Consider the following 142,731-nt stretch of genomic DNA (forward strand, 5'->3'; position numbering starts at 1 on the left):
CATGGGTAACACTATCCAAACATAAGGTGTGATGGATACACAGACGGACATGGGTAACACTATCCAAACATAAGGTGTGATGGATACACAGATGGACATGGGTAACACTATCCAAACATAAGGTGTGATGGATACACAGACATAAGTAACACTACCTAAACATAAGGTGTGATGGATACACAGATGGACATGGGTAACACTATCCAAACATAAGGTTGTTATTTATTTATGTGTTTATAATAGAGTAATCGGCATTACTATGTGCACTGGCCCAAAGAGAATTACTCTTGAGAGATAATATTTGGAGGTCATTTGGTTTCGAACCCGGGACCCCTCATGCTAAGATATGGCATCTTAATCGCCAGCCCAGATGTTCCAGCGCTCATACTACCATGGCCACCTCCACAGACAGACATGAGTAACACTACCAAAACATAAGGTGTGATGAATACACAGACAGACATGGGTAACACTATCCAAACATAAGGTGTGATGGATACACAGACAGACATGGGTAAAACTATCCAAACATAAGGTGTGATGGATACACAGACAGACATGGGTAACACTATCCAAACATAAGGTGTGATGGATACACAGATGGACATGGGTAACACTATCCAAACATAAGGTGTGTATGGATACACAGACAGACATGGGTAACACTATCCAAACATAAGGTGTTATGGATACACAGACAGACATGGGTAACACTATCCAAACATAAGGTGTGATGAATACACAGACGGACATGGGTAACACAAACCAAACATAAGGTGTGATGGATACACAGATGGACATGGGTAACACTACCCAAACATATGTTGTAATGGATACACAGACAGACATGGGTAGCACTATGCCTTCCCATTGTGGAACATTTTAAGTCGTTCACATGACTGCATTTCCATTTTAATTTAACAATCTTATTTAAATTTTGTTAAAGTTTCCAGGACACATAAAAGAAATACAAATATTCATGTTTGTTTTTATTTCTAAAAACTTTCAGCTAACTTAACAAATGTATTTCTACAATGAATGTAACAGTAGAATGACATACTGTATATACTTGTTTACAATTAAAGCTCAACTGTAAAAAAAAAACACTACCATGATCTGCTTTAGCATACAGCACCAGCGACCAGGTCTATATTGTTTGTTCTACTGATTAATCCTGATAAACTGGATATACCCAAATCTCCCAGCACATCATGCAATTGCTGATCTGAGTCAACGCAGTTTGCAGTTTTATTGAGATAATACAACAATACATATTCTCTCACATGAACAGTCCAGAAACAAGTTAGACACTTAAAATTTTTTTTTTAAGCAAATGTCTTGTAACATAACACCAAGTAAATATTTTGCTTAGTTTCACATGTACTATAACAACCTGCTTAACTCAAGGGTTGGGGTCAGCAAAATCTTACTATATGTTGTAAACATATATTGTGCAATTAACTGAATGAAGTTCAAATTCTGAACTCTTTGGTTTTACTCTCCATTGTTGAATGTTAAAACACTGCGTGAAGCTACTGACTGAACTGGTAGGTATCCTGTTGTGCTACTGATAAACATTCCAGCAGGTCAAACTGGGCATTTTGAGATGAAAGGTCTCCAAGGACAACTTCAGAATGTCAGTTGTACTTGCATCCTATGCTAGTGACTACTGCATGAAACTCATTAGCCTCTGTAGTGGGAGAAAACTTTCCATTTCCGGTCATGAGCTTCAAGAATGGTGGGACTCTGCTCAAGCAATCCACCACCATCCACAGAAAAAATGTTTCATACTTCGAGCTTGTATGGTTTGAACCAGGCATGCAGATTCAACATTCCTGGGTTCAGATGGAAAATCTGGATTTGCAGTTTTTAACCAGACGCAGAGAAGGTGAGATCTTTGAGAAAGTCTTGCGAGGAGCAATCAGGATAAGTTAGTGTTCCAATTCCATTGTTTTCTGCATGAGTTTGGAAATCAGAGTGGTTGGGAGCAAAGTGTAAGCAGGTTCAGAGTCTGTGTTCAGAATGAGAACATGCATATGCAGCTGTTTCAGCAGGTCAGGAGAAGGCTGGGCTCTCCTTGAAATCTCTGCAGCCAGGTTCAGGAGATAGTTGATCCATGTTAGTCCTCCTTGATGGGAGTAATCAGGATAAGTTGGCCATGTAGATTCTTTCCCTTTCTGCAAGATTTTGGAAACTGCAAAAATAAGGGAAAAGGCACATTTAAGACCATTCCAATTTGGTGAAAGGACTTCTGCTTAGTTGCCCAAGCTTTCAGCTATGTGGCTGAAAAGATGAGTCAGGTGAATGCCATTAAACCTAATCTCAATATCTTTAATGAGTTGACCCCAGTCAGGGCAGTGAGTCCACTTTGAATTTGAGCCGGCCTAAGGTGTGGTGGACTTGAATGTAGATCTGTCAATAAGGTCACCATTTGAGAAAATTGCAAATGAAAAGAAAGGGCTTGGTTCTCTTTTGCCTAATTATTTATTTATTATAATCAAGAAGATGGCAAGAATGAGAGCAGATAACATCTCCTGCCACAATCGATTCACTATGGCCTTCATCTTCAAGGGGTTGATATGTGTGGATCACTCTTGAAAGGGCTAAAGCCAACTCAATGGAAAGGAGGACAAGAAGTGGGCAATATGTCCAATTGTGTTGGCATATGTGCAGATAATGACTTTTGGCAATTTCTCATCACTTGGGTATCAGCAAAAATTATCAGAAAGAGATGCTGGATCAAAAGCAATGTTTTCCCTGCGTATTTTGTCTTGGGTTATTGGGTCTGCATAAGGTTTGTCTCTTTGGTGACCTGTTTTCTTACATCCTCTGACTGAGGAATAAGAGGCTGATTGATAGGCTGTCACCTAAAGACAGCAGTGCAATTGTATTTCACCTTCATAGATGCAGTTACAAATGTATCTCTTCCTGTGAGTTAAGGATTAACCATTTCAGTATTTGTCCCAAAAACCTTATATCATACTGCATTCTACCATCTGCAAACTAGTTTTTCAAATAAGGTAAGATTCTTTACTTTTTACTTTTCTTTGACATTTACAAATTATATTTATGGCATTTTGGTTACTAAAGTCTACAAGTACCTGATGTTCCTCCATTATTCTTATTAATTTATTTATTATTTGATTATACAGAACTTTGGAGTCATCAATTTTCCCACCAATTTCTTTAGTTTTCTCAAAAGCAAATGGGATATTCCGTCTTCTTTTGCACAGCATGGCTACCCTTAACAATGACCAGGATTAATTAGGGTATGCTAAAAGCCGATATCTGTATGTTGATATTTCCATTTAGAGCAAAAAGATTTTGCTTTCCAGCAGTCTTGCACCATTTACAAATTGCATTTAATGTACTATCAGGTTTCACTTTTGCAAACCACAAAAACTGCTTTTCATACTCAGGTCTCCAAGTTCCTGTTTTCATATTTCTACTGCTCTTTTTATATGTGACTTTCGCTATGGTTGAGACTAAATATACATTCTGAGTTCTAGTTTTCTTCATTTGTGCTCTCATTCATCTATTTTCTACCTTTTACTAGCACCACAAGTCCTATTCCAGACAAACAAAAAAAATTTGGTGATTCATGTTTAACAAAGTACTTTTTAAAAATTGTCTAATGATACTGTATGTGTGTGTGTGTGATTTGGATTTTTAACATAGCTTTAACAATTTTTCAGTCATATCGCTACGATGTCTGCAGTGTGACAGTTTATAGTGATGTCTAGCACTGGGGCATCATGATGCAGACACACAGCATTATGTTCGACCCAGTCACATTATCCTGACACCAGGCCAACCAGTCCTAACACTAACCTCTTAATGCTGAGTGCCTAGCGAGGCGGCTGTAAGTACCATTTGTATAAGTCTTTGGTATGACTTGGCCTAGGTTCGAACCCACAACCTCCTGCATCCAAGGTGGATGCTCTAACTATTAAGCCACTGGAATGGTCTCATGCAGATTTGATTTGGAATCTCGGGTCTCTGTGGACCCCAAGTACTGGGTTGCCATATTGAATGGTCTTGGCTATATTCAGATTTCTGAATACTGAGACCAAAATCAAGCACAGAGCCTACTGCTATCAGCTGAGAACTGGTTACTGCATGACAAAGGGCTTCTGGTCAAAGTACAAAGAGAAAGTTTTCAATGCTACCAGGCTTGCAGTAGTTTGCAGACAGTTGGGACTTGAGTGTAAAAGATGAGTGGGGGTATTCTGTAAAAATCTGAGTCAAAGTTTGATGGTAGTCATCACTGCACAAAGAGATCAAATGAGTGGGAGTACATCTACTACCTTGCAAATACATGTCCTTCATATGCAAACAAAACTTCTAGTGGACTGAAAGGATGTGATGGAACATACACATATTAAAAATATGACACACATACGATGAAATGGATAAAAGCTAAGAAAAATTTACAACATATTTACGTGTACTATACATTTTCATCTATAACATATGAAACTAACATGTGGTTTGTTTACCCGTTGATGCAACTGTTGCACACTGAATGCATAATCTAAGCCAGTTTTACATATTTACTTCTCTTGCAACTTATTTGATTCAACAAAAAAATGTTAGGGTACTAAATTATCCTAATGCATGGATGTCAATGACAACATCCAGAAAAGTCTTGTTACTATGCCAGAATTTTTAACTCTAACCAATGAAAGCTGTAGAAATAATTTCTTAATTCAGGACTTTCTGAGCACTGATTATGGAGACAGATACTGTAGCTCACTTTTAAATTAACTATGGAATCCATAGAGTCAGACATGTCAATAGTGGCCACCCATGGGAAAAGGCCCAACTGACCTGTGTGCACAGGTGAGTTCTCTATGCATCTTCATCTATCAAACCTGGCACTGAATACCCATACTATTATAGTTATTATTAATAATATTATTATATGTATTATTATATGACTATTCAACAAAATCATTAAATACATGTCCCAAATACAAGATTACGGTATCCTGCTGACTGTCCATCATATATATCTAATCATCAAGGACTCTAAAAAAACACTATCTAAGTTTGTTCTGGTTTACAAAGACAAATTACTAATTTCACTTTTGACAGATTACGTATGATCATGAAACAGCAGCTGACTCTTAGTTTCGCCATCTTGTAATTATTAGTCATATAAACATCTATTCACATTTCAAACAATATCTGGACTACTGACGGCTCACTCATGTGCGAGGCATGTGATGAATTGGGAATGAAAAGAATCCTTACTGAACCAAACTCTGCCTGCCTTTTACAGACAAGTTTTCAAATACTAAATGACCCCTGACCCAAGGAAAAGGGATGTAACTAGTATCTATCCTCAAAGATCAATTTCGTTCATCAGAGATAGCTTTCATTCACAGGCAATTGATGATGATATCGAACCATACATGTCACACTGGCACAAAAGGCAACTCCCATTTCTGCTGGAACAACACAACTGATTTTTCTCCCATCGAGCAAATGAATAGAATTGACATACTGACACTTTACAGTCAGTTTAAAACTAGCAACACCTGGTGGCATCAAGGGGAGGTAATGGGCTAGGATTATTACATCTTGTCTATTTGATGTAGATGGAAAAAATGTTTTTTGTCTTTTTGGATGGCTGGATTCTGCAGATAGCAAGCTTAAAAAAAACCCTCATTGATACAATCATTGTTCAAATGGAGTAGAAATGAAAAGATTTTGAAGATGGCCACCATGATGGCAAATCAGCACCTTTATCAACTGTGATCAACTAGAAATTGCAAAAAGTCTTAAAGTATAAAGTACAAGTCAATATGACCTCCATCCGTAAGGAGGAGCAATAATAAGACTTTCAAGTTGGACCCTATGGTGGCCACATTGGAGGTCTGAGGGAACCATTTTCATTTAGGACTAACTAGTCCTCAAAAGAAGTCATTTAGTGAACACTGCATGTGAAATCAACTATCCATTCAGAAAAAGCAATGTCAAAATTTTCAAGATGCAGTAGCAGCCATATTGGATGTTAGATCAGCACCATTTTTATTTAGGACCATCCTCCAAGGGGTCAATAACATTCTGTAATAAAACACAACAGTTCTCCACTTGGACTAACTCTTTGCTTTTCTCTTTCTGGTTTGAGTTAGTGTCCCTCCACTATTAGCACCAGTCTGAGAAGACATAGGCTGATCTGTATCTGAAAGTAGAAATATAATGAAAAGATTTTTAAAATCATCAAAACGCTGAAATATTTCTGCCAAGCAATTATGATAAAAGGTTACTTTATGGGTGTGAACACATTCACCAGCAGGATATCATTTGTTATCACTGCCAGATTTCAGAAACTTACCATTTGTTATCATTTCATGATGAAAATATACCAACGTATGTATCAAAATTTAAAACATCAATATGTAAAGAAAACAATTTGTTTTAGGAACAGAATCAGTGAAAGCACTTTTTAAATATAATTCTTTCTTGATTTTAACTGCCATGGTTGCATTATCTTATCATAAAATCTGTTTGAAACAGTAAGTGAACCCACCATGAGGTAATAATTGCAGACATCACTGTGTCTAGTTAGTACCTCTTTGTTTGACATTTTTTTTTATTCATTGGGAACATAAATTATGGAAAATGTATGATTATATTAAGAAATTGTTGTAATAAAACTAGATCATGTAAGTGGTCATATTAAGAAAATCCCTATTTCTAAAAGTAGATGCACCCACATGGCATGCGTGGCACCCTTTTAAGGAGAAAAGGGTTAAAGACACGAGGAAGGAGGTGGGGGTGGGTGGTGGGTGGGAGGAAAGTGAGAATGTACTTAATTTACTTTCTATATAGTCCAAACTATGCTAAGTGTTTAATGTTGACCAGTTGAATTAAAATCTGACAGGTGCTGAGGTCTTGTAAAAAAGTGCCTTCCAGCATATCCATTTATTGTTTTCTGGAACAGTCTTCAAAGAAAACAAACAATAAACAATCAAACAGGTCAATTTTGTTTAAATCTGCTGAGAAAATAATAAAGCTACAGAAGTTAGCTTTCTAACCATAATTAACTGAAAAATTTTTCCATTAGAATTTCTTATAACAGTGACTTGACTAATGCAGACGATTATTGGTGTATTTGTAAACATTTTTAAAGGTGAAAGCAGTCATGTCAGATTCAATTCTGATACACTTTACACTTTGCATCTGTTAAAAGTTAGATGAAGTGAAGAAAGATCAAGTGATGAATGGACCATTCTGTACAAAGGATTTGGCCCTTTTTAGTCAAAGAGTTGGCCAGGACATTGAGCCAGCTGGGAATATGCATGATCTGTATGGTCACATTTACCTGGAAGTATCGGCGTAAAAACTTCCAAACCAGAATGAAAAGGTTGGGTTATCTGGTCCACCACATTTGAGAAGGAAGACCACCACTACAGAATTATCTGTCAGGACATGAACTTCTCTGTCATGGAGTCAGTCCAACCTTGATTATAACCATTTTTTCCAGAAGGTTCACATGAAGAGTCAAGTCTTGAATGATTGTAAATTAATCCTTTTGATGGAAAGTCTGATTGATCTAGCTGTCTCCATCCGGAACTTCAGCTCTGCATTGTATTTGTTGAACTGGTTGAAGTCACTGGTCAGCCTGAATTTTTAATTGGCCTTTTACAGTAGACAGAGCCTGGAATAAATCCCTGAGAGTTTAGTTTCTGAACACTCTCCACCACCCACTTGTTGAGTAATGACCTCTATCCTGAATAATTTTTGCTTTCACATATTTGATGGATTGTCCATAGAAAAGTGATAATAAGTGTAGATAGGCATCTTGTCTCATCAAAGCTAAGCTGGAAGAGGCATCCAAAGTGTCAGTCATAAAAAGGTGTGTAACCCTGTTAATGACCTTGTCAGTCCTAGCCATTCACTACATCCATGGGTAGGTTCAGAAGGTAGCAAGGTTACTTTCCTAATGTTAACGTGATCAGAGAACGTATTGTTCAACATATTTAATTTGCATTGCTTGTTTTTTTTTTTTTTAAATTTCATGATGTGCTGTGGGTTATGAAATATACTTTGGAGCTGATCATGCTCAAAGTAAGTTCATTGTGTAACTGACCAAAATCATTGATCTGTAAACAACTAATACACAGCAAATATTTTCTCTGAGTATGGGTTTTGTGCTGTAATCATTGGAACACTTTCTGTACATCAGTACTATATGATGTATGCCCCCTTTTTATGAACTGTGTAAGATCTGCTTTTCTTTCTTTTAGTTATAATGCATTCAGGCAGAAACATGAACACGCTTTCACAGTTCACATCACTGACTCTGAAGCCCATCACAGAGTGAGTATCCTTGAAAATTCTAATTAATGAACCACAGATTTAATTTCAGCTATGAATGTCAACTGAAGCTTTTAGTCAGTTCTGATACTGTGATCGTTAACCTTACAGACTGCAGTCCTGGAAGTACACATGACAACCCTTTTTAATGTTAGATGGATCATAAACCCCTCAGTATGTGTTATTACTCACAATCTTGATTAACAATCTTCATTTAATTATAGTGGAGATTTTATTGGGAAGTACCCTGTCATTATTTATAAGTAAGAAGGCATGTGATGGACATAAATTCATTACTGCATTTCAAGATATGGGAGCACATAATGGACATTATTTTCATTCTTGAATTTTACAAGTGTGTAAAGGACATAATGAACCCTTTTACATATGGAGATTGCTTTAGTATCACAGTTACATTTGTTTAATTAAGCGTAGTAACCTTTATACTTTGTAATAGTTGTATTTTCACTTCTTACAGCTTCTTACTTTTTGAAGAGATAGTTCATGTTCAAGAATAAAACAGTATTTAAACATAATACGACATCTTGAGTCTTGAATACTGGATATCTCAAGGGTTGTACTGAAATGTAATTCCTTCCGAGGAAAGGCAGTATAGGTCTAATATCAGCAGCAACATTAATAGATGTAAACATATTTATCTTGGTCTGAGTCAAGGACACTGTATTTACCATGTTCTTTATTATAATTTTGGTAACAGACCTTCTAATTTTAATTAAGATTTTATCTTATAAACATTTGGAACCTTCCAGAATGAAATTTTTCATTAGGTAATAGTTTTTTTTTAAAAGAAAATGCTAATTGTGACTTAGGTCAGGTAGAGGATAATGAAATCTTGTTTACTGGAAAAATTATTTATTTCTGCAATTACATCTGAAGCAAAAATAAGTTTTATTGTTGTGTTCAGTATTTCTTTGGGCTGGAATTATTTACTGAAGTTATTCTTCTCTGGAAATACAAAGTGCTCAAAAATAATATTCTTGGGAAATATAGCCTTGGATTTATAATGAAATTCAAATAAGGCTCTATTTTTTTTTATTATACTTTATGATTCAGCAAAAGACTATTGGCACATCACCATGGCACAGACCACTACAAGCATATCAACACTTTCAATGTTAGATTTATGTTGGAATACCACTCAAGTTTATTCAGAAATTTAATCTGTAGGACTTCTGTTAGTAATTCTACATTATTTGTTATTTAATTCACAACACTAAGTTATTTGTACAGTTTCACTTTGTATTCTAGGAAAATAAATTATTTGTTGAATTTTACAAAACTTGTTGGTTTTTACTCTTTTCTACTGCTTAGTTTATGACCATTGATTTGAGATAGTATTCAAAAGAGAAAAAAGTTCCAGACCATGTTGTATTCTTCATGAATATTTTGTTTACTTACAGACTTTGAAACAAATGCATGAAACAAGCTGTATAATTTAACCAACTACATCTTTTCTAATTACATTGTCTCAATGCCCTGCAAATCTTCACTGGCAAGTTTTGGTTCACTAATCATGCAAGATTATCCTGAATACATTTATTTTGTTTGTAACATAAATGGGGGGGGGGGGTCTTTTGACAAACTGAAGTGGTAGACTAGTTTAAAAGAGAAAATGAAAAACTAATTTAGATACGAAATGTTATGTGCCAACCTTTGTAATATCAAAACCCTTATTTAGTAAAGCATTTAACATTTAGTACATTTCACTATTGAAAAATGTCTGAATTTTACAAGTTTCATCTTTTCCTTATGAAAGCAGCAATAAGATCAAGCTGACCTTTCACATAATCACATTTCATAAATATATCTTGCATATAATACATATTTTTGCAAGAAGATTTCCCATATAGCTTAATCAAGCATACAAATAAGAACAATGTAAATTACATTGGTTTTAGTAACATCAAACTTTCAAAAATTGGCAAGATTTAATACTTAAAAAGATTCCTATAGTTAAGACTATAATGCTTGATAGAATACAATAATTTATCAATTATTTTTTACTTCCCTTGCAAACATGCTGCATTTACTACACTCAAGAATATATAAATATACAAAAATATGACCTAGAGCATCCAATTATTTTCTAAACCCCATGGGCATTTCACAATAAGCCATATAGGGGAATATGTGCAACCATGCATGGAAGACCTTAATTACCTTTCCTGGATAAAGCACGTGGCCAGGGACTCTTACAATCTGATGCTGGACATTTTGGGACCTCCTGTCCACTGAAAAACTTGTTGGCACAGTGAAAGTGTAGTCTAACTGGACAGCTGTCACAAGACTGACCCTGAGGCAGGAGAGAAAAATTTGGAATGAAGTTTATGTACATTCTACCATTTACAGGTCCTAGATTGTAGGCATGCACAGTGCTTTTATTACTATTCTGTTTTTGTATTGCAAATCATCTGATAGGGACACTGGAATGTTAAGTATATATATCTTCACACACCATGTTGGCCCTCCGCCCCCCCTTAGCTCAATAGTTGCTGTATTGCTTGTGCAGAAAATACAATGATTGGCACAACACTATTAACTTGGTTTGACAATGTAAAATTAAAAAATTCTGCAAGGGCTTTCAAAGTAAAATTTACTGATTTTCAAAGACCTAATACAAAAAGTCATGAGATGGTAAAAAAAACCTGTCTTTTTAAAAACTTTTCTCAGACTTCTGAAATGCAAAATTATGGATCAAACATAAATCCATTCTTCCCTAACTACACACCAACTAAAAGTATTTAGTTTGGCATCTAAAGTTTACTCTTCCAATAAATTCTACCTATCTGCATGAATGCAAATGTTTCTGAACATGGAACAAGTAATATGTGATCTTAGAATATTTCAAGCATTAGAGATTCAGGCTGGAACTAAGAAATGTTTCACGCAAAAACAGGTGTTTCTTTACTCAGGTTAAGCAACTTGATATCCTCCATGGTTGTGAACTTGCCCAGAGCTGACAGATTTTATGGTATAATAATTTGGGGCTGGTTGACACTTATCATCATTGGGAGTACAGGTATATGATGAACTGACTGAATTCATTTTTTGCCAAAAAACCCCACCAGAAATGCAGTCAGAATTCTTCAATTATAGAAGAAATCACTGAAACATTGTCAAGAAACCTTCAACACTGACATACAAGGATATAATGCAGTCTTCAGTCAAAAGAATGGCAATACGAACAAAAAGAAATCAAGAAGTGCAACCAGAATTCTTTAGATGTATTTATGTTTATAGAAAAAATGGAAACATTATCATGAAAGTATTTTCTATCGGCAAGCAAAGATATAATGCAACTCAATTTAACTAAACCACACCTGACCAGCATGAAGCTTGCCAGACACAAAAACACACTGAGTGTAAATATATTAAATTTCCAGACTAAATAATTCTGGAAAATTTATATTTTTCATTAGGACACAAGTTATTCTGAGAAAGGAATGTGATTATTTTTAAATGGACAGATATTTAGGTCGTTGACAATGATTTTCTAAGATCTGAAAGGCTGTGAGATTGCCATCTTAAAATTAAAACACCTTTTAGGCTTTATAATGACTTCTGTTTTCAAATCATAAATCTGATGCAGAGTACCTTAATCCTGAAATCTCATGATCTACTGATCAGTATAACCAATTCTTTAAGCGTTTAAAAATTATGCATGTACAATAAATATTTATTGAGCTTGTTCCAAGAAATGAATTTTTTTATCATTGTTGGGAGGCACTGTGATGGTTCAGTGGTTAGAATGCAGGCCTAGTGATATGAAGGACATGGCCTTGGAACCTACATTGGATCAAGCATAGACTGACTGCTCTGGTGTGTCCCTAGTCATATCACTTAATTGCCACAGCAAAATATAACCATCATGTGCTGTTGTGCCACAAAACACCAAACAAAACAGATAATCTTTATTAAAAAATGGATTATGCCAATGATAATCTGCACATGTAATAAGTTGGGATGAAATGATTCAATAATGCATCAATACTTTTGCTGTACCGATACACATTTTGATACAAAAGGTGGAGAATTGATTCTGGGTTATTCAGCTTGACATGTTAAACTAAATTTGACTGGCACATTATGTCCCAGATTGATCCACTCATCAAAGAAGTTCTACAAATGCGTATTTAAAATATGGGCTACCTAGAAAACCACAAATGGCTGATTCCCAGCATGGTTCATCTTCAGATGCTGATTTCATTAGGCAAATACTGATAGTGATGATGACAATAATTTTTAAAGTTACGAGGTATATCAGATTATTGGAGCTGGAAAAGTGTTAATAGACATAACCAGTGTGTGATTTTGAGCCTGAAAATGGTGTTAAATATAAGTCCAATGTATATGCTGGAAGGACAAAAACAGACATCATGCCGATCAATCCCCCTTCCAATGGCATTTCAAAATTAAATTAAAAAAAGGCAGAATACCAAGCCTAATTAAAATACAGACAATTTAAAAGTAGAATGCAGTTTTCATTTCTTTTCTCAAACAATTTAGTCCTGTGGGATCATGTGCTACAAAACTATCCCTATCAAGGTAAGATAAACTGAATAAATAAGAATGAAAAAATTAAATCAAGAAGTAATGTTATTTATTGGATCAAAAAGAAAAAAGCTTGATGAAGCAGAGTTTGACATGAAAGGACTTCAAACTGTTACATTTAGGCTCTTACAAAATGCAACAAGAAAAGAGTAAAGATGACACACTTTGTAAAATTTAACAAATAATATATTTCCCTAGAAAAACAAGGTAAAAATGAGAAAAAGAACTTATGGTTCTACGAATAAAATCCAAAAATAAAAAAATAGAAGTCCCAGTAATAAAATGTTATAATGAAACTGAGTTCGAATCCAGAAGAAATACAAAATGGAAGGCGATGACGTATGCTGTGGTCAGTGTCATACTGATGTGTCAACAGGTCTTTGTTGAATTACAGACAATAATATTCCAGTGTTTGAATCCTTTGTAAATTTTGATAACTGTTCTTGTCCAAGAATTAATTTAGAGACAAGTATTTCCAGGGAAAAATAATCTCTTATAATCCAAATAATTTGAAGAAAACAAATTAATTAGCCCAAAAAAATGGTTAAAACATAAAACACTTGGACTTCTCCAGTGTTAAGGCATAGAATGACTATTCTTTCTCAATACATCAATAATAAATCTAGCTATGGCGCAAAACAGATGCCCAGATGTGGGTCAATCCATTGGAAAAACCTGAGTTTGAAACAATTGCTACAAGTTATTTGTCACATACTCCAAGTATGGCCTTGACTAAAACCAATGATTTTTACTCTGGGAAAGAATTTTTTTAAAAATTGTTTACTTCAACTCTTACTGATTCTGAATCAAGGTCAGAAACTAGGTCTGCATTAGACACAAAGTTTCTGTTATTAGGTGTTTATGAAAACAGTCAGGGCAAACTGAATTTCTGGAAAATATCAAATCCAGTATATCAGGTTACATTACAATAGCATGTATTGGAATATTAAAAAAATAAACCAACAAACAAACAATTAAATTAAATCAAATATAAATTAAATCAAATATACATAACACTTCACCCCATTAAGAAAAAGAAAGATTTATATAATAAAGCTTTCTTTTTACCATAGATTAGTTATATATGAGGTTTTTATAAAGAAAAAAACGTTAAGAACTCTTATGAATTACACAAAGTGTACATGAATTAATACATTTCTATACACGGGAAAGTGCATCTGCTATTAAATTATCTTTTCCCTTGATGTGCCTGATGTCGATAATATTATATTCCTGTAACAACAAACTCTACCTTAACAGCCTTTGGTTTTTGTTTTTCATCTAGTCTATGAAAGTAAGAGGGTTGTGATCACTAAACACAATAATCAGAGAAGGGGCTAAACTAATGTAAACTTCAAAATGTTGTAATGCCAGTATCAAAGCCAAACATCCCTTCTTGATTGTTGAGTAATTTCTTTGGTGCTTATTTAATTTCTTAGAAGAATAGCACACTGGATGATCAACACCATTTTTATCTTCTTGAATTAATACCGCTCCAACCCCAACATCACTTGCATCAATAGACAGTTTAAATGAGTGACTGAAATTTGAAGCTTAAGAACTGGTGAACTCTCAAATATGGCTTTTAACTTATCAAAAGTCCCCTGATATTTTTCAGTCCAAAGGAACTTGTTTTTCTTGCTCAACAAATATGTCATGGGTTCAGCAATTATGCAAAAACTGGAACAAAATTTCCAATAGTATCCAGCCATTCCTAAAAATCGCATCAGTAGCTTTTTACTGACAGGTAAAGGAAATTCAAAGATAGCTTTGAGCTTAGCATCTATAGGTTTAACTTGTCCACGTCCCACAATATGTCCTGGAAATGTTACACAAGCACAGCAGAACTCACTTTTGGATAACTTAATTGTCAAACCTGCATCAGTGAGTCTGCAAATAAATTCCGAATTGTTGCTGAATGTTCTTTCCAGGTATCATTGTAGATGATGACATCATCAATTTAAACACAGTGTATTATCTACAAATGGCTTCATGTGAGTCATTTGACTCATCAAGGCAAAAAATAGTGTGTCATAATCCAAACCTATGAGTCTTATTCAAGCAGATGATCAGTTTTCAGTAGTTAAAAAAAATAATTATATTGTTTAAATACACAACAAAAATATTAGTTATAGAATGTGACTAAAACCGATAAGGCAATTCCCTTGCCAGAAGCATCTGAACATTCTATATTTGTTAAAAATCTTGTTGATGGATTCATGTCATCAGAAATAATCTGAGCATATATATGACAAGGCGTTTATTTTTGGCTATGTCAGTGCTTTCATCTGCCATTGCTGATGACGAATTCTGCAGGTCAAATATAAGACTGTCCTCAACAATGTTTGATAGGACACACTTAAGTTGCTGTTGTGGGGTTTAACGCCATTTTTCAGCACACGATAGGCTATGCATGGCAGCCAGTATTAATGGTTGAGGAAGAACCCGGGAAAACCCCAGGAAGAACCACCGACCCACGAGAAGCTACTGGAAGCTCTCTCACATACTCACATTGGCCAAATCTTAGACTCGAACCCACGCAAACAGAGGTGATATGGCAGTGATCCATAACGGAGAGTGCTTCAGACCACTTGGCCACTTGGGGCCCCACACACTTAAGTACCATGTTCACTGCTGTCTTGTTTGAAAGAATGTTTTTCTAAAACTGCATTAAAATCTGCCTGGTGTTGTGGACCTTCATTCAGCAGTTTGTGTTCTGGCAACCCAGCATGCCTTGCCAGTGTACTGTTCTGAAAGTTATTGCTTTTTGCCCATTAGTCATGGAGGATTTCTTTAGCCTCTGTACATATATAGCAAAACATAAAGGCATCTTCATTCTCACATTCATTCAACTGAACTTCTTTTTGAAAATGTTGCCAGCTGTGTTTTCAACCATTGATGCACAAATTAAATTTTATCTTAGTAGTAACCATTATAATGAAGGCTCCACTGGTTCGATAACAATAATATTATCATTGGTTGGTCATAAACGTGGTCCAAAAGAAAATTTTACTTGTTCAGATCTATTTAAATCTTTTTTGCCTTGGGTGCCATTTTCAGTCAAATGCTGGCAATATATTGGAACAATGCAAGGCATACAAACTGAACTAATGGAAAGTGTTGCTTTGTAGTGTGACAAATGTTCGCATAAAATATGTTTCTCATAAGAATCACTTTAAAATCACGTGTTTATTTTCCGCCACGTTCTTGGGTGTGGTGATTATACTGTTCTAACATCCTGTTACTACAAATGATGTGACAGTTATATGTCACATAAGGTCAGCTCCTGGCTCCACACTCTGTTGTAACCCTATGTATTATGATAACAGTGTAAGAAACTGATGTGCACGTGTTTTTCCTGTTTGGGATAGTTGTAATCTAGCCTTGAAAGTAGTTAGACCAAACCTTAATTTTGTTTTAAAATGCAAAACATAATATTGGGGTGTGTCAATTTATGTACCGCCGACAATTTTTAGACTCACACTTTTTTTTGTTAATCAGCAAAACATAACATTGGGGTGCATCAATTTATGTACCAACAATGATTTTTGTGCATCAAATTGGAAAAGTTTGCATATTTGACGCATGGCGCACAGGTAGACAAAACAATATAAGCATCACATTTATCAAGACCAGAGGTAATCATATTCATTAAATGTTGAAAATTACTTGGTGAACCTTTCATCCCAAATGGCATCACTTTATACTGATATGGTCTATCTGGTGTCCAAATGCCAAAATTTCCGTTGCTCTTTCTGTCAGTGGAATTTGTCAAAATCCTTTCATAAGGTCAAATTTGGTGACATACTTGACATTTCTGATTTTATCAGTGCAGTCATTGATTCTTGGTAATGGGAATGAATCTGTTTTAGTCACACTTTTCACCTTCCTATAATCAGTGCACATATGGAAAGTTTTATCGGGTTTACAAACAAGTATACATGGTGAACTCCAGTCACTTTTACCGGGCTCTATGAAATTATTCTCCAGCAAATACTGAATTTCTTCTTTCAAGTATTCCTGTTTGAGAGGGTTCATCCTGTATGGGTGTTGTTTCACAGGTGTGGAATTAACAATTTCAACATCATGGAAAATTTTGTTTGTTTTGGTAGGAACATCTGGAAACAAGTGCTCATATTCAAATAATAACTGTTTAAGTTCATTCCTTTCTTGCTGTTGCAAATGTGAAAGTTTCTGGTCCTGATCATTCATAATTTCTGAATTCCAAAGATATGTCACTCCAAAATCAGTTGAGTCTGATGGTATTCCTTCTCTTAAATCTTCACTAAGTGGGACAGGTACAACTAAATTAATTGAATGTTTAACCTGGATATCTCTCTCAATATACTGGTACTCCTTTAATTTATTTAGATCCCATGAGTACTCTTATTATAATTTACCTCACTCATTTTCTTTTTAACTTTGTAAGGACCGTAATACCTAATGTGAAGAAAATTTTGAAGAATGAGCAAGAGAGACTGAACTCTATTACCAGACTCAAAAGTTCTCTCCATTAAAGTTCTGTCAAACCATAATTTCACTTCTGACTTGTACTGCTGAGTGCCAAATTCAAGCATAACTAGCTGGAAAATTCCCGACATGAAATTTGACCCTTGCTCAGATTGGACAGCTTTGGGAAGGCCAAACTGAGTAAAAAAATCCTTTATCAAAGCTTTTCCTATTATTTTAGATTTAATATTCCTTAAAGGAAGTGCCTCTGGAAAACTTGTTGATGCATACATTATGGTCAACAAGTACTGGTTACCTGACTTGGTCTTAGATAAGGGATCAACACAGTCTACAATTATTTTGCTAAATGGTTCATCAAATGCAGGAATAGGTTGCAGATGAGCCTTAAGTATCTTCTGATTGGGTTTTCCTACCATTTGACAAATATGACAAGATCAGCAGTATTTGCAAACATCACTTTTAATTTTTGGCCAATAGAAGTGAGTCAAGATCTTGAGATAAGTCTTATTAATCCCTAAATGACAAGCCAAAGGAGTTTCATGGGCCAGACTAAGAATTTCCTGTCTGTATGATTTTGGAACTACAAGTTGATAGTTCACTGACCATTTGTCACCAGCAGGTACCTCAGGAGGTCTCCATTTTCTAATAAGAATTCCATTTTTAATGAAATAATAGACAGGTACTTCAGTGGCTTCCGTTTCACTAATGGCCCTTTGAAAACAAACAGGAGATCTCTGGATCATTTTCCTCTTCAACGACAAGTGATTGTCCTTTGTCAAACTGATTAGAATAAAGAGAATGAATAGTTAAAAGAGGATCACTGTGATCAATACCTTTTGAATGATCCAAACAAGGAGTGAAAGTGACCTCATCAAAAGCCTGACCAATACATGTGTCAGCTAAAGGAATACTTTCCTAATCAACATCATTCTCAAGAGCTTTCCTTACCAGAGCTCTAGTAACTGCACAAGCTTGGTATAAATCAGAGAATTCTTTTTCAATAGGATCGACTTTCTGATCCAAACAAAGCTTGTCAGTTACAAGTGGATTATCCACAACCTTATCTCCAGCTAGGTCGTTGCCTAGTAATAAATGAATGCACTCATCGGGTAAAACAGACACTATTCTGACTATCATGGGTCCTGAGACTAAGTCTGATGACAAATTTACACAATGGAGAAGAACATTAACAAAGATTCACTCTCTACTTCCTGAATTGGAACATTCTAATTCGAAGAATACTACACAGAAAAAGGCAAAGTACCAGACAATATAAGACTCTGAGAAGCTCTTGTGTCCCTTAAAATTTTAATAGGGATAGGATTGGCCGAATCACCCAAAAATGATATAGAACCCTTCGAAATGAATGGTTCATAATTCTCCATAATAAAATCAGACTGGCTTATTTTAGACCCCACAAATGTATTACTTTCAATGAATGACTGTGACCTTGACCTCTTAGAAATAAGAGCATTTGGAATAGGTATGTCTTGATTCTGATGCTTATTTTTCAATTTGTAGCAATCAGAAATAACGTGTCCTTTCTTCTTGCAATAGGTACACGTAGGAAGAGACATGGATTTTTTTTAATCAAACTTATCAGAAGCTTGATTTTTAAGCATTGTGCCAGATTGAGATTTAGAAGGGCTTGTATTAGGCTGAAATACTTTTCTGTCAGAAGACTTGAACTTTATGAGCTAAAGAATACTTGTCAGCAGCCTGCATTAAATGGCCTAAAACACAGAATAAATCTCTGATAAATAACATGTCTGTTTGAAAGTATTTTTGTTATCTTGTCAACAACAAGAAAGGCATATAAATAGATGCCAAGTTTATGTCTGTATACTGGAAATACAACCAGTATGTCAACACACATACAAGGGCACCAACTACCACTGACAACTTCTAATGATGGAAAGACCATCAAGTAAATCAATAATAGACCATACTATAGGCTGTGTATCATGAATAATACTTTTATGCAGCACATGTGTGCTGTTTCACCCCTAGTAATAAGTCAGGCAATGCTTTTAATCCATATAGCCAGACACATTCACTTTTAATAATTTTCCTGTCATAAATGTATAACATATGGCATACAGCTAGGAATGTACATGCATTTACAACTGCTATTTAATTTTACCTTAAGACACAGCTTTTTACACATATTGCATCGCGTTGCTATTGCTGGGAACATATCAAAGATGTACTGCTCCAATTCTAGAATAGCCCTGGTGGCAAGGGATACCTGCCCATTCATCTGCAACAGACACATGTTCAAAGATTTCTTGACACATAAGCAAATCATTCCACACATGTAACATAAAGATGAATGATGAATACATATTGCCTTGCTCAGTTAAATAAGAAATAAAATGCACAGAACTTGCAATTGTGTCTGACAATAAATGATGAAGTGATCAACAAGAAAAGAATTTTAATGGGCTGTAACAGGAATATTAGCTCTAAATATTTACACTTAATCATCCATATATAAACAGTTCTTCTACATTCAGCTAACAGTAGGACAATTAATCAGACAGTTCTCTACTGCCAAGCAATAGTCAGAAACAATCCCTAAAAATTGATGCATACCAGAAAATAAAATCCTACAAAATAAAGTTCATATACAACCAACACAATTTTCACAAATAACATCACAATGAAAATGATTCCCTATATCAAAATATCCATCATGACCTATAATCCTAATCTTCATGACCTATAATCCTAATCTTTATGAGGATCATCTGCTTACTTGTATCAGAAGCTTTAAACTTCTAGGTAAAAAGTGAAGTATCTGACATATGAATGGGGAACAATACTATTTGTTTGCCATATTTCACTGGGTACCTAAAATTATCACTCAACAGTGTTTTGTGAATAAAAGTGAGCTGTACCTTGCTCATATTTCCAGCGTAATAAATCATTGGTAAATATTTCAAGTGGTACCAATGTTTAGACAATTAATCTATGTTAGGATATTAGCAACTTACAAAGTCCCCAAGACATATTTCACTTTAAAGTGCAGTGCTAATTACATTGAAAAGTCTCTTTCCTCATTTTATTCTTTTTAACTGTCGAATAGTGAAATCATTTAAGATATTCTTGAGAAAACTCCAACATATCATACTAGATCTGTATTTTTAAATCATGCATGCCCCAATGCAGATCAAACGATTTAAGTTCAAGCCCCACAAAGGGACTGGCAACTAGTGGCTGACAAGAACTGGAAAAAATCCAAGATAAGACCATTTCTTCGTTTTAACAGCTACATATTAAAGCCATCTCTGATATTCTTGAAAAAATCAATGACCCCAAATTTGGTAAAAAAACAAACATTTTCTTATGTTTTGAGTTAACATGTCCACAAGATACCAGCCTTTGACCGTAACCTGACAGAGTTGATAAAATGGGTAGAAAATATCCCAGAACTTGTATCAGACAATGTCAAGATATAATGACATGCCACAATTTTCAAGATGGACACTATGGTGGCCACATTGGACAGCCGAACAGCATCATTTATATTTAGGACCAACTCTGTGTGTGTGTGTGAGATATAGATAGTGAGAGTTTTGTGGTAGTAGTTTAGGAAATGTATCAATAACATGTGATTTTTCAGAATTTTTACATTATAATTATCTTAATTTTAATTTTTACATTATAATTATCTTGTGAGTGTGTGTTTCAATTTCATGTGATTTAGTAGGTTTGAAGTTGTTTCCTTCTAAATTACTTCAACATTGCACAGTTTACATTTTTCCTCGCTAGTTTATTTTAAAAACTGCTGATAGCAATGTGCTATGGCTATCCACAATTAGCATGGTCAACTGAAAGGTTTGTTTGATGGTGTAACTACTTCCTAGGGAATCATATGAATATTTAATTCAATTGTTCAGTTCTTCAGTTTGAGTGATGATAGCAAAAATTTGCAGCTGGATGATGGATGAACAACTTATGGATCACCAAGTTCTTTTGGTCTTCAACAGTAAAAAATATATAAACTATGAGGAATGTAAAAAGGACAGTGCAACTGACTGACAAGCAAAAGGAACAGACTGATTTAATTGACAATATATATTTACCACTTTAATCCATTTGTTGGACTCCAGCTTTTTCAGCAGTTCTTGTGCATCATTCCTGGTCATCTTTTTGTCCAGTGTTTCCACCAGATTGATTGCATCTGTAGAGCCCGCAGAACCTGTATCTGAATCTACGATACTTTCCACCTGATAACAAAAAAAACCAAGTTTACTTCACTCTAGATCAAAGTTAGATTTCTGACTTGAAGGATCTGAGGACACTTTCTACAATAAACCGTTAAGTCAATGTAATCGTGTAAAAGAAATGTACGCTGTGTGCAGACTATAGTGACTTAAATAGTCTAAAATTATGTTGCCTTGTAAAAAATTGTATTTTCATCAAACTTAACATTTTCTGACTGGGGAAAGAATGATCACTGTTAATGCGGTCTTTAAAACTTGTGGTCTGTAGCCATGCCAAAATCCATATGTTTCAAATCTGAGATTTACAATTGTGGTATTCAAAAGTATATTATTTTCTAGGTGCCAGCTCTGACCTCATAAATGTTCCAGTCCCAAACTAAAACTTTGCATTCAGCAAGAACTCTGCTTTAAGAAACAGATGGTCCCTATAAAAGGCAAAACCAAGGAACATAAATAACACAGGACACAAGGGAAGTAAAAGATGTTATATATTACAAATAGGCTGTAAACAGAGTGCCAAAAATGCTACAACCCCAAAAAGATATTCTTTCTGACCCAATAACTCCATCCAAGTATAAAATTCAATAGCAGGAATGTACAAAGTGATATATCCATGTAAGAAAATTTGAAATATAAGCAGTGCGGCAAAGAATTGGAACAGTGAATAGAGTTCAATTTTGGCCATGTTTAGCTGTTATATATATATTAGTGACTTATTGATTTTTTGTTGTTGTTGTAGGGTTTAACGCCATTTTTCAGCACACGATAGGCTATACATGGCGGCCAGTATTAATGGTGGAGGAAGAACCCGAGAAATCCACGGAAAGAACCACCGACCCTCGAGAAGCTACTAGCAAGCTTTCTCACATACCCACATTGGCCGAATCCGAGACTCGAACCTACGCAGACAGAGGTGAGATGGCAGTGATCCGTAACGGAGAGCGCTTTAGACCACTCGGCCACTCGGGGCCCCAGTGACTTATTGATGAAAAACTGTAAAGTGGAATAGTCATATAATAATATAATATTCTAGAATTCGCAGTGAACTGGATTAAAAAGTTTATTAACACATAGATGAGATGAAAGTCAACTTTCACTTAAAGGTGCCCTACATATTGAAACTATGGCAAAACCCAGGGACTCAATAAGGATTTGGTTTGATTTAGTGTTTAACGGAAGACAAAAAGGTTATTCATTGTTAAGTCAGCTGCAGTAAAGTACCTTGATCAAGGAAACACAAGTGGTCAACCTGTGCTGATACAAGGAAGGATTTGAACCTGGGTTACAAGTCTTGGTTCAAAACTCATGCTCCATATATTGCTTACAAGCTCTGCATGACAGACAGACAATGACTGGATGGATACAAAACAAATGCCTCAATCTTGTTTTCTAAAGGGGAGGAGGACAAATAAAAAACAGCATAGTTTGTGAAGACAACTTGTCATCAGGACAAAACTATATTTTTAAACAATGCTTGATAATAAATGATATTTCAGTTATATTCTGCCTAAACATTTTTTGGACAATCTACCTCACAGTGTACTCACCCTAAAAAAATGTATATGGTGGCATTTTTACATACATTTCAAATTTAATTAAATCCTTAATTTATAAAGGTGACATCTTTATCATGGGCTTTTATGATTTGAACACTGTAATTTATTATTCTAAAAATTACTGACAAATATAAAAGAAACAGCTCATTATGAATATAGCAAGTATGTTAATTCATCAAAATCTTCAAGAATTTTTATATAATTAATAATGTTAAGAATAAAAAAAATTGCATGCATTTTTTTTCAATCAATGACCTGTCTAATGCAAAAATGTCAAATAAAGCTACAACTTACAACAAACTTACCAGTTTCTTGAAGAAATCCAATTCATTGGTTGTGAAGTCCGAGGCAAGGAGTGTTATACTACTTTCAGAAATATTCACCTGAAAAATAATAATAAAATTTCAGTGATGTATTTTATACATAGGACTGCTGTTTTTTTCTCTCACAATTTCTAATCTCGTGTCTCACAAAGTTCGAGTCTGGTACATTGCCCTTTTTTATCAACAAATGCTGATATACTTAAGGGAAAAATAAAACAAAACTATCCACAATTTTTCTTTGGCAAATATCCATTTTGCAAATACACAGAAATAAGAGCTAAATTAAAACCTTCACTCCTGTGCTTGACATTCAATTTAAACAGTAACTAAAATATTCCATGTTAAGATGCCCATTAAAATTTAGTGCAATCTTGCTAATGACTGATAATGCAAATTATTTTCAAGGTTGAGAAGTTAAAAAAGATTTCAATTTCTAAAAGAACTAGACTGCAGAAATACATAATTAGCATTTAATAAATTAATTATTAGTCTGAAAATAAAAATATTTCAGATCCAAGTATTAAGAGTACTGAATAATGGTGAAATTTTAACATATGAACAGAGAAAGATATAGTTCATGTATCTGATTGCAAAATGTCTTTTTCTGCAAAATCATTTGTGCTTATGTCCAGTAGGAACACATGTAACTCAACAAGAATCATTCATTTGTGTGACCATTCAGCAGAATATTCATGAAGGCATATTCCTTTCATAAACTAGATATTGGTATGAATGCATAATGTCTTAAGAATTTATTCTGTGAGCAGATAGCCATACTTTTCTAGCCAAGTGGACTTAACCCTAATTTGTATTCTCTTCAAAGGTTACATGGAAAAATCTTTCTTGTTGACCCATACCATCATACACCCAAATCTTCATTTTCAATCTCACATAAAGATGACTGCCACATGCTCAGTCAATGTCCACAGGTGAGAAGTGTTTCTAAAAATATCTGCCAAAATAGAACCCTGTCCAGAGAATATTTCTTAAAAGCAATGCTGATATTGTGGCACCCTCTTTTGACAGTTCTGGTAAATCACTTGTTTATCGCCCTACATTTTCTAATCTCACTAAACGAGATTCTTATGTTGCTTGATGTGATATTTGCTGGATGATGGTCTTGTAAAAAGTTTTACCTGTGACACAAAAACTATAGGAAGCTAAAGCCCTGTGTCTATGACAGCAAAAATTGGGAAGGACAGGTCACTTGCTTGCAATGGATGTACCCACATCCCACTGGGATTAAGAAGGATTATAGGAAAGGGTGATGCTAATAAGATCCCCTTTCTTAAGCCTGGTGCATGAATGCCAACTTCCCACCCTGAAAAGGGTTTATTAGTAGCCTGACTAGGGAAGAGGTTGTCTTGACCCAATCTCTATCCCAGTACCAAAGGGGTTCTAATGATTGGTGACCAGTACTCAGAGACCGGTGTCTGACCAATTACCAGTCAGGTGACTCTGAACAAATTGATACCTCTTCCCAATGTACATAACATCACTGCTATCCCTTTCCAGAGAGGTTCATTGTGCTTGTCTGCTGTCACTGGACTGTGGACTTGGAAAAGGTCCTGCTCTTCTCTCATTCAGGGTTGGGGGTAGGTACACTTCACATTCCACCTTAGTACTTCCTTCACTGAGGTGGACCCTGACAGGCACTGACTGGGTTGAAATGACTGTCATGGGTCCAAAGGTCTTATATTTCTTTGCAGAGAACAATGCTATCCTCCTGGGATTGAGAAGTGCTCTTTTCTGTTGAAGAGCTAATCATCTGGGTTCTTCAGGGTTCAGAGAACAATTCCATATCCTCCTGTGATCTAAATGTGCTATTCTCATGGGATCAAGGAGATATCTTCTGAGTTACCAGGTGAGACATGGATGAAAAATGCCCTCTCTTTTTCCCCTTATATGTAGCTACTTAAGTGATGTCAATACCTTGTAAGACCACAAAAAACCAACAACGAAAAATAAATTAACAATGGTCCATATTTTTACAACTAATTCAGGCAGGTGTCTGTATATTCTTATGCCTTAAGTCTCAGTATAGCATTGATGATAATGAGTGGTGTGAGACCATCAAGATACACTATTTGTAATAATGGATAGTGAGTGGTATGTGACCACTGAAACTCACTATTGATGCTAATAACTGGTGTGAGACCTTATGGGTATCTACGATTCAATATGTAAAAAGTTTTTATGTTTCAATAGAAGAGAACATGCCACGATTATGCTGTTTACAGTGAAAAAGAATTAAAAAATTAAAACATGAACTTCTCATGACAAGACATATTTATTATTTAATTGGTGTTTATATCTTTCAATTTGCCACATGCAAACATTTACCAGAATTTTTCATTGTTCGCTATTTCACAATATATTATTATTTACAGTGTACTGAAGAAATATTTTTCCAATAAAATCTATAAAAAAATGTAACTTCTAACTAAAACTTGCAAATTTCACATTGATTCTAATATTTTGGGAACTAACTGCCATTTTTGATGATAAAATGAGCAATGTATCAAGGATCCATTTGTAAATTCTGATCACAATTTGTTTCACATTCAACACATATGGGACAATTTTTAAAATATTTTCATACAAAAAAACAAACTTAATCAACACCAGACATCACATTATAAGTGAGTGTTCAGGAGTTATCAGATTGCAAATTATCAAGGAAGCAGTGTTCAATGAAACAAACAATGTTTGCATCATGAAGCAAACCCAGCTTGTACATTTTGAAGACAAATTGTCTCCAGTTAATTAGTAGCATGTAATGGTGGGTTTTTTGTTTTAGCCCATATTTACATCATCAACTGCTGCTTTACTAACAAACTGGCTATTCTGCAGAAATGTACAATTCATCAGATGTATTTAAAACAGTCCATTTGAAGCTGGCCATGAACTGTTCAGAACAATATGGATTTTTAATATTCAAATGCTTTATTTGTACAGAACAAACTTTATGACATAACAGAATTGTATATATTCCTTTTAATACATTTAGCAATAAAATTGAGAAGCTCATTTTAAGATACACAACAGATGAGGATTAATATACTGAGTTTTTAGCAGCTCACACAAAAAATGAGCTTCTAAAGTATATATAAAATAACAGATTTTTTTCTAGCAATATAGGAACTAAATACATATTACTGGCAACTAGAACTATTAACAGCTTCCTAGTGCAGACTGGTGTGAGGCAAGGCTGCTTGCTGTTGCCTTTTATCTTCCTTCTTGCCATCGAATGGATTATGAAGACATCCACCTAAAGGCAGAGAAATGGGATCCAGTGGACATTGTGGAGTCAACTTGAGGACCTGGACTTTGCCAATGACCTAGCGCTCTTGTCCCATAGTCAGCAGCAAATGCAGGACAAGACCAACAAACTGGCAGCCACATCAGCACAGGTTGGCTTCAACATCCACAAAGACAACACCAAGATTCTTAAGATAAGTATGTCAGCAACAAACCAGTCACACTGCATGGAAGCTCCCTGGAAGAGGTGGAGTCCTTCACATACCTGGGCAGCATTATCAACCAGCAGGGTGAACAGACGGAGACATCAAGGCAAGGATCAGAAAGGCACGAGCAGCTTTCATACAGCTCAAGAACATATGGAGCTCCAAAAGAATTTCCTTGACTACCAAGATCAGACTGCTCAACTCCAACGTGAAGTCAGTCCTACTGTAGAGAGCAGAGACCTGGAGAACCACCAAGTTGACTGTAAAGAGAGTTCAGACCTTCATCAATAGCTGCCCAAGAAGACTTCTCCAGATCTGCTGGCTAGACACTATCAGCAACACCAACCTGCAACCGAGATCCTCCCAGGTTCCGGTATAAGATGAGATCAACAAGAGACACTGGGGTTGGAAAGGACACACATTAAATAAGCCTCCGACAAACATTACCACACACGCATCGAGGTGGAACCCTCAAAGCAAGCGGAGAAGGGGTCAACCAAGAAATACCTGGCAATGCGACCTTGAGGTGGACATCACAAAGATGGGTCACACCTGGTGATCTTTTGTGGGTGGCCTATACCCCTTCAGGGGTGACGGAAAAAACTGAACAGAGCTATTAGACTCATTACATTTTGCTCAGCAGGACCATAAACAGAAGATCATGTGTTGGAACAGCATGTTTGGAGAATGAAGAATCAGGAAACATAACTCCTCTGAATGAGTACAGTGAATGCTGGAAATCCAAGTCATTCTAGATCTTATCAGTATAATGATGGCAAAAATCCAACATTTCTTACTGATACCAAAGAAGACAGGTAATCAGGGGCCATAACTCTTTAAAATAAAAATGGAATTATGGAAATTATATTCATTCAAAGTCTCAATAGCATAAAGTTGCATGCCTATTCTAGATGAAACCCAGTAATCCCTGCTAATGTAATCCTGCAGAAACCAAGAGGGGGGATGGAGGGAGAGGGAGGGAACAAATCTTGTAACTTATTTTGAGGAGATGTGGTTGAGGATGAAACTTCTTCAAGATCTCATCAATTTAAAGCCCAATACCAAATTTAGTTGCAATCCAAGACTCTGTGGTAAAGTTATGCAACAGATGCCAACCACATGAGGACAGATACTTGGGGCACAACCCCTGTGCATGACATCATGGGACGCTGGAAATCAAACTAGATTAAGGTCTCATCCATCTAAAGCAACTTAACAAATTTGACTCGTATGTAACAAACCTTGATTAAGTCAAATGTACACCACAAAAACTAAAGCGAATAGCATTGGCAACAGGGGGCAGTAGCAATAAACCTTGTAAATGATATGAAACAACTGGTCATTTATCTGAACCATCATGTGTCTGTAATAACAAATTATCTTTGCACAATGCAGCTCAAAATATGTTTACTGATTAAAGCCAATGAAATTGTTGATTAAAGACATAGTGCATGCCTGACACGCACTTCAAAAATCACAATAACTAGAAAATGTGCAAATAAAGTCTGTCAAAGAAATCCTTTTCTGTCAACTTAAATCAGCCCCAAGAAATGCTGCCATATGGGTTGAGAAAAAACATGGACTCACATCCAGTGTTACATATATGTTTTACATTAAAGAGATAATCCCAACAATAACCAGGTGACCAAATGGTCTGAGTCATTTGCCATTACAGATCACTCACACATCTCATCTCCGCATGGTTTCGAGTCTCAGGCTTGGCCAATGTTCGTAAGGGAGAAAGCGTGGATTGGTGGTTCTTCCTGGGGTTGTCCCAGGTTCTTCCTCCACCAAATATATGGACTGCCATGAATATCCTCTCATTTGCTGAAAAATGCCTATAAACCCAGAAAAAAATCTAATAGGGACAGATGATCTAGTAGTCCTGGTGTATGGGATGTTGTTGTAAAACTAAGTATACTTTAACATTAACCGCTCTGGTGGCCTAGTGGTTAGAGCATCCGCCTTGGATGCAGGTTCGATCCCCGGCCAAGTCATACCAAAGACTTACAAAAACTGTACAAACAGCTGCCTTGCTAGGCGCTCTGCATTAAAATGTTAGTGTTAGGACTGGGCGGCATGGTGTCAGGATAATGTGACTGGGTAGGACATCATGCTACATGTCTGTGGCATGATGCCCCAGTGCTAGACATCATTGTAAACTGTCACACTGCAAACATCATAGCAAAATGACTGAAAAAATGTTAAAGCTATGTTAAAAATCCAAATCACACACACACACACACAATGTCGAACTCAAGATTATCATTAATCATCATTAATTGTGGGTTTAAGAGGTGCATCTAATTGTTTAGAAAAGAAATAATTCAAATTTTCATGATAAAAGTTGGAAACACAGTGAAGAGCATGAAAAGGCATTAGAAAAACTTCAACATACAGATCTTGCCAAGTTATCAAATAAACATCTTATGAACTTTAGGTTTTCAATTTTCAATATTAGACATAAGACAAGTAAACTTCATGCAGTAAAAGTATGAAGTCACATTCCCTGCAGGGCAAGTGGTCAAACGAAAATTTTCATACCATGAAAGTTTGTGAAACTAAGAAGGTAATAAGTCTAAGTTGTTAGTTTTAATCTACAATAAAGTATTATCACTCGAATACATCATGGTAAACACTTTCATATTAAGAAAGGATGCCATTAAAAGCAGTAAAGAAGTTGATGAGCTCAAAATGATGTGCCATAAAACTGAACGGAAAATCATAATATGATTAAAATGGTTTTATTTATTTCAACTTTAAAACTTCTGATTGAACAAAGACCTCTACAAAGAAAGATGAAGAAAATATCAGCATCTGTACAAAACTGTAAATATTGTTTAATTAATTTTAAAATTGCATTAAAATCCCATTAATTATTTATGACATATAAACATTTATACAAGCTTTATCTAATAAGGTACAGGTTGCTGACTAAAAAAAACTCTTAATAGTTACCATGCAAATTATAAATTTGGAGGTTACTGCATATTAAATATTGCTGACTGAATGGAATTTGGTTTTCAAATTTGACCCGGTCAGACAATAAACTCTTTGTGTACAGAAACTCGAATTTGAACTAATACCAAACCATAGTAGTTACTCCCATCTTCCTCACTAACTCCTTTCTTTATCTCCATATGAAAGGGCTTTATATTGTTATTAATGGCGATGACAAATTCTGTCAGTTGGTGCCTTCTCTCTTCTTCATTATCTGCTATATGAGCTAGAAAGAAAAAAGAATCATTCAAATAATCTGACCACTAAATTCAAATATTCTATCCAAGCACATCAGAAGATTTAAAACTATCTGTTCTAAGAAAATGGAACGAGAAGCATTTCCCAATGAACAGTATGATGTACAAGCATTACTAAGTACAGGTTAAGAGAAAACACATATTTAAGCTATGTAATGGAAACCAAGACATAAATATACCCATTCTCTTTATTTGTTACAACTATTCCCATCTCGCAGCTGTACCTTCATTTCCCCATCTGAAAGCTCCAATTTCACAAGCCCATCCCACAGTACAGCCTTCACACCCACATCTCGTACCTTTTCCTTCATATCTATATCTGAAACTTCAATTTTCACATCCCCATCATTTCTCTGCCTTCAAGTGACATTCTCATGTCTCACCTCTGCTTTCACAATCCCACCTGTATTCCATAATATGCGGTCATTACTTCATTACTGGACCCTGTATTCTTATTTATCTGGAACACAAAACTCAAACTAAAACTAAAAATCGGAGTTACAGACATTATACCATGACTATATCTATGATGTTAAACTTTACCATTATAAAGAGGAATGAAAAGTTAAGACAAGTTTGGTGATTCTGACTTTATGCTATTAAAAGTTAAACTTACGTACATTGAGTTCATGCTCAAGAATTTTAGAGAATACCAAATCAGGAGTTGAATTACAACATGCTTCAAGAAATATACACATACAGGTCAGCATCAATACATATGTATTATTAATGATTCTTCAACACTGCAGGGAATGTGATCACTACTTCTAAAACCAGCCAATTCAATGAAGAATTATCTTCAGGTAATTTTTTGTACTGCCCCATGCAAAACGAGCTCAGATGACCAAAATTCATTCTTTGGCAAGGAAAAAACTAGTTAAATTGTTGTATAAGAAAGAAAAGAAAAAACTTAAGATGTGAACTACAATGTGTCTGGTTTTTCATAAGTCTTCAGCATTACAAGTTCCATAAACAATTAAAGTATTTCATCGAAATCACTCTTGAAATATGTGGTGAGTCTCAAATAGATTTTAAATAATTTATCAGAGTTAGTATGCTCTCATTGCAATGGCAGTTTTAAAAAAAAAACCTTGAACCTTGAAAAGAGTCAGTGGACCTAAACACGGCTGAGTCACCAGTCTAGTGGAAGTTTTTGAGAACTTACTGTTGAATTTTTCACAGCATGTCCTGAAGAGGCTCTTGACTTCCTTAGCATCCAGGATCCCTCGTGACATAAAGGCCTGGAGAAACAACCGATGACTGTCTGTCATTTGAGACATGTTTCTGGGGGAAAATCAAACAGATATTAATTTAATCCATTTCAGCATGATCAAAAACTGTCTTTAATAAAAGTCATTGCTTCTGGGACCTCATATCTGCAGTCCAGATCATAAAAATATTCAACTTGAGCTTGAGATTTTGTTCTGACCAATCGCAAATAATGTTACTTTTAAAGATCATTTTTCAATGTCTCATAGTAAAAACTCAATCTCAAACTCAAGCTCTGAATTTTATGATCTCCAGGCATAGACTCTCAGTTTTCAAAATTTGCTCCATAACATATAATATAACGGTCTCAGTTTTCAAAGAAGTGTGATCCTGTTCTAAATTTTGGTAGCCCATTGTTGTTATTGTTGTTGTTGTTGTAGGGTTTAACGCCATTTTTCAGCACAAGATAGACTATACATGGCGGCCAGTATTAATGGTATAGGAAGAACCCGGAAAACCCCCGGAAAGAACCACCGACCCACGAGAAGCTACTGGCAAGCTTTCTCACATAACCACATTAGCCGAATCCGAGACTCAAACCAACGCAGATAGCAGTGAGATGGCAGTGATCCGTAATGATGAGTGCTTTAGACCACTCAGCCACTCGGGGCCCCATAGCCCATTGTTAGGCAGTGGGGTAAGTGATAAACATTCCACATATAGATGTCACTAAGTGGAATATTGATTGATAATGTCATTAGCTGTCTCCTGACTTGGCTCAAAAATCTCTACCACAATGAGACATTTTGAAATTTAATAACTAAAGTAATATAAAAACTGCTTGTTTATAACATCTGATTCTATATATGAAAGAAAGCATAATATTGTGAAAATAAAATAATGAATCAATGCAAGCGAATATCTTGATTAAAATGTGAGAAAAAGAATACAATTCTTTACTGTGCCATTATGTAAATGAACAATGAAAAAACAAGCCAGATTGCATAAAGACAAAAATGAATTATTATATTAAGGGATAAAACCACCCAACGAACCTTCAAACTGCTCAAAAAATTAAAACCAGAAGTTAGTTTTTATCATCTATACATTCAGGCTGACATATTTTGGCAATATATTGCAGGTAAGAATAACATAAAACTCATTCCAACAGAAGACATATTCCAGAAAATAAAGCTGAATAATATTTAAGTTTGACTGCTACGAAATTTTGAACTTGATAATATCTTTACTTTCTGCCCTGCTCTCTAAATGGTGCAAAATGTATTACAAAATGATGTTTAACAGTGTAGTCTTGTTCAACATCATAGCACTATTCAACATACATGTCATTTGGCAAGACACATGTATAATCATGCGGGTAGCTGAAATTAAATGGATACAATTATCTTGACAAGTGAAAAAATGGATGCAAGGAAAGAGACCCATATGAGAAAAATGTAACCTGGCTGAAATCAAAATGCTGACCATACAACAATAGTCCCTTTACGTCACTTATGCTCTACTAGCCCAAGTGATTCTCCAGAAATTCAAGACCATTTCTTCTTTTTAACTGTTGAGTATTAAAACCATCTCTGATATTCTTCAGTGATTACAAAACTTGCAAATCAGCTATTGTGGTGAACATATTGTATGTCAGAATGGCATCATTTTTATTTAGAACCAGTTGGACACATAATTAGAAGTCTTTGGTTAAAACCCATGTCAATATAACCATTTATTCAACTAATAATAGCTTCATTATTCTCTATGTGTATGAGTTTATTATCAGAATTATTATTCAGGTAAACAAGGATTAAATACATTGATTTGGGTCAGGGTTTTGGAGATTCCTAAGAGAAATTTGTAGGATATTGTGTAGTAAATAAACAAGGATCATTAGATCATTCTAGAAGATTATTTTCCATTAGGTAATGGTTGTTTATAGAAAATGCTAATTGTGACTGTGAGGATTTTACCAGTCATGCTTTAACATTAGTGTGTGTGTGTGTATTGCTTTCATTCTCTTATTTGAATTATGCCCTCTATTTTCCAGTATGCATATTTGCATTTCACATTGGTTTTAAGCAATAATTTATGTTCAAGGAGAAAACTGAGTTCTATCTGTATTATAAACACATCTGGTGCATGTTTAAAAACTATCATATTCATATGCAGTGTATTTTGGCAATATGGTCTAAAAAGAGAACGGAAGCAATACACTGAAATGAATTTTAACTGAGTAACTAGATTATAGTAATTGTAATTGCAAGGTAGAACAAATGCTTAATCAACTACCCTTAATCAAGAATTCTTCTTTTTACTTTCTAAATGTTCACTATAAAATGGCGGTTGAACAAATTTCTAAACTTGATTGAAACAACCCCTGTACCATGTACATGAGAGCAAATGCATGTCTTTCAGATCATCATCATAATGTTTGTTCTCATTTTTTTGTTCTTCTTGCATCAAAATATATTTATTTAAAGTGAAAACCCCAAATCTTGTGTATCTGGCCTCGTTATAATTTTATCATACATTCTAAGGTGATTAAATGAATTTCATAATGTCTAAATAGCATCTGATCCTCTTAAACTATCAAATACGTGCTAAAAACATACATTCTTTGAAAGAGCAATGTTTGAACCTTTCTTCAAGATACTTTTGAAAATTTGAACTGACGTGTCCTGCCTAACATTGAGTTTTGATTTAAGAGGGTCAGGCTTATGATCAAATCCATTGCCATCATGATGGAAGCAGCGACATCATTTTTACTGGCTCAAAAAGATGTTACACTGCAAATGTCTGTCTGCTTTTGGACTAAAATCGGCATACAATATAACTATTTTATAACTTTTCAATCACCAGATATGATTTTAATAGAAGTGACAAACAACCCAAGAGTTATAAACTTCTAGGCTTCTTCTCTGGCAATTGCTAGTACCAACCTATTGATCTTTGAGAATGCGTTTACCTCTTCACAATCTTGGGGATGTGTTAAGTATTTTCTCAACTTTTAATTTGCTACACGTTCTGTTTTCAAAATGTGAAGCATGTTTAATGTTGCTGTTTTCCATAAGTCCTGACGGCTTTCACATTTGCAGGTGTCATTAAAAACTTAGATGTACACAATTACTTTTCATTGGAACACCTGGAGTTTTTTAAAGTCTGTGGTCTGCATGTATTTTCATACACATGTAGGTGGGCCCATTCTCACCAACAATTCCGTTGCCACTACCCCTTACTGGTGGTCACCGATGCTTTGCTTTAATTCTCTCACTGTCTCAGCAAGTTTGTTGGCGGGTATAGGTAGCAGAACGATGTTCATGGAAGTTGCATCAATTTTTCAAGTTGATTTAGAATTTGTGCAAAATATACAAGAAATTCGCAACATCAGGTCAAGTACATACCAACATTCATTTATTTTCTCGGTAAAAGCGTAATATCAAAATAACTCCCAAGAGACCCTCGTCCTAAACTGTAAGCGACAAGACTCGGATATTTATTTGGGACATGCATCCTTGTGCAACTAAAACAATCCCTTAAACGCCATTGATCCTATCTAAATTTATTTCATCAAGATGCTGTGCAAATGAGATTCTTTATGAATTTCTCACTGTTACAAGCCTGGTTTGTCTCTCCTTAGTCCAACTGAGCTGATATGGAAAATTTTCTTACCGCCTGTTAACTCATACAGCTGGCGATGATCACCAAGTGTAACCAATTGTAAAGTCTCAAAACTATTGCTAAAATTCTATTTTAAATGAAAGAGATTCCAAAATACAAGAAAATAATAATATAGTATATTTTAAAAATTAAATATATTTCCTAATAGTATTACATCTTAATATCTATCTTTCTCCTCTTTTTATTCGTACTATAACGTAGAGATTAAAAACAATAATGGCTTCTGTTATTCACGTGGAGCCGAAAGCAAAGTGGAAAAAAGTAAAAATAGCGCCAGATATTCTTTCTAAAGGTGGTTTTAATGGTTTAATTGACTTACAAGTACTTACTGATTATGATTTAATCAAGTCAGCGAACTATTCCTTTGCCGAAGATAACAGGAAACAAAGTGTAGGTGTTGTGGTCGTTAAACAGTTTGTGTCATATGATTTCGCATGACATTTCATTGAACTAAACAACATGCAAGTTATAACATACTAGAAACATATCACATTAAAATATTCGCGTGCCCAAGCTAAAATATGATGCAAATAAATCCTCCATGTAAGAATCATTTGCATTAGAGTTTTATATTACAATCACATTATCCTTAGTACTACAATGTAAGACGTATCACATGTATGCTTTGATGCTACGTCTTACTGCCTAAATAACGGCCTTGTGTAGTGTGATTCGATGTTGACTGGCATCGAAACGAGCGTCCAAAGTTTAAAGAATATCTCACACTTGGCAGCACATATTAAAGATTTTCCCACAAATTCTAGTCCAACAACGTAAGACACATCAACCATTATTTTTGTTCTGGGTGGTGATGGGTCTCACTGCCTAATTAATGGTGCTGTGTAGCGTGTTTTGATGTCGACTAACAGTGTAACGAAAGTAAAATTTTCAGAAATATCACACATGACTGGCAAACAATGATGACACTTCTACAAAGTAAAGTTGTAATGTTTTTGTCAGACTTTACTTACCTTGGTGTCTTTTCTCTAACAAATTCAAATTCTCACAAAAGAAATGGACCTGTTTTCAAGTTTCATTGGCCTACATTTCATTTGGTTGGAAATGTGATGAAAGTCGTGAATGCCGAAATCAGGTTAAGTTGAAATATTATTCTTTAACGAAATGAATAAAAATATATTATGCCTAATGGAACTGTAAGCAATGTTTCCTTTAGTTCAAGAAAATTATCCCCCACATGAACATACTTAAGCATACTTCAGGATACCTCAACTACCGTCGCATTGCAACAAAATTCAAATGTATGTCAATGGAACATGAAAATGCATCCATTTGCTAGTATCATATTTTCATTCCGCCAGGATAAAGACAGAACATAAAGTATATTAATTACACATAGAATACTGGAAGAGTGTTGATATTGGCTGCCAAGCGTGTGAGATATTCCTGAAAGTTTGACTACTCATTCCAATGTTAACCGACATTGGAACACGCTATACAAGGCTGTTATTTGGGTAGTAAGACATAGCACTTGAACAAAAACAACATGTGCTATGTCTTACATTGTAGGACAATTCAAGTCATTTTGATTTAGGTGGACTTTACATGTTCTGATGTCTTATTTGGAATAAATTCAAATTCTGACACGAGCAAATGGACATTTTTTCAAGTTCTGTTGAAAGACATTTACCCTGATATTTAAGTTTATGGTTCAACGTCTTATGGCATAAATAATGGCATTGTATAGCATTTTCCCCAGTCAATTGATATTGGAACAAGCATTTAAATTTTCGGGAATATCTCTCACACTTGGCAGCATATATTGAAGCTTTTCCACAAATTAAAGTCATGTTGATTTAGGCAGACTTTACTTACTCTGCACTGTTCAAAGAAATTTGTTTTTAGATACATGCCCTGGGCTGGTAACTTAAAAAAACTCACAAGTCCTGGCTAAATTCCACAAGCCCGGATTCCAATTTCCTCATGCATAAAATTTCAAGTTTTTAATATTGTCAAACAATGTTGGAAAAGCTACAATTTGAATATAAATATGATAGGATTCAAAGGGGTTTGAAAGTAATGAAAGTGTCATTATTGTTCATTGCTACATTGGCATGTTTCACAAAATAAAACTCCATCAATCAAGAGTTCTGAAATTTATTTTGTTGAGTTTTGCTGATAGCTAACCTAAATTGGCTTCAAAAATGAATTCCACTTGAACACTATTCCGACACTGAAATGATGATGCTATGCATTCTCTATAGGAGGTAAAATTCGACCTCAAAGAAACATTGCCACTGTACACAAACTTGTCAAAAGTATAAGACATATGGTTTAAACATTCTATTTCAAGGCAATAATGTGTAATAACTTTTGTTCTTGTTCACTCATCTAGCATCTCTTTAATTCACCTCTAATTGGTTGTTCTACCTCTTGATCCTGCCTATGCAAATTAGCACAGTGGGCTCACCCACTGCAGTCTTGAAACATATCTCACTAGCTATTGTTAGCCAGTTAAGTAATATGTGAAATAAAAGCTTATACCCGACTACTTTGTCTTTTTTTGCCGCAATTTAAACTGCTCAATGGATAGTTTTATATAAGCTCCAATCATGACTTTACCGTTTATTCATACTACATGTAGTGGACATAGGCAGTGGGGTGTTTTTGAGTAATTTTTTACATTTTTTATTTTGAAGATTACTGAAAATTGTGTTTTCTTGAATCAGGGGCTTTGGGAGTACAAAATCATAATTTTAGCATGCCATGCCATGCTTCAGTATGATTAAATTCAGATAACTGTTTCATGTAGGACAGTGGTGATCTGCTGTAGATTGCACCCTGTTATGGCAGGTATGTAAACATCTTGAAAATACATTTACACATTTCGTTAGTGTGATGAAAGTTTCCAGAAGCAAATTAAATTTGTTTTTGACAGCCACCTCACCTACAATACAGGATGGGCCAGATCTAGAATTTTTTTCAAATAAAATTAAATTCTGACAGAAGCAAATAGACATATTTTCAAGTTCCACTGACCTACATTTCAGTTGGTTGGAATGCAGTGGAAGCAGGGAATGCCGAAATTGATTAAAGGATGAAAAATATCTTGAATGAAACCAAGCTATCTTAACATGTTCTTCATTATTAGTATATTTTTTATTTATTTCGTTAAAGAAACATTCTTCAGCCTAATCCAATGTTTGGCAATCTTGGCTTCCATTGGATTCCATCAGGATAAAGAGAGCAAAAAAGTATTAAAAATTTGTGGAAGATTGTCGATATGGGCTGCCAAGTGTATGAGATATGAAAATGTTGCCTCTCTTTCTCCTGTCAGTTGACTTAGGAACATGCTTCACAAGGCAATTATTGAGGCAGTAGGACATAGAACCAAAATTAAAATATCATTTGATACATCTTACATTATAGGGCTATACAGTACAGCTCGTGTACTTTTAGACTTAATCTCTCCACTTTTGCTCCACGATAACGGACTACGATGGAACAATAAAATACTAACATATCACCACTGTGGAGGATCTGATTGGCACTATTGACTGATATTTGAACAGCCAATCAATGAAGACCACCCATGGAAAGACCAATGCCTCATGAGTGATTAACAATTAAATACAATTTCACCAATTAGTGATCTTTATTTCAATCACATATATGGACAGTTGAAATTAATTTGAAAAGTCTTGTATACATTTAGCAAACTTATTTGCTGACTTGACAAGTCGCCCACCTTGAACTTCTCTTGAACAGTGTAAAATTCTGTTTAAATATGAAAAGTAATCCTATGAGGTATGGACAGTTAAGTTCCAGATGGCAGCAGCTTCTGTTTAAAAACACAAACAACAAAAAAGAAAATTGAATTTACACTTAAATGCAAACGTGTTTAGTCCTTAAGCAGTAATAGCCCTGTTATGAGATTGAATATACATGTACACAACTATGAACTAATTCAATTCCTAATGCACGTGTACTGTATTGGACTGGCCATTTAATTGTATGGGGCTAAATTATTATTTCCAGCTGGTAATTTGTTTTATTTCATTCATCGCAAGTTTCTCTAAATCGAAGGAATTAGCATAGTGTTCTTTTTTTATACCACTAATCAGAATAAGACAACAGGTTTCAAGCATTTATCCCCCCCCTTAGAAACTAAAATAGTCTCTCGCTAATAAAGACTGGCTTCAGCGGATGTTCAGCAGAAATCAAGGCAGTGACCATTGTAAAAACTGTTATAAAATGTTAGCACCAGAACAAGATGTCAATTAAAGCGTGGGAAAGGTGCGTTTGTATCACATGAATGATTTGGCACATTATACATAATACATGTAGCTCAGATTATGGTCCAGTGAATAACAACAGAAGTTTTACTGATTGAAATTTGAATAGTCAATGAATGATGATAGTCCACAGAGAGACCGAAATGTCCTGTGTGATTTATAATCAGATACCATTTCAAGAATCAAGTAATCTTAATTTGTATTTAAAAATTAAAGAAAAACGTCTTGTCCATTCTGTACATTCAGAGAAGGTTGATCGACTTATTTTGCAGCATGTTTACACTTTTACTTTAGTCAAAGAAATCGAAATGAATTTACACACCCTCCTAACGAGAGGCATACTGTATTGATCTTCATTTGAACAGTAAGTTTATCCTTCTGTTTATGAAAAATAATCCTCTAAGGTTTAGACAATTCAATTCCAATTGACAGCCACTTTTGTTTAAAAAAATTTTTTTTTAGCAAATTCTAATTTGACAAATCATGTAATGACCCAGTCATGAAGCTAATATACATGTTCAGTTTTAACAACATGTGTATTGCAAGGGACTGGCCATTTAATTTTTGGGGCTAGATTGATCTTTCCATTCAGGATATCTTTTTCTTATTACATTCATCACAAGATAAATTTATTTCAAATAAGAAAAAGAATGGCATGGTTCCTTTTTCAAAGAACAATCTCAAGTTTAAATCACACCTCAATAATCCTGTGATTGGATATCAGAAGAAATAGTATAAATAGTATATTACTGAGAACTCATCAAGGCCCCTGCTACCACTACCACCCCGCAAAACATAAAATGTACACACATGCAAATGTACAGTCACTTAGACGTTTGCTTTCGTGCCCATTCAAGGAAAGATGGGGCTCTTTTTGAAAATTTTGACCCACCCTCAACACTTGACCTGATCTGGCTGTGCTAATTCATGGTCTTTTACTTGTGTAAGGCCGTGTTAGAGAAAAGTAAATTTGACACCTGTCATTGTATTGATCGATCAATCGATCAAGAGAGATGAGGAATCAATCCCATGTCTTCCACTTAATCCATGTTAGCTGCAAAGCAGTAGACCAAATACAGAAATAGGCTAAATACTATTGAAAGAAATTGGTTTGCAGGATTTATTAATTTTTTTTGTCTCAATAGCCAAACGCTTAAATAGACACAAACAGGAAACCATATTGAAATAATTAAACGTCTTAGATCTGTTAGGATTGGGTTATTGATGCATCATTTTCATCTGACTAATTAGTTTTTTCTATCATGATAAAAATGTTTTTTTTTTTTTTTAAATCCTGAGAAGAGCGATCAAATAATAGGACACATGTGGATACAGCCACATAGAATGCCTTAAATTTGTTGAACATTTAAGATTTGACAATTATACGCATAATTATTCATTTCAGCTGTACGCTACAGTCACATTAATTAGAAACAATTACCAAACTTCCACTGTTAATGACGGAACCATAATTTGAGCTCAACTACAGTGTCTGATGGCTTCATGTTAGAAACTAACCTTTCCCAGGGATTGTCCTGGGCTTCGCCAATGTCGCAAATTGCGATTTTTTTTCCTTATTGGCGACAAAAATATCCCATCTGGCGATTTTTTTGGCGACATACTTTTTGGTTATTTAATTTGTACATACAATCATGGATTTGGACTGAATAAATTTAAAGCCAGAACGAAAGGAAGCCACAAACTTGACTAAACAATGCATTGGAATCAATCTGTTACACAAATGATCCTTTGTTCTTATTGACAACCCTATCTTTACAGTGCATTGTTACATCATAATCTGCTTATGCTGACATCTGGGCTGAGTACTGTATGCTGCGATACAGTCAATCAAGCTACCGCACTATACCTACAACTGACCGACTTCTGAAGACACGAATAGAACAGATACAATTAATTGTATGGCTAATCCTTCTGTTTTTTTTATACATATACCAATACAATAGTTTTGCTGAACCTTCATAGAAAACTGATAACCTTTGAAGTACCGACTACTATGTATAAATACAAAGCAAATGGAAAAAATCTCAATCACAATTACATCTGTCGCCAGTGCAGCATTATACTCATTGATCTTTTCCTTTTGCCATCAGTCCCGTGTTACGGCTGCAGAGACTTAAACTCCGCAACAAGAAATAGCAAAAAAAAACAGTTTTGCATAATTAATAATAATTATTTATTTCTCAAAATACAGGAGTGAAAGAATCCCTAAATTGGTTGTGAATTTACGCTTATATATACGGTCCAATATTGCCAGGTGTTGACTCGTGTAAGTTTCATTCGTGGGAATGGAGATCCTGTTTTTTTTTTCGAGAAAATTTATACAGCATTCAGTGATCATTCTTGGGATTTAGGAAGCAATTCGCTACAAGCTTTGTGAAGCTAGCCATAAAGGGGGGGGGGGGGCTGCTGAGAGGCTACTGGTGTCACATGTCAGCACTGAGGACTGTGAACGTGGATTCAGTAAGATGAACCTCATAAAAACTGACATCAGAAATAAGCTCTGCATCTCATCTCTCGAGAATTTAATGAGAATTAGCATGTATAAATGTGAAAAATTAGACTTTGAAACTGCATTCAACAAGTGGGCAGCCCTAAAATCGCGACGGATCTTCATGTAACACTTTGTAACATTTTGTTAATGCTTGTTGTAATTAAAGTATTAACTAATCCATCTTTTGTAATTTTCATTGCCTGTTACATTAATAGACTAAATTAACACTTGGAAAAATGTACACTACTTGTTTTGGCGACACTTTTTGAAAATTGGCGACAAAATATTGAGGTTGGCGATTTTTTTGGCGACAGCTTTTTAAAAGCCAGGACCATCCTGCTTTCCCCACACTGAAATTGACACCATCTTCTGATGCTAGTTTTATAACAGTGTTCAGAATGGTAGCTATATTTCTGTTGAACATCCATTTGACCAGCTAATTCTTTATTAGGGAGAGACCATTTAAATTTCCAATGGTTATATTATTTGAAACAGTTTTATCATGAGATGAATGATAGAATTTAAAAAAAAAATGCCGAAGTTGGATAGATCCATAAATTAAAAGACCAGTCCCATACAGTATAAATGCAGTTAGAATTGAACTAAAGTTTGTGGCTGTGTACATGTATATTCATCCTTGTTACTGAGTCAGTACTTTTCAAGGACTGAACATTAAACAAATGGTTTACATTTAAGTGTAAATTCAGTGTTCTTTTTTTGGGTGTGTGTGTTTTTAACAGAAGTGGCTGTTATAGGGACTTTAAATGTACATACGTCAGAGGATTGTTTTTCATGTTTAAATAGTGGCATAACTTTTCACTGTTCAAGAGAAGATAAACAATGTCTAATCAAGTTTGTGCATAAGTTAGCTAGGATTTCTTTGAATAAAGTAAATGCATTAACTTGTTACATAGGAGTTAATAAGCCTTTTGTAAATGAAAAAATAATACATTAGTATTAGTACAGTTCTCGAGGGAAATTGTGACTGTTAATATTATCTAAAATTGGGTTTGGCATCATATCTCATAATCTTCATTAGAACTAGGAAATGTGTATAATCTTTTGATGAAGATGTTGATATACTGGCTTCTCTCTCGATTGAGCATGCTTGCAGGAATCATACACAATTAACCACACCAATTGATAGAGACCACTTCCACTCTGCAGTGGTCATCCTTAACGATTCTCAATGAGAAAGCATGGTGTGCAGAGCAATTCTCCATTAGCCGTTGTGGCAACTCCATCAGGATGTGTGGAGAGATGGTGAAAGTTTTTCTTAATCCTCTGCACTCTCTCTCCACCACCACTGCATTGCATGGGGCTCTGATAATACATGTGAACTTTACTGTATTATCCTTAGTCCTATAATGTAAGACATCTCCCCTGATATTTATGTTCAGGTCGACATCTTAAATGGTTCTGTGTAGCGTGTTCAGCGGTTTTGTGCAAATTTAAAAAAGTATCATCCACCTATTTTAAGGGAACCTGTACCAATATTAGTTGGTGGTGATGGCATGATTTATTATTAGAGATATACATGCTGATATCAACATTGTAACTGACACACAGTAAATTAAAAGATGAAAATGTCAAATACAAGTTTATTTTGATGATCATTATTATCCAAATGAATATAAATCATAACTTATGTGGGTACTTGGATATATATGGAAAATATGTAAATACTTGTGTATTTTGGTGTTTATTTTAGTGTTCAAGTGTTATTTGGTGTTTTTAATAATATCTTTTTGCATACTGAAATTTTTAAAAATACAATCAAATATCATTCTGATATACTTTTCACCTTCACTGTACAATATGCCATTGTAAGAGCAGAGGCTGCTACTGTTGCATTGCTATTCTTATCAGGGATTTATATTCCCATCCAAGCTATCAGTTTTCTCCTCCAATTAGTACCAGAAGGTTCCAGAAAGAAAATCCCACTCAGACTCTTGCATACAGAATATCCTCATTTTCCATATCCTCTTTTTTGCTTGGATGATCATTACATAAAATATGTGTACTTCTCTCATCAAAATTTTGCTCTTTTTTGAGAGTCACTTTCTTCACTTCATTGTATCTCCTTGCCTTTTTCTGATGTTAGATAAGTATCATGTACCCATTCGTTAGTTCTGGATTTTGTTTGTTTTTTCTGTAAATATTTCTCTTGCAGAGTAATATGTCACAAGGTTTGGAAATGTGTTTGCAAAACAAGGCCCCATGGGACACTCACCCTATCTGTTTAGCTTACACAGGGTGTGCATGTACGGATTGTTGTCCAATTTGTTCTTGGTCCAACAAGTTATGGCACCTGGCTGAATGTCACATGTCTAAGGGGAGGAACATAGGCCCATCTTCCTCATGTTCATTGAGCAATCCCTTCTGCTCATGGAATGGGCAAGGTGTGGGTACATTCCACTTAAAAGGATGGCTATCAGCTTCATTTCCAGAAATATCCTCCACCATTATGGACCCCCATCTTTTTGCACCAGTCCAAACTGGCTCATTAAAGGTGGAAAGGTTCAGACCCTTCTGCAGAAGGGTGCAGTCAAGAGGATGGAAAATAACGTCTTTATTTCTGGATCTTTCTGGTGTCAAAACGAGGCAGAAAATGTTAGCTCATAATTAACCTCTCTGTTATAAACATTTCTTTGGGAAGAATGCATCAAAATGTTCGGGAAGACCAGAATGTCAGGTGACTCAGCAGTCTCCATTGATCTTCTGGATGTGCATCTTCACACCCCAGTCTTCCCTACATACAGAAAATATCTCTGGTTTTTCTTGACCAAGATATATTTCAGTTTTAAGCTTATTTGTCCAGCCTTGTCTCATTGACCCATCTCTGTATTATACTGAACCTTGAAAAGTTAGATCTGACCCCTTCTCAGGATTTCATATACTTGGGGATAAATTTCCTCACAGGTCCCAGGAGAGTTAACATTCCACCAGACAGGATTCACAGAATCCTGTATTTCATATTGACTCTTACACTAAAAACCTCTTAAGCTCACCATTACCTGTTACTTCTGGGGACTCCAAACTTGGCAGTAGATTTGATCCCACTTAGGCAGACTGTACTTGCACTCTTTACAGTTCCTGCTTCTAATAACTGGAGACCACACAAAAATCATCTTTCAGTTTGGAAACAACACTACCACTACCCCAATACAATTATCACCACTGTCTGAGTTGGTGGCTAAATAGGAAATGGCTTATGGCTGGAACAGGATACGGTCGACAGGGTGGAAAATGACAAGTCTCAGGGTTTCTATTCCCAGATCTTTCTGGTGTCAAAAAAGGCTCAAAATTTACTTTTCAGCCATAAACAGATTATTTGGGAAGAATGCTTCAACATGGAGACTTCTGCCTTGGTCACCATAATGCCAAGTGACTGGTCAGTCTCAATCAATCTTCAGGATGGATGCACATCTTCACGTCTAATCTTGCTTACACACAGACATTACTGTTGTTTTCTTTGACCAAGAGTTATTTCAGTTTTGAACTCTTTCATCGGGCCTGCCCTCCAACCTTTGAGTTTTCTTGCTGGGGGGTGATGCAGATATTGGGACTACATGAGGTATTTAGGAATTCCCAACCTTCAGTATTTGGATAATTGGTTGGTGCACATTGTTCTTAGAGATTCTCTTCTGAAGGACCTGTTCCTGTGTTGGTCCAAACTGACCCATATTGGTTTTATTCCAAATCTGGAAAAGTCCAATCTTACCCTTTTTCAGATTTTATATAAATGGCGATAGATATCCTCACTGGCCTCAAGAGAATTTGTGTTCCCTGAGACAGGATTGACAAAATTCTGTCTCATGTTGTCTCTTATGGCAAAGACCTTGTCAGCACACCATTACCTATCCTGGGACCCAGAACTTGGCAGCAGACTTGATTCCCCTTGGAAGACATTACTTACACCCACACCAGTTCCTGCTTCTTGCAAACTGGAGGCCACACAAGTATTATCAGGCAGCACAGAACCTCATTGGAACTGATTTTCACCACCACCTGAGATGGTGACTAAATAGGGACTGGCTCATGAAGAGCCAGAGGGTATAGTTCTTGGAGGGATCATGGTTTCAGGAAGAATCAACACTTCACATTAACAGCTTGGAAATCCAAACAATCTTTCTAGCTCTACTGGAGGTGCATAAACCGCATGATGATTGCTTCAGACAACACATCATTAGTTGCATATCTCATGATGTCAAGGCAGTAGACATATGCCTTGTTTTTGTATGGAAGTCTAGAACCTCCTCCAATGAGTTGACTTTGGAGGAGATGACAGTTTGGGTCTGCCATATTCTGAGCAGGAGGAATATCCTGGCAGACTGCCTAGAGCAGTAATGCAGTCCTAATAGAATGTTTTATGCGTCCATCAATTGCAAAACCACTTTTCTGACTGGAAAGGGAGGGGCCAGGTGAACTTGTTCATGGTAAGACTGAAAATCAAGCCCCTGTTTTGTGTCTCCCAAGTTCAAGGTCAAAGAGCATAGGCAGTGGACATTTTAGCCTGAGGTGTTATCACCTATTTGTGTATGCCAAACCATTATTCAGAATGATTCTGCAAGTGTTCCACCAAGTCAGGATCTCCACTGCTCAGCAGCTCACCTGAGCCTGATCTGAAATTAGAGGGGCCCCAGTGTCAGGTTTCTGGATATTTTGTAGCACTAAATATAAGGATAAATACAACGTTTTGAGCATGTGTGACATAATGAATGAATTAGTTCACATGCAAATTTAGCATGAATTATTAGTGTATTGCATTTGTTACCCAGTACATACTCAAAAAGTAAATTAAATCCTTAAGTGAACATATGGAACAGTCACTGAGAATCAACTGTAGGGCCCTCCTCTTTACCATACTTTGAGAAAAAGCTAGACAAATGTTGAAAACCAGTTATTTATGATTAAAATATGACTTTTGGTAATCTAAAAAATTATGATGATAATAGAAAGTTTATCTGAATATAGAAGTATAAACCAGCTTCCAGTAACAACTTAACATGTATATCTTTGTAGTGTATATTGACTTCTGAATGTGAGCTTGTACTGCTATGACAGACAGTACATCTGGATTATGACTGCTTTTGCATACTTATTAATTACTTGAATACTTAATACTTTTGGAAAACTATAAACAAAATGACTTGCACTTCATCAGATCTCCTCATGTCTGGCATTTACATGATCAGCAGTTCTTACTAGTACCATATGATATGCTATAGTTTGTGGCCTTAGCCTTTCAATAAGGTATAACACTAATGACATCTCTATTGATGAAATCTCATTTCAGAAAAAGAAGAAAAAGATAAAAAAGGTGTTGATTCCAGATAAAATCAGGATAAATAAAACAGAGACTTCAACCACTCATGAAAGAGATGAGAGCAGTATCCAGAAAAAGAAAGAAAGAAAAAAGAACACAAAAAAGAAATATAAGGAAGAGAAAAGTAGTAACATTTTCAATGGTCAAAATGTTGAAGTAATTAAGGTGTCTGAAAATGAGCTGTCCCAGAATGAAGAGCAGGCAGCAAAAATGAAAGGAACAGAGGCTGCATCAAAATCAAATGAGAAGCGGAAAAGGAAAGCTGCAACTTTGGGAGGTACTTGTATAACATTTCAGTATCCATTATTATTATTATAATCTGAAGGTGTTTCATACACCATTCATAAAAGGATCCATGGTGGTGAGACTTTTGGAATACATGTGTATATAGTTTTAAAATGCAGTTTTGATCTCAATAGTAAAGTTTTATCATCTAAAAACAATATCTATCCGGTTTGACATAATGTTCTGGGCACTTAGAACATTCCAATTTGTGGTAAATATTTAAGAACTAATTACCGGGTAAATTGTTTCTGTTTATTGACTTGTTAAATGATTTTTCTTGGCCTACCTTGGTGGAAGATCCATATAATCAGAACTTAAAATACATTTTTTTCAGTGCTAGCAACATTTCATTGTACTATTTTCCAATAGCAAATATCAGGCTATTTTCAGTGACCACTGGCTTTTTTCTTCACTATGAAATATCACTTGAAAGAAACTCAATCATTTTTCTTTAGCTAGCAATTTTCTGGCATGTGAGAATTGTAACTGGCAATTTAAATTTTACTGGCATGATAATTGTAAGTAGCAATTTACCCCCATATAAGAATTGTAGATAGCAATTTACTGGCATATGAGAATTGTAACTAGCATTTGACTGGCATATGGGAATTGTAGCTAGCAGTTTCCTGGCATATGAGAATTGAATTGTAATTAACAATTTACTGGCATATGAGAATTGTAGCTAGCAATTTACTGGCATATGAGAATTGTAACTAGCATTTGACTGGCATATGGGAATTGTAACTGGCAATTTGCTGGCATATAATAATTGTAGCTAGCAGTTTCCTGGCATATGAGAATTGAATTGTAATTAACAATTTACTGGCATATAAGAATTGTTGCTAGCAATTTACTGGCATATGGGAATTGTAACTGGCAATTTGCTGGCATATAATAATTGTAGCTAGCAGTTTCCTGGCATATGAGAATTGAATTGTAATTAACAATTTACTGGCATATGAGAATTGTAGCTAGCAATTTACTGACATGGGAATTGTAACTGGCAATTTACTGGCATATGAGAATTGTTGCTAGCAGTTTACTGGTATATGAGAATTTAATTGTAAGTAGCAATTTACTTGCATATGAGAATTGTAGCTAGCAATTTACTGGCATATGAGAATTGTAGCTAGAAATTTACTGGCATATGAGAATTGTAGCTAGCGGTTTCCTGGCATATGAGAATTGTAGCTAGCAACTTACTGGCATATGAGAATTGTAACTAGCAATTGACTGGCATATGGGAATTGTAACTGGCAATTTGCTGGCATATAATAATTGTAGCTAGCAGTTTCCTGGCATATGAGAATTGAATTGTAATTAACAGTTTACTGGCATATGAGAATTGTTGCTAGCAATTTACTGGCATATAAGAATTGTAGCTAGCAATTTACTGGCATATAAGAATTGTAGCTAGCAATTTACTGGCATATGAGAATTGTAGCTAGCAGTTTCCTGGCATATGAGAATTGAATTGTAATTAACAATTTACTGGCATATGAGAATTGTTGCTAGCAATTTACTGGCATATGAAAATTGTAACTAGCATTTGACTGGCATATGGGAATTATAGCGGGCAATTTACAGGCAAATGAGAATTATAGCAACTGGTTATTGTAATTATTACATGTAACATAAAGATTGAAATTGTTACACTTAGATTACTATATTTGTCCATTTTAATGGATTATGCTTATAGCTCTCATGGGGTGGGCAGCTGTGCATTTGCCTGAAATGCTTCAAAAAGGTGGATTGGGATGCTTGTTAAGGCAGGTGCACTCATTAGGGTAAATAAGTTCAGACTTCACATTTAAAATGCTGGACACATATAATGACTGATTCCAGTCTGTCTGTCCAGTTATCTGTTTATCCCTTTCTTTCCAACATGTAACAAGCAAAACTTCATTCATATTTTTGATATTTCAATATTTTGATGCCACCTCCACCTAGACATAGACTGACCCTGAACCACCCTCCCACATGTCATAAGAGGTGATAAATGGAGGCATGAGTCCTGCTGTCTCAGATTTTAGTGTATTCTGCATGAGTAAAATTGCAACTGTAGATATTTGAACCCTACTACCATGGTGGTATCCTTAGGCAAGGCACTTAACTCCAGACATATTGGCACCAAATAACCTACTTGTGTTGCTGTGGTATAAAACAACAAAACCAAGCCAAACCTTTAAATATAAATAGAGGATCTTACATGACTGCTGATTTCAACTAAAATTTGTGAAGCAAGACTATTAATTTCTGTCTTTGGTAAGCTGTGGTGATCCTTGGCAAAAAAAACTTGAAATTATTTCACAAGTTTCATAAATTTTATTTCAGTTAAGTATTAATGTAAGATTCTGTTTTTGCCAAAGAAGAAAATGTGTGGTTCTGTTAACCCCAACCTACTCTATTTTAATGACCCTAACTCTATAGGCCAAAGAAGAAAATATGTATGGTTCTGGTAACCCCAACCTACCTTATTTTATTGCCCCAACCCTTAACTTTTTATCACATACAAAAGAAAATAAAACAGTATGAACCATGTTCCAGTTTTCATATCCAAATTGGTAACCTTAGGTTGGAACTGTGATATGAATTCAAATGACCTGGATTTTAAAAAAAACTATTTAAAAAAAAAACAATTTGTACCAACCTTTACCCTAGTTTCAGCTCTAGTGGTCATAGATCATAAGAGCTTATGGAATGGCCTGTCTGTTCGGTCAAATTTGATATGGCAACTCCTCCTGACTACTTGGAGGAAAGCATTATTGGTATTTCATGTCTATCAGAGATCTTGCTAGGATTTTAAAACTAGGAGTCCTGGACTCCCATTTTGCTAAAAATAGGAGTCCCACCAGCAAAAGTTGCAGTCCCGTCCCAAAAAACTATGCAAATTAGAACTATTGGTTGCCACTGAGTTTAATTTCTACATTCTTTATAACACCGACATAGCTCTTGTTTGTCCATCAGAGTGAGAATAAATTTTGTCAGTCCAAAGAATGTCTTATTCCAAGCACTAAGCTAGGCAGCGCACACTTTCTTACACTTAGCTACTGTCCCATCTGAACTGTAAGTTCTAGCAACTTGAGTACTCTTCTGAATCTCATTACAGTCTTTGTCAGTTTGCCATTTAACCCCAAAATACTTATCCAAATTTGCGAATGGCATTTTTTCTATGTCTCAGCATGTCTTGATCCCAAGGTCATGTGCACTACTTACTCCGCAATGCTTAGAAATTAACACAATAATAAAATATAAATTTGTTTATTTGATGTACTCTTATAATTGACCACATGTACATCTCTGGGTCTTTCTGCCTCTGAATTCAGTCACAGTAAATATCAATACTTTGTCCCACCCAGCCGCCAGTCAAAGCCTTTGAACCTGCTGCCCAGCTATTGCATCATGTTCTTTTGACGTACCCTTATAATGGCAACATGTACGTCAATGGGTCTTTCAGCCACTAAATTCTGTCATTGTAAATGTCAGCACAGCTAATTAATTAACACATTTTCCCACTAAGCAGGTGGCTGAAGCAGGATGGGCAAGTCTTTGAATTTTGCCGCCCACCTATTACTTGCGTACGGAAGACTCCCACCTAAGTGATATTCAAGATAATACATTGGCATCCAAATACGTGTGGTTAAGTGTTTCCGAGACCTCTGTCTATATACTGTGAAGGTGTACATGCCTCACATCAGTTTCAAGAGCAACACAAGCCTAAATGACCTAATTCACAAATATATCCATATCTTTAATTATTAAACAATAATAGCTTTAAAAAAGTCATGTCATGACCCTAAGTTAAGAAATTTTACAGTGGCCAATTTACGAAACTGTCCAGTTTTTGTCTGTAATCCATCTACATGTATTTACTTGCTATTACTTTTTTAAAATATTTGAAGTGTTCCACAAGGTTTTCTACCATTATTGAGCATGAAGTAGAATGTTGTTCTTTTTCATTCAGTTTGTTCTGAGTTGGCCATACCACAAAAAAAGATAAAACTGACAACACAAGATGCTACAGAAGACTTTATTCAAGGTAAGAATTGTGACATGCAGTTGATATCTACATGCCACCTTATTTTGATAAATTAGAGGCATTTTCAAAAGATCTAACAGCTCACATGAAATTTTGCGTTATCTACAGCAGCAGGTGTTGATTACTGTTTTTAATATGATGGAAGAGAAATTCATACCAACCCAGTTGTAGACATTTTACCACTGATTATATTATGTATTACAAACTATTGTTGCATTAATGATATAATATATAAGTATGTGTGTGTGTGTGTGTGATTTGGGTGTTTTTAACGTTGCTTTAACAATTTTTCAGTCATATCACTACGATGTCTGCAGTGTGACAGTTTATAGTGATGTTTTGCACTGGGGCATCATGCCACAGACATGTAGCATGATGTCCCACCCAGTCACATTATCCTGACACCAGGCCGACCAGTCCTAACACTAACCTCTTAATGCTGAGTGCCAAGCGAGGCAGCTGTTAGTACCATTTTTGTAAGTCTTTGGTATGACTCAACCGGGGATTGAAACTACAACCTCCCACATCCGAGGCAGATGCTCTAACCACTAGGCCACAGTAGCGGTCAATATATGTGTTTTTTGTTCTTGGAAATATTAGCGATGTACCTATTCGATTTCTTTATATTCATAAATTTGTAAATAAATTTATGTTAGTAAGTTTATCTTGTACCAGTGATCAGTTTTATGCAGAGTTGGTGTTCCATTCTTAAAACATTGCACCAATAATAACAAATTCTGGCTGTCATATATAAAATCTTTTATTTGATCCAAGTATGTTTACAAATATGATTTTTTTGTGCATTATATATAGAAGTTTGAAGTGTTTTCAGTTTTAGATACCTAAAATTATTGCATGGAGAGACTGTTACTGTTTTGATCATCCCTGTTACTGGTGAAAAACAAGATAGATAACATTCAAGATATATTGGTTGCAAATATCATTTTGTACTGCAAGTATTATTTTCCTTTTCAAGTAAACTGTCACTTATTATCTCATGTATAATTGGTGAAAAATAGGTTTAATCTTTTTGGTGGCATTGGAAGTCCATCAAGAAATAAGTATCACCTTTGTCCAAGTGGTAGCAATATAAATGCATCAAGCTTTCTCACATACCCACTTTGAACGAGCCCAATATTTGAATCTATATGGACAGAGTTAAGACTACAGTGGTCAATAAAGGTGATTACTTTAGACCACTCGGCCACCTGGTGCCCCTGGACTAGTCAGTCAAAGAATACTACATGCAACTGTTTCTATGCAGCCGCCAGTGGGATGGAAAGGTTTTGCCTGAATAAGAGAGGTGGTTGTTGGCAAGAGGTGAAATATGTAGATGAAATGAAGAGAAAAGAACATCAAACCCTGGCCATTTATTATAGGTTTTGTTTAAGGGAAGTGTATGTTAGGGGAGGCTGCACTGTATATACATGTACTATTTTCTGTACTTTTAAGGAATGGAGTCCTGGAATGGCTTATTTGTGCCCCATGAGGTTCTTAGAGCACTTAAGGACCTGAGATTTACTGAGCCAACCCCTATTCAGGCCCAGGTCTTGCCTCATGCCATCAGGGACAGACTGGACATCATTGGAGCTGCAGAAACCGTAAGTCAAGGATTTGGGAATTTTACTTTTCCTCTTCTAATTCTCACCATTTTTTATCTGATAGCAAGACTTTTTAAAGCAAAATATCTTATTTTATTTACAGTGCTGTCTCTTTGTAAGACAGTTCATGAAAGTCGTATGAGTGGTCTGCATTATTGGTGATGGAGCCAGATATTGATAGTGGTTCCATTAATATTCTATCATACAATGAGGAAGTCTAATACTGAGCAGGGATGGTCCTGGCTTTTAAAAAGTTGTCACCAAAGAATTCTCCAACCTCAATATTTTGTCACCAATTTTCAAAAAGTGTTGCCAGAACAAGTAGTGATTATTTTTCCAAGTCTATTAATGAAGTAAGTAATGTTGTTGTGGGGTTTAACACCATTTTTCAGCACACGATAGGCTATGCATGGCGGCCAGTGTTAATGGTGGAGGAAGAACCCGGGAAAACACCGGAAAGAACCACCGACCCACGAGAAGCTACTGGCAAGCTTTCTCACATACCCACATTGGCTGAATCCTCGAGCCAAACCCACACAGACAGAGGTGAGATGGCAATGATCCATAACGGAGAGCGCTTTAGACCACTCGGCCACTGAAGGCCCCAAATAAGTAATGAAAATTGAAAAAGGTGGGATAGTTATTACTTTATTGACAACAAGCAATACAGCCGTGATATTACAAAATAAATCATTACATGACTGTTTTGCACTACTTCCATGGTCTTTACATCTGGCATCACCATTAGGGCATAGGTATGACTGTTGTCACCTGAAATAAAGTCATTGTCAGATCTAAAATATCTACTTTCCTGACATCTACAATCTCTCTCTCTCTCTCTCTCTCTCTCATTTTTTTTAATAGAAACATCAGGTATTAAGCAAATCTATATTATTTGTATTAATTTCCAAACAATAGTTTTGTAAGGAACTTTCGTTAATCACATTTTAATTCTAAAACATAAGATAACTGACATATAATGCGACCATCAATTTCATGCATTCAGGAATTAAATCCCCCCTTTTATGATTAGCTTCACAAAGTACGTCTCTGTCAACCAGGAGTTCAGAAATTTATTTTTGCCATGATTTACATGCTTTGCTTGTAGTGAATTGCTTCCTAAATCCCAAGAAAGATCACTGAATGCTGTAGATATTTTTCTTGACAAGCAAACTAGGATCTCCATTCCCATCAATGAAACTTACTTGAGTCAACACCTTGCATTAATGTAACATATTTATAAGCATTAATTACCATCATTAAATTAAAAGAAGGAATGAAGAAACATATCACAGAGCATATGTGCCCCCCCCCCCAACTCATTCGGAATAAATATGTTATTTAGTAAGCAGTGTTATATGCATATATGAGTTAACAATAAGGAAATAAGGGGGATATAAAATGTGTGAAATAGTTATCACATGTATGGTAGCTTGAGACGACATTTGAACTGTTAACATAAATTCACACCCATTTTAGGCATAGTTAGTTATAACAAAAAAAGGCATTGTTTATTTGTCAATCAATTGCTAGTGCTTTCACTCACTGTAGAACAGGTGGTTTCTTTGAAGTACAGTGTGACCTCACTATAATACAGTAGTTAGGAGCCATAGAACCTGACCGTGTTATAGACCGAACCGTGTTATAAGCAACCAGATCAGTTAGCTGAAGAAAATGATGCATGTACCCCAGAATATTGCAAGGGGGTCAGGTAATAAATGTGGGCAGTAAAACACGTGCTTCATTGGCACATTTACCATCTTAAATTGATGCATATTAAATGAGAAATACACCTGTAGTGAAAACAGAGAAGGCATATATAATAGTTTACTTTATTTAGAGAACCATGAATTGGTACATATATGTGAATACTGTTTATATATACGTCTAATGTATAGCACAAATAGAGTATCAACACCATGTACTCACCAGTGAATCTCATCATATACAATGAATCCACAATACAAGTGATTCCATCGAAGATATGCACACGCAAGTGATTCCATCGAAGATATGCACACACACAGAGATTTAAAATATTCAGTAATTTTGTCACAGGTCATATTGGTCTGAATTCAGTGGAAAAACACAACACAATCACATAATGAATGACGAAGGACATTTACTTTTCAGTACGTCCCAAGTCAGTAAAAGTTGGTTTGCATTTTAAGCTGCTGTTCGTAGCGTTCGTTGTTGTTGTTGTTGTGGGGGTTTAATGCCATTTTTCAGCACATGATAGGCTATGCATGGCAGCCAGTATTAATGGTGGAGGAAGAACCCGGGAAAACACCGGAAAGAACCACCGACCCACGAGAAGCTACTGGCAAGCTTTCTCACATACCAAAATTGGCTTAATCCTAGACTCGAACCGCTGCAGACAGAGATGAGATGGCAGTGATCCGTAACGAAGAGCGCTTTAGACCACTCGGCCACTCGGGACCCCTGGTAGCGTTCGTAAGCATAAACTTTTTCCCTGCAAAAAGGAAACTTTCACGGCACAGCTAACATGTTCCAGTCACACTGGAAAATGAAAAAATTTGTCAGATTCCATTACTTTTATTTAAATTTGGTACTGACTTCCTTTGAAGAAAAGTTCTTTGTTTTTATTGAAGGTTGTAGTTGGCTTTCTTTGAAGGGTGCATGCATTATTGAAGTCACTGCTAAAGCCAGCTTTGGAGAACCAAACAAATGCCCATTTCTTATTGTGGCGGCAACATCAAATAATTGTATTGCAACACTGAGACTGATTTTTTTCCATTTGCTGAGAACATTTTTATCACAATGCGTGCTTCAAAGGTAATCTGTTTCCTTTGAAATTTCAGCAAACTATTTTATCTGGATACATTTTTAAAAAGGATTTGGCCATTGTTTGTTACTTTTCCTCCCTGTCTATTGAATAAATCAATAATTAAGATGTGGTTTCGTTGTTTTTGTTTGTTTTTTTTACATTTGTGATAGCAGCGTGATATTGCCTTCCATGTACGCATCAGAAATTTAACAAAGGGTCAACGGATGATAGATGCACATGTGTTCTGGTCTGAGGATGGATTATTACAGAAAATGTGAGTGTTCTGAAGGAATTAATTCTGAGTGAAAAGAAGAGAAATTTTACTTACCATCCACATACAAATGTCAGTCTTTGTAAATATATTAATTATAGTGAGCAGCCAAAAATCCGATGAAAGATAGATTGTGAGATAATGCCTTGTCCAGTTGATCTCCATTACCAGAAATGTCAATAAAAAAGCGGATATCTCACAACATACAGTACTCATGCTAGATGTCAAGATAAGTGGATTATGATATAACAATGCACTGTTTAGATGGTTTGTCAATATGGACAAAGAATTTGTTTATATAACAATAGATAAGTTTCAGTGCATTTTATATGCAGTTTGAGGTTTCCTTTCATGGGGCCTCTGAATTTCTCCACTCCAAACCAATGGTTGTATACAAGTTTAAACAGCCAACAATGTCGCCAATAATTTTTTTCGCCAGATGGTATATTTTGCCACCAATAAGGGGAAAAATTCCAAGTTTGTGACATTGGCAAAGCCCTACGTGATCCCAGAATAAATTTTGTATACATTATATTTTGTTTTTATACTTTTGAAAAGAAAAAACTACTTTTTTGTGTATCAGAAAAATGCATATAAAATTTAACTAGCCACACTACGATCATCTTGTAATATTCATACATAATCTCTGCCACAAAATGATAATAAACTTTTTATGTTTATCTCATATTTTTAAGAAAGTTTTTTTTTTTCGTTTATGAGAAAAATACATGTATGAGAAATTTCTGGAGCCACACCACGACCTTGTTATATCCGAATTTGTGTTATAACAGAGTGTGCTGGGGGGGGGGGCACACTGTATGTCAAAGAGGCTTGAGTCTAACCTTTAGCTATTGTGCAGTTTAGGCACAGCTGACTAGAATATGAAATGGGGGACATGTTGGGGGGGGATAACGCACTCCACAGGGAGAAACAGCAAGAATTTCACATGTACTTGACCAAAAAAATCGGTGAATATTTAGTGAAACAGATTTTAAATATGCCGCAAAAAAAAACTTCCCGATGTTAGGTCCCAATCTGCGTGTTTTCTGTTTCAATCTCCCAATTTGGTTTTTGAAAAGATTTTTTTGCATGACACGTTGGAATAACTGTATGGTATTAACTAAATTTATTCATTGACTATTTATTGAATTCTTTGAAAAGATTTTTGTACATTTGAAACTTCAACACAGAAGGGGCATTTTATGTTGGAGCATATTCAGATTTCTTGGAACTATTGGAATTGAAAGGACTTTTATGAAATAGGAATTAATTCACCATGCCATAAGCTAATTTAATTCTTTCACTCCTGTAATTTGAGAAATGAATTATTTTCAATTATGCAAAACTTGTTTGTTTTGCTATTTTTTTTGTATAGTTTAAGTCCCTGGAGTCATAACACGGGATTGATGGTAAAAGTAAAAGATCAATGGGCAAAATTAACCTGCCTGGATTCATGTTTGATGAAACACACCTTCTTCAAAATATCACACCAGCTATAAATGAATGGATGACTTGTGCCTTGATACATATATCACAGAACATCTGCTTTAACTTTGTATCATATCGCAGCCACGAACGCCCAAGTTTCCAGCTGTCAAGAAATTTTCTGGAACTTTTGAGCCGTTCATCATGTTGTAGTGTTGCACTTGAAGCATTACTACCATCACTGCATGTAGATGATGTTGGACTGTCAGGTATAACGTCAGGTTCAGTGACTGTCTTGTCTGATGAATTTGTACTAAATCCAAATACTGTTTTTTTTGTTAACTGACTCTTAGGATGAGACAATGAACATGCAACTGTAAACTTTCATTTACCCATGATTAAGTTGCATTGTTGACAGTATATAATTCTGATTGTGATTTTTTCCATTTGCTATGTATTTATACTCAGCAATTGTGTCTTCAAAAATGATCAGTTTTCTCAGAATTTTCAGCAAAACTATTTTATTGGTACATTGAAAAAAAAACCAAGGATTAGCTATTGTTCAATTAATTGTAGCTGTTTCTGTTCGCATCTTCAGAGGTCGGTCGATTGTAGGTATAGTCCGGTAGCATGACTGAGTGTATCACAGCATACACTACTCGGGCCAGATGTCAACATAGCAGATTATTATGTAACAATACACTGTAAAGATGGGTTTCTCAATATGAACAAAGAATTTGTTAATGTAACAGACAGATTCCAGTGCATTGTGTATCCAAGTGTGTGGCTTCTTTTCGTGGTCCCTTTGAATCTCTCCACTCCAAATCCATGACTGTATGTACAAATTAAACAGCCTAAAAGGTCGCCAGATGGTATATTTTGTCACCAATAAGGTAAAAAAATTCACAATTTGCGACAATGGCAAAGCCCAGGACAATCCCTGTTGAAGGTTTTGTACCACTAATTTATGTCCTACAAGTGATCCCATTATGAGTGAGGAGGTCTGGTACTGAGGGATGTTCCAGTAATGCTGTGTCATACAAGTCACATTCATTATGTGAGGAGTCCAATACTGAGGGTTGTTCCGGTTAATGCTGTCATAAAATGAGGAAGTCTAACACTGGGTTTGTTTAAGCAATGCTGTGAAATAAAATGTAGGAGTCCAGCACTGAGAGTTGTTTGCTTTATCATAAAATGTAGGAGTCCAGCACTGAGAGTTGTATGCTCTTTCATAAAATGAGGGAGTCCAGCACTGAGACTTGTATGCTTTATCATAAAATGAGGGAGTCCAGCACTGAGAGTTGTATGCTTTATCATAAAATGAGAAAGTCCAGCACTGAGAGTTGTATGCTCTTTCATAAAATGAGGGAGTCCAGCACTGAGAGTTGTATGCTTTATCATAAAATGAGAAAGTCCAGCACTGAGAGTTGTATGCTTTATCATAAAATGAGGGAGTCCAGCACTGAGAGTTATATGCTTTATCATAAAATGTAGGAATCCAGCACTGAGAGTTGTATGCTTTATCATAAAATGAGAGAGTCCAGCACTGAGACTTGTATGCTTTATCATAAAATGAGGGAGTCCAGCACTGAGAGTTGTATGCTTTATCATAAAATGAGGGAGTCCAGCACTGAGAGTTGTATGCTTTATCATAAAATGTTGGAGTCCAGCACTGAGAGTTGTATGCTTTATCATAAAATGAGGGAGTCCAGCACTGAGAGTTATATGCTTTATCATAAAATGTAGGAATCCAGCACTGAGAGTTGTATGCTTTATCATAAAATGAGAGAGTCCAGCACTGAGACTTGTATGCTTTATCATAAAATGAGGGAGTCCAGCACTGAGACTTGTATGCTTTATCATAAAATGAGGGAGTCCAGCACTGAGACTTGTATGCTTTATCATAAAATGAGGGAGTCCAGCACTGAGAGTTGTATGCTTTATCATAAAATGTAGGAGTCCAGCACTGAGAGTTGTATGCTTTATCATAAAATGAGAGAGTCCAGCACTGAGAGTTGTATGCTTTATCATAAAATGTAGGAGTCCAGCACTGAGAGTTGTATGCTTTATCATAAAATGAGAGATTCCAGCACTGAGAGTTGTATGCTTTATCATAAAATGAGAGATTCCAGCACTGAGAGTTGTATGCTTTATCATAAAATGTAGGAGTCCAGCACTGAGAGTTGTATGCTTTATCATAAAATGTAGGAGTCCAGCACTTGAGAGTTGTATGCTTTATCATAAAATGAGGGAGTCCAATAATGGGGTTGTTTCAGTAACGTCATGTCATCAAATGGTTACGGGACTACTTGGCCCATAGCAGAGTCATCCCATTAATGAACACAGCCCATAATGAACTCGGCCTACCCAAATTGGCCCATAACATACTCAGTCTACATAACAAACTCAGCCCAATATGCACTCTACCCATTATACGTTTGGTCAGCATTTCACTCCACGATTTATATAATAATAATGTGGATTTCATTTTAAAAAAATTCAATGGCCATTTCATTTTTTATGTTGTTTGTAAGATGCTGTCACTGGTAATTTATTCTGCAACAAATATAGTGGGAAAAATCATAATGCCAGATTAATTAAATTATATACTGCATATCAACATTTTGAAACTGTCCTCGTCCTGGCGCTGTAAATTGTTAATTGAGTTTTATGATAGCACATATCTGGTCTATTCTACTATTTTAAATGTAAACGTGTTGAAATGTGTGATTCTGATTACATTTGCACTTCCCATCTATATACTGTAAATTTTGTATCAACAGTAAATATTTTCCATTATTCTAAGCTTGAAACGTCTTTGTCCTTGTAAAGCTGTTATGTTAATCGACTTAATTATTAGATATTATATTTTTATAAAAAAGATAAGTACACAGGCAAAGCAGACATGTCATCTTCTTGTGTATTTATTCTTCTAGTATACATTTTGTATCTTTGCCGTGTCAAATTCCTTCTCACGATTGGTTTTCACATGACCTCACAAAATGTGAGCACTTCCATATCTGTCATATTGATTCCCTAGCCACATAAACCAACACCTAACAACATTATTCTTCCACATAATTATTAAGGCATGTCTCATTTTTGTCTTGGGGACACCATCCAGAATATTCCTTTTTATATTTCTATATTGTATGTTTGTCAAAAATGACTGTATTTCTATTTCATAGAAATTTGCATGATTGTGGTTCGTCCTCACTATTCTGTCATTTTATGTAAGTCAGGGAACCTCCAGGTTTATTTTGTCTTTTGTGCTATAAGGGCACTTAATTTCAAGTATATATTATGTATCATTTCTGACATTGTTTTATGATTACTACAAGATTAAGGGTAAGAAGGCCAACTTTTTTGTGTCCCAACTCCTTAATGAACCGAGTATGTTATGGGGAAATGTTTTAATTAAAGTTGTAGGGACCAACTCCGTTATAGGCCGACTTTGTTATGGGCCAAGATCTCCTACATTGCCATTGAAATAGTCCAATACTGAATTTTGTGCCAATAATGTTTTGTCATAAAAGTTTATCAAGATAAAAAAAATAGGTTTTTATACAATATGTGTTATGTATATTTTATTTAATTTATATTTGATTTAATTTACATATCTGTTTCTAAGTTTTAATTTCTTTAATTTTAATTTCATTACATGTCAGTGTAAAATAATCTTGTTTACTTGATTTTGCATTTTTTCAGAATATTCAGTTTGACCTGACTCTTCATAAACACCTAATAATGGAAATACTGTTTATATTTTTGACAGTTCCCAGCCTTGATTGTCACTGAGACAAGTAAACAACTTTCTATTTTTATTTTATTCTTGGAGTAAAGTGATTGGTTTTTATCAAGGTCATACTGGGAGTATGTGACTTTAGATTGTAAACAGCCTCTATTTGGCAATTCTGGGTTTTCCAAAATTGTACAGTAGTTAGATTTAATAGTGATGTTTAGAGAGATATTTTTGTGTTTGGGCTTTTACCTTTACACTGGAAAGTGTTTGTGACCAGTTTGGAGTTAGATTTTAATTTTTATTCAAATTATTTGTATTCTAAAAGATTAATTCTTTTTCGTGGAAATATTTGAGTTCTCATACAAAATTCTTGGACAAAAACATTGTTATAAATTTTATTGGAATTCAAACACTGGAACATTATTTTCTGTAGTTCACAAAGAACTGTAAACACATCAGCGCTATACTGACTACAGTATATATGTCACTGCCTTCTATTTTGGATTTTTCGTCAGGACTCGAACTTGAATTCATTAGAACATTTCATTACTAAGACTTTTAAAATTTAATTCGTGTATTATTCTTGGATTATTCCTGGATTTTACTTTTTAAAACCATAAGTTCTAATTTTTTCATTTTTACATTATTTTTCCAGGGAATAAATTTTTTTTAACTTTTTCAAAGCTTGTTGTTTTCACTCTTTCTTTGTTACTGTTTATTAGAGCCTAAACATGTAACATAAGATATGAAATCCCATTATAATTGGTTATAGTTAGCCAAGCACTAAAATTAAGTGACAACAATTCAATTTACATATATGATGCACATGTTCATATTGTTGATATAAAGTGTAGTAAGTACTTTTATAACACTTTTCAGGGTAGTGGAAAGACGTTGGCATTTGGAATACCTCTTATACATTCCATACTTCAGTACAAAACCAGGAAAGACAGAGATTCTCTAGATAAAGCTTTGGATGAAGATGGTATGTGTCTTGCCTGCAAAACATATGCAAGACATAAGTTTCACTTTTTCATTGTCATCAGTATTGTTGTAGAGTTTTTCATTTAGTTCCATTTCTTACATTTTCTTATCAATGCATTGCAGTTAGACTTGCTCTAGTACTATAGTTTTTATAGATTTCTGTCGATCATGGTACATATTATGGTCATCATCGGAAGACAAATGTATTGAAAAATGACTTTGCTTCTGAGATGTTTGTTAGAGTTATCACTTTTTTTAATACCTGGAACATACAGTAGAGCATAACTGCTTCTTGTGAACACAGCTAGTCTCAGTTTTCAGTGATTGGCCTGGAACTGTACAGTTATGGTTATTATTTGAAGATGCACATGTTAAAAAAATCATTGTTCTTGCAATATTTGCAAGAGTTATTGCCCTTTTTATGTGTAGCTGAATACAGTCAGGTAAATGCAGCTTGTCTTGCAGGTTTTTTTTATTGATCCCTATGAAACTTGGTAGATGTTATATTATATAAAAATTTTTGGAAGAGTTATTGCCCAATATTTTATAGAATTTTGTTCATGTTATTATTCTTAGTTTTCATTGGATTGCTGTAAAATTTAGTACATGTCATAGTCATCGTCGAAAGATGTGTGTTGTACTCACTATGTCCAGAAGAGTCATACACTTTTTGATTATGCATATCAGTCTCCTTGATTCAGCTGCATCATGGAACTAGGAGATGACAGAGAATTGAGGCTACATTTATATGAGCAAAATTTCTTAATCACTCCTGTAGTTTAGTCTTAAAAGAATTATATTCCCATAAATCAGTTTTATTGTATAAATGAGATGCAACTGATATTTTTCATTGCTATTTGTAGTATTGTATTTGTAATGGACCCTTTTTCACATCCATCAATACTAGTGTCATCTGCTGTTTGCTGAATGTGGCTGTAAATGAACAGATATTGTCAGACATGCATGCAGTTGAATGTTAAAACTCAGCACATAATTATCAGCTAACAGTATTTACTTTGTCTTCAGATAGGAAGTCCAATGCCAAATAATTACTATAAATAACTTTTTTGTTGATGTCATTATAATGGAATATATTTGTCATCTTTTGTTTTGTTTTTTATTTTTTTATTTAGAGCTTCAAAACTCAGATGAAGCTGTCAATGAAGATGATGAAGAATTTGATGTTAGTGATAAGGACCAAGGAGAAGAAAGAAAGGAGGAGATAGTGGATGATGATGATGATGAAGAATTAGACACTGATGAGAGAGATGATGTAACTAATGAAATGCCTGATGATGAAGAAAGTGAATCAGATGAGGTAAATATTCTACAGGTGATAGAAGACACTGAACAAATTAGCAAATGGACATACTTATAATTTTACTAAATATGTAAATTATTAATGAAATAATCTCAGCTACTGCTGTTGTGAAACTATCCATGACCAGTTATCTAAACTTTCTCTAATAGAAAAGTCCTTTGTATCAGGACCCAGAATCAACAGCTTACATGTTTCTAATTTAAGTTTAGACTTGATACATTTTAATGGTCAAATTCAGATTAGGCTTATATTTTATTTATTGAATGAATCGGGATTCTAGACTTAGGTCTGTTGATCAGATTCACCCCCTTCATTGATTATTCTCTGAACTAATTTTTGGCCATTCAACACAAGGTAATGTGGGTGTAAAGTTTCAGAAGTAAAAAGACACAGAATGATAACACTAGTTACATTGCGATAAAATGTTTTTCAAACCAAACTTATTTTGCAACAACTTGGAGCACGCATGAAAGTTACAATAAAGTCAAACAATTACTTCTTGCGGGGATTTTTGTGGGTATGTTTTTTACATGGCTGGCTTATCAAATTTTCTATCAGTCTTCAAATTACATAATGCTAAAAATGTACTTACATACAAAAATTAATAGGGAACAACATAAGAACACCATGTGTTGTGGGCTACATATATGGACTAAAACTCGTAGCCATAGTGCATATTGTTGATTTTTTATTTTTTAAACTAATTTGACAAACAATATCTACTCAGTCTTCGTGAAAAGTAGAAGAATATGGAAAAGTTGAAATTCTCTGAGAAACTGATACTGTGCAGCATTGGTACAGTCTATCTTGTATGAAGTAATTTTGACAAAGACACTTGTTCAGAATTTTTTATTTACAGGAGATATATATTTATTAAATGTTGCTGTTTAATTTTCAGGATGGTGAAACTGGGCTTGTAAAAGTTATAGATAATGCAGATTTCACTTGGTTAGACAATGACCCTGATTCAGCCAAAGTGACCCTTCCCTCCAGATCCCCACTGTCCCTTGTCCTGGAACCTACTAGGGAACTGGCCATACAGGTCAGGGATCACATTAAGGCAGTGGCCAAGTACACTGGCATACAGGTAATCTATTATTTAGGGTCTTTATGGGCGATAATTTAGTTTGAGCCATTTGTTCTTTACTATTTAAGCATGAACTGATATTGATGTGAAGTTCGGATTATATGATCTGCTTTATAACCATCTGTTCATGAAATAAGTATAGTTTGTAAAATGTTTCATATTCAAATTAACATATGGCATAGGTCTTCTAAATATTGCACACTAAATTGTTTTGTTCAAAAAGACATCTCGTGTGGTTCAGTGAGATCTCTGCCATATAAGGGTCTAGTAGGAATTAAAAAGCTGGGTTTTCTTTGTAATGCTGGCACAAGGTTTACTCAAAATTTTTAAAATGTATTTGATTGGCTGATGAGATGATTTTATATATTTCATCATTGTAATGATGAGATAACATCATTTTCTGCAAAATCAAGGACACTTTCATTGGCTGATTGATATACCCTTCCTTCAGTTGACATCTGTGACATCCTGTTAGGCTTACAGTAGAATTTCAACTTGAATGCTCACAGAAAGTATGTCTTGATATATTTTGACTATAGGTATGTTATGAGATAGGGAGATATGTTCTATGAAATTTGATCATGGTACTATTCCTCTGTAGAGCGATCAATAAAGCATTTGACAAGATCTTGTATGGTGGAGATCTCATGGAGCTAAACCTGATGCAAAGAGGTAAAACCAATTGATAATGTCCTTACTTACTATGATCATGTATTTCACTTCTCAACTCAAGGATGTAGGAATTCTGTGCATACCTGGATGCAGACAGGAGACTGCTGCTTTGTTTCATAGTATTATTATTGTATTGTTGCCTTCTCTTAAGGGAACTGGTTTGCTATTTTGTCTGGTGGTTCATATCGGGCACATACTGAACATGAAAACAGTTTCGGAGATCAGTTCCCAAGGGACATGACTTAATTTGATGTCATATGGCATCGTATAGGCCAATAGTTACAGGTATAGTTCCCAGGAGCCAGCGGTAAATGTAAACAGCTCTTTAATTAACCCTGTAGTTAGCCAATCAAAACTCAAGAATTTATCATGTGATATACTTGAAAGAATACTGATGTAGCAGTTATCAGCACAATAGTCATATGTCACTTGGAGGACAAACAATGCTGAAAATCTCCTGTTCATGGGATGGGACAAGTCATTTGGAGGCCAATTAATGCTAAACTTCACCTGTTGGGACAATTTGTTCGACTTTTCAAGGCCCAGTGATATTGAACCGTAACTGTTTATTGGATTGGATAAGTTGTGTTGGTTTTGGAGTCCAAAAAATGCCGAGACAAAATGATGCTGAACCTCATCCAGTTCTTTGGATTGGACAAGTCATTTGGAGGACAATTCATGCTAACTTAACCCATTGGGACAAGTAATTTGGCTCCTCAAGAACCATTGATTTAGTATCTCTCCTGTTCATGGGACGGTACAAACCATTTGGAAACCAAATAATACTGAATGCCTCCTGTTCATGGGATGGGACAAGTCCTTTGGCTATAGAAGACTTCTGGTCTTCAGAGACACTTTAATTCACAAGTGTTCCCTACATGGGACAGGAAAAATTTGTTCTTAACAAAAGTTTGTCATTTATTGGCATTTGCAGTATTCATAGGTTCCACTTAATCAATGTTTTATAGTAAAAGTGGTTCTTTTGGTTGGTTTTAAAGCATTTTTAACATATTATTGGCTATTCAGAGAAAATGAAAGATAAGTGCATTCTCCATGACACACCAAGGCAGCTTACACAGGCTGGCTTGGGCAGGTATTTAACCTGCAACTCATGGATTATGAATCCAGCACTCTACCAACAGCTACTGCAGCTCCTTGTAAAAGTATAGCTGATCAGTTTGATTTTTGTACTTATTCTACTAAGTATAGATTGTTGTTGTTGTTATTATTATTATCATTATCATTATTATTATTATTATTATTATTATTATTATTATTTTCTTTTTTTCCCAGGTGGCTGCAATAGTTGGAGGTTTGTCTCAACAAAAACAACTGAGGCTTTTAAAGAGGTGTCCAGAAATCATAGTAGCCACGCCAGGAAGACTCTGGGATCTCATACAGGAGGTCTGTTGTATAATAATTCAGATTTTGTTTATTCAGTTGAAAGTTATTTCAGAGGGTACTAAATTAGTCATCATTTACATTACCAGATTTATCTGTCAGGTTTTAATTCTGAAGGGAGATTTTTGCCAGGTTATATAATCAAACTCCTGTAATAACGGATTGATTGAAAATATTTTTTTTCTCATTTTCTGCTATATTTTAAAGACTTTTTTTCTTATATTCTGCTGTAATAATGTGCCTAAGATACAAGATTCTTCTTCCTGTATGTTAACCAATCATAACACCTTAGGAATATGACCACTACCTCGCAAATCCTGCTCTCTAAAGCTAGTTATTAGCTGTAAAAAGCTGAAACATCTGGCCATGTTTGATGAGAAAGCTTGCCAGTAGCTTCTCGTGGGTCGGTGGTTCTTCCCGGGGTTTTCCCGGGTTCTTCCTCCACCATTAATACTGTCCGCCATGCATAGTCTATCATGTGCTGAAAAATGGCATTGAGCCCCACAACAACAACAACTGGCCATGTTTGTGGCAGTCAGACAAGAATGATCTCCCCTTGAATGGATTGATGCCATATTATATCCTTACTTAAGGTACTAATAGAATACCCTCACCAAGACAAGGAAATCCCACTTGAAGGGTTACATTATTTGTCTCCCAGTGAAGCTCTGCCAAATTGAGAGACAATTGATGTAATACTGCAGCTAGTATTTGCTTTTCTTGTTGCAAACCCAAATATAGATTATTTTTCTGACCTAATTTTGTCTTTTTAAGTTAAAATAACTTTTCAATAGTCTGGCACATTTAACTTGTACAGTATTCGTTAGGTACTATTATTTTCTCACTTTATACATAATGTTTTTACAAAATTCTAATTATCTCAGTAGAATCTGCTGCTTGTGCACAGTTGTAATTGGTTTTTATAATGTAAGAATTGCACCAAGAGTATCTTGAGCTTAGCACATTAAAAACAAATATGTTTATGATGGCTGTGGTGTGACCTGTAAATCCAGAGTATACAAGTTCTACATGTGAGAAAAAAACATCTTTATAAGGATGACTTTTAGTTTTCATCAGTTTTAATTTGGAAAAGAAAAGTTTTGTCATAGCCATTGATATGATGCTGGGTACACAGCTATAATGAAGACTAAAATGTACAATGACGTGTGTTGGACCATTCATGGATAACTAGATATCTGTGTCACTATCATATATGACTCACCTTTTCTTTGGAAGAGGTAAAACTGTCAGTGGCTTACTGTTTTATATTGACTGTAAAATGACCCCTATGTATAAAAGACCCCCCCTAATGCAGTATTCAGCTGATAACCACATGAGGAGCTGTTTCTACTTCATGGTTTTGTGGGAAATTTGTATTTTCTGTCCTGGCAGGTGTTGCTATTACCATTGCATGTACATGTTACATGTTACATGGAAATTGGCTTGTGGAATAACATGTAGAGAGATAATAGATCTCTGATTAGTAAGTACAGGACTTTTCATTTATGGTTCCATGTTCCTGTTTGAGCTGGGGTATATGGGGAGAATAAACCTGGTTCAGCACAACACATTTCTGGTTGCTACTAAGTTTGTGGTAGTTGTTGAGAGAGTTTGGATTTTTGTCACCAGTGATGTGCATATCGTGTTTGTCTGGAACATGGTTTTCAGTTAGTTTCTGAAATATTTTGGCACACTTCCATCACTAATGTAATTATTAACCAACTAAGGTAAGTTTGCTTTCTCATCCATTTTTTAAATGAAAGTACTACACTTTCTTTTTGTAACTTGTGCCCATAAAGATCATTGCTCCTTTGGCCCAGGTGCATCCACATGAGTTACAGGGCATGGTATTGTAAGGCCCTTTTTGGTCCTTAAGGGTGCTATTTATTTTTGTACATTGGAACAGAGAGTGTTATGTTGGAAAAGGTCAAAATTTTGGGGTTGGGGCGATGGAAGAGGGGTTATATCATCAACATAAAATCAAGAACAATTTGACAATGTTTAATGAATTGTAAAAATAAATAAATTAGAGTTATAGTTACTGTGTACAACCAGATTATGTAATTCAAATATAACAAAGTGGATGGGGGGGAGGCTGTCAGGTGTGGTGGGAGACAACTGTTACAATCTATTTTTGTTGGAATAAATCTATTCTTCTTGTTTATTTGATATTGTAATGTGCTATTTTTAAACATCCAAAATGTACTAACTTGACACTTTGCTTTTTTCTGTCACTTTGAATTTTGGCGCAGACTGTATTCATCAATTGTCTGACCAACAATGACAGCGCTCCCATATTTATAACCTTCCCCAGACACCATCTGAGACAATTCAACCAATTGCTAATTGCATGGCAACCCATTTAACCAGTCAGTGTTTTGTATGGTGTACCGTGTATTTCATTGTAAACTATACAGTTTTGCATGGCATACAACGTCAACATAAATACATAAATTACATAACAATAAGTATTTGAATACTGTAGGGCTTGTCTATGAAACAAATAAGAACATTTTATGAGCTCAAATTTATGTGAAATTAAACTTTATGATGATAACTTAAGTCTTGAATAATTGAATCGATTCATGTAGACGCGGGTTCTGCACTTGGTGCAGACGACTGCTATTGTCACATCAAAGCATGAATTGTATACAATGGTAGTGCAACGATGTTATCACTAAAACATGCAAATTACTTTATCAATACCATGCTATCATTAGAGAGAATAATTGCAAATGTGAAAGTGTAGAATCTCTAAATACGAAACTCTTATGCTAATCCAAAATGGCAGACATCGTGATACAAGGATATATATGGACTTTTCTAGTCATGATTTTGTAGGTATTTTACATTAATTACAAATAGTAATAACATAAGAGCATAATATGTGTAGCAGATAAGCTAAACAGTACACTCTGGAAACTTTATGACAAATGCTTTACCAAAAGAACCTCTACCTCAAAAATAGGTTACACATGTTAAGATTGGTTGCCAGCACAGGCACTTGATTCCAGGGTAAGCTAATGTGTACACTCACCAGTTGGTGAGTGTACATGTTAGCTTTCCCTGAATCAAGTGCCTGTGGTTGCCAGGATTGGCTGCTAGTTTGACAGTCCATAGACATTAGAGATCAATATAATTGTTATGCTTTGTGAGTGAACATCAAAATTCATATTCATATGTATCATATTTATAAAAATAAAAAACTAGTGTAGACTTAAAATAGTATCCGAGTCATTGTGACTCTAACCATGTTCTAACATTTATAGATAGTTACAGAACATCTGTCTGGAAAAGATAGGGTTAGTGTAAATCATTGGTTTCTTATTTCTTGTGTTTCTGATGCCCTCCCATGTCTTTGTCTCTAGTTAAGCTTGGAATAGTCCATTTTATTTTTTTATTTTATCTCCGTTGTTGGTTGTTTTTAAAAGTTATTTGCTTCTCCCTTGTAAATTATTTTGATAAATTTGTTAAAGTATTGGTGATTCTGTGATTTCAAAACAACTCTATCAAGCACAACAAAAGACAACAAGGGTTGGCTGCCTTGAAAAAGTTTTTCCTAGCATGGGGACACCCTGACTGAGACAACCAGGCCGACACAACTAGATAGAAATAAGAAAAGTAATGTTAGCTAGATTTCACTGTCCCGTGAATGAGAATTAAAACATTAATATTAAGCATGCTTTTTTGAGACCTTGCAAAGCTGATTTCAGTTTGTGACTTTTTCGTGTTTGGAGAGATTCTGAGGAGTTTTCTCAACACAGGAAAGTATACACGATCTATATTTCATTTCTACTTTTACTCTATTCTATTTAAGACAAAGAATCTCACTTTATTGGTTTAACTTTATCGTGTGATCTGTCGTATTGTCAGTAGTACATTCATTCAAATAACGTTTACTCAACCTAGTGTATGAGTTTGTTACTAATTGTCTCATGTTATATACTGTGTAATTGTTAAAGACATTGGTGTCCTCATGTTAAGTTCAAATGAAGACTGATTCACCAGTATAGGACGTAATTTTACTTATACTTACATGTATCAACACAGTGGACAGAATTAAATGAGCAGAGTGCAGATTCTTTAAATTGCTGAAAGATAACCATTAATGTGTATCTTAAACAGATTCAGTACTTGCAAAAATTACACACAATGGATGAAATCTATTGGCGGTCTTCTTGGTCATTCATTGCATTCAGGCAATGCACCATGGGGGATGAGGATGCCATAAGGGAATCAAACAAGCCATATCCTAACAAATGTCTCACACACCTACAGCCTCCATGATGAAGAGTTTTTAAATGCATTACCAGAAGGACCAATTTCAGCCTGGTATGCCAGTCCAAGTAAACGAGCAGTGGCATTAGAGGTGGATCAGCTATGGTCCAACATGGCATCAACTGATGCATGTAGTTACAGGTTACATTGATAAAAGAATCCCATACCAAGTCCTCGCATCATGTCACTGGCAATGGCATGGAATAAGTATGGCCTGTCAGTTGTAGTTGGTTTTCACAATCAGAGGTGGATTGAATATGGTCACTACTGGTTGACTCTGTCTTATTTAATGCTTAAAGAGGCCAATTACAGTGATCCAATATCATGTACCCCATCTTGGCATCCTAACACTGGCACTGACATTGAAGAGCAGATGGCTTTTACTTTGTATAGTGCTATGAGTGACCCAGATGGGCTCATTGCCACAACGAATCTGTATTAGTCCAGTGCCATTATGGATCATTATTGGCCCTGTGCCATAGCCATCATTGAGCCATATTGGCCCACTGCCATGTAGGACTGATTCCATTACAGACCCATGTGAATCCATTGTTGTTATGAAGCCAGGTCAGCCCTTTGCCATTACAGACCCATGTTCGTCCACTGCCATAATGGACTCCCATAGAACATCTCCAGCAAAACCCATCATGGCAGCATCTACATCAATAGTCCAGTTCCAGATATCCAGTACCATTCTTATTCCATTGACAATACACTTAGTTATTGTATGGAACAGTGGATAGCTTTGGCTTCATCACAGCGTACAAATCTTATAGCAACTATGGCAACAATATAGTCATGGATGCCCAGTTCCCAGACCATTGACGATATACCTAATGATGATACAGAGATTAATGTATCCCACTATGGCAGGACTCTCAGTCTAGTTCACCATCCATCTTTGCAGCTTTGTCACATGTGTCATCTCATTCATTGGTGTACAAAGACTCATGCTTACAAACTCCATCATCCTTATTCATTCCAGCGATGTCCAGAGAAGAATTTGCCTTCAGTTTACTAGCTCTTTCCATCTTGAGTTTTGCCCACCTCCACTTGCTCCATCAGTAGTGATGTACAAGGTCATGCATCTGTTGGTCAGCTGTTGCCAACTGTTTACATTGTTTGAAGAGCCAGCTTAAAGATCTGAGTGTCACAGCAATGACTTATTCCTAGTTTTAACAATGTCTTTTATAAAACGTATATACTTGTTTTTCATACCGAATTCCCAGCCACCGTTAGGTATAATGTATGCAAAGGATTGGCAGAACCAGCATCAGCTTATATGAATCAGAAGTCCTTTCTCAACTTGCAACTACCGATTCAAAATTTCATCATAATAGGATCTATCAAGAGGCAACAACTGCTTTGATATGACATGGTGATAGGTCACATATTCAGCTGGACTTCCATGGCTATTTTTCAGCAGTCTAAAGATAGCCTTAACTATTCTTCCATAATGCTGCTGGCACTCAAGCAGAAGAGGCAGTCTCAAATGGCTAGTGCAGCTCAGCACTCACATATTTAATGCCATAGCAATGTCCTCATTTCCTTGGAGAGATTGAAGAAACAGGAAGGACCCTTGCAGTCATGCATGATAGGGTACATTCCTTCCCATTTTCTTAATTATACAAGTGATAATGCCATGATTTTACTTCTTTTTTATATTGTCTGGAGGAATTCAAATTGTCCACATAATGGGAAACAGTGCCTTGCAGATCTGTGCTTAATAAAGGTCGTTTTGGAGTGCCCTCAGATCACATTCTTTGCCTTACTTCATTAGAATATTACCCATCATCACTGATGTACAAAGCAGACTCATGAGGAATCTGTCCTTTATTGCAAAACCTTGTTCCTCATAGGCCATTTACCTCGGGGCATCTCCAGGAACCCAAAGGGCTTTGAAATGTTCCCAGAAGGGAAATGTTTCAGTGTGAAGAGGAAGATCTTAAAGGAAGCAAAGGTTGCTGATGTTTCGGCTCAGACTCTCTGTATAAAGAACTAACCAGTGAATTTTTGTACAAATTCCAGTTGATAAGCTATGGGCAATAACCAAGGGCTTAACATTTAACTATTCGGTAAATGACATCCAAGCATTCCGATGGAAGGTAGAGTCAACATTCTCTAGCATTAACCTCAGACATATTTCATCCCAAATGGTTCAGTTTGACCAGGGATGTGTGGGGCTTTAGACGCAGCACAGCAAACAACCTTCCTGGTTAATTTGGCACTTGACAGTGATGTGGCCACTCAACTTCTGTTGGATTTGATTGGGGGTGAGGAATTTTCCCAGTTGGCTGTGTCTGGGCATATTGAGTTGCTACACTCACACATATTATTTCATAAAACTGTTTCATTTACCTTAGTGGATCAGAGAGGAGGCTTTCTCTGGGGTATCATCACATCCTACCTGCTAGTACATCTTCAGCTGATAGAGCATGCATTTGTACTGCAGTGGTAACTGATGGGATTTTTTCACCAAACCCGCTATCCAAGGGCAGTGCACTCTTATCTAAATGAACCTAATTGGTTATTGAACTTTTAGTTTTTTTTTTATTGCTAACAGCTAGCTTGAGAGGGCTGGATTTGCAAGGTGGTGGTCACACTCCTACATTATTAAGATTGATTAGGTATTATCCAAAAAGTACATATTACTTCAAAAATTGGTATTTTGTTCTCCATAAATAGTGAAATTTATAAGTAAAAATAGCCAGAAATACCCAATATAGTCAGCTCCAAAATAATCAGTGTTAAAGAATGTTTCATCAACAGGAAAACCAAAGTGTGCAATCTGGAAAGTCAGTAATGATGTTTAAAATTATTTATGAATTCTGTGCATAAAAGAATATCTTTCACACCTTATGGGTAGAAATTTGTTCAAGTCTGAGGACCCATGATGTTTTAGGGTGAGAGAGTCATCTAAATATGCTCTGCAGAGTCTTATTTGGTTTTCTAAGTCATGCATTTTTGGAGTTGTTGCTCTGTTTTAGATGAATTCATATAATGCAAAAGATGGAGAAAAGTAACAGTCATAAAAATGATGAAGAAAAGCATGGACATTAATGTAAGTTATGGTTCATGAATTGCTTTTAAAATTTGCCATATGTTGTTTCTAAGTGAAATGATGTGGTTTGGTATTATTCCCACATTGTTAAAAAAATACTGAATTCAAAGTCCCACCATTCTAACAGGGTGAGCCATACCTGTCCCACGTAGATGAAGTGAGGTACCTGGTTGTGGATGAAGCTGATCGGATGGAAGAAAAGGGACACTTTGAGGAGCTGTCCAAACTGCTAGAACTCATCAATGTGTAAGCCTGTAGAGATTTTAACTTAAAACTGTCAGACATTGGACTTCTAATGAATTTCATGAAGACTACCTTCAGAATTCCATGTAAAATCAACGTATTCCTTAAATTCATTCTTCTTTAGCTTCATGCTACTGTATATATGAAGTGCTTTTTTTCAGAGAGCACCCTTGCATCTTTGAACACATTCAAATTTAAAGGGTCACACTTGGACCTCAGTGATGAGTCCTCAATGGTTCCCAAAAGAACGTGTATATTGGGTCATACAAATTTACTTCCCTGCAAATAAAAACTTACAGCAGTTGAGATTATTTTTTGACCAGACAGTTGGTTGTAAGAGTGCTATTTTTTATGCTTATTTCTAAGAAAAAAATCCATTAAGAGTGTTGCTGATTTAGAAAACTTTAATTTATTATGGATCTGCATCAAACAAGACTTGGCACTCATATGGCAATATTTATAAGTGTGTAATGGTGATTGTTCAATCTTGTTTTCAGTTGTAATAATTACTAATGTGTTATTATACTCACACTAAAAACAAGCTCCAGTACTAGAACTTTCATGTGATTGATTCTTATATTGTCAACATTAGCACTTCGATATTTTTAATATTGCAATATTCAGTCATAGGTAGAATTTCAAAGTAAAGTGCTGGAGTCTACACGTATGCATTTCATGCTGTTTCTCCTTTTGATACATTCCCTGATTACATTAACATTAGAAAGAAGTTCCTCTGCCTGACAGATCTATAAATCATTGAAAGATGAAATATTTCATTATTCCCATTGAAAATAAGAGAAGCCATCTCCTCTCCTACCTTGGTTGGTCTTGAGATGCAAGATTACATGTGTACATAAATACTATGTAAAGTGTGTAGAAGTGCAGGGCTCGAATTTAACACAAATTTATTTGTAGCCAGAAGGACTAGTATATTGAGAAATTTACTAGTCCTGCCAAATCTTTACTAGTCCTGTTCACAAAACAATGTCACACAAATTTCATGTACATTTACCACTTCAATTTTAAGGTTCGAACAACCGACAACAAAACTGGATGTTTTCTGTGTGTTTGTTTTTGCGAATTGCATACACCAGTTACACCACATAACATTCCTTTCCTTGTCATAATTCAGCCATTCCCTGTCTTTTGTCCATTTCTTCTGAAATTTTCCATTACGCTTTTCCCTATCATAAGAATTATTCCTCATCATTCTCATTCAACATTTGCTTTTTTCCAGTGGCTGAACACCTTCTATCAAATACCACATTTTGCCTGTCTAATAAGGAGGGAATTGTGCCTTGTTTTGAAATACGATGTTATAGTATAGCTGACGCGAATTATTTAAAGCAAGAAAAGGAATGGCACAGTGTCCTTTATATAAGAAAGTCTGAGCAAGAAACACATTTCAAAACACGTGTTTTTGCCCCCTCCCACAATTAAATGGCCTCATACTAACAAAGACTTAACTTCAATGGATGTTCTTCATGATCAAAACAGTGGCTATTTTAAACACTCTTATAAAATATTAGCATCAGAAGATAGTGTTAGTTTAAGCTTGGAAAAGGTGTGTTCCCATCAAACGAAGCCATCTGACACTCGGTGTGTTGTATTTAACAGCTCCAATTACGGTATCATAAGTCGTAAGTTTGGTAATTGTTCCTAATTAATCGAACCTCAATGTATTGTTGAAATTAATAATAAGGCAGAAAATTTTCAATTCTTAGATGCCCATGCTCAGAGATTTTAATTCCCAACAAATGTACAGCATTCTGCTTGGATACCTCCATGTGTATTCAATTATTTGTTCATTCTTGTAAGGGAAAAATATAAAAACTATTCTTATCATCATAGAAAAAGTAGTTGTATGGAAAGGATGTGTCAATAACGTAATCGTAATAAATTGATCTAATTCTTATAATTATTTTGATGGAAATGTAAAATATGTAGTTTCCTGTTTGTGACTGTTGGAGCATTTGGGGAGCGAACAAAATAAAAAGAACCTTAAACGAAAAACATGCAAACTAATTTCTTTGAATAGTTTTTGCCATGTTCTTTTGTGTGGTATACCGCTTTGTAGTTTGTTACTGTGGTCGAGTGAATAAAGTGTGATACAATGTCATTTTTTCATTTAATTCGCTATCAGATTAGTTAGGATCAATTACCAAACTTCCATTGTTAATGATGGGACCATAATTTGCGCTGTTAAGTGAAATGCATAAAATTGGATGGATTCTTGTTATAGAAACGCACCTTTCCGAGGCAGAAATTGACTTCATCTTCTCATGCTAATATTTTATGACTGTGTTTACAATGGCCACTGCTTTGATTCTACAGAACATCTGCTATGTCAAGTCTTTATTAGGGAATGGCGTAAACAAACGCTGACTATTGATAACCGAAACTTACTAGCCCATCGGACTATTAACATTATGAAAGTTACTAGTCCGACAGGAAATCTGCTAGCCTTGGGCTAGCGGACTACCACTAATTTCGAGCCCCGAAGTGTCATGGAGCATTGCAAAGCATATTTCTTTCACCAATGGTGAGGGAATGGGCTATAAGTACCCAAGCCCAGGCATCAAGTCTGAAGTGGGCCATGCATTCTCAGTAATCTTAAAAATTAAGCATGCCTCTTGAAGATCTCTCTGCAAGATTACATTTGAACAAAGCATGCCAAACCAGGACATAATAGATGCATGTGGCTGGCATGAACCTTCTTCAGCTTGAATCTACCTGATCTGTCTTCACAGAGACAAGAATTGAATCCATTAGGTCTGGTGCCTACATCCCAAACCATCACCAGACCAGTTTGAAGTTGGCACAACCTCACCAAGGGAATATAATAGCTCTTTCACTAGATTAGCCTCAGAATTTTATTCATTGAGAAATAAGTCACTTCCTTATCTTTCACCTGGGTACTGTCATCGGAGCTTATGTAACCAGCAGTTGTGCTGGTCTGGTTTCTTTTGGGGGTGGGGTATTTTACCCTTATACAAGAAGAATCCTTGTTCCCTTGATGCTGACTATGGTAGAAGTATGATGTGTAGCATTGCATCCAGTTACCTATTCATCTCGCTTTGATGTGCTTATGGAATGTAAGCAAAAGGAGAAAGCAAAATGTTACGGGAAGTTAAAGGCATGGGTTGGAAGAGTTTCTTTCCTTCATCTCTATAAAATATAAATAGGAAAGATGCAATCCCTGATTTCTGGATTTGAGAGGTACCAGAGCATCTTCCTAATGTTAACGTGATCAGGTAATCTTTCTTGGAGAAACACAATTGATCAAAAAATGTGCTGTTTCTGAGCAGATTTTGAGTATATACAAAGCTAACAGTATCTTGTGAATTTCATGGACAAGCTCAGATATAAGCAATATTGACTTGTACTTTTGAGGTCATATGGCTTAACTTTGTTTTCTTTCCAAATATTGTAATATCTTTGAAGAATTGTATGCAATAAAAAAAGTTAATTTTAATCAAGAAATGCTTCCATTTAGAGCTTGAAAAAAAACTTTTTTTGCAAATAGTTGATGCTATCTTGTTACCATTTGAGTTGTTTTTGCTTGACTGTGTTTCAGTTCTGATATTTGTATCCTTGAATGGTATTTTGAATCTTACTTTGTAGAATGGCTGACAGGCTTAAAATTGTACAGGCTTGCAAATTAGATCTCATACATAGAAATTTAAGTTTACAAGTTTTCGTTGCATTAACATAAATGAGCTAAATCAGGCCCATGTGTGTCTCTTTGTTTTTTTTTTATCTCGCCTGTTTTTCTTTTCTCTCACCTGGTTGTAAGACCAAGTGAGCTTTTGCACCCATCATGCACCATGTGTTTTGCATCAGTCAATAATTGCCATTTTAAACTTTTTCTATAAAAAAACCCCACTAAAACCAATTTTGACCAAATTTGAACGATAGCATCCTGGGATGAAGGGCTTTCAAACTTTCATGAATGATGCCAATCTACAATAAAATATAGCTACTGTTACTAAAAATAGAAAACATTTAAACAACAACTGGGAAACTAATGAACAAAATTTGATCAAACTTGATTGAAATCATCCTGGTGGGAAGACCTTTTGGTTTAAACAAATGATGCTGATCTGCCGTCAGATGTAACCACCAGTACGAAAAAGAAATCATGCATCCATTTACAGTTGCTATTTTCAGCAAAACAAAGCACACCAGACAAAGTTCAACCAATCCTAGCATAACGGTCTTCAAGTGATGCTGATCTGCCATCAGATATGCTCACTTTTACTTAATATAGAAATAGTTTTCAATTCCTTTTTTTTGCCCAAAGTGATGAACAAAATTTATTTAAAGTTTACACAAGAATTTGGCATGTAGTACTTTCAAATTTTTAAATATGATGCAGATCCACCATCAAATATTGCCACCATTACCAAAAATTAGGAAAAAAACCTTTAAACAATTTCTTCTCCAAAAATGATGACATTCTGCTAAAAGCCAACATTGCTAAAAATTAAAAAATATTTAAATATTGTTTTCTCAAAAATCATTAAACAGAAATCTACCAAATTAAGTAAGGGTTTTCAAGTGTTTACAACTATTGCTGATCCACAATCAACTATGGCTGCTATTACAAAAAATACAAAACTTTTAATTGACTTCACAAAAACCACCCAACATAAATTTAAAGATTTGAGAGAGGGCATCCTCGTATAGAGGGGATTCAGATTTAATATAGATATATACAATTGTATACAAATTGTATAAAATGATGCCAATCGGTCATGAAATATGGCCACTGTTGTTAAGGATAGAAAAATATTTAATTGATTTCATCTGAAAAACTCAACAGAAATTGGTCTGATGTTACATTCTGGTAATAGGCGCTTTCAAATTTATTCAGCTGATGAAGGTTTGCTATCATATATGGTATCACGGTACCAATTGTTTTTCCATATACCTCAATGCTAATGTTTTGTGAAATAAATATACTTTCTGTCCTACTTGGGCATGCATGCCACACACTGTCATATAGAACATTGCTAGATTGTCAATTTGACAATGACATAACCAGGTACTCCATTGCATTTAAGAGAGATAACTCTACTGGAACTAGACAGGGGTAAGAGTTATCTAGTCACAACAAGCACATTTTCAGCCATGTGTACCATATTTTAAAAAAATCATAAAAAATACAAAATATGATCTAGATAGAAATTAACACAAACTCACATGTTGCCAAGAGGCTCAACTTTTTTTTAAGCCAAACAGAAAGTACAACTCTTACATAATGCACCAATCACAGCTAGTGTTGTTCTTTAATTCTGAATACAATGTTCCATACACCTTAAGCTCCGCCCACCTGGACTTGCGCAATTGGTACCGTTATACCATATGGCTGTCTTTACTCAGTACAGAATTTTTTCTAATGACTTCTTGCAAAAGACAGAATGTAACCAAAATTTACAGAAAGCATTCTTTCATGAAGTCATTTTAGGTTTATGTAAATGATGTCAATATGCCATCAAAAATGAACCTGCTGTTACTAAAAATAGAAACACTTTACTATTTTCTTCTTTAAGCTGCTTAATAGGCTTGTTAATATTGAAAAAGTGTCCTGACTTAAAGTATCTTGACTTAATTGCTTTTCAGATTTATACAAATGTTCCAACATCAGATATGGCTGTCATTTCTAAAAGTATAAGAATTTTAATGCAACTTTATATCAGACAGTGATGAGCAGAATTTGACCGACTCTGACAGAATGCACCCTGACATTTGGACCTTTTAACATTAGACATATGAGGCTAGACCTACTCCCTGGTATATGGGTCTTTTAACATTAGACATATGAGGCTAGACCTACTCCCTGGTATGGGTCTTTCAACATTAGACATATGAGGCTAGACCTGCTCCCTGGTATGGGTCTTTCAACATTAGACATATGAGGCTAGACTTACTCCCTGGTATATGGGTCTTTCAACATTAGATAAATGAGGCTGGACCTGCATCCTGGCATTTGGATCTTTTAACATTAGACAAATGAGGCTAGACCTACTACCTGGTATGGGTCTTTCAACATTAGACAAATGAGGCTAGACCTACTCCCTGGTATGGGTCTTTCAACATTAGACAAATGAGGCCGGGCCTGCATCCTGGCATTTGGATCTTTTAACACTAGACAAATGAGGCTGGGCCTGCAACCTGGCATTTGGGCCTTTTAATACTAGACAAATTAAGCTGGGCCTGCACCCTGGCATTTGGGCCTTTTAACATCAGACATATGAGGCTAGACCTACTCCCTGGCATATGGGCCTTTCCACATTAGACAAATGAGCCCGGGCCTGCATCCTGGCATTTGGATCTTTTAACACTAGACAAATGAGGCTGGGCCTGCAACCTAGCATTTGGGCCTTTTATCACTAGATAAATAAAGCTGGGCCTGCATGCTGGCATTTGGGTCTTTTAATACTAGACAATTAAGCTGGGCCTGCACCCTGGCATTTGGGCCTTTAAACACTAGACAGATGAGGCTGGGCCTGCACACTGGCATTTGGGCCTTTTAACATTAGACAAATTAAGCTGGGCCTGTACCCTTGCATTTGGTCCTTTTAACACTAGACACATGAGGCTGGGCCGGCACCCTGGCATTTGGGTCTTTTAACACTAGACATATGAGGCTAGGCCTGCACGCTGGCATTTGGGCCTTTTAACACTAGACAAATGATGCTGAATATCTGAATGAAGATGCAAAAACTAAACCTCTCAACAAATGTTTTCTCAACATATGCAGTCAACATTGGAAGAAATTTCAACAGAAAGTCTCCTAATGACCCAGATTTCTTTTCCTTTTGGCTCACAGACAGATGTCATCCTATAGTATCTCAGACCATCATGGTCCTTGTGTTTAAACAAAATGTTCAATCAGCATTTTACTGTATCCAGTACTGATGTACATTTAATGTTACAGCCATAGACACAGTTCTGTGTCATAATTTTCTGTCAGAAGAGAAAGGTAACAACAGTAGACATAAATTACTTCTTGTAGTAAGCTCTTTAGGAAAGTACTCCTTACATGTTCAACTAAAAGTGTTATTATTACAAACCCATGTTGAATGTTTTTCAGAGATGAAAAAAAGAGGAAACGGAGGCAAACTTTTGTCTTCTCAGCTACTCTTACCATGGTTCTTCCAGGGCCAAGAAGAGTGATGAAGAAGAAAAAGCAGAACATGGCTGAGAATCAGAAACTTGGTAAAGTTTTACTGCATTTTATTGATAGAATAAAGACATGCAAATTCAAGTATAATAAAGGTGGTAAGGTATAATTAGATAATGTGTGCTTTAAAACAGAAAATTAACTTGCCCACAGCTTAGGCAACACTACTGTAAATATGTTAAATATTCACCTTGCCCTCTGCATAAGCCTCTGGGTGTGTGTGTATGCATGCATGCATAAGCATGTGTGCATGTGCATGCATGTACAATACCTATTTAGATGAACAGAATGCAGCATTTATACTGTGGATTAAGATTATGTGGAAAGTTTTAAAAAAGGAATATCTAATAAATATAAAATATATGTATTTTGTTCCATGTCAGAGAAAATAATTCATTTGACATGACTTAAGAATACATCTTGGCTTAACAGCCTCGTTATAGTTTTATATCGTATGGAATTCATTATGTCCATTGGCTTTGAACAATACATTTATATAGGTTTATTTATGGGAGTATGTATATTTTTTTCTTGTAGAGATGCTGATGGGAAATATTGGCCTGAAGGAGAGACCAAAGGTCATTGATCTGACATTGAAAACTGGGACAGTGTCGACCCTGACAGAAGCCAGAATTAACTGTACAGTGGAGGAAAAAGTAAGGTTTAGGTCGATTGTGATGAGGTTTGGTAAAAGCTTATCAATCCCATGTAGACGGCTGTGTTGATTAAATTTAAAGATTTCATTAATTATTTATTATTAAAGCAAATTACAGTAACGTTTAACCATTTACATCCAGTACTACCATATTTACTGTATATATTGGGACATGATAAAAAACTTTTTTCCTATCCCAGAACTTATAGTGAAAGCTTGTTTCACCTAGGTCATATGTCCCAAGACTTACGACACAAAATAAATTTGTATTGCATTTGTGTCCCCCTCCCACTGCACGTTGCAATAAAAAAAGATAAAACGCTTGTTTGATAATAAAATGAAAGAAACTAACCTTGTATTGTTATCATTTATTCTTTTTTTCAACATGAGCATTAAAGAATAAAATATATCCATGAAATCCATTTATGTAGCATAGGATTCCATACTGTAGCGTGTATCGCTTTTATCTGATAACACACGCCACGTTGTTGATCGACATGAACATTAAGAAACAAATTGTGTTTGGTTGTGCTCAAAGGTTTGAATATATTTTCTGACTGAAAACTGGATCCATCAAAATTGCAAACAAAAGGGAAATAATCAACCAATATCTTAAAGACAACTGTCATTCATGCATGACATTGTGTTAGGTACAAAATAACCGAGATTGAGTTATATCCAGGTCTACTGTATGACACTATCTCGCAAATAAAAATCATTATTTGAAAACACATTCACTTGAGTGCAAGTGACATTTTTTTTTGCCAGCACAGTTTACAAAAGTATCTTTATTATTTACCCGAAGACATCAATGCTCCTTTGTATTAATTATTACTACAGATGCCAAACACATAGAAGCCCAGGTGGTGAATAAACACAACTAGCAGCAAGCAGTAAACTCATCTTTGAACTTACCGACAGGACATCAAAGACAAAGGTTATTTTTATTACAAAGCAAGCCAACTTCAGTCGCCGACTTTGGTTACTTTTTTTAAAAGGATATCAATACAAAGGTTATTACAAGCTGACTGTGGATTCTTTTAGGCGTGCCAATTTTTTTAAATTTTTTAAATTTTTTGGGGGGAATATACAAAGAGAGCCTATATATGGAAGAAAACTTTGGTTCCTTTTCACTGGTATTCATGAGAATTTCAAAAATAAATTAAGACAATGGAAAATATAATTTTTTGTAAAGTGATACAGTATAGTGGTTCATGCATGGACGTTGATGATCCAGCACTGCCCAGAATATTTGGAGAAAATAAAATCTTGTGATGAATTTGTGAAGGCCAGAAGAGAAGCAGATGATTTTGCCGACAATATGATCATTAATAGGGATGAAATTTTAGTGTTATTTGATCGCATTCCTGGATGGACTGGCAGATTCTGTTTCAAGTCATGTGTTACCTTTAACAATTTTTCACGGTATGAGAAAGCTAAAAAAAAAATATTCATGCACTGAAAGAATGGATCATATGTGTGCAGGAGAAGGATTGTGTTGATGAGTGGATTAAAGAGTTTTATCACAAGTACACAGTTTGATATTTTTTTTAATTAAATTTCTGTTGGAGTGCATTTTCTGACATGTAATTTTCGAATGATTTTAAAGGTATACCACAAATTATGACTCAAAAGAAATTATGTGTCCCAGAACATACAATGCACAAAAAATTACTTTTAAAATTAATTTATGGTGTACCAAGAAATACGGTGTCCCAACATATACATTAATTACAATATATGTACACACACTTCAATTTTAGCATGTGTATACAAAGTAAAATTGATAATGACAAAAATAGTTTGAGTAATGGCACTGATTTAAATGCTATTCATTTTGAAGCCATCACGGCAGAGATAGATGCAGACACGTGCTAAGGTGAATATCGGATATATTCAGAGGAGAATCATAACTAAATTCAGTCAATAATATTATAATGTTTGCAGCAAAGAATAAATAATATCGATACTTAAATGATCAGTTATGTTTTCTTCTTTCACATAATTGATACAATAAAACATTTTTAATCTGGAGAACTACAAAGTTGAGTTTCTAATTTCAAGTTAAATTTAGAAACATTGGGATTTACTTTATTGCATTCATCAGTAGAAATTGTATTTGTTTGACTTCAAGCATTCCAAATCGTCATTTACAGGATTTATGGTATCTGATTTTCTAACATTGTTGTCAGCTGTACAGTGTTATTAAACATTGCTTGATTTTACCCATGTGTGCATGCATCTTTATATTAATTCGACCTCAAATGAGTTGGGTTTCCATCATTCCACATAATCATTTTGAGGAGTTACAGCTCCAGAATGTACAATTTCCAACACTTTGCTTTCCCCAACACAAGCCTTTTGTGTGAGGTCCTGCACAGTAGATGTAGAGAGCTTGGCTTTTTGCAGTGCACTGTTGCAAAAATATCTTGGTACATATACTATTACCAGGAACAACACCCTAGCATAACCTTTGTGTTTACCATCAATAAGGACTGTATGAGTAGATCTGTAGCAATAATTACTTGTGTCTGTTACAGGATTACTGCCTCTACTATTTCCTGAAACAAGACCTTACCAGCCATAAGGATTGTATGAATATATCTGTAGCAATACTTACTTGTGTCTGTTACAGGATTACTGCCTCTACTATTTCCTGAAGCTGCACCCAGGCAGAACCCTGGTGTTTACCAACAGTAAGGACTGTATCAGGAGACTTATGTCAATTTTCACTCTCCTCAAGTGTCAGCCGCTACCTCTCCATGCTGACATGCATCAGAGACAGAGACTCAAAAACTTGGAGAGATTCACAGGTGAGGTGCTACAGTTTTTATCCTTTTGTGTTTGTTTTTGTCATCAATGTTAGAAAATAGCATGACATTTTTATCACTATTCTGATAACCATGGATTATCATCATTGTGAAGTTGACAATGACAGTACATGGGTTGTCATCATTGTCTGAAGTTTGACATTTTGGGTGCATTTGATTTTATGTCTCTATTAGAGTGAGTGTTCTCACAGTGGTCAAGTATTGTTGTTTCACAGAACTTCCAGAGCTTGTATTGATAGTATAGTTTATATTGATTGAATGCACCATCATAAAAAAAAGCGTGTGCTTATGGCTGGAGCAATATTCTGGCAACTTTAGTCTAAGTACTTATAATATCTTGCATGATTTTAAAACATTAAAAAAAATTTTAATGCATTTTTGGTTAATTTGTTTGCATAAAATTCACAAATCTTCTGCTTATGTAGAACTGCTCTTGATGGCTTTGATTATGGTGGGGTGTTCACATTGTAGTCACGGCCACCAGAAAACCTGAAGGAAACAATTGATTTTAGATAAATGACCTCTTACCTTGACACAGGCAGAACCTGGGATTTAACCTGGTATTATTATAGAGATGGAAAGAAAGCATATTACCAGGGATGAAACAGTTCATTGATATATCAATACGTTTGTTGTACCAATACACACATCGATCCATATGGTAATCTTAAGCAGTCATGAGTAATTATTGTTTACCATGTTTTTCTTTAAATTGAAAATTCATCTTAGCTGTTGCAGGTATTGGCACACATTTTTGTTAGTAAAAATGAAAAAGACTATGGACAACACTGACTTGCCTTCTTCAAATGAACACAAAGTGACATGGTTTATAATCTTGCCCTCCCCTCACCAAGTCCTTGCTAATTACTTTATCCCATCGGCATTCTAAATGCCATCTATATGTATAATGAAATACTTTACTCATCATTTAATAACCACGTTTCTATGAAGTTTCTTTGTTGACTATATCTGTTTTCATTGGTTGAATTAGAAAGATACACTACCTGTGTCACACGGTGAAGTATGTTTGTTCTGGTTCGGGGTAAACAATAACTAATAATCAGAACATAATGTTTCCTTCATGACAAACAGGAAGAATTGGCAAAGCAACACAGAAACCTAATGCAAAAGTGGTCATTAATTGATCTGTAAACTAATTAAACAGATGCTGCCAGGGTGTGCAAATTTTGCAAAATTTGTACAAATTCATGTACTTGGAGAGCAGTGATGTGTAAGAAGTCCTACAAATGAGTTAAAAGATGTGCAAATGAAAAGTACAATTATTATTTAACTGCTCATCCTTAAAGTGTTTGTTGTGATATCAGTAACACTGCCAGTAAAGGTGTCATAGCACTTGTCACTGCATGTTTTTCAGGTAGGCAACTATTTACACATCTGGGTTATTCAGCATGAGATGAAAGGTTGTTAGCTAAATTTGATTGGTACATTGTGCCCTGGAACAAGCATTATGTCATAGTTTGAACCTTATATCAAGGACATTTTACAAATGCTTGTTTAAGATATGGACTACCTAGAAAACCCCAATTGGCTGAGTCCCAATGTGTTTCATCTTCAAGTGATAATTGTGTTCGGCAAATACTGGCTGGTGATAGTGATGATGACAGTAATTTTTAAAGTTATTAAGAATATCAGTTTATTGGAGCTGGGAAAGTGTTAATGGAGATACTAGTGAGTGATTTTTAGTCCGAAAATGGTGTTCAAAACAAGTTAGATGTACATGCTAGACAGATAAAAATAGACTGCTTACAGGTCAGTTTCCTTCCAGCAGTATGTCAAAATTAATTTAGAAAAAGCAGAATACCAGGTCTAAGTAAAATACAGGCAATTTACAAGTGGAATGCAATCTTCATTTCTTTTCTCAGACAATTTATCCCTGTGAGATCATCTACTACAAAACTATATATCCCTATCAGGGTTAAGATAACTGAATAACTAAGAATGAAAAAGACAGGAAATAAAGAAGCAAAGACATTTATTTGCCCAAAATACATGTCTGAACAAACAGACTATGAAACTTATGGACATGAAATCCTAATGCAGCATTATGGAACGGATAGTAAATAGGTAAAGTAATGATTCAAAAAAGTGAAACCTTGGCAGAACTTATATTAGTATTTTGGATGAGAAATCTCCACAAGATAATACCTGTGAGCTTTGGAAAATTGTACATTACAACCATGAGGAACTCTTTCCCAACATATTCAAGCTGACTAAGCTAGTTATATATATGCCCCTTAAGACAGAAGTCTGAAAGGAGGGCTCTCAGCACAGAACAATATTCGTACACAGGTAAGATACAGATTACACATAGAAACGATCAACAAATTATTTTTTTACACAGCTAGAGGCCACAACTTTTAATTTTTTTATTTCAAAAGAGCTCTTAGAAAGAGAGATATATTGTTTTCTTATCATTTGTGAACCACACCAAGTCTGAGAATAATGAACATTGATATTGACAATAACGAAGCATGGCAAATCATGGTCTGTGTCTTCATGGTAGTTTTCTTCTGTCACCTAAACAGTGAGATCACTATGAGCTGCCAGCTGCCAGAATAAATTGTTTATTAGGAATTTATGCCAGGTATTACTTTAGGAAATCCTATTTTTCATACTTCAGTATTGCTTTCCTTGTGATGCATATTTCCATTCATTTAAAATCGTAGTGAAAAGACTAATATAAACAGCTCATGTTTTGAGTAAACTTTTCAGTGTCTTAACATCCAAAGAATCAGTTATTCTGATTCCGATGAATCTTCAGAAAAGCTAATTATATGATTAAAGACTTCAGTGCTGCAGTTACCAGTTTCACTCAAAAAAATGCCATGTTCACTTATGAACTGGAGAAACAATTACTAAATGTATCAAGATTATAATTTGTTTTGCATTTTCAGCCAATGATAAAGGTTTGCTGCTGGCTTCAGATGTTGCTGCTAGAGGTCTGGATATTCCTAATGTCCAACATGTGATACATTATCAGGTGCCACACACTGTAGAGGTAAGACACCATTATCTTCATTTCTTATATTAAGTATGCTTACTCTTTGCTTATACTACCAGAGGTCTTGATATTCCTCATGTCCAACTATTTTCAGGTGCTATACATTGTAGAGATAAAACTTCAGTACCTTCATATCTCGTGTATGGTATGTTCAAGACAAGGTTTTGCTGGCATTTTTAGCTGACCGCTGTGAAGTAGAGGTATTCTTTTAAATGACCCATGGTGTCAGCATTGGCTTCTGCACAGATAAAAGCATGTAAATCATCACTGAATGTCAATCATTCCGTCTTCCTATGTCATTGACAACAGTTAAGAATGGATCTTATAGTACCTGCCCTCAATAATGAAACTTAATAATATGATGCATATGTGTTAAAGAAAAAATAAGTCACAATGACCAACATTGTATGCCGTTATGTATATTTGATTTAATTTATATTTGATGTAATTAAATTTTTTGTTTGTTAGTTTAATTTTTTTAAAATTCCATTACATGCTATTGTAATGTAATTTATTTACTGGATTTGACATTTTCCAGAAATTAGTTTGACCTGACTGTTTTTTTCTTTTTTGTAAACACTAATAATAGAAACTTTGTATCAAATGCTGACTTAGTTCCTGACCTTGATTCAGAATCAGTAAGAGATGAATGAAACAACTGTTTTATATTTTGTTATTCTTTTTTAGAGTAAAATCATTGGTTTTAGTCAAGGCCATACTCGGAGTATGTGATATTAGGCATGTAAAGCTTCTTTCTTGTTCTAGAAACATGATCATGTGACCCTCATACAGGAATCTTTTTTGCATCTTGAATTAGTGTATAATTCTTTTCTATAGAGAATTTAGTCAGTTGGGCTATGAACCATTAACTTTTAAAGGTGTTTTCTTGTGACCAGTTTGAGTTGAAATTCTTTTTTATGGAATTATTGATTCGTTTGCCTGGAGAATATTTACATGCTCATACAGAATTCTTGGACAAAGACATATACTGAAATTTTATTCGGAATTCAAAACTGGAATATTTTTTTTCTGTGGTTCAACAAGGAACTGTTGACACATCAGGAAAACACTGACTATTGTATATGTCATCGTCCTCCATCTTGAATTTTTTATCAGGACTCCAACTCAGATTCATTTAATACTTTTTATTACTAGGACTTCTAATTTTTAAATCTTGGACTATTCATGGATTATTTTTGGATTTGATTCTTACAACTGTAAGTTTTTTTCTCATTTTTACCTTGTTTTTCTAAGGAAATAAATTATTTGTTAAATTTTACAGAGCTTATTGTCTTCACTCTTTTCTTGTTACTGTTTTAAAGAGCCTAATACGTAACAATGCTTTAATAACATGGGCTAAATATTTGTGTTTATGATCACACTGATTCATCCATGCTAAACCTATATGTATTCTGCTAGCCTACTAAGACTGACCAGATCAGTTGTTAGCAGAAATAAATATGTTTATTCAATGGTAAACTTCCCTATGATCATATATTGTGTTATGTGACCCTCAGCAGGTTGACTGTGTATTGTACATGTGAATGAGTATAAGAATTTGATGAGTGAACTGTATGCTGGATGTTTTTCACTGTACTGGGTAATCAAGGTTATCAGCTCAATTTAGTACCTCTTCTTTGATATGATACCAATGAATGCTCATTTTATGTCTTTTATACCATGTCAAGGTAGGTAGGAAGGTAGATAGGTGGGTGGGTGGGTAAGTAGGTAAGTGGTTTTTATGTCAGCACAAATACTGGCTACAGAATTCAATTAAATTTTTGCATTTTTAAAATTTAAAATGAATAAAAGTTTTGATTTTAATGATGAATGATAACAAAAAATATTAAGTTAGAAAAGGGTCAAAATCACTTTAGTCTTAATTGATTTTCTGCACAACAATGTTCATAATAACTGATGGAGACTATTATAGGTAAAAGTGGTCTATGTAATAATTGATTACACTCTGCTTTCTATTTTTATCACCAACCATAATTCCAGTTTAGAAATAAAGTGTACAAAATTCTATTTTTAGTATTTTCCAATAAAATGGTTAGTAAAGGAGATTGTATCCATAATAAGAATAATTCGATTCTGTGAAATTATGCAGGTGTTGGAAGATTTTTGAGGGCTTCTGGCACAAAAATGGCAGCCAGTATAGAGATTAACTTCTGATTGCAAGGCTTGTGGCAAAATCAAGAACATGTCACTACCTAGTAGATCCAGCCCTCCCAAGTTAAACTTTAGTTAATATAAAGGCAAAATTTGTTTGCCCACATAGGTTGTAGTCAGGCTAGAGTTAACTCCCTTTGGATATAGGGATTGGTGCTAAATCCTGTCCATACTTCAGTTAATATTTCCACTCATACTTGGAAGCACACACTTTTCAGAGACCTCACAAAAATCCTGTATCAAGTGATATTCTCCACACTACCGAGCTAGTTGATGTTTCTAACATAAGGAAGTCTAATCCATATTTTAGGTGTCTAGTAATATCGGTATACCCATGGCATGTACTGTGTTACTTTTTCACTGTACTGGAACCTCAATGATTTCTGTCAGTAAGAAATACTTAGAAATTCACAAGTAGTCTTGTTATAAGTTTAACGATATTAAAAGCATGTTCTCAGTTTTCATAACAAAATAATTCCAAACATTTAAATGTTTTCATTTATGAAATGTATTTGTCATAAGCTAATTTACAATAATACAGATAAAATTATATTTATGAACCTTAAATTTCATGTTTGACACCTGTCACATATACCAACATGGCAGTTGAATTGGATGATATGAAAGATATTTGAGACAAAACCAATTTTTGAAGAAAAAATTTGGATTAAAAGAAGAAAATAATATCATTTATTTTATTAATTACCAGCGTATGTTAAGGTTTTAAGTACTTTGCAAGATCAATATCATCTTAACAGTTTCAGGTGAGCAGTTGTAGACCAAAATTTTTCATGTTAACCAACTCTACTGTCTATATACAGTTTCTTGCTCTTTTGTTTCTGAGGTGAAGTTTTTGTAAATTTATTAGAGCAATTTCATTTTATGAGACACATGTAGGTGCCATTTTGATATAACCTAACTTGTCACTAGTAAATACATTCAGCTATGTTTTCTTACCTATTATATGCTTACAGTCACTGACTGACAGTTTCTGTAGACATTCATTTCTTTACTAGTGTCACCTTCATGGTAGGTTTGTGCAACACTTTTTGGTCACTGACTCAGTAATTACAGACCCGATGGTCGTGTAGGTAATTCTTAGAGTCATTTACATTGTTCACTAATGTCCACTTGTGTATAAATTAGGGGATGCCTGACTAATTTCAGTATTAACAGTTGGCAAGACAAAGTACACTCAGTACAATCGGTTTCAACTTATATGTCATGCCTGGTATGTGTGGGATGTGACTCAAGCATACATGTGAAATGTGCACATTGACATTCAACAGTTGGTCCAGAATCTTGTTGCAATAGGCTTGATGGTTGACGTGGTATCTATGTCATTTGTCCAGCAAGCAGAAAATTGCATAGCTTCATCCACAGTTATTCCTACTGGCCACACGTGAGAATTAGTTTTGTAAATGGCATGGGGGCTACAAAAGGGTGCACAACACTCACTTGCCTATGCCATTAACAGTGGCAGTGAATCTGCAACTTGCAAAACAAGATGCATGGCTCTTCACTTCATCAAACCTGCTCTCCACTGGTCAGGTGGAGGCCTCAAAGGAGACAAATCTTACTCAAATCCAGCACCAGAGATGTCTGCAGTATTTCGGTAAAAGTTAGCAGAGAAACCAGAAGGCCTCCCAAGGGCACACCCAATGGGTAAACAACCTTATAAGCTTGATATATGTTCCCAGTTTTCAAGGGCCAATGACAACAGGAAACATGGAGAGGGGAATCATTTTCATCATAGTTTCTCTCCACTCTAGCCACCTTTCCAAAAGAAATGATGACATGTTCATTCCACCCTTGTCACATGTCATGGTGGTATGGAAACCTCCATCAAATTACTATGGAATAGGTAAGATTTTGCCAAGATGATCCATGGATCCTACAAGTTGAAAGGGCTCAGATCACAATCATAACTCCTCCCCGAGGATCCCCACTGCTATAAACATCCCAAATAATCCTTTCAGGACCAATGTTCTAAAGGAGAAGATATACAGTCCTCACAGAAAAGAGCAGTATAGATTGTATGAGACAGGTTTTATTCAAGACTACATGTACTGTCATTTATTGAGACTGGATCTACAAATCTATATTATCACTTATCTGAACTAAAGTTCATCAAACTGGACCAAAAGTTTATTATATTATTATTTACCTGGACTATCATTCATCCATAGAGACCACACTGTTTGTCATATTATCATTCATCCAGACTGGGCCTACAGTTTGTCATTTTATCATTCATCCAGACTGGGCCTACAGTTTGTCATTTTATCATTCATCCAGACTGGGCCTACAGTTTGTCATTTTATCATTCATCCAGATTGGGCCTACAGTTTGTCATTTTATCATTCATCCAGACTGGGCCTACAGTTTGTCATATTATCATTCATCCAGACTGGGCCTACAGTTTGTCATATTATCATTCATCCAGACTGGGCCTACAGTTTGTCATTTTATCATTCATCCAGACTGGGCCTACAGTTTGTCATTTTATCATTCATCCAGACTGGGCCTACAGTTTGTCATATTATCATTCATCCAGACTGGGCCTACAGTTTGTCATATTATCATTCATCCAGACTGGGCCTACAGTTTGTCATTTTGGTGGCGCTATACAGTTTCGCATTTTGCATAGGGTTAGGAATTTAAAGAAAAAGAATGTCCCCGGCTTTCCTCACTGGTTATACTGGCTATTTAAAAAAGACCTTGTATATCTTAGGTATAATGCAAAGAACCTTTAATTCCCTTTATTTTGGTGTATGATTGATGGGTGTACTATGGGTTATAGAGTATACAGCTTGGCCTTACTTCAAATGTGCACCTTTCAAAAAAGTGCTAGCTCTACTTGGTCATTTTCACTTCCTGAACTTCAGAGGTCAATTGTATAAAAAAGAGCCGATAACTTTTTTTACATTTTATATATTTGGTAATTCATTCATTGCACTTTCAGAAGCTGGTATTGTCTAGTCTGGCAAAATTCATTTTCCCTATTTTAATAGCTGCTATGTATAGTGTACTTTAGACTAATTCAGACTGATTTTTTAACACAAGGGAGCAGTCATTTTAGTTAGCAGTGTGCTTAAATCATGTAAAATTTCCAAAAGTACAATATCCAAAAGAAATATCATCCACATTACATTAATGTAGCATAGAGGTATGCAAACATTCTCTCCACTGTGCATGTTTTAAATGCGAACTACTTCACCTTACATACGTCACTCTCTCAAAAGCACATATTATCTGGTGAGCGCCACCTTTATCATTCATCTAGACTGGGCCTACAGTTTGTCATATTATCATTCATCCAGACTGGGCCTACAGTTTGTCATTTTATCATTCATCCAGACTGGGCCTACAGTTTGTCATATTATCATTCATCCAGACTGGGCCTACAGTTTGTCATTTTATCATTCTTCTATAATGGGTCTATAACTTGTCATATTGTTGTTCATCCAGACTGGCCCTACACTGTGTTATATTATCATGGATTTTGGGAGTAGCCCCTGTGTTTCCAGATTAGAAATACAGTTATTGGGTCTTTAAATTCATGGTTTATAGAAGGAGTCCTAGTGCCTCTACAATAGATGTACTGTTTGCTGGGTTGTCATGGAATCATGTTTCATCTTTTGAATTTGTAGTATAATTTGAGTTGTTTGAGACCATGACGTTTTATTATAAATCCTTTAATTCAGTGGTTAGTACTATAGTAAAAGTACATGTGTACATTGTTGTAATAGTTCCATTCATGACTTTGAATGTGGGTTACTTAAACAAACATGAAATTCATAGTACACTTGCCATCACACGCACCATAGCATTTGATAGATTCAGTTGGATTTGAAGGTGAAAATTGGACTGTTTTGCTTATGACTGTTTGAGTCATGTTGAAATGATAAAATTTAATTGTTCTTGAAATTCTAGTAAAACAGATTTATTTGAAATGGACACTGTATAATGAAGATGCACACACCATGTTCACTTATACACAGCATTTATAAGAGTCGGAGAGGAATCCTGAATGTAGGAATTGTTTATTTACATGTTGTTGAATATAGCAGAGTAAATAATCTTTGATTTAAACGGTCAGTACTTTGTGTATTAAGTGATTTATATTCAATGACTTGAATATCTAATTTCATCGGATTATGTGAAACCTTTCAAGGACTTCAGTGATATTATTCATTCACAGGATTACATTGAAGCAATAACATTTTGATGAATAATTCTGTTGAATTCACAATTCGGAATACCTTAGAACAATTTCCGGATTACTTAGAAATTGATGGTACATTATTAGGATTACATTCTAGGAATTCATACACTGTAAGTTATTTTAATTCTCTCACTTTGTTCGATTTTATTTTTTATTGAAATAAATTTATATTTTGGAAAACTTGAATACATGTTGGTTTTACCTTGTCTTGTTACTTGAAGTTTAAACACCTAGATGTAACATGGGTCTTTAAAATCATGATTTATGGAAGTAGTCGCAGTGTTCCCTCAGTAGAAGTACTGTTTGTTGTGTCTTTACATTCATGGATTGGGGCCCCGAGTGGCCGAGTGGTCGAAAGTGCTCACCGTTCTGGATCACTGCCATCTTACCTCTGTCTGCATGGGTTCGAGTCCAAGGCTCGGTTAGCGTGGATACGTGGGAAAGCCTGCCAGTAGCTTCTCGTGGGTTGGTGGTTCTTCCCTGGGTTTTCCAGGCTTCTTCCTCCACCAGTTATACTGGCCGCCATTGATAGCCTATCTTGTGCTGAAAAATGCTGTTAAACCCTACAGCAACAACAACAACAACATTCATGGGTTATGGAAGTAGTCTTAGTTTTCTCACAGTAGAAATACTGTTTGTTGTGTCTTTACAGTCATAGTTTATGGAAGTGGTCCACAGTAGAAATAATGTTTGTTGGGTCTTTAAATTCATAGTTTATGGAAGTAGTCCTAGTATTTCCACAGAAATGCTGTATGTTGGGTCTTTACATTCATAGTTTATGGATGTAGTATTAGTGTTTCCACAGTAGAAATACTGTTTGTTGAGTCTTTAAATTCATAGTTTATGGAAGTAGTATTAGTGTTTCCACAGTAGAAATACTGTTTGTTGGATCTTTAAATTCATAGTTTATGGAAGTAGTCCTAGTGTTTCCACAGTAGATATATCAACCAAAAATTCATACTGCATAAAAAATAGTAAATTCACAGTATCCAGTCTGTCACTGATCCAGACAAACATCTGCAGAGTTGTTTGACCGTATAGCCTTATTTTACCAGCAACAACTTGAGTTTACATTTGACTGCAAATGACAAATCCACTGTTATCCTGACTGCAGATTATCTTGCCAAATCGTATATCCCAGTAAGCCTTGATTATTAAGTGAAATACAATTTATCTGCATTCTATTGCATAGGCTGAAAAACAGGTCTGAGTACCATAGTTACATTCTTCTCTGTCGGCTTTTGTTATACAGGAGAAAATATGGTTGATAGTATTAACATAATGAACATTTGGTCAGAAATTGTAGGGAATAGATCACAGACAGTTGTTTACTGGGGCCAGTTTTGTCTGTTCTAAATGGTACTTACAAAATGATTTTGTTTTGCACACAGATATAGCTATAATTTTCGATCAGTCTTTCAATACAGGGAACTGAAGACTGGGTCTACCAAATTTCAAATGATAATTGATTCGATATATGATTCATACTAACAGTAGGTAAACACCAGTACAAGAGCTGGGGGAAAAAATTATTTTGCACACTACAAGTTTGTGGGAAATAATACACTTTTGCATGATGTAACTTTCTCAGAAATAATACACTTTTGAATACTGTAATATTGTTGGAAATAAAATGCTTTTGCATACAATAATTTTGTTGGAAATAATATACTTTTGCATACAATAATAACTTTGTTGGTGATAATACACTTTAGCATACAATAATATGTTTGTTGGAGATAATATACTTTTGCATACAATAATAACTTTGTTGGATATAATACACTTCAGCATATATTAATAACTTTGTTGGATATAATACACTTTAGCATACAATAATAACTTTGTTGGTGATAATACACTTTAGCATACAATAATAACTTTGTTGGATATAATACACTTCAGCATATATTAATAACTTTGTTGGATATAACAAACTTTAGCCTACAATAATAACTTTGTTGAATATAATACACATTAGCATACAATAATAACTTTGTTGGTGATAATACACTTTAGCATACAATAATAACTTTGTTGGAGATGATACACTGTAGCATACAATAATAACTTTGTTGGAAATAATACACTTTAGCATACAATAAAAACTTTGTTGGAGACGATATACTTTTGCATACAATAATAACTTTGTTGGATATAATACACTTCAGCATACAATAATAACTATGTGGGAAATAATACACTTTAGCATACAATAATAACTTTGTTGGAGATGATACACTCTAGCATACAATAATAACTTTGTTGGAAATAATACACTTTAGCATACAATAATAACTTTGTTGGAGATGATATACTTTTGCATACAATAATAACTTTGTTGGATATAATACACTTTAGCATACAATAATAACTTTGTTGGAAATAATACACTTTAGCATACAATAAAAACTTTGTTGGAGATGATATACTTTTGCATACAGTAATAACTTTGTTGGATATAATACACTTCAGCATACAGTAAAAACTATGTGGGAAATAATACACTTTAGCATACAATAATAACTTTGTTGGAGATGATACACTGTAGCATACAATAATAACTTTGTTGGAAATAATACACTTTAGCATCCAATAAAAACTTTGTTGGAGATGATATACTTTTGCATATAATAATAACTTTGTTGGAAATAATACACTTTAGCATACAATAAAAACTTTGTTGGAAATAATACACTTTAGCATACAATAAAAACTTTGTTGGAGATGATATACTTTTGCATACAATAATAACTTTGTTGGAGATGATATACTTTTGCATATAATAATAACTTTGTTGGAAATAATACACTTTAGCATACAATAAAAACTTTGTTGGAAATAATACACTTCAGCATACAATAAAAACTTTGTTGGAGATGATATACTTTTGCATACAATAATAACTTTGTTGGAGATGATATACTTTTGCATATAATAATAACTTTGTTGGAAATAATACACTTTAGCATACAATAAAAACTTTGTTGGAAATAATACACTTCAGCATACAATAAAAACTTTGTTGGAGATGATATACTTTTGCATACAATAATAACTTTGTTGGATATAATACACTTCAGCATACAATAATAACTATGTGGGAAATAATACACTTTAGCATACAATAATAACTTTGTTGGAGATGATACACTCTAGCATACAGTAATAACTTTGTTGGAAATAATACAAGTTAGCATACAATAATAACTTTGTTGGAGATGATATACTTTTGCATACAATAACTTTGTTGGATATAATACACTCTAGCATACAGTAATAACTTTGTCGGAGATGATACACTCTAGCATACAATAATAACTTTGTTGGTGATAATACACTCTAGCATACAATAATAACTTTGTTGGAAATAATACACTTTAGCATACAGTAATAACTTTGTTGGATATAATACACTTTAGCATACAATAATAACTTTGTTGGATATAATACACTTTAGCATACAATAATAACTTTGTTGGTGATAATACACTCTAGCATACAATAATAACTTTGTTGGATATAATACACATTAGCATACAATAATAACTTTGTTGAATATAATACACATTAGCATATAATAATAACTTTGTTGGATATAATACACTTTAGCATACAATAATAACTTTGTTGGTGATAATACACTCTAGCATACAATAATAACTTTGTTCGAGATAATACACTTTAGCATACAATGATAACTTTGTTGGTGATAAAACACTTTAGCATACAATAATAACTTCGTTGGTGATAAAACACTTTAGCATACAATAATAACTTTGTTGGTGATAATACACTTTAGCATACAATAATAACTTTGTTGGATATAATACACTTTAGCATACAATAATAACTTTGTTGGATATAATACACATTAGCATACAGTAATAACTTTGTTGGATATAATACACATTAGCATACAATAATAACTTTGTTGGATATAATACACATTAGCATACAGTAATAACTTTGTTGGATATAATACACATTAGCATACAATAATAACTTTGTTGGAAATAATACACTTTAGCATACAATAATAACTTTGTTGGATATAATACACTTTAGTATACAATAATAACTTTGTCGGAGATGATACACTCTAGCATATAATAATAACTTTGTTGGTGATAATACACTCTAGCATACAATAATAACTTTGTTGGAGATGATATACTTTTGCATACAATAACTTTGTTGGATATAATACACTTTAGCATATAATAATAACTTTGTTGGATGTAATACACTTTAGCATACAATAATAACTTTGTTGGATATAATACACATTAGCATACAATAATAACTTTGTTAAATATAATACACATTAGCATATAATAATAACTGTTGGATATAATACACTTTAGCATACAATAATAACTTTGTTGGTGATAATACACTTTAGCCTTCAGTAATAACCTTGTTGGATATAATACACTTTAGCATACAATAATAACTTTGTTGGATATAATACACATTAGCATACAATAATAACTTTGTTGGTGATAAAACACATTAGCATACAATAATAACTTTGTTGGTGATAATACACTTTAGCATACAATAATAACCTTGTTGGATATAATACACTTTAGCATACAATAATAACTTTGTTGGATATAATGCACATTAGCATACAATAATAACTTTGTTGGATATAATACACATTAGCATACAATAATAACTTTGTTGGTGATAATACAGTTTAGCATACAATAATAACTTTGTTGGATATAATACATATTAGCATACAATAATAACTTTATTGGTGATAATACACATTAGCATACAATAATAACTTTCTTGGTGATAATACACTTTAGCATACAATAATAACTTTGTTGGATATAATACACATTAGCATATAATAATAACTTTGTTGGATATAATACACTTTAGCATACAGTAATAACTTTGTTGGTGATAATACACTTTAGCATACAATAATAACTTTGTTGGATATAATACACATTAGCATACAATAATAACTTTATTGGTGATAATACACATTAGCATACAATAATAACTTTGTTGGTGATAATACACTTTAGCATACAATAATAACTTTGTTGGATATAATACACATTAGCATATAATAATAACTTTGTTGGATATAATACACTTTAGCATACAATAATAACTTTGTTGGATATATTACACTTTAACATACAATAATAACTTTGTTGGATATATTACACTTTAACATACAATAATAACTTTGTTGGATATAATACACATTAGCATATAATAATAACTTTGTTGGATATAATACACTTTAACATACAATAATAACTTTGTTGGTGATAATACACTTTAGCATACAATAATAACTTTGTTGTATTGTAATTCACATTAGCCTACGATAATAACTTTGTTGGGAATAATACACCTTAGCATACAGTAATAACTTTGTTGGAAATAAAAGGTTCACAGCAAAGACACAATTGTATATGACCTTCTTTGCTTAATTCATATATGTCTGTGTCTTTTTTATTCTCAGAACTACGTCCACAGGAGTGGTAGAACAGCTCGTGCCAGTAAGGAGGGACTTAGTGTAATGATTATTGGACCTGATGATATAAAAAACTACAGGAAAATCATGCATGCTTTAAACAGAAGTAGGTCCAATATCTCTTTCTTTACTTCATACCAGCTAGACACACATACATATGCACATCAAGCTTTCAAAAACCCAAGTCAAGAAATGCTTGACAGTACCTCAGTATTTGTCATCAGGTTACTTTTCTTTATTTACAAGATAAACTTTTCATGAAATTAGTAATGCTTTCTATAAATGAAAGACTTTTAAATGCTTTTTAGCCTATAATAAAAGCCCTTTTGTTCCATTATAAATCAAATGCTTTTTTTCATGGTTCTTAGATTCTTTTTTCCCCAGAGCTATTATTGTTGTCAGTATAATTTTATACATTTAATTGTCCTAAAATATCCAGTTGTAATTGAAATCTTGAGGTTTAATCTGTATTTGATATGCAGCTTTTTAACATAATAAATTGTTATGCCGTGAATGAGAGATTCATAAACAGGATGTAGAGTTTTCACTCTTAAACAAGATGTAGGGTTTTCATATGATGTAGAGTTTTCACTCATAAACACGATGTATGGTTTTCATTTATAAACAAGATGTATGGTTTTCATTCATAAACATGATGTAGGGTTTTCATTCATAAACACGATGTATGGTTTTCATTTATAAACAAGATGTATGGTTTTCATTCATAAACAAGATGTAGGGTTTTCATTTATAAACAAGTTGTAGGGTTTTCATTTATAAGCAAGATGTAGGGTTTTCATTTATAAACAAGCTGTAGGGTTTTCATTTATAAACAAGATGTAGGGTTTACATTCATAAACAAGATGTAGGGTTTTCATTCATAAACAAGAGGGGCCCTGAGTGGCCGAGTGGTCTAAAGCACTCACTGTTACGGATCATTGCCATCTCACCTCTGTCTGTGTGGGTTTGAGTCTCAGGTTCAGCCAATGTGGGTATGTGAGAAAGATTGCCTGTAGCTTCTCATGGGTTGGTGGTTCTTTCCAGGCTTTTCCCAGGTTCTTCCTTCACCGTTTATACAGGCCACCATGTATAGCCTATCTTGTGCTGAAAAATGGCATTAAACCCTACAACAACAATAACAACAACATAAACAAGATGTAGGGTTTTTGTTCATAAACAAGATGTAGGGTTTTCATTCATAAACAAGATGTAGAGTTTTCATTCCTAAACAAGATGTAGGGTTTTCATTCATAAACAAGATGTAGAGTTTTCATTCCTAAACAAGATGTAGGGTTTTCATTCTTAAACAAGATGTAGGGTTTTTGTTCATAAACAAGATGTAGAGTTTTCATTCCTAAACAAGATGTAGGGTTTTCATTCATAAACAAGATGTAGAGTTTTCATTCATAAACAAGATGTAGGGTTTTCATTCATAAACAAGATGTAGGGTTTTCATTCATAAACAAGATGTAGGGTTTTCATTCTTAAACAAGATGTAGGATTTTCATTCATAAATAAGATGTAAGGTTTTCATTCATAAACAAGATGTAGGGTTTTCATTTATAAACAAGATTTGGAGTTTTTGTTCATAAACAAGATGTAGAGTTTCTATTTTATGATTTTCCTCTCCAGATGATGAACTGCCAGTGTTCCCGGTTGAGCATCAGTACATGCCAGAGATCAAGGCCAGAGTCAGTCTGGCCAGACAGATAGACACCAAGGAGTATAGGTAGAAGATTGATTTCAGATGGAACGTTCTGGCATTCCTTGCCAAATAAATGCTCATATTTTTTTGTGTGTCCTGTGACTTGAGCCAACTATATGATAAACATATAAATAACATAACATCATACCTTTGAAATGTGTCTGAGACATGTTTGTTCTTGTACAGACCCTAAAATGGGTAATTTTACCAAATCTGCATTGTGTTTGTGTTATGTTTGGATTTTATTAATGGTGTTGTAGTTTTCAGTTTGTTGCCTCAGAAATTCATTCAGGTTTTGCATTTATCATTTCCATCCATCATTTTTCCTTTATTTTTTATTTTTGTTTTGTTTTTGAGAGTGTTAAAGGAAGGAAACAATATAGTTCACATCTTCTGTTATCAACAGTGTGCATTAATGAAATAGCAAATGCATAAGAAGCAAAAGATGGCAATGAATAAATGATTCCATAATGAATGTAAGTTTTAAGACACTTTAAAAATTGGGACACCATTAATTATTTTTAAAATAACTTTTCATGCTTTCTAAATCTGGGACATGAAATCATTGAAGTTTTTCAAGTACTATAAGTTTTGGGACACCCATAGCTTCTTCTTTCCAACTTGTGATTGACATCAATCAGTCATAACATTAGAGTTCCTGACTTTTGTTCCTTTGATTCAGTAAATGAGTTTGTTATAAATTAAGTTGATATAAATAGTTTAGGGGGGCCCCGAGTGGCCGAGTGGTCTAAAGTCTCGCCGTTCCAGATCACTGCCATCTCATCTCTGTCTGCGTGGGTTCGAGTCCAAAGCTGGGCTAGCGTAGGTACATGGGAAAGCCTGCCAGTAGCTTCTCGTGGATCGGTGGTTCTTCCCTGGGTTTTCCAGGGTTCTTCCTCCACCAGTTATACTTTTCGCCATGTATAGCCTATCTTGTGCTGAAAAATGGCATTAAACCCTAGAACAACAACAACAACATAAATAGTTTAGGAAATCAGTTGTTTAATTTTAATCATATGTTTTTCTTATATCCATTTCAGTATGTATAAATCTTTAAGACATTGAAATGCATTTGGCATTGTTACAAATAAAATAACTTCTCCCTTTTTGCACTTGACTAATTTAATAATTTTGCTTTTTTGCAAGTTTGCAAAAACTTCTTGGCAATCGTGACACACCAGTATTTATAATGTTTTCTAATTCATTAAAACTGTGTTGCCATTAAAAACCATGAAAATAGCCCCATGGTATGATTCATCAATCACATTTTTGACTATATTTCCATCATGGCATCACCACATGTACATGGAAATTTTTAACTCTTGCTAAAGGAAGTACACATCTTCATTTCCAGTCACAGGTACCATGGCATTGAACTGAATTAATGTCATCTATACAGATTATAAGAAGTCACAGAAATAATACTTCAAAAATATTTGAAATGGTAGCAAAGCAGTAGTTTGTTTTGATGTAAGTGATCTTAAGTAGTGACATGTGGCAATTGTGCTTAAATGTTTCAAACTGACTGATCACATGTACATACTTTGCTCAGTTGCCATTGACTGGTTGATCTAATAACAAATTTTGCTTCTAAACTGAGCACCATAATAATCAACTGTGTCCTGTCTTGTCCCCCATAATATGTTGAAACAGTAAGATGGTTTGGTTAATGTCAAATGTGGTATTGCCATCTGACAAACTCAACTCCACTGTTTAGTTATTTTCAGGATAAAAAGCATTAAATAGTTTGGATTCCTGTCATAAAATAAAATACAGATTACTGCCTGACTGATCCAACAACTAAAATCACAAATGACATGCCAGTACAACCAGCAGTAAGTGTAAAAATATAAACAAAGTTGTGAATTATTTCATTTAATTAAAATAAAAAACAGTACATGTATAGACACTGTGATCATGTCACACACTATATTATTTTTCCAGATTGTTTCCAACTTTAGAATCTTTCTTTGAGCAGAAATGGTGGAGTTTGGGGGCTTGGGTTACAAACTGACATTGTTTCAAACTACTGGATGGTCTGTGTAGACTTGTATGCTTCAAACTGTAAAACCACTCCTGATTAATTTGCAAACCGTTGTAATGTTGGCTGACATTGTCCATGTGTGATCTCAGACCTTGGTAATGTTGGTAGACATTGACCAGGTGTGAGATCAGGCCTTGGTAATTTTAGCAGACATTGGCCATGTGTGAGATCAGGCCTTGGTAATGTTGGCAGACATTGGCCAGGTGAGAAGTCAGGCCTTAGTAATGTTAGTAGACATTGGCCAGGTGTGAGAGCAGGCCTTTGTAATATTGGCAGACATTTGCCATGCATGAGATGAGGCCTTTGTCATGTTGGCAAACATTGGCCATGTGTGAGATCAGGCCTTTGTCATGTTGGCAAACATTGGCCATGTGTGATATCAGGCCTTTGTCATGTTGGCAGACATTGACCAGGTGTAATATCAGACCTTTGTAATGTTGGCAGACATTGGCCAGGTTTTATATCAGACCTTTGTAATGTTGGCAGACATTGGCCAGGTGTAATATCAGACCTCTGTAATGTTGGCAGACATCGGCCAGGTGTGATATCATGCCTCTTTTTGTTGACACTGCCATCAGCAAATAGTGAGCTATACAAACCATGTCGGTGATAACTTTGAGATTTTGTTTGAAGATTTTATGTTTAGGTAATTGACAGTGATACAGAAAGAGGGTGGATAGCCTATACAGGGCTCAGAAATTCCACTTGTCCACTCGTTCTGATGAGTCAGTTGTGGATTAAATAAGTGGATTTTTCCCTGAACAAGCAACACAGCTTATAGTTACAGTACAGTTTGATGTCCTGGAGGATCAGTAGCAGTTTGAACATTTTTCAAGGCCTGGTACATCACAGTACATGGTGCATCAAGGGGTGGTATGTCATAGTACATGGTACATTAAGGCCTGGTACATCACAGTACATCAAGGGCTGGTATGTCATAGTACATGGTATATTAAGGCCTGGTACTCACAGTACATGGTACATCAAGGGCTGGTATGTCATAGTATATGGTACATTAAGGCCTGGTACATCACATTACATGGTACATCAAGGCCTGGTGTGTCATAGTACATGGTACATCAAGGCCTTGTATGTCATAGTATATGGTACATTGAGGCCTGGTACATCATAGTACATGGTACATCAAGGCCAGTTATATCCTAGTACATGGTACATCAAGGCCTGGTACATCATAGTACATGTTACTTCAAGGCCTACTATATCCTAGTACATGGTACATCAAGGCCTGGTACATTATAGTGCATGTTACATCAAGGCCTGGTATATTCTAGTACATAGCACCTCAAGGCCTGGTACATCATAGTACATGGTACATCAAGGCCTGGTATGTCATAGGACATGGTACATCATGGTACTGGTTCATCAAGGGCTGATACGCCATTGTAAATATTTCAAGTGAGCCACAAAACTCTTTTTTTTTCTTCACAAAGCATCTGGTGCTTTATCTAGCTCATTGTCAAGGTTTTAAATGTCTTTCTTTTCTGATCAGATTTTCAAAGAAGAAGCACCAGAATAGTTGGTTTGAGAAAGCAGCCAAAGAGGTGGACATAGAGTTGGATGAAGAACTGTATCTTTAAAAGCCAATGCTTTAAAACTATTTTTAGGTCAACAAGGTTACAGACCCTAAAAAGGGTAATTTTACCAAATCTGTTTGCATTTCATTTGCATTCTGTGTGCATTTCATTTGCATTCTATTCACATTTGCATTACATATATCATCTAAAAAAAATTGTTTATGGTCTGAAAACTGCATTCAGATTGAGGATTCATCACTTCTGTCCATAATTTTGTATTCATTGTTCTCATTTAGCATGAACTGAAAAGTCAGGTTTTCCATGTTAGAAAGTGTTAAAGGGAAAGAACTTTAACTTTTTTATTTTGTCTTATTAGATATGTACTTTAAAGCCCTAATGAAACCTTTCGTCATAAATTTCACCATTCTCCAGTCTAACTCAGGTCTGAAAAGATGGAAATAATTTGCAAAAAAGCTATCTGACATAAACCATTCTTTGAAATAATCAAGATTAAATGATATTAAAGTTTTCAGTTTAGAATTAAGAGGTGCTACCCCTAAATTCGGTCAATGAACACATTCATAATTCCATTCTTTTTTGGGATTGCTCCAAAAGTAATAATGTGATAATTTCAACAAATTCCATTAGTGACCAATCTAATAATAACAACATTTGCATGTGGTGCACAAATTGATTCAAGAGGGAATGAAGAGAGCCAGGCCCACTTTTTTAAGTGGATCTGAGAAGAAAAAAGCATGCATTAGATGAAAATAAGTCTTGGGTGTTCATTAGTGATCAACAGGGGCACTAGAATAAGTTGAAGGGTGAACTTGGGTTGAAGACAGTCTGATATAGCATGGTGTTGGCTACTTATGTTTTCAACAGTAATGTCATCAAATCTTGTGTTCCAGTTTTCATCTGAAATTGGTTGACCCACGGATGTCGCCGATCAATTTAGGATTAATTTGTACATTTGAAATGGCAGGGTTTCTCAGTTCAAGGGAGAAATTACATGGCTCATAATGTGTTGAAATGTCAATATTATCTGGTTTTAATGAAATCCAAAGAGGTTTAGGAACAATATCTTTCAAGATTTAGTATTATTCAGATGATTTGGCATATCTGACTTTTTATGCTTAATTAAAATACAACCACAACTGCAATAGGTGTAAATTTTAGTCAATAAATATTTGTCAGTAAATGTTAATTCTTGTTTAGTTTCATTGAAATAAAAATTATAGAGATACAACCACCAGTGATAATGTCTACTTTGAGAAGAGTAATGTTTTGCCTTTGTTAAGTGTCATCGTAGAGATTCCTTAGAGATTATCATGCAAAAGTACTCTTATTTCTGAAAAAGTAGCTGTAGCTTGAAAATAATCAATTTTCAGTTCCCTTCATGAAATGCATTCAGAATTTGTTCTGTTTTTGTTTCTTATTCATTGTTCTGCGTTTTGCATTTGCACTCTTCATTTTCTTCAAAATGTCTGCATTCATTCCATTTGAGTTCTTCTGCATTCTGTTTGTTTTCATTCCATTTTTATATCACTGGTACAGTTATCTGTTTCAAGTATCTTAATGCAATTTTGTGCAGAGCATCTCAATCATATGGATTGGGATATGAATGTTGTCAATGTTGTCAGGTCCCATTTTATGGAAACTCTGTAGATATGTTCTCATTTTCTGCCTAAAAATACCCTTTAAAATTTTAGTTGGAGGTAGAGATAGCTGGATACATTTTTATGGATGTGATCCTCGTATAAACTGCACTCAAAAAAATAAATCATGAATTTATATTAAAAGTTAAAATTTTAAGTAAATTTAACTTATACATTAGGTAGTATAATTTTTCCATCAAAATAAGTGTAGAGCTTGTTTTGAAAGAATGGTTGATTGGAAACCAAGGAAGCACTAAATCTCATTTCATTACTATTGTCAAGTCAATATCTTCACTACTTAACATTTTTGATGCCTTTAACAATCCACATGCTTGTAATCCCATTGTGGGGAAAGAAAAAATGTTTAACTGTTTTGTAAATAGAAAAGGTATTTCTGAATCAGTATTTTGTTTTTCATGAGTATTTCAAGAAGATAAACCAGATTTCAAAACAATGTACTCATGTTTAGACATTTACGCATGCACAGTATTATTGTTTTTCTTGTTGACTATTTTAAAACATCAGTATAAAAACCTTGACATCTTGTCAGATTGAATGACTTAGGTGACACCCATGAACAGACACAGCACAAACATGAGATAAAACAGTTGAAGGCTGCTCTAGATAGTATGTTGAGTCAATCTCTGATGCAGACACACTTGTTTGGTCGATACCCAACGAAGATGGGCAAACTGCAGACATTTCAGAGAACTCGTGAGTTACCTTTACAATATTTGAGCATATTCCACGCATATTGATTTGCAGAGTTTGAGCATATTCCATACATATTGATTAGCTAAGTATGAGCATATTCCATGCATATTGATTAGCAGTTTGAGCATATTCCATGTATATTGATTAGCAGCTTGAGCATATTCCATGCATATTGATTAGCAGCTTGAGCATATTCCATGTATATTGATTAGCAGTTTGAGCATATTCCATGCATATTGATTAGCAGTTTGAGCATATTCCATGCATATTGATTAGCAGTTTGAGCATATTCCATGCATATTGATTAGCAGTTTGAGCGTATTCCATCATATTGATTTGCAGAGTTTGAACATATTCCATCATATTGATTAGCAGTTTGAGCATATTCCATGCATATTGATTAGCAGTTTGAGCATATTCCATGCATATTGATTAGCAGTTTGAGCATATTCCATCATATTGATTAGCAGTTTGAGCATATTCCATTATATTGATTTGCAGAGTTTGAGCATGTTCCATCATATTGATTAGCAGTTTGAGCATATTCCATGCATATTGATTAGCAGTTTGAGCATATTCCATCATATTGATTTGCAGAGTTTGAGCATATTCCATGCATATTGATTAGCAGTTTGAGCATATTCCATCATATTGATTAGCAGTTTGAGCATATTCCATCATATTGATTAGCAGTTTGAGCATATTCCATTATATTGATTTGTAGAGTTTGAGCATGTTCCATCATATTGATTAGCAGTTTGAGCATGTTCCATGCATATTGATTAGCAGCTTGAGCATATTCCATGCATATTGATTAGCAGCTTGAGCATATTCCATGTATATTGTTTAGCAGTTTGAGCATATTCCATGCATATTGATTAGCAGTTTGAGCATATTCCATCATATTGATTTGCAGAGTACACATTATTCTGGCAAAACTTGGCAAATACACTTGACAGTAAATCCTGCCCAGTATGAAATGTCCATATAAAGGGAACTACCCATAAAAAATTGCACTGTCCATTGAGCATCCTTGCTGTAAAGTTTAAAGTGTAGGATATTAAAAGGATTTTGCTTAGGACTAGACTTGGGCTTTTGTTTACATTATTATGTTTGTTTTCATTATAATACATCATAATACATTCAGTGAAATAGTTTTCATTTTGAATTGGCTTATTTCAGAAATTTTACAAAACTTCATTTTTAAAGCTTATTGAATGACGTAAGGCCTTTCATATGACAGAATTGTATAGCAGTTATTTTTGCCATTCTTTAGATACTGAAATTGTAGATCTTGTTTGTAAGAAGCTGTTGTGATGGAAAAGTATATTGTTAAAATAAATCCTGAGAGAATATTCTTGGAATGGATTTGTTCTGCCCTGTTTATGATTGTTGTAAGCATGGATGTATTTGTATAATTAATATTTTACTTTCTCAGGAATAAGAAAAAAATGAATAGAGTAAAAATCCTCAAATGCATTTGATAGTAAATGTCTTCTGCTGTCATCATTTCCATTTCTGAATTGTTGTTCTTTGTACAGATGATGATCAAGATGCGTTGAAGAGGGTGAAGAAGGAAAAGCTCAGTCAGAAAGAAATTCCTTTAATGGACCAAACCAAATCTCACAACAGGAAAACTAAACAAATATGGAAGAAGAAGAATGATAAAAAAGAGAAATAAATATTAAGATTATGTTTTTGATCCTCATTGTTTTTAATAAAGATGTCTTTGATTTAAACATACTGTGTTTGTCTGTCTGTCCATCAGAATGCTTAGATCAACACCATATATTCTAGCTAGACTTAGTTTGACTGTAGAAGAGAAACATTAGGTGTATGGGTGTATAGAATTGCAGTTCAAGGTCACCATGACCATATCAACTGTTTCAGACTGATTATTTGATTTTTTTTTTCTTTCATTGATTCACCATTCTTTATGTGTAATTTAATGGCTGGTAAGCATTGTCAATAAGAAACCTACATCAATGATGATATGAATGCATTATGGGTTATGGTCACTACATCACTGCATTCAATAGGTGTGTGTCCAAAAGCAGAGTTTGTCAGTCCTGGGTATCTGAGGTGAGGTCACTTGGATAGTTTGAGAGCTAGCAGTTGTCTCTTATGGTAACTTGAGCTTTGCCAGTCCTTAGTATCTGATGGTGAAACCACTTGGATAACTTGAGAGTTGGCAATTATATCACATGGTAACTTGATCTGTGCATTCATATCATCATCAGAATCAATGCATGCTATTTAATCACCTGTTTTGTACAAAAGAAACTTATTAAAGGTCAAAGGACAAAGCAAGACATGCAGTACAAGTTTCTGCATGATACCATTATGTGAAGTCTTTCACTTTTATGTGTGACTTGAATTAAAGAAAAATGAAACCTTAGATCATGGATGTCCAACCTTTTTTGACTGGGGGCCAAGGCAGATCAGATGCTTAAGGTCGTGTGCTGCATAAGTTAGAACAGTTCCTTATCACTAATTATGAATATTAATTAAAATACATGTTTTCAAAAGGACTGCTTACATGGCCACAGGCTGCATCATGTGAAGGACTGAGCTGCATATTGCAACTGACCTTGGGTTGGACATGCCTACCTTAGGTAATTTAAGTTTCTGCATAAAAATTAGGCTATACAATTTATACTTTCTTCAAAGTCTTATCCAGGACTACGTGTTTGAGTACAGACAATAGTCATCAGATGAAACCTAATGTATTTCACATCAATGGTGTAATTTTAAACTGGTTGTTATTTTAAACATGTTACATAGACTTAGTTTGTGACATTAATAATTATTAAAAAAGAATGCAAAAAACTACAGACTTAATACTTTTAGTTATTGCATGTATGGTTTTCCCTTACACATACGACAAAGTTGATGATAACTGAAAGGTCAAAGGTTAAGGTCAATTCATTTGTGAAAGATTAAATGTTAGTTTTAGCTCAGTTGAAGCCCAGCAGGGCAACATATACCAAAGAGCAGATAGCCAGCATCCAGTGTCTGCTCTTTGCCATCTGTTATATATCATCAGTCCTTCCATTATTGTCACTAATTGTTTTTAGCTCACCTGGCCAAGGGTCAAATGATCTTATGGCAATATTCCACATCCATGATCCATCGATCCATCCACGTTTGCCTGCTTTCACTTCTTTTCAGAAACCACTGGGCCATTTTAGCTCCAACTTTTTGGGAATGTTACTTGGGATAGGCTGTACCAAAATTATGTTTGGGTGGCTTCCCAAATAGTGGTATCTTTAAAAGCAACCATATGGAAAACCAATTTTAAACTCTTTCTCCAGAACAGCTGAGGCAGTTTCATCAGACTTGGTATGAATGTTTCTCAGGACATGCTCTATTAAAATTATTTATGGGTGGCTTCCCTAGCAACTGTGTAACTTCAGCAGCAAGCACATGGAGAACCTGTTTTTAATTCTCTAGAAAAGCTGAGACAGTTTTTGATGTAGGAATGTTTCTTAGGAGATGATGTATCAGATTTTGTCAGTCATAGCTTCCATAGCAACCATAAGGAAAACTGATGTTCACTTTCTCTCTTGAATGGCTGAGCCAATTTTTGTTTAACTTTGTAGGAAAGTTTCTTAGGAGATGCTCTGTCAAGATTGGTTTCACTAGGAATGATATGCTCTCCAAGAAAAGTACATGAACCTATTTAAAACATCTTCTCTAAAATGCCTGAGACAGTTTTGACCAAACTAGTTGGGACTGTTTCTCTCTCAAACATATTTCCTGATCTCATTACATGAGGATAACTTTCTCTGCTTCTTCCAAATCCAGCCCTCCCAGAAAGAAACATCTTTCTATCTATATATTATATACATGAACTGAATCAACTCTTACAGGTTAACTCCCCTTTCTACCCACTATGGGGCTATCTCTATTCCTGGATTAAGCCAGTTTTTTCTTTCATTGTCATGCTGTAAGGATGTGCTACATAAAATCCATTTGATTTTATACTTAAATTTTAATCATCCATCTTTTAATTTCAGTGGTAGAAAGTCAGAATTTTGTTTGATTATTTGTGCAATGCAATATTCTATTTTTTTTGGTTTATTGTCCCAAGTGATTTTGATCAGTAGTATTCAGTTTCAACCGATTAAATTTCAGATGCTGCACTTATCAATTATTACACTTCCTAAGTCATTTTGATAGTACAGTTTACACTTTTTCTGCTTATATATATATATATATATTTTTTTTGTTGTTGCATGCACTTGTTTGTTCCACTTCATTACAGAGATGACAACCAAGATGTGTAAACAATGTAAGGTCATGGAGAATGGGCATGAGATGTATTTATGCTCATACTTTGTAACAAAATACTTAGTCCAATGTTTTGAATGGCTGCAAATATAAGCACAATCCAATTCATCATAGTGAGACTTGTAACATACGTCTTATGTCCTAATCAATTATTAGTCTCATGGGGGAATGTTGAGATACCATTTCCACCCCTTGTTCAGTTGCAGAAATAGCAATGGAACATAACAGTGTTCATGAATACAGTAGAATCATTGATTAGTCCCATGGGTGATGTTGATATGTCCTCTCCACCCCCTGTACAGACACAGAAACAGCACCAGAACATATTGTATCCATGAATACAGTGGAAAGCACAGGTGATTCTAATCAGTACTTGGAATCGCATATGATCACTGTGACAAGAAAGCTTTATTATCAATATGTTGACAAGTATAAATGACAATTACATGTTGTAATCCCACTGGAGATAAGCCTAAGACATTAGCAGTGAGGTATGAGGGCTTACAACAAACAGGACTAGGCCAATGAGGCATGAGGGATTACAATGAGTTATCCCATTCAAAACAAGTCAGATGTGAAGATTGGCAATTTGACGAATATGGTACTGACGAACAGTCCATGTCAGTATGGTACTATACTGCACTTGCCAACCAGACCACAAGGCATATATCATCTTTGATGCACTGTTCCAACTGCCAACCAACCAGTCCAGCCATATGAACGACCTATGTACAATCACAGTGGTCAGGAGTCTTATTATCTCAAACTGCCTAGTAGGCAACCTATACTGACCATGCCACTCCAGTTGGCCAGACCAAAAGTCATATACTGTCCTTAATACACCATTCCAACTGCTGAAAAATGGCAAGTCATCTGACCGATCAACTGGGCTAGCCATTCCTACTAAATTCATAGGGAACTGGCATTACTTATGGACCCATCCAACCAAGCCTGCCATGCCTGACCAGCATTCCATAATGTGATCACTACTGACAGCCTATCCAATGGATTATATGATGAAGCATGCTGATGATACTTGATTATCATTTTCCATTGATGATGGTGATGAAATGGAAATGCCAGAACATGGCCAATCCAACTATGGAATGGAGAGAATTTACCGTAGTATCATTCATTTTCATAGGTCTTAATTTTAGTGGTTTTAAAATAAAAGATGTTTTTGTGGGTACTTAAATTCATGGTTTTGACTCTCAAAGTTCGCATATTTGTAGGTATTTAATTCTGTGGATTAACCTCAACAGATTCTTCAAATAAAGAATACAACAGAACAAAAATAAATTGAAAACAATGGAATCACTTTTACTTTTTTTTACATGATGCTGCCTGGATAATTGTGGCTAACACAAAATGTGTGAAAGATTAGAGCTAATTATCTGTGGTTTTGAGAATCCTGGACATGTTTAAATCAGCAGTTTAAGGTTCTTTTATTTGTGTACCAGTTAACTTCAGCATTGTGATGTTGATTCAATGGTTTTGTCCAAAGACAGCAAGGTATGAGCTTGAATAATCTGCAATAATTACTGTATACACAGTGTTTCATTAGTAATTACTGTATACACTATGTTTCATTAGTAATTACTGTATAAACAGTGTTTCATTAGTAATTATTGTATACACACTGTTTCATTAGTAATTACTGTATACAGTGTTTCATTAGTAATTACTGTATACACAGTGTTTCATTAGTAATTACTGTGTTCACACTGTGTTTCATTAGTAATTACTGTATACACACTGTGTTTCATTAGTAATTGTGCCTCAAGCAATAGTTTTAGTATTTTACAGACATGTTGTTTATTAGGATTAAGCATGCATGGATAAAATTAGACGCTATCACAAGGATTTAAATGTTTTGACAAGAGTTTCACCAGAATGAAGAATTGATTTGATTAAGTATTAAATTTAGTATTTTTATATTGTGTCACTTTCATTTTCAGTTAGTGTTTATGCTTTTTCTCTTTTCCCACTATCCTTACTTGTCTCACAACATATCAGTTTAAGGCAGTGAGTGGAAATTATGACTACTTGATACCATATAGATACATGTGCATTGAAATCATATAAAATGCTTCATAATATTTTTAAAAGAGCAAAAATAAAAATAAAAAAGTATGAAAGCTAACATTTTAACCTTAATACAAAAATAACATTGATTTATCAGTTAGATTTGATGGTCTATACAAATGAAACACAGAAAGAAAAAGGGGAGGGGCTTTTTTATCTTGTGTGGCTAAATTTTTGTTGGAACTTTAATTTTGGTTCAAGACAACAACGAAAACCACAAAAGTTGGTCCTCCACAAAACTTAATGATAATACAGTAGTTTGCAGTATTGATAGAGGAAATCTATGAGATTTTTGTCTCCATCAGAATGCCTTCCACAGTCGGTCAGATCTCCATGCAAGATCAGTGCCTTGGTGGATGTAGATGATGATGATGAAGACAGTTCGTCATTCAGAATCTTGTTATAGTTGTTTAAGATTGCAAAAAACTACCAGGCATCCCCTGGAGTATTTTTTATTCCAGTAATGCAAACATCTGTATAGAGAGTCAGTTGAATGCAACTTTGTCACCCCAGTGGTAAAATTTCACGTGCAACGATATTTTATTTTCTAAATGTTTAGAAAGTGCAAAGGTGAGTTTTTAACACTCCATCTAAGATGGGAACGTCTTGTCAACTTCCTTTCTACTTTGCTTCTCGCATCTGATGATTGTTTCATCTAACTGAAATGTCATTAATGATCACTGCTGTTTTCTATTTGCTTCCTCCCTTTTGGTTCTCCACTTCTGTTAGGGCATCAAATCAAGGAGGTGACAAAGCAAGAGGCACAAGAGTGTCTCTTTAACTTTCATCTCAATTTCTTATCTTTGCACAACTCTGTTTGGGAACATTTATGTGTAATGATTGTTGCTAGAGAATTCAAAGATGCAGTTCAACAATGGCAGATTTTTCTTTTGTCTTCTGGTCAAGTGAATTATAGGTGGTCAAATCTCCCATTTTTGCAGGCAGGCAGGGAGGGGAGAGATATGCACAGTTTCTCTCTCACCAGGCCTTTCTTCAGTTGTCAGTAATACACTGTCACCTATGCTCTCTGGCAACCTACCAGAAGTACCAGACTGCTCACTTTTTTGTCAGATTTGGATCAGCCTTTCTTGGAAAATTATGAGTGATCCAAACTGTCAGAGGGTCTCTGGATTTTGTTGTCAGAACCACTTCACTTTTGTTGTCCTGCCTGCAAGAAGGAACTGACAAGTGATGCCATAAGGGAGGTGTTTTTACAAAAGAAAATTTAGTTTTTGCTTGTAAAAATTGGTGTAGATGAAAACAGTACACATGGACTTTCTACACCAGAGCATTTTAGGTTGCAGAGTCCAGTGGTAGTTGGGATCTGTGTTAGAGACAAGACGTGTACGCAGTCAGTCTTCAAATGTCCAACATGTACTTCCATGTTCTGTTTTATATGTCCTCAATCAGAGTCTTTGGGCATTCACTAATAGTTGAGTACATCCACTGCAGAGATAATGACATTCCTGCATGACACACTGCAAAATCATTTGTTAAGTTTGGTTTTTGGATCATGATGTGAACAACCTTAAATTACTTGTGTGGTGGATAATCAATGTAGAGAAGTTGAATCCTGCCCCATCTCAACTTTTTGGTTAGTCTGGGTATGGAACTCAGCATCTTCCTCCCAAAAGCACAAAAGAATTATTTATGTGTCAGGGAAGGCATCAGCCAGTATGTTGAAGTTGACCTTCAGTAAACTGTTAGACTACAGTATAGACCAGTTCAGGACATCCTCCACAGAAAAAGGTGGCATTCCTGGATGTCATGCTACAAAATCATTCAGAAAGTATGGTTTTTGGTTCATGACATGAGCATTCATTCACAGTTCAGGGTGGTAATCATTGTAGAGAAGTCAGACCTCATCCCTAATCAACATTTTGTCCATCTGGATATGGAACTCTAACACATTTTAAATTGGCATCTTTCTCCCAAACACATTGTAGGTATAGTCTATTTGTAATGCAATGGTCAGTGGGATATATAGGACACATTTTCAATTCTTCCCCAGAAAGGCTGAGTCAGTTTTGATAAAACTTGGCCATAAATGTTTCTTTGGATGTGCTTGATGAAAATTGTCTTTTGAGTTGCTCCACTAGCTGTGGTATGGCTTCTGTAGCAATCACTTGGAAAACCAATTTTCAACTTCTCAAAAACAGCTGAGCCAATGCCTTTTTTAAATTGGTTGAAATATTCACTGGACATAATGTGCTAGAATATGCATTGGGATGGCTATTCTGGCAGAGTTGTGACTTCCATGACAACCATAATGAAAACCTATTTTTAACTTGTCTAACAGTTGGGACAGTTTTTTAATAAACGTATTAGGACCCATTTATATATCACTAGATTGGTTTCCATGGTCACTCCCTTGCAGGGGTGTGACATCCTTAGCAACTAGGTGGACAAGCTATTTTCAACTTCTACTCCACTACAGTGATAACATTTTTGATTGAACTTGGTCAGAACTTTTCACTGTAGATATTGAATGAAAGTATCTTTTTTTGGGTTCCCCAAGGCAAACTGTGACTTTCGTAGCAAGGCAGTGAAAAATTTATCATACATGATTGGAATAATTCTAATCATATGTTCTCCTCAGAATGTGTTTGAGTGGATACTCCTAGCAAATGTGGGGTTTCAGTGGCATTCAGGTAGTAAAACTATTTCGACTTTTTCTTCAGCATGACTCGGCTTGTTTTTATCATACATGGTAGGAATATTCCTTGAGATATATGTGCAGGTATTGTGTTCAAGGTGGCTCCCCTAGCAGTGTTGTGGATTCCACAGCAATCGAGTGGAAATTCTACAAGTGTTACTCATTGCCCACTAAGTATGGCTACTGTTATTAATATATTTTTAATAAATTTATTAAAACAACTTCTTCAAAACATCCTAACCATATCAGACAAAATTTGATAATTGTAGTCTAGCATGACACCTTTCACATACATATCAAAGTGACTAATACAATATCTAGCTCAACTAAAGTTACACAGAGTAGAAACACAGTTCAACATTTCCAGTACAACCAGCTTCAAACCAAACAGCTGGAAATTATCATGGCATGCATCTTTCAGTGAGAGTTGTCTGGCTTTTACTGCAGAATTTGTCATCTAAACCAGTGTCTGGTAGATGACTAACATCGTGCCCATCTGGCTTTTACTGCAAAATTTGTCGTCTAAACCAGTGTCTGGTAGATGACTAATGTTGTGCCCATCTGGCTTTTACCGCTGTCTTTTAGACCAGTGTATGTTAGATAAGTAATGCCATGCCTATCTTGCTTTTACTGCTGTCTTTTAGACCAGTGTATGTTAGATGAGTAATGCCTTTCCCATCTGGCTTTTACTGCTGTCTTCTAGACCAATCTGGCTTTTACTGCTGTCTTCCAGATCAGAGTATGTTAGATAAGTAATGCCATGCCCATGTGGTTTTTACTGCTGTCTTCCAGATGTTAGATAAGTAATGCCTTTCCCATCTGGCTTTTACTGATGTCTTCTGGACCAGTAATGTCATGTCCATCTTGCTTTTACTGCTGTCTTTTAGACCAGTTTATGTTAGATGAGTAATGCCTTTCCCATCTGGCTTTTACTGCTGTCTTCTAGACCAATCTAGCTTTTACTGCTCTCTTCCAGATCAGTGTATGTTAGATGAGTAATGCCATGCCCATCTGGCTTTTACTGCTGTCTTCTAGAGCAGTTTATGGAAGATGAGTAATGCCATGTTCATCTGGCTGATACTGCTGATTTCTTGAGCAGTGTATGATAGATGAGTAATACCATGCCCATCTGGCTATTGCTGCGTCTTCCAGACCAGTGTATGATAGATGAGTAATGCCATGCCCATCTGGCTTTTACTGCTGTCTTCTAGAGCAGTTTATGGAAGATGGTGTATGATAGATGAGTAATGTCATGCCCTTCCGGCTTTTACTTTGTATTCTAGACCAGTGTATGATAGATGAGTAATGCCATGCCAATCTGGCTTTTACTGCTGTCTTCCAGACCAGTGTATGGTAGATGAGTAATGCCATGCCTATCTGGCTTTTACTGCTGTCTTCTACAGCAGTATATGATAGATGAGTAATGCCATGCCAATCTGGCTTTTACTGCTGTCTTCTAGACAATTGTATGGTAGACCAGTAATTTCATGCCCATCTTGCTTTTACTGCTGTCTTTTAGACCAATGTATGTTAGATGAGTAATGCCTTTCCCATCTGGCTTTTACTGCTGTCTTCTAGACCAATCTGGCTTTTACTGCTGTCTTCCAGATCAGTGTATGTTAGATAATAATGCCTTTCCCATCTGGCTTTTACTGATGTCTTCTAGACCAGTAATGTCATGTCCATCTTGCTTTTACTGCTGTCTTTTAGACCAGTTTATGTTAGATGAGTAATGCCATGCCCATCTGGCTTTTACTGCTGTCTTCTAGAGCAGTTTATGGAAGATGAGTAATGCCATGTTCATCTGGCTGATACTGCTGATTTCTTGAGCAGTGTATGATAGATGAGCAATGTCATGCCCATCTGGCTTTTACTTTGTATTCTAGACCAGTGTATGATAGATGAGTAATGCCATGCCTATCTGGGTTTTACTGCTGTCTTCTACAGCAGTGTATGATAGAGGAGTAATGCCATGCCAATCTGACTTTTACTGCTGTCTTCTTGACCAGTGTATGATAGATGAGTAATGCCATGTTCATCTGGCTGATACTGCTGATTTCTTGAGCAGTGTATGATAGATGAGTAATACCATGCCCATCTGGCTTTTACTGCTGTCTTCTAGAGCAGGTTATGGAAGATGAGTAATGCCATGTTCATCTGGCTGATACTGCTGATTTCTTGAGCAGTGTATGATAGATGAGTAATGTCATGCCCATCTGGCTTTTACTTTGTATTCTAGACCAGTGTATGATAGATGAGTAATGCCATGCCAATCTGGCTTTTACTGCTGTCTTCCAGACCAGTGTATGGTAAATGAGTAATGCCATGCCTATCTGGCTTTTACTGCTGTCTTCTACAGCAGTGTATGATAGAGGAGTAATGCCATGCCAATCTGACTTTTACTGCTGTCTTCTTGACCAGTGTATGATAGATGAGTAATGCCATGTTCATCTGGCTGATACTGCTGATTGCTTGAGCAGTGTATGATAGATGAGTAATACCATGCCCATCTGGCTATTGCTGCGTCTTCCAGACCAGTGTATGATAAATGAGTAATGCCATGCCCATGTGGCTTTTCCCGCTGTCTTCTACAGCAGTGTATGATAGATGAGTAATGCCATGCCCATTTGGCTTTTACTGCTGTCTTCTTGACCAGTATATGATAGATGACTAATGCCATGCCTATCTGGCTTTTACTGCTGTCTCCTAAACCATTGTATGGTAGATGAGTAATGCCATGCCCATCTGGCTTTTACTGCCATCTTCTCTTTCTCCTAAATTACTTTGAGGAAGTCATGAAACTTGGCATACACTTTCATCCTATGGTCAAGTTGTACCAATGTCAAAATGATGCCCCATCAGCATCCAATGCACCAATGTCAAAATGATGCCCCTTCAACATCCAGTGCACCAATGTCAAAATGATGCCCCATCAGCATCCAATGCACCAATGTCAAAATGATGCCCCTTCAGCATCCAATGTGGACACCACAATGGCCAAGATCTTATTATTGTCTCTCCTCCTAAATGGATGATCATATCAAAATGGAATTTCAACCAAACATCATCTTATGGCATGATGATTGTGCTAAATGATGTCCAACACCGCTTCCTTAGTGGCCAGCTTGAAAATATTATTATTATTATTATTATTATTATTATTATTATTGTTGTTGTTTCTTCTGAGCAACTACTTATTTACATGGAATTTTTGCTACAATATTATTATGACATATAAATGGTACTAAATGCAAATGTGTCAATCTGACATCTAACATACACAGTTGAAACTTGATACCTCCTGTAGAATAGACCACATTTGACCTTCTTGTATCCCGTGTTGTTTGAGGAGAGGATCCTGGTAGTTGAGAGAGTAAAGACTGATGGTTGCGACTCTGATACAATAGTCTACTTCAATTTGATGGAAGGCCTAATCTGATCAAGTCATACCAAGCTTAATGGGACAGAAATATACTATGCTTTTTACAAAGAACAGAGCCTCTGAGAGCAGTATCAAGAGTCAACTGATTCATCTTTGCTCTGATATATCACATTGTGTAACCCTAACGTGAAAAACACATAAAATGGTGGTTAAACTCTGACCCCCTTGTTGGGCTCCAAGGCATGTGGAGAACACAGATGGCAAATTAATGATATTCCATTATGGGAAAAGAGACCAAAACTTAAGCCAACAGTGCAATACCTGGTCTATTCACTGACAAGGAAGCTGAAACTGTTCCACTTCAACAAAATTGGACACAATTTCTCATGACTGAATCCAATGATGTGAAGTAAAATATTACTAATTTATCATCTTTCATGATATTGTCAAGGCTTGTGTGGTGGGAAGCCGAAAGGAGTTAACCAACTTGGCTCTGCTCAATGGCATATAGAGAATAGCTGCAAAGCTCGTTTTGACAATCTGCTTTGCTCCACACAAATTTCAACTCGTCCAAAGGTGTTGAGTGATCTAGAGATTTTGATGGCTAAACCTCGGATGTCAGGAATGTCTCACAAGTGAAGTGAATCATCATTTGCGTTATTGGTTGATTCCCAGGAACACTTTAATTATGACGTTGGACTGTACCACTTTGCCTACACCAATCAGCCACATTCAAGAATAGCCCTGTGGAAGGCCTTGAGGTTGTAACCTCTTTCAATATACTTCAGGAAGTAATTGTCCCAAACCTAAAGGCCTTGGACAGAGGCAGACTGGGAATCGGTTATCCGTTACCCATATTGGAAATGTGGTGGATCCAGTACCCCTGTTGGATAGAGGCAAATTGGGAAACGTGGATCCAGTACCCCTGTTGGATTGAGGCAGACTGGGAAACGTGGATACAATACCACTATTGGATAGAGGCATATTGGGGAAACTTGGATTCAATACCCCAACTGGATAGAGGCAAATTGGGAAACGTGGATTTATTACTCCTGTTGGATAGAGGCAGATTGGGAAACGTGTATACAATGCCCCAATTGGATAGAGGCAAATTGGGAAACGTGGATACAATACCACTATTGGATAGAGGCATGTTGGGGAAACTTGGACTCAATACCCCAATTGGATAGAGGCAGATTGGGAAACGTGGATTCATTACCCCTATTTACAAAGTAACTCCAGGATATTCTTGGGGACGCAATACCAATTCCTAAGCGTATCAACAAACCATGGTTTGATGATGCAAAGACACCATCAGGGAACGGAACAAGGCCATTAACATTTCATTGCCAATCCAACAGTTGAAAGTCTTAATAAATACCGTATATACCAAGCCAAAGCTTGTTTTACCATTTGTAAAAGCAAGAAGAAAACATGGAGATCCTATGTCTCCAGGGTTAATTCTTGTTCATCTGGTAAAGCCATAAGGAATATGGTGCGAAAAATAATTGTCAAAAAAAAAAAAAAGATCCATCAAGCATTTTGAGACATCAGATGAAATGGTCAAGACCGTACAAGAAATGTGCAACACATTTGCCGAAACATTATCGAAAAGCTCCTAAAAAAAGAATTGTTCTGGCAGCTTTCGCCGTCTCAAAGACATGGAAGAAAAGATTCCTCAAAGTATTAAATCTGTTAATGGTTAATGTGACAATTACAACAAACCTTTCACTCTAAAAAAAATACAGGATTCTCTTGATGAGCCCGCGACATTTTCAGTTATGTTTGGGAAACTGATAACTAAACGTGGTATTGTCGAGAATGGTGATACCAGTCCATAGCCTGCTGTTTCCGCTATCATGCCATATCACTAACTTTTGATCTACAGATTGACGAGCATGCATGCTATTGAACGTCAGCTACAGATAAGCTTAAACAGAGTACAGAGACGGGGACAAATAATGGGTTCAAATTAAGAAATAGAACAAATGCTTCTATGCACTTCTGTAGATTAGATGGAATTCATGATGACTCAATGCTCTTTTGTTCTTCTTTTTTTTTTTTTGTTTTTTGGTCGTTTGTCAGATTTCCTGTTGTTATGGGGACAAACATTTTAGGACTTATTTCGGACCGTAAACAAATTCTACCTCCTGCATATTAGATATGTGAGGGTCAACAGTCTTAAAGTCTGGTTGTACAGATCATTTATAAGACCTACATTTGACTAAGGCTCGAGCGAACGGACTCGCTTCTAAATCTTACTTGCAGATCCTTATTTCGACGCACAGTCAGGGACTTAGACTTTCTATGGGTAAAGTTAGAACTTCTTCTGAAAGCCTCTGTGTCGAGGCAGACGAACCATCACTATCGCAGACGAACGAAATTGGTACTTCAGTGTCCTACCAAACTATTTTCCAATCCGTCCAATATAGCGTATGAATGTACTTTGTATGCCCCAAATGACAATCTTTGTATATTCAGAAACCAACTTTAATTCTTCCTTTACGGCATATTTTCACACAGAAGTAGCCAAAACAGTCATTCGCATATTGCAAAATTCCTAAATCTTCACAATGGTTATCAAAACTTCATGAAATAAAATATTTGATCTTTGCAAAGTCAAAACCTGCTCAACAAATCCTTTTATTTTCAGTGTAAATTCAATGAAACCGGAGCCTCCTGTCTTGGCTAAACGTCCCTGATACATACGTTTTATAACAAGGAGACAAGTTGGGGATGCTGTTATGACGACTTATAGTTGTTCCAGAATGAAAATAGTGCAGATATGGCCTCTCAGTATGGCAGCCTTAGCAGCCCTCCTGCAAATCTTGTTATGGCTACTGTTTAATGGATAGTGTTATTGATCACACTTATTGCAACAAGCAGCTGGTCCTATTATAAAACAAGAATAACGTTGGTACTTTAGATAAATACCAAGAGAATACAATTGAAATTGCGTGAAACGTGGTTGTTACATTGTTCTCCAACAATGAAATAAATCTATATTCAGAAGTTTCATGTTTTTGTTCTCACGATTATCATTGACAAATATTGAAGGTCAGTGAATCAAATGAACTTTGTTAAGACATATTTCGCCAGTACTTACTCCAAAATCTTGGCAACTGGAGGAGAAAAATGTGTCATTATAACCATAGTTCATGGGTGCTGACATCAAAGACAAAGATCAGAGTTACCGTAAGGTTTCATAACCATGCATACAGCAGTGTTCCGTGAGCTGCACTACATGCAAATGCTAAATGAAATATTTAATGGAGCATCAAAAGTTCATATATGTTACTTTACTTACATGTACCTTCTGCCTGTAGTGAAATGTGAACACACCCATAACATTTCATAAATGTAGAAAAGTTTACGAAATCACTATGACCTACGTTTGCTGATAGTAGTACTCTACAAGGTACCATTTAGTGATAATTCGACAGGACTGGTCAGCGGTCACTTGAATTACAAGTCCTATGTACCAGCATGTCTAAGATTTTTCTTGTTGTGGGGTTTAACGCCATTTTTCAGCACACGATAGGCTATACATGGCAACCAGTATTAATGGTGGAGGAAGAATCCGAGAAAACCTCTAAAAGAACCACCGACCCACGAGAAGCTACTGGCAAGCTTTCTCACATACCCAGATTGGCCGAATCCGAGACTCTAACCCACGCAGACAGAGGTGACATGGCAGTGATCCGTAACGGAAAGCGCTTTAGACCACTCGGCTACTCGGGGGCCCCCGAAGAGTTTTGTGTGTACTTTACTTTCACTGGACAATTCTAACCATAATATGTTTGATCATTTCCAATTTAAGCTGCTTACATTCAAAATAAAACTTCATATATCAGCCTTGGAGGACATTCATACCCTTCAATTTTTTTTTTACCTATCTGCACGGTTACTTTAATAATCATATCGGATTTGAGAATAATGTCCAAGGAGCAGATAAGATGAATAGTTTAAAGTAAGTTAATATTTCCTTTTTGAGATAACGAAGTTTGTTTTACCAGTGCTGTTATAGCACGATTTGTTCGATCACAATTATCCCCTCGACCCTAGTTTACTGTTCATGGGTGCTGACATCAAAGATCAGCGTCCTGAGAGCTGTGCCACATGCAAATACAACAAGAAATATTTAATGGAGCATCAAACGTTCATGTATGCGGCTTTACCTACATATACCTTCTGTCTGTAGTGAAATGTAAACACACCCTTAACATTTCATGACTATACAAAAATATGCAATCATGATGACCTACTTTTGCTGATAGTTGTACTCTAAAACGTACCATTTAGTAATAACTCGACAGGACTGGTCAGCGGTCACATGAATTACAATACAATTCCTATATACCAGCAATCCGAAGAGTTCTGTGTGCCCTTTACCTTACTTTAATTGGATGACGCTCCAGTGGCCTTGTGGTTAGAGCGTCCGCCTTCGATGCGGAATGTCGCGGTTTCGAACCCCGGCCTAGTCATACCAAAGACAAAACTGGCACTAACAGCTGCCTCGCTTGGCGCTCAGCATTAAGATGTTAGTGTTAGGACAGGTCGGCCTGGTGTCAGGATAATGTGTCTGGGTGGACATAATGCTACATGTCTGCTGAATGATGCCACAGTGCTAGACACTTGTTGTAGCTGTGTATGGTAGGCGGCAGCTACATTGAGGGAATTAGCTGGTAGAGCAAACAAACAAATGTCAAGGCTACATATTTCTTTAATGGTTTATTTACACTGTACTAAATTCAAATTCAAAAGCTCCCTCTAACCATTTCTGCCTCTGCATATATATCAGCCTAGTGGACTCCACAGGAGACATCACATTAAACTAAACATTTGATATCTCAATAATGAGTTGTCAAGAAGTTGATTTGAAAACATATAAATGATTATAAAATATCAGATCAGACTTACACTCACTTTCAACCTCTTCCTCAAAATGTAAATGTTAAATAAATGTATTATATGTGTAAGGGTTGGCAAAGATTGTAAGAGTTCAAGTATAAACTATCCGTTTCTTTAAAATATATACATAAGATAATCTTGCTAATGAGTGAAACTTAATCTAATATCTCTTCTCTAATATCATCAGCATTTTTAAATCTAAAACTAATTATAAGTCCTGTAAATAATCATTTAATTAATTTGAATAAACACATTGCCTGTTGTTCTCACCATATAGACCATAGAGCTAGACCTGTTAAACCAAATGATTAATGTCGATAAGGCCATGGGGTGAGTAGTAAGGTGGGGTACATTAGCGTCAATGGGAATTAGCATTACAGAGACCCCTGGGTCAGATTAGCGTCAAGGGAAATTTAACATGGAGAAAAATCGTGGGTCAGATTAGCGTCAAGGGAAATTAACATGGAGAAAAATCGTGGGACGCTTTAGCGTCAAAGGAATTTAAACAGGGTGGGACTTTATAGCGTCAAAGGAAATTGAACATGGGATTTTTTTTTTTTTTTAATTTTTTAAAAAAAGGGGTAGGCAATGGAAAGGCTATCTCTTTTCGAGAAATATGGCTGGCCCTGAAAAGGGCCTTTGGGTTTTCTTCTTCTTCTGCTTCTAGTTTCTTCTTTTTCTCCACCAAGTTCTTATTTTATCTCCAACACTCTTTCTCTTCTTTTCTTTCTTTTTTTTCTCCTGCTCTTCTTTCTTCTTCTCTTCCTCCTCTTCTTTCTTCCTCTTTTCATTTTCTTCTTCTTTTTCAATTTTTTCATTCCATGCTCTCATCCTTATCCTTTCCTCTTCATCCTCCTTCTCCTCCTTTATTTCTTTCAACAGATCACTGATAATTACCTTCATTTTTCGTAAATTGTTTATCTCCATCTTCACTCGATGGGGACTATAAGAATAGTGATCCTCGTTTAGGTTAACCAACATTTGCTCTATCATTCCTAAATTGTCGAGGACGTTTTGCAATTTTTCCATTTTGTCCATTTGGTTAGAAGCCATCTTCTTTTTTTATTCTTTGCAGAATGGTTTGAACGACGAATACTGTGGGTTCTTATACGAAAAGCGCGGACGTGAAGGAAAACATCCCCCTACTTTTTCATTTCATATAATAAAACCCAAACTATACTTTCTCATTTCATATAATAAAAACCCAAACTATACTCTCCACATACGCTAAGAAACAATAAACAAAATCCATAATCTACTATCCACACAATCTTACGTGAGCGCTTACAAAACCCAAACTATACTCTCCACATACGCTAAGAAACAATAAAAAATCCATAATCTACTATTCACACAATCGTACGTAAGCGGGTACAAACACAAACACACAAACACATACGCTAAGAAACAATTAACAAAATCCATAATCTACTATCCACACAATCTTACGTGAGCGCTTACAAAACCCAAACTATACTCTCCACATACGCTAAGAAACAATAAAAAATCCATAATCTACTATTCACACAATCGTACGTAAGCGGGTACAAACACAAACACACAAACACATACGCTAAGAAACAATTAACAAAATCCATAATCTACTATCCACACAATCTTACGTGAGCGCTTACAAAACCCAAACTATACTCTCCACATACGCTAAGAAACAATAAAAAATCCATAATCTACTATTCACACAATCGTACGTGAGCGGGTACAAACACAAACACACAAACACAAACACACAAACACATACGCTAAGAAACAATAAACAAATCCATAATCTACTATCCACACAATCGTACGTGAGCGCTTACAAAACCCTAACTATACTCTCCACATACGCTAAGAAACAATTAACAAAATCCATAATCTACTATCCACACAATCTTACGTGAGCGCTTACAAAACCCAAACTATACTCTTCACATACGCTAAGAAACAATAAAGAAACCCATAATCTACCATTCACACAAACTTACGTGAGCAGTTACAAACACAAACACACAAACACATACTCTCGCACTATGAAAAAAGAGTTAGTGTTTATAATCACACTACTCTACCTACCTACACACACACACACACACACACACACACACACACACACACACACATTGGCAAATCGATCGTTATTTCTTTTCTAGAGTATTGGGTAGTCCTTAAAAGGGCTGTTTTTTTTTTGAACTCCAGATGCACCTATCTAATGGTTGCACCTTCCTGGCCTGGCGCCACACACGCATCTTCTTTCCCAGTCTCCTTTCACCTTTCTTCTGGGGAGCGCAGAGGGAGGATGATTCGCTTCAACACCCCAATCCTCTGTCTCGGGAATATTGTACGACATCCTCTCTTCTAGTTTCTTTTCCTCCTCTTCCCTCTGTCTTCTCTCCTCCTCTTCGTTCTTCATTCTTTCCTCTTCTACTATAGCCTCCGCGGCCAGTTCATTTAACAGGCGCCTGACATATTCCAGATGCATCTGGAGTTCAAGAAGTTTGCTTATTCTGCTATTCATTCTTGTGTTGATCAATCAACAAGGGTAGCTAGACTGCCCAGCGAGTTTCAATTTATAGTGAAAGCGCGGACGTGATGGAAAACATCCCCCTAAAAACATAAAATTGGTCTTACCTAGATCATAACCAAAAAAAACAACAACGCGCGGACCTAAAAGAAACACTCACTCACTTTTTTATGCTACCCATCACTATTTTAAAATTTTTTATAAATCACTTCAATAGACTATCCACATACGCAAAGCAATCCAATCTAACCCCAAATTTACACCTCAAACACCAAAAAAAAAGACATCATTTTAATCTACTATCCATACCAACTTACTTAACCACTTACAAACACAAACACACAAACACATACCCTCACATTTTTTAAAAAAGAGTTAGTGTTTATTTTCACACTACTCTACCTACACACATTGGCAAATCGATTGTTATTTCTTTTCTAGAGCATTGGGTAGCCCTGAAAAGGGCTGTTTTTTTTGTTTGCTATGGCATTCTTTTTAGTTTCTAAGAATGCGATGTCCTCTGAGGATAGACTTTCTGGCGATAGGTCTGCTTCTTCGGAAAGAGAAGAAGAACTCTTTGGTGTCGATACGACAATCGACAAGTCCTCTGTCAGCTTCAGGTTGCTGCTCCTGCTCTTGTTCTTGTTGTTGCTGCTGTCTCTGAAGTCTGTACTTCTCTGTCCATTCTTCTTTTTCCCTGTTCATTTCTTCTCTGAAGAGCTCTTCTATCAGGTCTTCAGTGATTTTTAACATTCTCACATTCTCTATTTCTTCTGGCTTCGGTATCAGACTGTGTCTGACCCTATGCAAATTCACGTAGGCTTCGTTGAGTTTAACTAGTTTGGAGCACATCTTCTTAGGAGGATGAGTCGACAATGGATGGTTAGACTGGAAACAACCCGGTTCTTAAAGTCAAAGCGCGGACGTGAAGGAAAACATCCCCCACACGGTTTTTGAGTCGCAACGTTTAGTGAGTGTCATGAGAGGGATAGTAAGAAATGAAAGAGCATCAATCCAACATTCTTATAGCTAAACAAAAGACAAAGGCATTTTTTTCAAAACACAACATTTTTTATTCAAAAATCACTTAACACTAAACAATAACTCTAACATTTTTAACAATAATCCAACACTATAACATCAAACAATTTTTTCAAAACACAACATTTTTTATTCAAAAATCACTTAACACTAAACAACAACAACTCTAACATTTTTTAACAATAATCCAACACTAAAAGTTTCTCCACTAGGTAAAGAGGGATAACAGTCTTCCATGGTTTCTAGTAATCTAGGATGACTTCTCTCAAACTGTTGATTTCTATGGTATTATCGAATTCTGCATACAGGATGACGTTCACCGTTTCATCAGGGTCTCGGTCTTTAAACTGAATTTCCACACGAATCTGGCCGGATTTTATAGGGTGGAAATGTCCCTTGTCGCTGCCTTGGTCTGGAGTGAAATCGAAAGCCCACAAAGCATAGCCTCCTGCATAATCCTCGTACGTAATACCGTGACTGGTATTGGTTCCTAACTGTCCGGTGGCTTCGTACAAGGACAAGTACGATCTCAAGTAATTCTTCTTGGCAAAGTCAGGTTCGAAAGGTCGGGTACACAAGGTTTTGCCATCGCGACTGACTTCGATTTTGGACACGCCAAAGTGTTGAAAGTAGAAAGGATTTTTTTCGGCAGCTCCGTTGAAGGCTGTATTCTCGACGATACCAACGATCAAACGTTTGGGTAACTGTCCTTGGAACAGATGATCTTCGATCATGGATCGCTGTCCCTTGGGAATGGTGAAGGTTTTCACTTCCACGCGTCGTATGGGATATTTGGCGGTCGTTCTGCTCAACGTCTGACTGATGTCGTTTCCCACTTTAGGTAACACTTCCACACGGCGTACGTAGAGTCTGGCTTCTTGGATTTTGGTTTTGTAACCGTCACTATCAGCCATCCAATGGAAAGCGGCACTGCTACGATTCAGTCTCAGGCGGACATCCACCCCGTTCAGCAAATACTTTTCTTGCAACCACATGTCCAAATGCAAACGATCCATCAGTTCTAAACTTGTGTCGGCTCCCGTGATTCTCTTTCTTCGTTCTACAAATCCATCATTGTTGTCTTTCTTTTCATCAGTTTCCAATATTTCAAACTTGGTAGGTTCGTCAGCTTCCCATACCACACAGGCATTGAGATGAGTGTTCTTGGCATCTATTCCGTACGTCAAGAGATTTTCCAGGTAGGCACGATAAGGGTAAGTATCCATGCTGCTACTGACCAGTTTGTTATTCAAGTACAAGTCCACTCCACTGAACAAGGAATGCATGAAATTGTTGACGGGAGCTACTGCTTCATCGTCTATAGGACCTCCAGTCTTATCTAGAATTTTGACTTTCAGGTACAAGTAACTGCTATTCAGATCGATGTAATCTTCGGGCTGTCCTTTGATTTCAAACTCGATGGGAGCGGAATCGGTCAGTGAGGAGACGGGGTGAAATTCCACCCACTGGGATTCTTGCATCGTCATCATCGTGGGGGGCATGGCAAACAGATCCAGTTCCGTCTTGGAACAAGCGCAAGATTCTCGGTGCATCATTTTTATTTTTGTCTCTTTTCTCAATAATCGAAAACGTCTAAGTCTCGAACGGTTCTTCTATTCTTGGCCTTTCTCGCTTGAAGTCTGGTGAAAGGGTGTTTTCTTCGTCGTCTCTTTCTGCCTTGTCCTTGCTGAATGCCTGACTCGGTAGCGTGCAGGGCATTTATAGGTGTCTCTCGGTGACCCAAAATGTCTTTGCCCGTTTGCAGCAAGACATTTTTGCCTGCCCTCATGAAGGCTTCTTTAGGGTTTTGTTTGTCGATGATGACATTTTGGAGAAATTCTTTGCCTTGCGTCAGTGCCGCATCTTTCAAGGCGTGCAATCCGCGTGTCACCATCGGTTTCAACACTGGGGCCACCGAACGAAAGGCCGATTTTAACATGTCTCCTAAGCCGTGTCCTCGCTGTCGAGCAACCCCTCGGTACACTGGATACATGACTTACTTACGAGTCGTGAGAAAACCGTTTTCGAAAATGGAGTTTCACCGTGACTTTTCCTTTGGTGAATGGAATATTTTGTCCCAGATCTCCTTTTATAGCAATGTTGACCGTGTCCAAATACGACTTGCTGACAGGCAAATAGTGAGGATGGACAAATTCGCGGTGGACGTGGTAAGTGTTTCCACCTTCCTCGTCAGCGGTCGTGACAGAATCTACTTTGAAAGGAATGACACGCAGTAACGGTACGGAGGTGTGTCCCACCACGTTGTACTCCACCACATCGGAATACACGAACATCAAATTCAGTCCTTGGTTCAGTTCTACCGGGGCACGAAATAACTTGCTAAAAGACTCGTTGTCGTAAACGATGGGTAATTCGTTTTTCTTGAGCATGGCCTTTCTCATGTCCATGTCTCCGCCCAACATGTCAAACAATTCAGGACAAAATAAAATGGACACGATTTTACTTCGTTCAAATTTCATCAAGAAGCGACGAGCTGCTTTGTGGTACTCCATGGTGACACTTTTGTTGACATGCTCCAAAGCTTTCAGAAACACGACATTAAACCTGGAGGCTATGGTGCTGACCAAATGTTGACCACTAAAATAATAGCCTGGGGGAATGAACAAGTGATAGGTGGTGTACTTTTGTGTACGGGTTTTCTTGTCATATTTGACATTGCTATCCATCCACTGTTGCATTTGCTCGTCATGAACTTCCACATCAAAAAAATTTTGATTGGGAAGGACATTGAGGACTTGGGTCGGGTGAATCATTTCTATAAAGCCACTTCCCAATGGGCTTCGTGATCTAACTGGATGGCTTGAGGTAATTTGGCCGTGTAACAGCACAACGTGTTCTTGGGAAACACCTCCATGGAACTGTCACTGGGTAAAGTTAAGTAAAATTGGTTTTGGTGACTCATAATTCGAGAGTTCTGTGGCTGTCCGAGGGGATATTACTGGACGTCAGAGGCGTGTCTCCGTCTAAAATGGGGTTCTGATTGTGGTTGAAGTGGTGACTGGCACTGGCACTGGACACAAGGTTCCCGGGGTTCCCGTTCGAGGAGAATTTCAGGGAGGGATTAGGGAGCAGGTAACCGATGCAACTGCTCAATAAAATGGTCCACAATTGTTTGTCTCCTTGTTGCAAACTCAAATTGGCAATGGCTGCCCCGATGACACAATACACCACGAAGATTTGGCAGAAAAAGACGATTTGCGTTTTAGGCACACGTTCTCCACACCACACCCACAAGGGTTGTTTTTGTAAATCTTGCACAGAAGAACTGGGTGAAGAAGGAGTGGTCGACGTAGCTGCGTCTGCTGTGTGAAAGGGCATGATGGTCACTTCTTTTTATAGTCGATGACTTGCGAAGCGTCGATCCAAGAATCGAAACTGGGTGGATATCCTTTCCAACGTACTTTGACTTCTTTGACACGTCGTTTGCCCACTTTACGGGTTCTGCGTTCGAGAATGCTTTCGATGTCGTACACGTCGTCTTCTTTTTTGGTGACACGTTGTAACTCGGGCGAATAAAACGTTCCTTTGAGCACTTCTCCGTTCATGTCTTCCAATTTATAGACGGCAGGATGACGGCCATGCACTCGTCCAGTGACGCGAAACAATTCGGTCGTCCAGCTAGGTAAGTAACCTTTGTCGAAAGTGCGTTTGGTTTTGCCAATGCGCACCCAATCTCCTACGGCCAACATTCCACTTTTCTCGGGGACAGCCCTCGTCGGGGACGTCCCAGACAGACGCTCAAACACCAACACTTCGTTGTCGGGAGTCACGTCTTGCGGGGCACGTCCGATGCTTCGATGGTAAGATTGGTTGTACGCTTGCACCAGGTGCGGTAAGATGTCGATGTACTTCAGAGTGTGGTGATGCGTAAAATATTTCCACATGCGTTCTTTCAAAGTGCGTTGAAAAAGTTCCACGATGCTGGCTTTGGTTTCGGGATTCTCGGTGGTAAAAAAATGAATGTCACGTTTCTTTAATTCTTTTTGGAAAGCTTGGTTCAGAAATTCGGTGCCTTTGTCCGTTTGCCATCGAAGAGGGTGACGACCACTTTGTTTCAACACCCGTTGCAGGGCTCGCACTAACTCGCTGCTCGATTTGGAAGTCAAGGGCACGACCCAGGCAAATTTGGAAAAGACGTCGATGACACAAAACAAATATTTGTAGCCACGATTGTAGCTGGCCAAATGAGAGACATCGGTTAAATCGGCTTGCCATTGATGATCGATGCCTTCCACTCGGGTTCGACTTCTGGCAAACTTGCGTCGAATGGGTTTGTGTAAAGTGTAGGTGGCTTGTTCTTGTAACCATCGTTGCACTTGAGGTAAACGGAGACTTTTCAGTCGCGTTTTGGCAGCACGATACAATTTTTGAACTCCTGCGTAACCTGCAGGATGGGAGGGCTCGTAGTAAAAGCTGGCTAAGACTTTTTCCATTTTTTTTTTGTGTTGGTTGGTGTGTTAATAAGACACCCACTCTTGGAGGATGCTACTCTTTTTCTCTTGGGGTATTTTCTTGGATTGCAATGCTTTGCGTGTGCGGCCAGCAATAGGTGTCGAAGAGGAGAAGGATGTCTGAGAGGGGGATATCGGTTCTTGTTTCACTTCTGTCTTCACTTCTGTCTTCACTTTCTTTTTCTCTTGTGAGGAAGAAGGGGTGGCCATCATCTTTTTAATCCATCCAATTCTGGAGGTAGGTGGTGTTGTTAACTTGCGTACTTTTTCTGGTGGAGTTTGAAACCCTTCCTCTTCTTCTCCTTTTTCTGTCTTGGTCACGGGTACTGGTGGTACTGGTACTGGTACTGGTACTGGTGATGGTGCTGGACTTTTCATCAAGGTCTTAAAATCTTTCAGAGTGGGTAGAGCTGTTTCGTCTAAAGCTTTCTGGTGAAAGAGTTGCAGTCGTTGCAAGAGTTGACCGTACTTTTGCGATTTTTCTGTTTCGGACAAATCTTGGCGATCCATCAAAGACTGCAGTTCGTGTTGTAACTGGGACATCTCGCTCAAATGGGGATTGGGAGGTAAATGCGGGGTGTGTTGTTCTTGCCACCGATGGTATTCCATCCATCGTTTGTAAGGCACTAAAGCTAGTTTTCGTCCTTCCATGGGGTTGTCAGGGGTCGATTCTGAGATCTTGGAACTTCCGAGGCCTTTTTATCTTGCTCCCACCAGTCCTCCCAACATGGTTCCCAAGACTCATTTCAGTATGGGGCCTAACAAGAGAGGTAAAATACCTCCACGTTGCACTAACATCTTCTTTTTTTGACGAATGGGAATTTTCTTTTGAACCATTTGGCGAAGAACGTGACGATGTTTGCCTAAGCATTGTTTCTGGTGTTTGGACAAAGGGATCGTGCCTTTCAAAACGTTCAAACAACATTCGCACACGGTATCGATGACCTCTTTGTAGGCTGTTTGAATGAGTTTTTTTCGTAGGGGTGGAGAAGCTTTGGACAGGACAGATAACATGTCCCCATGTTTGGCTAAACGTGGTGGCAGTCCTTTCCTTTTCTTTCCTTGGGGTTTTCTGGAGGGTGACATCTTTGAGTCTTCAGAAACACCAAAAAACACTGATACCCGACTTGGTCACACACCTTTTTTATACTGGAACGCGTCGCCACTGATTGTCTTTACGTCGTATTAGTTTGAGGACAGGCATGACACGTCGTGCAGGGGTACGTAACGGACTAAATCGAGCCAGTTCTTGCTTGGACAAATCCAGTAAACTTTGTAACATGCCCGATCTTTCTTGAACTTTGATTTTGGGAGAAGGTACTTTGTGAGCAGCAGCCACTGCCACTAAATTGGAAGGTCCTGCCACTGGGGAAGTTCTTTTGGGGGTCATCAACGGAGAAGTTCTTGGTGTGATCAACGTCTCCAAGTACTCTTCAGTTCTGGGTGTCATTAACGGAGAAGTGGACAAACGTGAAGCTGCCGGAGACGCAGTCACCGCTGTGGCAGGTCGTGGTTTGCGAGTGTAAGGTTGCGTCCTGGCCGAAGTGCCTCTCTTGCGACTAGTTTTCTGTGGACTTTTCTTTTTCTGGGGGCTTCTTTTCTTTTTCCGGGGTGGTGGTGTCTGGTCAGAGGAGGGTCCTGCCACTGGAGAAGTTCTCCTTGGGGACCTGGTCTTTTTCTCCTTGGGGCTTCGTTGGACTTTTGTCTTGGGTATAACTTTGGGGGCATTAGGATCCCATCTTAAGAGTGAGCGAATGATGACCCCTCCTAGAGTACCGCTCCCTCCAGGTTTCAAAATGATTTGTTTGTTGGTTTGAGTGTCGATGCGGGGATCGGCCAGTTGGACCAAAGCGACTTTGTTTCGATCGAAAAAGCGTTTGGTTGATGAGGAATCTGAATGATTACTTGGAGTAATTGACGTCCCGTCACCGTGAACCATCGTAAGACTTCTTTGAGACTAGCTTCTAAGACACGAGCTCGTGTTTGTGGATCTTTTTCTCGACTGATGCCATACAAGGCACGAATCAATTTGACGGGAAGATGCGACTGAAGGGACGTCATGTTCGCACTGAGAGTGAGACAGACGAAAAAGGGTCTGAGGTTTTTATAGATTTTTTTATGGGGAGTGAAATGAAGTCGAGGACGGAGACGTGTACAGTACAGGCCCTCCGTCTTGGCACCAGTGGTGAAACAAGTGGGTACGAAATCGCAAATCCTCGGGGGTCGTAGGTTTCAAATCGACGAGTAAATAGGCGTGTGGAGTTTGAGTGGCATCGTCGTACGCCTGAGTCAGCCAAGGCGTTCCTAACTGTTTGGCTAAGACTTGCAGTTTCGATTTATCTCGAGGGCTTTTAAACAAGACCACGTAATGGGCATTGAGACTGATGGTGCGATGGGCTTTACTTTGTTGAAACAAATTTTGGGTGATGTAAACGACACTGGCATTACGGTGATGCCCTTTGCGCGTGAACCACAGTTTAATTTCTTCTTCGTCTTCTCCTAACATGTCGTCAAAAATGACCAAATGGGTTAGACGGGAGTCAGAGACGATGCCATCGTCTTCTTTAGGAATGCCTTCCACAAACACGATGGAATCGCCTTGACTTTCTCGCAAGAGGCTGTACGCCGATTGCCACTCTTTGTAACACCACACGATTCGTTGAGGGGGTCGATCGATCAAATGATGTTTATGTTCGATCAAACGTTTGACGAATTCGGTTTTGCCTGAACCGCTAGGTCCAGCAATGAGCATGTTAAAGGGATGGCGAAGATACAAAGCCTCCCAACTGGCACGATCTAAGTGTTCGTCGATGACTTTGACAGTAGAGGAAGAGGGAGCAGAGACAGCAGAGGTAGCCATGGTGTGAGAAATGTCACTTGTGACACGAAAAACAAACAAGACAAGAGTTTATATACTTTTTCAGAACACGTTTATTGAATGTTTTTCTCAAACATCAATACGAAAGACAAAAATACATAAAAGCCAAAGGCTTAAGTACAAGAATAAAAGGCACATGATAACCATGAACGTGGAATAAACACAAGTGTCTGTACAACATGTTTTGGGTAAAGTTCTAACCAGTTCTATAGTAGGGGGTAAGGTCACACAAGTGTCCTCCCGAAAGGGTCTTTCAGGCCTGTCCACGACAGTCCCGTCCTGGGTGACGGGTTCTTCTGGCACCGTCACTAACACGGGTTGAAAAGTAACTTTTTTCCTTGAATAACTCTCGTGCATACTGGGCCACCTCTTGGGTCCAAGCCAAACCAATCTGGTTTCTTCTTCGTCAACGACATGGTAAGTTACTTCAATGAACAATGAACTATCGATCTTGCCTAGGGTTCCTTTTTATATACAGACCAATACCGATGTGACCGTACGGTAAGGTGAAGTGATTGGGAAGTCGCACTCGCTTCTGGTATACAATTTGATAGACTTTTTCCAAGGGTCGACTGACGATGTGGTGAGTGGGTAAACGTACAATCTTGCTCGGTTGATAAGTGGTCACTTTAAAGTTTCCATCCTCTCCCGATTGCAAGGCTTCTTTCAATACCCCAAAGTTGACCACTCGACTGGTACGATGATTCAGAGTCAGTCCTTTCACTTTGCACGTCGTGTGCACTTCTCCTTGTTTGTCCCGATATTCGTAGCCGTAATTTTTGGGACCACCACTGACGAAACTTAGAATCTTGTCGTCGGGATGCTCGTCTGTCCAGGCTCCTAAACGGTCTCCTTCGATGTCAGGGTGCTGTTGAATCGGGTGATGGATGTAAATGCAACTGTCCGTGTCAAAGTACAGGACGCGTTCTTCTAACAGTTCTAAAGCTTCGTACAATTTTAAGCGAGCATGAGCTGTCACGTATGCCGCAATGATGACATTTCCAAAAGGGTCGTCTTGTACAAAGTCCAGATCTTCTTCGTAACTGACCAAGATCAAATCCTCTCGAACGACGTCCACGTGTTTCATGTATTTGGTTTTGTCGTGAATCATCTGGAAGTAGCTGGAAGGTTCTGTCAAATATTCCGTCTTGGGTAAACACGGTCGTTGTGCCATTTTACCCCACAAGCAATTTAACATCACTTTGGCAAACGATCGCCTGCCTTCGTTTTTTTCGATGTGGTCTAAAGAGATGCCTTCTTGTTCGTAGTATTTCTCTTTGAATTGTATTTGGTCTTCGGGAGTGTGACACCAGGAAGGATAGCCGCTGGCTTCTTGTTTCAGTTTCAAAAAGGCATCCACGTAGTCGGCGAAAATGCCTTTCTGAGTAGGGTCACCCTTGTGGTACTGTTGTGTCTTGGGAAAGTGGCAAATTTCGTACACTTCTAACAGTTGGTATCCCATGTCCAGAGCTTTGAACAATTCCACGCTGACCCAGGTTCCCGTCAAGGCACGTTCTTCCTGGTTGTGATGGCAAGGTTGGTCCTGGTTGCACATTTCGGCACAAGTACGGCACAATGGAAACATCAGTTTGCCTTGACAATGGTGAGGTAAGACGGGATGGTATAGGTTCGTTGGAGGCAAAACTTTACACTTGATCAAGCCTTCGTATTGTCGAATGTTTTTCAGGTCGATGTGTTCCGTCAACAATTGCGGGTGCCCTACAGGAAAGCGACAATATTTGCACACGTAGGGATACAGCGAACACACGTCCAAGTATCTGATTTCTTCTCCTTTCTCTTCGTCGGCTTGGTACAGCAAACAGGTGGCATTGGTCCTTCCTCCGTACAAACTATCCCTCGGGTTCAGCGGGTCCATGAACTGGTAACTTTCCACGAGGCGTTTAAACTCGGGATCGGTTTTCAAACGGTGATCGTACTCGTGTTCCCACATTTCCACCACTTGGTATCCTTGCTGTTCTAACTTTAGGCGTCGCTGACAAGTGTCCTGGTACAAGTCTTCCATGGTTCGTTGCAAAAACTGATTTTTAGTGTCACGGTCAGGGTAACAGATGGGACATCCGTGAAATAAGCAACCGTTAAACTCGTACACGATCTTGGGGTTTTCTAAGTCCCAGCCATCTACCGAATACGTTCCGATGGTCTTTTCGCCTCCTCCGTTGCGGGCATGCTGAATCCATTTGTCTTCCTTGTCGCACAAGTAATGTAACCAACGTAGGGCTTTGACCGAGTATTGACGCTTGACATAGTGGGTCGTTTGAGGACTGATGACAGCCACGGTGTTTTCAGGCATGAATCGTTGGCGGTACATTAAGGAACACGCTTTGGCAATGGTGCAAGCTTCTTTCAAAGGATCGACCCCTCCGTGTTCCATGAACAGTTCTCGAAATTTTCCACAGCAACGCCGTAAAATGTCCACGTCGGAAAGACAATACTTTAACATTTCTTCCTGAAAGTCGAAGGGGTCAGAGGCTTGAGCCTGGTACCAAGCGTAGAAAGCTTCTCGTTGTTCGGTACGCATGTTGTCGGGGTCGTAATAGTGAGCCTCAGGCAAATGGGGTAGAACGGCATGTTGATTGGCTTCCGTATTGAAAAAGTGTGGAAAGTACCCTTTAGCCATTTCTGTCATTCCAAACGTTTTAGGCATTCGACTCAAAGGCATGGCCAAGTAACTCATCGAATCTTTAAACTGTACTTGTCCCACTTGCATGAAAATGACTTTGGCTCCGTTCAAAGTCACTTTAGGACGTTCGGTGCCTTGTTCCGTATAGTATCTGAGAAGAAACTGTCCATCGTATCCGGAGAAATTGTGAGCCATCACCGTGGCATGACGATGACAATCTCCGTAACGTTCGATGTCCTCTTGGCTCCACGTCTTGTCGATGGGGTCTAAGACCCATCGGGCAAAACCGGCTAACGTGTTTGGTCCCCGAAAGATTTTTTCACGTCCTCCAGGAATCTTGCTGCAGTGAGGGCAATGACTGAAGATATGTTCTTGAATGCACTTCTCGCACGCTCGATGAGCCACGCAGAAATTAGGAATGTGAATGCCGGTCTCTTGCATGCATTCGAAATCGAAAAAGATGAAATTGCCTTTCTTCTTGTGACCGTCCTCTTTCTCTGGTGGGGGTTGGTATTTTTGCACGTAGCATTGGTGTTCCAAGTCCACGATGTGGTGACAAATGTGACATTTTTTCTTTCCTCGACATACGTGTGCCTTGGCATTATTGGTAAGTATGCCTTGTCACAGGTAGGGCACAATCTCAGGAGTTGACAAGCACATTTCTTCTGTGAACCTTGTGTTTTCAAATGTTGTTGGTAACAGGTAGGACTGACAAACGTGCGCAAACAAGTCGAACAAGGCACTGGTCCTTCGCTCAGACAGGGTGGAGAGGCCAAACATCCTGGGCATTTCATTCCACAATGCTTGTGTTGCTCTCGATTGTTATAACCATAGTCACATTTCTCACAATAATAACTGTATCCCAGGAATCCAGTGATACTGGTAATGGTATCGAAATGGTCATCGTGATGATAGACATGAATGTATTTTCCGTCCTTAAAATCTTGGCCTCGAAACAACAGAGTTCCACGCATTTCTTGAGGGTGCACTTTCAAGGTGTAGCGTGGAGCTAGGGCATCTTGCAATTTTTGCATTTCAGGAATGCCACAGGGTGTGTCTTTGGACAGTCCGGCTTGTTGCAACAGGAGTTCTGCTTCATTTCGTTGTTTGGCTCGGTCGGATTGTTGAATAGTTTTCCAGGTTCTTTTCCATTCTACCGTGTCGTTCTTGTTGGCATAGGTTCGTCCCACCACGATGGCACGGGCTAAACACATCTGGTCTTGAGGGTTGTTAATTCGGACGAGACTCTTTTTGGTGTTGCGAAGGTCGTCCACCAATAACATCTTTTTGCATCCAGTTCCTTGAGGAGGAGAGACGTGGGCCATTTTCAGTGTGGCTTTACCATCGGTGATGTCAAACTGGTCATTAGATTGTTGCACCTGTTGTATCTTGTCCATGACTTTGGAAGGGGTCAGTTCTGCGGGTCTGCTAAACTCGATCCAAACAGGGGATTTCAAACCGTCGTGATCTATGGATAGTGTCAAGCGATCGTCTTCTTTGGCTGACATTGTCGCTTGAGTGCGGTGAGCAAAGAATCCCACATCTCGGTGATAAACCCTTCTGCTTTCTCCAAGGGTACGTCGGCCTTGAAATCTTTAAACTTCACCGTGTAGGTGTAAGCCGTGGTTCTAAATTTTCTAGAGGAGCGCTTTTCCGTCTCTCGAATGGAATAGTACTTTTCAGGGTTGACTAAGGGTGGTGAACTTGGTTTAGAGGGTTCGGATTCTGGTTCACTCATGTCCTCTTCAAAATCACTGGCATGAATTTGTGCCAAGATTTCAGCCCTGGTACGAGGCGATAGATCACGTTTCTGCCTCTTACTTTCTTCTTCTTCTTCTTTCTTCTCGAATGAATGGGATCGTTTCATCTTGAGTGCAAAACGTCAAATGACTCAAGTTTAAACACCATAGACTAATTTATAGTCTTGGCAAACCAGCGTATATAAAAAGGGTGTGTGTCTTGTCCTTTCACTATTCATTTCACTCTCAAGCTGAGCACAACGATGGAAGAGACTACCCAGATGGAACGTTTCGTCAGAGCTTTGCGAGGGGTCATTAGAAAATTCTCTTCAGACCAGCCGACGGACTACTCTCCTTCCTTTCGAGATAAAAGTCAAGATACTTGCTATATCTGTCATAAGAAAGGGCATTGGTCTTCAGAGTGTCCAGACCGTCAAAAAAGAAAAAAAACAGGGGCTAAAAAAGACAAAAGTCAAGATACCTGTTATTATTGTAAAGAAAAAGGACATTGGTCTCCAGATTGCCCAAAAAAGAAACAAGAGGAGTCAGAAGAAAAGAAGGATTCTTCAGAAGAAGAGAGGGATTCTTCGGAAGAAGAGAGGGATTCTTCGAAAGAAGAGAGGGATTCTTCAGAGGAAGAAAGAAGACAATTCTATTTAAAAGAGGCAAAGAAACAGGAGAAGAAAAGAAGAAGGGAAGAAAATGAGGAAAAAACGGTGAAGAAATTCAAAAAGCAGAGAGACTAAATAATGAGAAAGAAGAAGTGTACGAACTTTTTAAAGTGTTCTGTGGTGAATTGTGAATTGGATTGTAAAAAATGGATAAAAGAATACATGAATGATATAAGGTAAGTGTCTTTGAGTTTTGATTTTAAAATAAGAAGCTACATTCAAGCACTCATACACAGACACGTACTATAAGGGTAAAATGGGTGGGGTTTTTTTTGTGAGTTATTGGCAAATTGAAATTGTATTTCTTTTCGAGAAATGTGGGTGGCCCTGAAAAGGGCCTTTTTTCTTTATGGTGTAGGAGTGAGTTTAACCAATCAACTTTAACTGCCTTAAGCCTTTGCCACGGCCAAGGCCTACTTCTGATGATTGGGTTGAAATCACTAAGGGTGGTAGGACAGGCTTAGTCACAGGGTTGGCGTGTTTAGCTCGGGAAGGTCGTATTCTCTTCGGTCGTGATAAAGAAGTCTGATACATTTGTTTCAGACTTCTTAACTCCGCTAAAATGTCCAACAGTACCGTAGCCGTTTGATTTTCACCCTCTTGTTTCTTTGCTGCTACTTCTTCTTGCTGTTGTTGCTGTTGTTTTTTTCTTACCTCTTCTTGTTGCTGTTGCTGTTGCTGTAGGAGAAAAGCTTGTTCCGCTTCCTTTTTGTCCTTGCATAAATTTCTCCAATTCTTCTTTCTGTCTCTGTCTAAAATTCTCCACTTGCGGTAATGAAGAAGGTAACGAAGGTTCCGGAACAAATTCTTGCGAGGTAAGAAAATCCACAAAATCCCAATGTACCTCTTCTGAAAGTAAGTCCGGGTTCCCTTGGGCGGTCTCCCCTGCTGGTGCACCCCAATGGATCGTTTTCTGAGTTTCCGTCATGTTGAATCACTGTCGCATAGATTGACTGCACACAAGCGCTAGCGAATCTATATAGACCAACTGACGTCACAGACTGCTCTCTTCGGATTGGATGCGAGCTGACTGAATTTTGTAACGCGTGTTCGGATTGGTGAATGAACTCAATCCGTTTCAATCCTACCTCTGCCTATAAATAAGCGCAGTTCAGTGTATTGATTCACTTGTTCTCGTCGCTTCAAGATGTGGACCGATGTGCAATCTTCTACGCTTGTGTCTTCCATGATGTTTAGGACGGACATGCTCATGTATGTCAGGTCCAAGTGGACTGTTGTTGATAGGACAGATACTAGTCAATGGATGAGGAGAGTTTACATAGAAAGACAAGGATGTCTCAAGAGGGTACTTGTGTATGGACCGGCAGTTAGAAGGAGTTTAAGAAGAAGAAGAAGATGTGACAGATGCCATCTATGTTAATATTAATATTAACATAAACCCAAAGGCCCTTTTCAGGACCAGCCATATTTCTCGAAAAGAGATAGCCTTTCCATTGCCTACCCCTTTTTTAAAAAAATTTAAAAAAAAAAAAAAAAAAATCCCATGTTCAATTTCCCTTGACGCTATAAAGTCCCACCCTGTTTAAATTCCTTTGACGCTAAACCGTCCCACGATTTTTCTCCACGTTAATTTCCCTTGACGCTAATCTGACCCACGATTTTTCTCCATGTTAAATTTCCCTTGACGCTAATCTGACCCAGGGGTCTCTGTAATGCTAATTCCCATTGACGCTAATGTGCCCCACCTTACTACTGGGGTGAGTGTGCTGTAAAGATTCTGCTTGTATTGTTTTGGACTACAGAAGCAGAACATTTCTTGAAATGTGGA

At 36.3% G+C, this 142,731-nt stretch overlaps 2 protein-coding genes across 5 annotated transcripts; one reads left to right on the forward strand and one right to left on the reverse strand.

Moving 5' to 3' along the window:
- Positions 1–976: 976 nt before the first annotated feature.
- LOC149806639 (non-structural maintenance of chromosomes element 1 homolog) lies at positions 977–35,133 on the reverse strand. Of its 3 annotated transcripts, XR_016420717.1 has the most exons (9): positions 35,026–35,113; positions 31,368–31,486; positions 30,032–30,171; positions 23,461–23,538; positions 21,459–21,602; positions 19,514–19,630; positions 10,510–10,642; positions 4,343–6,190; positions 977–4,307 (listed from the first exon to the last, which is right to left on the reverse strand). XR_016420717.1 is itself a non-coding variant. In XM_089955984.1 (8 exons), exons 2-8 carry the CDS (start codon positions 31,480–31,482, stop codon positions 6,105–6,107), a joined length of 813 nt encoding a protein of 270 aa, XP_089812110.1. In that variant the 5' UTR covers positions 31,483–31,486; positions 35,087–35,133; the 3' UTR covers positions 977–6,104. The 3 variants fall into 3 exon arrangements, 2 of the variants coding, with proteins under 2 accessions (XP_089812110.1, XP_089812100.1); XM_089955984.1 differs by having other exon boundaries at positions 977–6,190; positions 35,087–35,133; XM_089955974.1 differs by having other exon boundaries at positions 977–6,190.
- A 170-nt stretch (positions 35,134–35,303) lies between these two features.
- On the forward strand, positions 35,304–109,393 carry LOC149806640 (ATP-dependent RNA helicase DDX24-like). 2 transcript variants are annotated; one of them, XM_089956001.1, is made up of 18 exons: positions 35,304–35,485; positions 47,160–47,466; positions 51,439–51,513; positions 52,966–53,114; positions 62,220–62,325; positions 63,458–63,657; positions 64,544–64,732; positions 66,698–66,808; positions 74,272–74,390; positions 81,487–81,611; positions 82,114–82,232; positions 84,867–85,044; positions 87,978–88,081; positions 99,985–100,102; positions 101,629–101,725; positions 105,256–105,333; positions 107,489–107,652; positions 109,194–109,393. In XM_089956001.1, the coding sequence occupies exons 1-18, from the start codon at positions 35,312–35,314 to the stop codon at positions 109,331–109,333; spliced, it is 2,553 nt and encodes an 850-aa protein (XP_089812127.1). In that variant the 5' UTR covers positions 35,304–35,311; the 3' UTR covers positions 109,334–109,393. The 2 variants fall into 2 exon arrangements, with proteins under 2 accessions (XP_089812127.1, XP_089812136.1); XM_089956010.1 differs by having other exon boundaries at positions 63,458–63,642.
- The last annotated feature ends 33,338 nt before the right edge of the window (positions 109,394–142,731 follow it).

This window comes from Sinohyriopsis cumingii, chromosome 1 (genome assembly GCF_028554795.1).
Source record: "Sinohyriopsis cumingii isolate HCF-2022 chromosome 1, ASM2855479v2, whole genome shotgun sequence".
Taxonomy (NCBI): Eukaryota; Metazoa; Mollusca; class Bivalvia; order Unionida; family Unionidae; genus Sinohyriopsis; species Sinohyriopsis cumingii.

What these genes read in the sequence shown, in the direction of transcription:
- LOC149806639 (XM_089955984.1), bottom strand. Translation starts at nt 31,482, where the DNA reads ATGTCTCAAATGACAGACAGTCATCGGTTGTTTCTCCAGGCCTTTATG. An exon ending in GGAGTAACTACTATGGTTTG is followed by an intron (nt 23,539 to 30,031) that starts GTATTAGTTCAA and finishes ATTATTTTTCAG; the next exon opens with GTGAATATTTCTGAAAGTAG. An exon ending in TGGATTTCTTCAAGAAACTG is followed by an intron (nt 21,603 to 23,460) that starts GTAAGTTTGTTG and finishes TTTTGTTATCAG; the next exon opens with GTGGAAAGTATCGTAGATTC.
- LOC149806640 (XM_089956001.1), top strand. Translation starts at nt 35,312, where the DNA reads ATGGCTTCTGTTATTCACGTGGAGCCGAAAGCAAAGTGGAAAAAAGTA. An exon ending in AAGATAACAGGAAACAAAGT is followed by an intron (nt 35,486 to 47,159) that starts GTAGGTGTTGTG and finishes ATCTCATTTCAG; the next exon opens with AAAAAGAAGAAAAAGATAAA. An exon ending in TCTGGGATCTCATACAGGAG is followed by an intron (nt 66,809 to 74,271) that starts GTCTGTTGTATA and finishes CCATTCTAACAG; the next exon opens with GGTGAGCCATACCTGTCCCA.